The 144,179-nt window shown below is 29.0% G+C and overlaps 11 protein-coding genes and 2 pseudogenes across 23 annotated transcripts; 8 read left to right on the top strand and 5 right to left on the bottom strand.

Annotated features, from left to right (window-relative positions):
• The first annotated feature begins 825 nt into the window (after positions 1-825).
• Positions 826-3,072, top strand: LOC127247433 (uncharacterized). Of its 2 annotated transcripts, XR_007837886.1 has the most exons (6): positions 826-946; positions 1,129-1,301; positions 1,391-1,446; positions 2,486-2,552; positions 2,649-2,801; positions 2,943-3,072. XR_007837886.1 is itself a non-coding variant. In XM_051269265.1 (5 exons), exons 2-5 carry the CDS (start codon positions 1,173-1,175, stop codon positions 2,727-2,729), a joined length of 333 nt encoding a protein of 110 aa, XP_051125222.1. In that variant the 5' UTR covers positions 826-946; positions 1,129-1,172; the 3' UTR covers positions 2,730-3,072. The 2 variants fall into 2 exon arrangements, 1 of the variants encoding a protein (XP_051125222.1); XM_051269265.1 differs by having other exon boundaries at positions 2,649-3,072.
• A 7,488-nt stretch (positions 3,073-10,560) lies between these two features.
• Positions 10,561-11,968, bottom strand: LOC127249866 (syntaxin-related protein KNOLLE). The gene is made up of 2 exons (XM_051272916.1): positions 11,211-11,968; positions 10,561-11,101 (listed from the first exon to the last, which is right to left on the bottom strand). The coding sequence occupies exons 1-2, from the start codon at positions 11,820-11,822 to the stop codon at positions 10,772-10,774; spliced, it is 942 nt and encodes a 313-aa protein (XP_051128873.1). The 5' UTR covers positions 11,823-11,968; the 3' UTR covers positions 10,561-10,771.
• A 1,021-nt stretch (positions 11,969-12,989) lies between these two features.
• Positions 12,990-14,623, bottom strand: LOC127249819 (pentatricopeptide repeat-containing protein At4g21190). Its single transcript, XM_051272834.1, has 2 exons — positions 14,514-14,623; positions 12,990-13,924 (listed from the first exon to the last, which is right to left on the bottom strand). Exon 2 carries the CDS (start codon positions 13,895-13,897, stop codon positions 13,097-13,099), a length of 801 nt encoding a protein of 266 aa, XP_051128791.1. The 5' UTR covers positions 13,898-13,924; positions 14,514-14,623; the 3' UTR covers positions 12,990-13,096.
• Positions 14,624-26,367: 11,744 nt separating this feature from the next.
• On the bottom strand, positions 26,368-33,342 carry LOC127249748 (uncharacterized). Of its 8 annotated transcripts, none has more exons than XM_051272718.1 (12): positions 33,207-33,336; positions 32,958-33,042; positions 31,048-31,132; positions 30,425-30,812; positions 30,187-30,335; positions 29,371-29,568; positions 29,120-29,284; positions 28,587-28,985; positions 27,997-28,076; positions 27,530-27,896; positions 27,123-27,335; positions 26,368-26,856 (listed from the first exon to the last, which is right to left on the bottom strand). In XM_051272718.1, exons 3-12 carry the CDS (start codon positions 31,090-31,092, stop codon positions 26,521-26,523), a joined length of 2,340 nt encoding a protein of 779 aa, XP_051128675.1. In that variant the 5' UTR covers positions 31,093-31,132; positions 32,958-33,042; positions 33,207-33,336; the 3' UTR covers positions 26,368-26,520. The 8 variants fall into 8 exon arrangements, with proteins under 8 accessions (XP_051128675.1, XP_051128703.1, XP_051128686.1 ...); XM_051272746.1 differs by having other exon boundaries at positions 31,048-31,125; XM_051272729.1 differs by having other exon boundaries at positions 32,983-33,042.
• Positions 33,343-72,095: 38,753 nt separating this feature from the next.
• LOC127248603 (TNF receptor-associated factor homolog 1b-like) lies at positions 72,096-79,533 on the bottom strand. 4 transcript variants are annotated; one of them, XM_051271058.1, is made up of 14 exons: positions 79,350-79,533; positions 78,532-78,733; positions 77,922-78,033; positions 77,627-77,715; positions 77,470-77,538; positions 77,256-77,385; positions 76,915-77,073; positions 76,053-76,395; positions 75,594-75,706; positions 75,005-75,155; positions 74,177-74,829; positions 73,904-74,090; positions 72,672-73,720; positions 72,096-72,574 (listed from the first exon to the last, which is right to left on the bottom strand). In XM_051271058.1, exons 2-14 carry the CDS (start codon positions 78,704-78,706, stop codon positions 72,556-72,558), a joined length of 3,249 nt encoding a protein of 1,082 aa, XP_051127015.1. In that variant the 5' UTR covers positions 78,707-78,733; positions 79,350-79,533; the 3' UTR covers positions 72,096-72,555. The 4 variants fall into 4 exon arrangements, with proteins under 4 accessions (XP_051127015.1, XP_051127000.1, XP_051127006.1 ...); XM_051271043.1 differs by having other exon boundaries at positions 72,096-73,720; XM_051271049.1 differs by having other exon boundaries at positions 72,096-73,720; positions 75,005-75,152.
• A 1,999-nt stretch (positions 79,534-81,532) lies between these two features.
• LOC127250937 (uncharacterized) lies at positions 81,533-87,632 on the top strand. Its single transcript, XM_051274430.1, has 8 exons — positions 81,533-81,642; positions 81,784-82,099; positions 82,446-82,515; positions 84,219-84,475; positions 84,968-85,081; positions 86,052-86,103; positions 86,819-87,320; positions 87,415-87,632. The coding sequence occupies exons 2-7, from the start codon at positions 82,004-82,006 to the stop codon at positions 87,304-87,306; spliced, it is 1,077 nt and encodes a 358-aa protein (XP_051130387.1). The 5' UTR covers positions 81,533-81,642; positions 81,784-82,003; the 3' UTR covers positions 87,307-87,320; positions 87,415-87,632.
• A 5,034-nt stretch (positions 87,633-92,666) lies between these two features.
• LOC127250217 (cellulose synthase-like protein G3) lies at positions 92,667-98,721 on the top strand. The gene is made up of 8 exons (XM_051273380.1): positions 92,667-93,433; positions 94,941-95,033; positions 95,190-95,309; positions 96,445-96,657; positions 96,748-96,850; positions 96,925-97,103; positions 97,178-97,525; positions 98,162-98,721. Exons 1-8 carry the CDS (start codon positions 92,792-92,794, stop codon positions 98,624-98,626), a joined length of 2,163 nt encoding a protein of 720 aa, XP_051129337.1. The 5' UTR covers positions 92,667-92,791; the 3' UTR covers positions 98,627-98,721.
• Positions 98,722-107,241: 8,520 nt separating this feature from the next.
• LOC127250626 (cellulose synthase-like protein G2) lies at positions 107,242-111,058 on the top strand. 2 transcript variants are annotated; one of them, XM_051274005.1, is made up of 9 exons: positions 107,242-107,407; positions 107,499-108,151; positions 108,251-108,340; positions 108,854-108,967; positions 109,227-109,436; positions 109,531-109,633; positions 109,711-109,889; positions 109,984-110,331; positions 110,425-111,058. In XM_051274005.1, exons 2-9 carry the CDS (start codon positions 107,543-107,545, stop codon positions 110,965-110,967), a joined length of 2,196 nt encoding a protein of 731 aa, XP_051129962.1. In that variant the 5' UTR covers positions 107,242-107,407; positions 107,499-107,542; the 3' UTR covers positions 110,968-111,058. The 2 variants fall into 2 exon arrangements, with proteins under 2 accessions (XP_051129962.1, XP_051129971.1); XM_051274014.1 differs by having other exon boundaries at positions 107,263-107,407; positions 107,496-108,151.
• Positions 111,059-111,630: 572 nt separating this feature from the next.
• Positions 111,631-113,084, bottom strand: LOC127248132 (cellulose synthase-like protein G1; annotated as a pseudogene).
• A 3,174-nt stretch (positions 113,085-116,258) lies between these two features.
• On the top strand, positions 116,259-117,631 carry LOC127248128 (F-box/kelch-repeat protein At1g80440-like; annotated as a pseudogene).
• A 7,863-nt stretch (positions 117,632-125,494) lies between these two features.
• Positions 125,495-129,430, top strand: LOC127247528 (cellulose synthase-like protein G3). The gene is made up of 8 exons (XM_051269404.1): positions 125,495-126,128; positions 126,989-127,078; positions 127,394-127,531; positions 127,609-127,818; positions 127,889-127,991; positions 128,076-128,257; positions 128,327-128,674; positions 128,741-129,430. The coding sequence occupies exons 1-8, from the start codon at positions 125,505-125,507 to the stop codon at positions 129,287-129,289; spliced, it is 2,244 nt and encodes a 747-aa protein (XP_051125361.1). The 5' UTR covers positions 125,495-125,504; the 3' UTR covers positions 129,290-129,430.
• Positions 129,431-136,077: 6,647 nt separating this feature from the next.
• Positions 136,078-138,204, top strand: LOC127248122 (serine/threonine-protein kinase BLUS1-like). The gene is made up of 2 exons (XM_051270334.1): positions 136,078-136,893; positions 137,563-138,204. Exons 1-2 carry the CDS (start codon positions 136,078-136,080, stop codon positions 138,202-138,204), a joined length of 1,458 nt encoding a protein of 485 aa, XP_051126291.1.
• Positions 138,205-141,266: 3,062 nt separating this feature from the next.
• Positions 141,267-142,613, top strand: LOC127248121 (serine/threonine-protein kinase BLUS1-like). Its single transcript, XM_051270317.1, has one exon. The coding sequence runs from the start codon at positions 141,267-141,269 to the stop codon at positions 142,611-142,613; it is 1,347 nt and encodes a 448-aa protein (XP_051126274.1).
• The last annotated feature ends 1,566 nt before the right edge of the window (positions 142,614-144,179 follow it).

Below are 144,179 nucleotides of genomic sequence, written 5' to 3'. Positions count from 1 at the left end.
AATTATATCTTACACATATTTATTATTTTATATTACTTATACAATTTTTTATGTATTAGATAAAAACTATCCCTTCAAACATTTCATAAAACAAACTGACCCTTGGTTATTGCTTCTTTATTTTTTTTTACTTTTTTTTTTTCATAATTATGTGATTTTTTTTTAATATATCTTCTCCATCCCGAATAAAATATCCACATTAATGTATATACAAAAATTCAGGTAAAATATAATTAATAAGTAATTAAAAAGTATATTAAAAAAATAATTATAGATTAAATTAAAATTAAAAAAAATTATAAATTATGAAATTTAAAATGTAATCGAGTATATACTCGTATTTCCAAAAGAACAAATTATGTGAAATAGATCGAAATAAAAAAACAAACATTTTATGTATCGAAAGAATATTATTTTTGCTTACAAAATATTCAAGCAAAATTGCTGTTAAAAATCAAAATCAAAATCAAAATCAAACTCAATACATCGTATAGTTCAAAGTTTATTACATTCGAACTATCACAATTTAAAATAATAATAATTTTTTTAATGAACTAAAAAATAATAATATTATCTTAGTTAGTAAAAATATAAAATAACTTTAATATTTTTATCTTTAAAAATACAAAAATTAATAAATATAAAAATATTAAATATTTTGATATTTATATATAAATTATTTTACTATTTAATTTAATTGAATCTTTTCTTCTTTTTTTTTTTTTTAATCATTCTTTAGTGTATGGGCCGAATTTGAGCCCGAGCCCGAGCCCGAGCCCAAGCCCAATCCTAAACGACCCTTGCCCTATCCCTAATTTCATTTGTCTGATAGTCGTTACCCTTTCCCCTTCACGACTTCGCTCCAGCACGGCGGCGCCGCCTCTCTTCTTCTTCGTAACTTGATCAGCTGCCGTCGTCTCCAACCGCCTGCAGTCGCATTAGAATTGTAAGCTCAGTCCTTCAATTTTTTTCAATATTTAGAAAGTGGGAGAATCTTTTCAAATTTTTACTTATGTTTTTTCGATTCGATGTTGTTGGTTTATGGCTAAAAGCGAAGTAATTGTGAGAATCTCAGGAATTCGAAGCAATTTTGACGTGTTCCTCTTTTGTTTTGTTTTTTTTAATTAGATCTCGTTTTTCATCAAAACTGCTGGAATTCACGGTTAAGAGCTATGGAGGGAGGCGATGATGGAGTGGAGAGACTGGTTGACTCTAAAGACATGCAGCAGCAGAGCAAAGCTCTCGATAAACTCACCGATCGGGTTGAGGATCGGCAACTTGACTCTACTCGAGTCCAGGAGGTGACTGGCTTTCGTTTAACAACTATGTGTGAGTTTCTGCAGTCGATTCGTCCATTATAATGTGATAAATTTTCTTTTCGGACTTTCAGGCTATGGCTTCCATTGCTGCTTCAAAAGAAGCCGATCTTCAAGCTGCCAGATTGAGGTACTCTTCTCACGATGAGACATGTATTTTTTTTATTTTATTTTTTTCTTTAAAAGGGTGAGCTTTTTATGTTGTGTAGAGAGTAGAGTTTGGTGGATATTTAAGAATCAGTGGCTGTTTATGGATGATTTCAAAAAGTTACTTTCTAAAGCTTGTATTTGCAATTGAAGCTGAATCTAAAAGAGTATGGTGGTTTGTGTAGATTTGCAGTGCTTTAATGCTTCAGAAGTGGGTGTTCATTGCATTTTGGGTTGACTTTGGAGAATAATTTATATACTGGGGTTTGAGTTGTTTCGAAGTTTTGAATCAAGTCCGCAGATATTGCTGTGTAACTTAATTCATGATTAAATATTGTTTGAAATCCAGTTGGCAATGACTCATAATTTGTATCAGTTTGTTCAATTAAGTTTTTTGATCCCAAACTTGAGTAGAATTGTGCATAGAAGTTTCGAGAATGTAAATTGGAAATATGACAAGTTTTGAAGAAAGCCATGGTCGTGTGGAGCCATGGATGTTTTCTTAGCTAATGGAAGTTGTTTCCGATGGCCTTTGCAGCAATCATTGGCACTTCAGTTATTGATAATGTAGAAACATAAGAAGTTTTGAAATAAACCATGGTATTGTGGATTTTTTTTTAGCTAAGGGAAGTTGTTTCAGATGGTCTTTATGGAAAGCTTTGGCACTTGAGTTATAGAAAATTTAATATAGCAATATGGGAAGTTTTGAAGAAATGTATGCTTTCTTGAAGTGACTCGGCGATCAATGTCTATTGGTGTAGTTAGGCATTATAATTTATACCTTTGTTGGTTGTATATACCTTGTTAGATTAGGACAATTTTTAATGATACGAGATGTTAGTACAGTTTGCAAACTGAATAGATTGAAATGGCCCGAAAGCTTAATAGTTAATTCGCAGTGTTGTTATTTCAGTGATTTCTTAATAAACATATATGATTTCGCTGATTTATAAAACTAGGGCTTGTGGTTTACGGTGCTTGTTTATGCATTTGATCTTTTTCTATTTATAAAATCGTCACAGGGAGAAAGAGTTGGCTGCTGTTAAGATTAATACCGCCGATGTTGAAATCATTGCAAATGAACTGGAGGTAATATTCGTCAAAAATATTGACTTTTTGTATTAATTAAGTTAGTTTCCACGAGCTTGGATTGCTAATGAGCTTTATCGTCACTTTGGAGAGCAGTTGGACAAGAAAGTCGCCGAAAGGACATTGAGAGAGCACAAAGGCGACGCAGTTGCAGCCATTAGATCATTGCTTTACTAACAATCTCGAGCAAAACACGCACATGGAATCCATGTGGATCTGAGTTTTTGGAAATTACTTTCGGATTCTGTGGTTGGTTTGTTAGCATAAGAACATCAAACCCGAAATCTTTTTTCACTTTTTTCCATTGCAGTGATGATTGAGTAGTGTTAAGTTCCATAATCCGTATTCGCTTGATTATTGTATTGATATCGGAAGACTAATCCATTGCAGGCTGGCCTGTATCATCGACAAAGAATCTCTGTAAGATTCGATCGACTTCACAAAGGGAATAGTTTTGTCTGCTCCAGGTACATGTTATAAAACCGTAAAATTGTTTATAACTCACGTGTGATTTGGGATATTATGTGTTGTTTGGCGTATTTTTATATGATGCTGATTAGGGCTGGTCAGCTTAAACTTTTCCCATTTGTATTTTGTTGACAAATACTCCTTTCGGCCATTAAAATTAGATCACTAGGCAGGCCGAGATTAAGAAAAATAGATATTTTATTAAAAAAAGTAATAAAAGTAAAAAGTTAGTTGAAAGTATTTTTGAAAATTTAATTAGAAATTAAAGTAAATAAATTTTTTTTAATAAAGTCAGTGGTATTTTTTGTAAATTCTGAATAAAATTTAACCAATTGGCTAAAAAAGTGAATAAATCTGACGGACAAGCAAAGAATATGGTATAATAATTATACTCCCTCTATCTCATTGAAAGATTGTCATTTTTCATTTTCGTCAATCTCAAAACAAGCTTATTATTTTTTAATTTATTAATTATACTACCTATCTAATATAACAAATATCCTTTCAATTTACACTATATTACACAAATGCCGTTACTTTTATATTATACAATACTAATAGGAATATTTTTGTCGTTTTCACTACAATTCATTATAATACTAATATTAAAAAATTTATGCGCAAAACGTAAACGATAACCTTGCATCGAAACGGAGGAAGTATTAGCATGTAATTGTGGAATTTTAAACAAACCTATAGTGTTGCTGGCTTTAAAATTTAAATAATGAGCTTTATTGATGCAACATAATTTGTTTTTATTCCAACTTGTGACAATAGGGACAAGCAGTCATGATGTCAATTTATGGATCATCATTTTGATTAATATGAGTCTCTTTAAGAAAGTGGGCCCATATCAAATTGGATCACTGAAGACCATCAAATACCCAAATCATCTGCAAACAACATCGACCAAATCAAAAAATAAATATCGAAAATTGACACATAAACAACACAAATTAATCATTTTGACATTAGGACCAACTATAAGACAATATTTGTTAAGACAAGAATACATTACAAGAATATTGAGTATTAATTGAAATTAAAAATTTATTTAGATTCATCATCTAAAATTGTCATATTCGACTTATTATTTAATAAAAAAGAAAAGAAAAAAAAAAAAGAAAAGAAAAGCAAAGCTGTTAAATGTAATGAAATTACTATGCCTTGTTAATAAATACATAGAATGTGTTTCTTTTAGCCATCATATCCAAAATTTCTATTATTCTTTGGATTCTGCGTTTTTTTATTTTATTTTTTTTTACAAAATATTCATATTGTTTTAATACCAAATTTAAATCAAAATTTTTCAATCAAATCAAAAGAAAAACACCCATAATTAGTTACCTTTGCACATAGTTTTTTTTTTTTTTTTTTGGTCAAAACTCATAAAACAAAACCAATCTTTCCTGCCTCTGAAATATAGATTTTCTTATCTTTACAGGATTTATTATTATTATTATTATTATTATTTTGATCAAGTCACAAAAAAGCAAAAAAATTGATTTGAACACACATCTTTCAAACATGGCTCTCTCATTTCTTTTGACCCTTGTAATGATGAGCTACTTCACACACACACATATATATATATATATATATAATCTCCAAATATTTAGAAATTAATGGTGTGTTTCTTTAACATATGCAGTATTTTTTAAATTTTATTATTTAAATTTTGTATTTTTTCAAAATTTTATTTTTACAAAATATTTTATTAAATATTAGTATTTAAATACAAAATCTAAATTAATTTTCTTCAAACCAAATGCAAAGAAACAAACCCTAATTTTTCTAAGTCCATAATTTGAATCCAAAATCACATAATAAAGGCCAAAATCTTCAACAGAGTATTGACTAAGATTCATGCCAAAAACACACCCTTCATTTCATGTCGTAATGCGTGTATATATATATATATACACACACACATGTATGTATGAGTTCGATTATGTAACAATATAAAAAATATATGCTGAATTATGCATAGAGTATAATGAGTCATATAAAATATTAATACAATGTCGAATTCGTATAAATATGTTGAAATTAATATTACAAATATCTTAAATTTTTATTTATTTAATGAAAAAAATTCTTCTTGATAATAATGTAAAATTATGAAATACCTATAAGTTGAGCTAAAACAAATATTGAATCATATAAAAGATGTGCTAAAACACCTCTAAAATATATAATTACAGCTCAAGATCCAAATCAATATATTCTTTGGCCCTCTGAACAAGTAAAGTCTCATAGAAAGAAGATGAGACATTGCTTTGGTGTTTCTTTCCCAGGTCACATTTTCTCACCAAACCCAATCTTTAAAAAGATTATAATTTGGTGTTAAACAGTGAAAGAACATTTGGCAGATAGATATTGAGTGTTGTGACCCTACATTTTTTACTTTTTTTTATTTTTTTATTTTTTTATTTTCTTGCTATGGTGGGAAGAAGAATCAAAATATGTTTTTGATTCTTCTGTTCTAAATTTGTTGAGATCCCTAAACTTGATTAACTAACTAGCAAATATTCGATGATCACCGTATGATTTCTCAATGCTCGCAAAATAATATATATATATATATACACTACTCACGAAATGATTTCAAAGTTATGCGTCGTTTGTGAAACATTTGAGTGCGAAAAAAATGGGTGTTTCATAACACGATTGAATTGAGAAAAATATACATACCTTGATTGAATGATGGCTTCCTCGATGATCATTTGGAAGAAAACCGATGGATTGATTGATTGATCGATCGACAAAGGGTAGTCGAATAAGTCATCAAAAGTTGAGGGGAATGAAGCCTGGTCCGAGATCATTCATCTCTCAACACAACACCATAAGATCAAGAACCTCGAACCAAACTACATTCTCCACAACATTTTTACCTCTCTTTTTCTCATTTTGATGATTTTTTTTTTTTTTTTCGAGAAGACGAAGCCATGGTCATATATATAGATATAGATATAGATATAGGTATGTGTGTGTGTGTGTGTGTGATATGGAAACAAGAGGGCTTTTCTTTATTGACAACTAATTAAGTTCACTTTCCACACCTTCCCTATTTATCATTCATACTTTTCAAATATTTCACAACACTCTACATCCATTTTTTGATTGCCACATTTTTTGTGTTGTAAGTTTGGCAAGGGAATTAGTAGTAGTAGTAGTAGTAGTTAAGGTCACCTTTTAATAACATGTGTAGATCGATCGAATTATTAGGTTTTTGTGTGCGTACGGTTTTAATACCTTAAAAAGGGTTTGATTCTGTTTAGTATGCGTGGTTTGGAAGATAAGATACGTAAATAGTTCTGAGATTGCAGTATGTGCAACGAATTGAAGTAAATATGAAATTTCTTGATATAAGATTCAAATATAAGTTTACTTTACTACTTCATCGGTTTAGAATGTATATATCTATTTATTTTTTTTGTATGTATATAAAGAATTATTATTATTATTATTATTATTATTATTTTGATGTGTGATGATTACCGATGTTTAAAGAGTATTATCGAGTAAAATAGCTTTGACAATATCATTAAATAGGGAGTGGTATTGTTGTAAGTTTAATTGAAATATAAGATTGTTTTATAATGTGTGAAGATCATATTTGTTGAATTAGAAAAATGATATATTGATTATGAACAATTTAAAATGATAAAATGAATACATTGCTAGTATAAGGAAAGAGTAATATTTAAGCACAACTAGACACCATAAGCCTAAGCAAAATCATAAAACTCATACCCCCTCCGTCCCAATACAATAGTCTTGTTGATCATTTTTTTTCAATCCCAAAACAATAGTCTCATTTTTCATAAATAATCATATCACTATAAAATTACTCTTACTCTTTCATTATTATTATACAATTGACACTACCTTTTACACTAATACACTCACAAAAAAGTCTTTTACCCGTATTTTTTACCTACTATCAATATAATATCAATATTCCTTAAATCTCTTGCCAAACACAACCAAGACTATACTTCTGGGACGAAGAGAGTACTAGATTTACTTTAAATATCATATGGTCTTATTTAAGATTTACTTGGGTTAATTTACTATGTGTGAATTGTACTGTGCTTTTAAAGTTTCTTTTCAAATAAATTTTCAAGTAAAATTTACTTATAATTTCTTATTTTTATTTTTCCTTTTTCGAAATAAACAAATATATTTATAATTTTCAATTTTTTCTTTTTATAAAATTAATATATTAATATATATATATACATAAAATTATCTTTTATTTGTCTGTATCATATAATCTTTTTTTAGACGTGGAGATAGAGTATATTCTATTGATATATAATTTTAGAATATTTAAATATATATTTTAATTTTTTTAATGATATATATTATATCATAAATCAAATAGTAATAAAATAAATTGCATGTAAATCGACATTCAATTTTTATCGATATTTAACTTTGTTGCACTACAATATACCTAAATTGTACTACACCCATCCTTAATTTTTTTTCTATTTTCCATATTTAAAATATAGCAATGTTTTTTTTTTTAAAAAAAAAATGGACACAATATTATTATTTATATCCGTTTATATAGACGTTTTTACTTACTTACAATTATTTAGAGCAAAATTTATGTAGAGAATGGGTTTGTTAAAAGAATGTTCATTTAATCATTATTTTAAAAAAAATTACCTTGAAAATCCCTGTAATGTTTTCATAAAATTATATTCTTTTAGTTCAAATTGAAATTATATTTTTATTATTTTTATTTGTTCAATTAAAAAATATTTATTTTTTATTATTGTAAAAATAATCACATGTTAATAATAAAATATCCTTAACTTTTACATAAATTATAAAATATTAAAACTATTTTAAATATTTCTATCGATTAATAAAATACTAAATATTATTTTGTAATCTATTATAAAAATTCAAATGTATACTTTCGTTAGGGATGGATGAAGTATTATTTTTTTCTTATAAAATAATATATCAAAATTATTTTTCAAGGCGGCGGCTAAGACAACACACAATATAATCAGAGACAACACACAGCATGCGTTAATATAATACAAATGCAATACGTGATATATTCTCATGCATCACATACAATAATTGATTTTAGTACATAACATACTCTCATACAGCACAGACTGTAGTTATGAACAAACATCACATGTTATTATTACAAAAGAGAACGGAGAGTAATTATTTTGTTGGATCCAAAACATCTAATGCTTCAAACTCAAATTTGTGCTGTATGTAATAAAGACATGTATTGTTTCTATATTTTATGTGTGCTAATTTAGAAAGTACTCAAAGCTACTAATAATTTTGAAAACATCATCGGCCAAAACATATTCGAACCGAAATTACCTTCAAGTTGACTACTTCGAAAAAAAAATAATAATAAAAATAAAATCAGGGTTGACATATATTTTAGACAGAATTACTTACTGCAGTTTCAAATTTTCAATAATAATCATCTAAGGGTTGGTTTGTTCATATTCATATACTTCCCCGTCCCGGTGTAAGGGTATCGTTTATTTTTTGCATATAAATTTTTTAATATTAATACTATAATAGATTTGTAGTGAAAACAGACAAAAATATCTCTATTAGTATTGTGTAATATAAAAGTAATGATATTTATGTAATATAGTGTAAGTTGGAAGAGTATTTATTATGTTAAATAGGTAATACAATTACTAAATTAGGAAATAGTAACTTTGTTTTGAAACGAACGAAAATGAAAAATAACAACCTTTCAGTAAGACCGAAAAAATATATATTTTTATAAGCAGACGTATCAATAGTAATGTTTCTTTTAAAAAAATATTACATTAATTACTTATATATATAACATTATCTTAATTATCTAATTTATTTTTTTTAAAAAAAATTAAAATTTTTAAAATTTCAAAAATCTATGTAAAAATGTAACTAGCAAACCCACCCTACCCCACCACTCTCAATTAATAATTTAAATATCATAAATATATATATTTTTTTATGATACTTTAAATAATTTAAATAAATAGACTAAGTTTGCAAACTATGTCCAATAAATCAAGGTGGGATGGGGTTTGAAATATATTACTCTCTTCGTCCACAAACTAATGTATTATTTCTTTATTTGGGATGTCCAATAATTATTGTTCTATTTAATTTTTTAAACACAAATTTTATTTTTTTACTCTTCATTCATTTATTACTTTTAATCTTTATCTTATAATAAATGACAAATTTGTTAATTCATACAAAAAAAAAAAACAATTATTTAAAAAAATTGTGCAAATATATTTTAGAACAGTAAAAATGAACGAAGGGAGTATTATTTTTATTGTGTAAATAGTATTTGATGCATGCCGAGATAACACATTTTTATTATGAATCTTGCCGTGCAAAATAAATAGTATTGATTACAATTTAAAATTAAACAAAAATAAAAATCAATGAATTTTTTTATTTAAAATAAAAATTATTCTATGTGAAAATTGAATCGAAAAGGGCTCCATAGAAAACCACGTTAATGTTTGTTTGTCCTAAAAGTTGAATGTGCAACACAATTTATATATGTAAATGTGTAAATTGTTTAAAATAAAAGAGATGGAACAATTTATATATTTGTTTGTTATTTAAAAGATATATATATTTAAAATAATAAATAAATAATTGATGTCATTTCATATTTACTTATGAAAATTTACATTTAATTTTCTTATTTTACTTTTTTTTTAAAACAAAATCTAATTAAATATTTATTTTTATTTATTATATATTACACTTAAATTTAATTTTATATTTAAAATATTATATTAATATATATTTACGTCGCATCAAATAATTATTTCCATTCAAAATTTTACTATCTAAAACTAAAATTCGAAGCGTGTTTGTGGGTTGGGATTTTGGATTTATGAATAATAAAAAGTTGAATTTGAATGCAAAGTAAATTTGTAGTATAATATAAAAAAAAATTATTTGATTTGATATTTTTGGAGGTAAATAATAATCTCAATAGTAAAAAAAATTGGTGTAAAAATCTACAAAAGAACACAACCTCCAAAAGAAAATTCGAAAAATAATTGTTTGATTTGATATTTTTTAAACTAGCAGTAACCTAGTCAAATTTTGTCCTAAAAATCTTGGTGTTTAGTTGTGAGGTTTTGATTTTGATTTTGGATTTTGAATACTTCCTCTGTCCCATTGAAAGTGTTTTATTTTCCATTTTCGTTCGTCCCAAAACAAAGTTACTATTTCCTAATTTAGCAATTGTACTATCTGCCTAATATAATAAATACCTTACACAAATGTCGTTACTTTTATATTATTATACAATATTACTGGAGTATTTTCGTCTTTTTTACTAAAACTCATTATAATACTGATATTAAAAAATCTACATACAAAAAATAAATGACAACCTTGTACCGGAATAGAAAAAATAGTAAAATTTTGAATTGAAACAGTTGTTTGATATTGATTTAATGTTTTGAATGTAAAATTAAATTTAAAATAATAAAATAAATAAAAATTAGATGTTTTATTTGATATGTTTTAATTAAAAAAAATTAGAATAGTAAAATCTGCTAAAATTTTACAAGTAAAGATCACTGTTGTACTAAAAATGTCTACTGCCTTTATGTAAAATTTGCACTGTAAGTAACAATCTGATCGATGATGATCGATAAACAGTCTCAGATTCCCACAAACAAACAAACAAATCAAAGAATCAAATGAATCATCATCATCATCAATCACGATTTAGCAAAGCTTGCAACAATGGGGACGACGACGACGAGGATGATGAGCAGCAGAAGCACAATTCCGACGCAGAGGCACCGCCGGCTGCTCCTCTGATGATCCTTCGCAACCTTCAGATTCTTCGCGCCGTCGTTCACATACTGCGCCGCGCTCATCACGTGGTGCTCTATGTCGTCCATCTGCTCCCCCTGCGCCTCCACCATCACCGCCATGTCCAGAAATACCTCGTGTAGCTCCAGCAAGCTTTTCTCTATCTCCTTCGCCGCCTCGTGCCGGTCCTGAATCTCCGCCACCGTCTCCACCACTTTCCCCCGCCCGTGCTCCTGATCCAAGCAGAAAAATCAAAATCCCCAATTTCAATTGGAAAAAAATCAATTTGGGGGTTTTTCTAGGGTTTTGAATCGATTCGAATTTGAAAATTGAAACACATACCTGGATGGCTCGGGAGAGCAATTCTTCGCCGGCGTTGCCGTCGCCGGTGGAGATAATTTTATCGATGACGTCATCGCCGGGGAATTCTCCGGTGACGGTGAAGTAGCGTCTTCCGACGGTCTCTTTATACTCCGCCATCATTCTCTGCCTCAGCGCCTGGAAATCGATCATTAGTTCTTTAAGCTTTTTTCTCAGACCGTTGGTGACGGCGGACCGGGTCCGGTCGACGGGGGTGCCAGCTTTGCAGCCGGAGAGGCGGCGGTTCGCGGCGTTGGACCGGTCCATGTCTTCGAGCCGGGCTCGGATAGCCCGAGCCCGCTTTAAGACGGAAACGACGTCGTTGTTTACGCGGGCCCGGAGTGATTTGAGGGCTTCGGGCTTGTGCAGGGCCTTGCCTTCCTCGTTGGCGTCGTGCAGGCGGCTGAGGATTTGTCGGATTGAGTTCATTTCCTTCTTTACCTCCTCGGCTTCGTCGAGGAAGGCGGTGAGGTTTTGGTCGGGCTTCGAAAGGCCCATTTCGAGGTCCGGCGGGGTCCCGGACTCCAGATCCTTCATCGCCTCTCGCTTCAGGTCGACGTAGCTCGTGAAGGACTTCGTCATTAAATCGTTCATTGCGGCGGCGGACGGCGGCGGGCGGCGCCGGCGGTGGAGATATATCTCAGATGAAAGTATTTCTTTTTTAGAGAGAGGGAGTGGAAGAATGTGAGTGAGTTTTAGAGTGAGAGAGTTTTGCAGAGGTGAAGAGGAATTGGATAATGGGTGAGATTTTGTAGCGACGGAGAAGGAGATGTCTTTGGGTAGCCGTTGCAGTCCCAACGGCTAGTTTTTTTTTTAACGTTTTTGTTTTGAAGAGGCTCTGACGGGAGTAGGCTTTTTTGTATTATTATGGTTGCTTGTATCTGATAATGTAATTATTTATTTATTACGTTTTCAGATAATTTGTACTCTTTAAATTGGCTCGAGATTTTAGGTATGTATTTTTAAATTAGTAAATAATTAAAAAATATTTTAATAAAAATATTTATCAATTAAAATTATTAAATAAATAGTTAATATAAAATTTTTAAAAATTATAAATTATAAAATTTAAAATATAATTAAAATATATAATTATATTAAAAAAAATAAATTATGTGAAACAAACAAATGATAAATTATATGAAAATAGAGTCTTGTTTTTAATGAATGCAAAGATTGAAGGATTTGGTAAACTGCTTGAGATGTATTCAGAATGTAAAAAATGGGTATCAAATAATTGCTAATCCCTTCGTCCCACATAATTTATTTATTTTTTTTAAAAAAAATTAATTATACATTTTAATTATATTTTAAAATTTAAAATTTAATTTATTTTAATGTCATCTTAATCTTAATCTATAATTTTTTGTATTAAATAATAATTATTTTTACTAATATACTTCTTAATTATTTATTAATTATATTTTACTTAAATTCTCCTGTTTATAGTAACGTGCCATCAGGACAGAGGGAGTAATAATTTATGATGAATTCTGAATTACGAAATTTGAATTTCGTTTTTTCAAATGAGCTTTGTAATAATTAATTAACCGTAATAGAGATTGTTGTTTAGTTTAGTTTTGGCTGTTGATGTTGTTGTCAATTGCATTTTTGAGATATGTATATATATATTTATTGAGAAAAATAAATATATATATTTTGATGTTGTTATCAAATGCATTTTTTTTTTAATTTAAAATGTAGTATTCAATAACTATTTTCAAGTAAATAACAGCTATTCTACTTTTGCAAGAACGAAGCAACGGTAAAGAAATACTTAAAGCACAAAATCAATCAAAGTAGCATCAATTTCAATCTCAACGATAGAAATCTTACAACATACCTGAAGGACAACCATCGAACTGAACCTATCCTTCCAAAGGGCCGTCAGAGCTCGGCTGCTCGGCCTCCGTCGATCTATCGTCGTTTTTCAGCCGCCGGGCGCGACTAATTTTCTTGAATTTCCGATCAGGCGATTCGTCGAACAGAGTCTTGTACTTCTCAAGTATCCGATCCTTCTCTTCGCATAACCCGAGCTGCTCATACGCATTCGCTACTTTCTGCACGATCGATTTCCCGGGAGGTTTCCGATCGAACGATTCCAGGCCTTTGAACAGCTTCACCAGATCCTCGAGCATATCGTTTCTGTAGTAAACGGAGATCATGAGATCGCAGAGCTTCCACGGGACGGAATGGAGATCATAAGAGAGTTTCTTTTTCCAGATCTCGTGGGCTTCTTCGACTCTACGGTCGTGATCGAGGGCCCGGATCAACTGGCCGTATGTTCCCCGGGTCGTGCCCTGTCCCTTGCTTAGCATCCATTTGATAATTTGGATGACTCTGTGCCATTGCTGATCTTTCTCGAGACGGATCAAGACCTGCTTCAGTGGGCCGATCGGGAAATCTCGCTCCCACGCAACCCAAGCGTCGAGAGTTCCATACACAGCTTCTTTGCTGTTCGGAAGATCATTCAGCGTTGTTACGAGAATGCCAATCTTGTCCTTTCTAGAAACATTTTCGCCGATTAATTGGGGTCGTCGTTTTGGAACTGTTCCAATGTCGACGGACTGGAGGATTGTGCTGAAACTGGAGGACTGAGATAGAGCTTTGTGCAGATTAAGATGGTTGATTCGACTAACCAGTTTTGGTAGGGAGGCGATTCTCGACATTTCTGGAGCACTATGAACACCAGGGAACTGAAATTTTGAAAATGTAATATGCAATTTAGCAACAGGATGATTAGAGGAAATAAAGTTCCAGTAACAGAGGATGAATCATTCAAACAAAAGTTAAGTTTGCTGCTAAGCTTATGAACAGATGAATAAATGTGCTTGTTCATTCTCCAATGGCAAAATCAAAGCTGTTCGTAGACAGATTCCTAATATTTTTCTACAAGAACACAACAAATCCAGATAATTTGTATTAGTTTTAGTTGTGCTTCAAGGTATACGAAGGATCAGAGAATTACGTTCTACGAATCAAAGTTTGTTCTTCTGAGACATTTCTTCGAACACGTAACATGCGCGCAAAACGCTGTGTTGAAACAAACATGACAAAATTTACAATAGCATACACGAATGCTTGCCAGCTCCAATTCAACCAAACTAGATTCAATTCATCAATCCGGAAACATTTTTCGTTTTAATAGCGTCAGAAATCACGGAAATCGCACATTGGAAGCAGGAGCGAAGATTATGGAAAATTCTCATAGAAAAATCACAAAACTTCAAACGTTTCAAAGATGGAGACAAAATCAATTAGAGACATAGAGTATTCTTATCTCACCTCTTCCACGGCGGCCGTCCTCCTGCCGGAACTCCAAACGAAGGCGCTGCAACGATCGGCTCCGAGGTCGATTGCTATGGCAGAAAAGCATTGAGTTTTGGGCTTTGTATATTGGGCTCTACAATTTGACTTGAGGTTTAATATATTGAACCGTTTAATTGACTTATATTTTTGGGCCGTTTAATGGGCTTTTAGATATTGGGCTTTTCTTTATGTATTTAATAAATTTAAAACGAGGTCCACATAAGACTCCGTACACACTATATAAAGGGCAACGAATTAGGTAAGGGTAAATTATATAATACCTATATTTTATTTAGCACGTTAAATTCTTTTGTGTTAACGTAAAGTGTGCACCAAATATTTTCCTTATCCAAAATTAATATTTGGTTATAAAAGATTTAAATTACACAAGTTTTATATATATATAAAAAGTAAAATATTTTAAATATTATTTTTTTTTGGATAAAATAAATAAATAAATAAACATAATTTAGATACCATATCGGATGCCGAATGACCGTCTCACCTAAAAGTTCGATTAATTATATATCCGCAAACGAGAGTCGTCAGCACGCCCCATCAGGTGCAAGTGAGGTCTGCGAAACTTGCACATGCATATGCCGCAAATGGGGATGGACGGGACTCGAACTCGAGACCTTGGTTTGTTATAGATGTAAAATAATAATAATTTAATAATTTTCTCATAAATTAATTTAAACTAAATTCAATTTTAAATAATTCAACGTTCAAACCAATAAAAAAAATTATTTAATTTGAATAAAAAAATTCGATTTAATTATGTATACTGGTCAAAACAAGTCAACCGAACCCAACATGATAATAAATGAGTCAACACAAAGTCGACACGATAATAAACGGGTCGAGTTAGAGTTGAGTAATTTAACCCGTTTAAAGTATTCAACCCAACACGAACCTGACACGAATCGATCTATTGCCACCTCTAAGTACAGTACCGTGTGGGTGGATATATATATATAATAAAAAAAAAATTAAAATGTATAGATTAATTTTTTTAATAACTTATGTATTTAATTAATATTTAATTATAATGTAATATATGTAAAAAATAAATAAATAAAATGTATATTTAATTATTTTAATGACTGAATTTTTTATAAAATATACACAATATAAATATCATTTTAATAGATAGTTAGGCTTCAATTAATACATACTCGTTAATTAAAAATTAAATAAATAATACCAAATATATAATAAAACTAAAATAAAAGGACCGAAAGGCAAAATTTAAAAATGTTCATAACACATGGCATAATAAAGTATATATGTTATTAACAATTTTAGATGATAAGAAAACTAAAATTTTCAATTTTTTTTTAATCGAAAAATTAAACTTCTAAATCAACAAAAGGTAAATGAAATTGAAAATTAATACCATTAAGAACACTAAATATAAAAGTCACAATAAAAAAAATCAACAATGATATTGGGCTGATTTTGAAAAATAAATAAAATTAAACAAAACAAAAATATACCAGATATAAAAAAAAAAAAAAAAAAACAAATAAACACAAGAAGAAAGCAAATTTTAATTTAGGGCACATAGTCGTGTTGAAAATAAAAGGTAATAAGGGACTATTTTGCAAAATATTTATTTTAGATACTCCCTCCGTCCCACGTTGGATGTTTGGGTTACTATAGACACGATAATTTAGAATAAGTATAATTAATAGATAATTAAAAATCTATTAGTAAAAATAATTATATTATAATTGTTGAGCAAAAATAATAATAATAATAATAAATAATTGCAGTAAAATTCTGGATGGGTCTGGGTATAAGCCAAACGGCCCAGAAGTCGGACAAGGAAGAATGATCGACCGATACATGGTCGGACAGGACAAGGTCGGGTACGGAGATTGGACGTGATAAAGTTGGACACGGAAGTCAGACATGATAAAGGTCGGGCGAAGAAGAAGTATCGACAATCGCGGAGGTCTGTCAAGAGGAAGGTCGGGCAAAGAAGAAGATCAAATGGTACGTAGTCGGACAAGAGACCAGATGGTGGTCGGCCAAGGAATCGGATCTGTTTCGCCGTCGGTTGATCCACGTGTGGTTGGTTCTCAGTCGGCTGATCCGCGGTCGGTTGGTTCCCAGTCGGTTAAATAGGTCAGTTGGTTCTCAGTCGGTTAAATAGGTCGGATGGTCAAAAGTCGGTTGAGCAGGTCGGGCGGTCCGCAGTTGGTTAAGTCGGACGATACGGAGGTCGGCTGATATGGAGGTCGGTCGATGCGGCGTTCGGACCAAGTAAGGTCGGGTGCGATAAGGTCGGACAATGAGGTCGGACCTGGTCGGGCCAAGCTTAAAGGTCGGGCGCAAACAGGCCGAATTCGAAAGTCGGGTATGGTAAGGTCTGGTGTGTAGATGAGGCAGGATAAGGTCGGACGTAATGAGATCGGGCAGTGAAGTAGCATGTGTAGGTCGGGTGAGAGAGCAGTTTTGGGGCGGTTGGAAGAAGTTGCAACTGGCGAACGGTTTTTTAAGGTCGGACGTGGTAGGACGGTTGACACACGTGTCAATAGAAGAGAACTTTTGGGGCGGTTAACAGCGGTTATGGTAACCGACCAGATAGCGGTTCAAACAGTTTCTTCAACAGGGTTATTTAAGGATCCAGTACTGTTGGAAAAAAGACATCTTCAATCGACATCAAATTCAAGAGAATTGCTTTTGGGGATCACCACTTTATTTTCTAGTCTTTATTTTTATTTTTCCTATTTTATTTTATGTATTCTACAGTGTTTAGAGATCCCTAATCTCAGGCGCCCATCTATCAAATTCGAAAATATTTCTCTATTTTCGATTTTATTTTTTATTGTTGAAAAATTGCATCAATAATAATATAAATAATTATAAATTAAGGTTAAGATAACTAATTAGTTTAATTAAAATTAAATAAAAAATTTTAAAATGTGTTTAAAGTGTATAATCATTTTCTAATAAAAAGAGTGACATTAGATATGAGACGGACAAAAACGATAATACGGACATGGTAGATGAGACGGAAGGAGTATTAAATTTGAATAATAAATGAAAAGCTCTCTCTCTCTCTCTCTCTCTCTCTCTCTCTCTCTCTCTCTCTCTCTCCAGTATATATTTGAATTCAATAGATCTTAAATAAAATAATTATATTAATTATGATAGTTAATGAATTGTCATTAATATTACACAGTTATAATTGATATAATTAATAAAATCATAATAAATAAATATTATATTATGATTTTATTCACATATATACATACTATATTATACATATACATATATATTTATACATATAAATATTTTTATTTTTATTTTTAAAAATAAATTATTTTTGTTAAGACCATCTTCAATCGGTGATGATATTCTCCAAATTTGTAGGGTTGGTTACAAATTCTTCCTCCAACCTACCTGGTAAAAATGTCATTGTGATTTTTCTTTTTTCTATTTTTTCTAAAGAAAATTTAATTATATTTTAATTTAAATTTATTTTAAAATTTCATTTTGTCTCTTTTATTTTATTTTTTATTAGTTTTTTTTATTATTATAACATAATTTATTTATATATTATGAACTATTTATTTATTTAAAGTTTATTAAATTTTATAGTTAATTAATTATGATAAAAAAATTATAATTATTTATATTAAATTATATTATTATAATATTTAAAAATAATATTATAAATAAAAATTAACATTAATTATGGAAAATGCATAACATTAGATAAAAAATAAACCTAAGAATACAATATTCAATAATCTCGCCTAAATTATTTGGATTATCGTCCAAACTATTAAAATAACCCTAGAAATATAATATTAAGTTAAACATAAAATATATAGTAATCATCCGCAATAAAAATAATGAATATATTTTTTTATCGGTATAATATTTAAAATGTTAATAAAAATATTATATAAGTTAAATGTGTTAAAATAGTAAAGTATTGAGTGTTATTTGTTAAATTTAAAAATTATATAAAATAGAATATATATATATATATATAAATATATATATAAAGAATATTCTTCGACTTAGGGTATGGTTGAAGATGAGTTACTGTAGTAAGTGCCGCAAAAATAGAGAAATGTACCGTAGCTCCTGCAAAAATAGAAAAATGTATAATATTTAAAATTTACTGTAACTTTTGCAAAAAATAGAGTTATGAGTTGAAAATAGTCTAAGGTAATTTGACAATGTCATTACAAGTAACATAGATTAATTTTAAAAATATATAAATTTGTTTTATTTTTTATGTTTAGTTTTTATTTTGTATTTAAAACATTCCTATTTTTTAAAAGAACTACTCCACTCCATACTACAAATATTAGAAATATAAGTACATATTACAATTTTAAACTTTAAAAATGTATTAATTCAATTTATTTTTTAAATATTTCAAATTAAAATCAATACTATGTACAGTTTTCAATAATACTAAATTTCTTATAAAATATTTCCTAATAAAACCTCAAATCAACATTCCATTTCAAACTATAATAAAACAAACATTAATATTTTCCATATATAATTATTGTATTTTTTTTTATTGAAATTTTTATTTTTACAAAATTTATTTAATTCTAGATAGTAATTTGAATTTTGTATTTCAAACTATAATAAAACAAACATTAATATTTCCCATATATAATTATTGTATTTTTTTTATTGAAATTTTTATTTTTACAAAATTTATTTAATTCTAGATAGTAATTTGAATTTTGTATTTTAATTTGATGCTTCATAATAGATCTAACTAAAATAATTATAAAGTCATCCATCATCACAATTGCATTCAATGCCTATTGTTTTAAATAGGATTTTTAATAATTTTTAATTTTTAATTTAAGAACAATTATATTTTGTTTGCACCTAAATATTTGATTTTTTTTTTTAATTTACTTTAAATTATTTGAATTATATATATATATGTGTGTGTAATATTGAGAATATTCACAATAGTGATGAAAATGGGGTGAATCTTTAGCAAGTTATAAATGATACGGCAGTTAATCAGTCTCTTTTACTAGCATTTATCAATAGAATAATTCTTCGTAAATATTATTAAAAAGTACAAAGATATACACATTAATATAATATATTATTCACTCATAAAAAGTTAATCATTCAATACAAAATATTATTTTTTATATTATCAACACATTTCTATACCATAAGCAAAAAATCAATTCATTTAAAAACGCTGAGTGAACCGATTGAATAATTAATAAAAGTGAGGTACACATTTTCTAAATTAATATTTTCATTTCAAATTTATATTTCTCTATTTTTTTTTTATAAAATATTATATTAAGTTACAAAAATATTACTCCATTCGTCTCGTAGAAAGGTTACTGTTTACTTTTTGCACCAAAATTTTTTAATATTACTATTATATTGAGTTGTAATGAAAATGACAAAAATAATCCTATTAGTATTGTTTAATATAAAAGTAATGACATTTACGTAATATAGTGTAAGTTGGAAAGATATTTATTACGTTAGACGGTGAATTACTAATCAAGGGTAGAGATCAAATTTTAGTAAGGTGAATTACTAAATTCAGCATACACTCAGTGTTGATAAAATAATCTTATTATAGTAAACAATTGATTATTTTATTATCAATATCATATATGTACTTTAAAATTCATGTTACTTTTAATGTATGAAATTTAAATAAAATGTATGTTACTTTTTAATGTATGAAATTGAAAATATTTATTTAAAATATATGAATACTCAATAAATATTGATGTTAATAATAAAAATAACATTATTATGATTATATGTCCTAATTGTACTTAATAACCACAATGAACTCAATGAATTATACATGGAAAATGCCCTTTAGATAGGAAAAGTTCATGTATTTATTTTTGTTAGTTATATATATATATATATTGTTATCTATTAAATATTATTGTTTTATTATAGATTCATTTATTCCAATGTGTTTAAGTAGTGTTTATTATCAATATTATGATATTTTAATAAAAAAAATATTGTTTATAAATCAGTAAATGAATTAATTTAAGTTCTATTATAACAAATAAAATTTATAGATTTTAAATAATTTACATAAGTACCATTATAAACTGAGATTTGACTAATTTTGAAGATATAATTGTTCAAGTCATTTACTAATGGACTTAATATTGAGAATGAATGAAATATGAAGAATATAAAGAAAATAATAATCAAATAGATATGAATTTTTAAATATATAAGAAATTATATAGTGATTACATTATTATGGTATTTATTAACATTACTTCAAAGAAAAAAAACTTTAATATGCATGTTTAAGTAAATTTAAATTATGTTTATAATATTTTAAAAATATTCATATAGGTAGTCTTGTTTATATTAAAGACAACAACCAACACAATAATGATGATAGTTTTTTTTTTTTTTTTTTTTATAATATTAATAAAAAAATTTAGATATATATATGATATATATATATATTACACGAATTGAATTTATTGTTGTTCAAAATTTTTAGACTGATAAGTGTAATAATTGCAAAAGTTTTTATAAAGTTGATTTCAACAATATTATGTGCATGTATTGCAATGACAAAATCAAAACAACTTTAAAGTAATAACCATGTATATCATTATTTTATTTTTTCTTATTTTTATAAGGAAAAATAGGACCGAGAAAAAAGATATTCTTCAATGTTGGTGGAAGCATCATCCGCTTTATCCAATTATTTCTTATATGGTTCGTAATTTTCTTTGCATTCCTACATCTATTGTTGCTTTCAAATATGCATTTAGTTGTAATGGTCGTATTATTAATCACTTCCGTAGCTCAATTAAAAGTGAAAATACTGAAGCTCTGCTTTGTCTAAGAGATTGGATATCCGGGGAAAAATGTATGTTTTTAAAACTATTATATATATATATATATATATATGTAAGTTTTTCATGTTAACATTGTATTGATTTTTTTTTTTCTTTTTATTGACATTTTTTTTTTGTTCGTGGACATTGAAGAAGCTGTCAAAGAATTTCAAAGTTACACCAATGATGTTTTAAGCCATAATGCAAATGATATATCCCATGTTACTTTGCAAAGTTCAAATGATATTTCATAACGAGATATGATTGTGGATGAATTTTTGTTCTTGATAATTCGTTAAGTGTCGAATTTATTTTTATAGATTAAAAAGTTAAACTAATAGTGGAATTTTTGCATTTTTCCGGTATTTGAATTGAAATACTTAATTGGTTTTTTTTTTTTAGGTATGAGACTGACGATGGACTTTCTTTTCAACATGAGACTGCTATATGACTTTTGTGAATTGTTTGATTTTCTCGTTTTGTTTGGATAACTTTGCGCTGTTGATGCTTACCGGAATGTTTGGGGAGTTGGATTGGCCGAAGAAATTATGAATTTTAAACTCGTTGGACAAATTAAAAATATGTTTAAATAAATATAGGCCGGGCCGGCCTGAATTAAAATTGGGCCGTGCTTAGGCCCTTATATTTTAACCCGAAATAAAATTGGGCTGGCTCATGATTCGTGCCAGCTCGGCCTGGCCCAAAAAACCGAGCCGGCCCAGCTCTACTTATTAATATGTATCATCATTTCTATTCCAATAATTTAATTATTGTTGATTTTAACATTTATATTTATATTTTATTTTAATAATATGTTATAAATTAATTTTTATATTATGTAATATTGTTTTTATAACGATCCAAAATCTCCGGAACAAATTCGTACAACCCAACCCCCACCTATGAAAACAATCAAAGAAATATAAGAAATAAATTTAAAACACCAACTATAACAAAAAAATAAAACAAAAGGAGAAATTTCATGAAAGGAGAAATTTTGCATCAAATTATCTCCATTTTTAGAATCGACTAGAAATATTCTAACAATAAAATTTTGCTGGTGGTTTATAAATTTTTAATAACAATGTATTTTGAAATACTACATTGATATAAGAAAATGTCATATGGAATGAATAATACTTTAAATAAGTTGAAACTCTTTTACTAAGTTCAGTTTAATATGTTTGAGTCTACGAAGGCTGTGTTCGGTTGTAGGATTTTATCAAAATTCTACTATTCATCCAAAATTTTCCCCCAAAAAATATTAAATCAAACACCTATTTTTCATTTTTTATATTATACTAAAAATCAATTTTACATTCAAAACATCACATCAACACCTATTTATATTACATCATACAACTATTCAAATTCAAAATTTTTACTATTCAAATCCCAATCCAAAATCCAAACCCTTGAATAGTAAAAATTTTGAATTTGAATAGTTGTATGATGTAATATAAATAGGTGTTGATGTGATGTTTTGAATGTAAAATTGATTTTTAGTATAATATAAAAAATGAAAAATAGGTGTTTGATTTGATGTTTTTGGGGGAAAAAAATTGGATGAATAGTAGAATTTTGTTAGAATTCTACAAACGAACACACCCGAAGTGTATTTTAAAAATTCAAAGTATATAATAATATATATATATATTTATAATATTGTTATATCTATCTATGAGTTGTGGAAGTTTATAGGATCTAAACTATCTCTTGGCTTATCAATTGGTTATATTTTTTTTCCTAATTCAAAAATTTATATGAGTTTGAATTTGTATAAGGACTTAGATTTGTCTTATTCGATTCGAGTTCTAGTATTTGAACCAATGTTTATATATATAAAAAAAATATTAAGTATTTATTAATACATTTGTATAATTACATACTATGTATATAATATTTGTCATTATTATTTTATTGTTAATGAGATGATTTTTAATATTTAAATTGAAAGTACTTCTCAAATTTATATTATTCACGAATTCTCTTTCTCCAAAGCATCAAATCAAAGTTCAGTTTTCACTCTAAAAATATATTTCTCTTTTATATTGTTTTATATAATTTTTTCATATTTAGAAATTACACTGCAATTTTAATTTGTTTTTACATTATTACTCAAATATATATAATTTATATTTTATTTAAAAATTACATATATAAATAATAGCATTTATAATTAATAACTATTACAAATAAAATAATTTTAAATAAATAATTAAATGCTATCGAGACAAATATTATATAATAATTAAACAAAGATAACATAATAGTATTAATTCATAACGATTTATTTAAAAAACATGCATTACATTAATAGTTCAAATAAAGTACGACATATTTATTCAGCATAGTTATTATATTCCTCCTATTAAATTATTACGGAGTGCAAAATGAACATCTTTGTATCTAATTCATCTATGTCAAGTAAGAAATTGTTGAAGTTTGATGGCTTCATCGGTTACCATTTTCACTGATGGGGTAGTGCTTCTAAAACTTCTCTATAGGGGCACTGAAATTTCGTACATATTTTATTATCATATTATGCAAATAATGCAAATCATGCAGAATTTTTTTTTTTTTTTTTTTTTTTTGCCAAAATCAAACAAGTCAACAATTATATGCTAATGTAATTGTAGAACTCCGAAAGCACGCTCCACATCTTTTCTACAACACTTTAGTTTCTGCGCAAAAATTTTTTTCTTCGTACATCGTGGATCGCAAATAATTTGCACAAAAGTAGCCCACTTAAGATAAATATCATCAGTTAGATAATATGCAAGAGAGGCAATATCTAGAGTAAGATTTGAAAACAAGTGCCAGAATTCTAAAACATTAATGTCATTATTAACACCTGACATACCAAAAAATATGCATGTCCAATTTAAACATCATAATCAGTCACAACTTAAAAAATAATAGTTGGTGATCCACTACAATATGTGAAAGTCGTAGGACAATTTTTTCATTTCCAATGCATGTAATCTAAACTCTCCAACATACTTGAAAAACTACGAGATTCCAATATGAAACAATCTTGCAATATCATTAACATAAAGATGTCGAAGATATTCAGTTGAAAAAATGTAAACGACGGTATAACAAAATCTCTTAACACTTTCAATTGTGGTTGATTTACTCATTTTAATGTACTCATCAGTTGTCTATGTCGGCGTGTTTTATAAAATTAAAGTTTGAATCTGGCCTATCGACCTGTTAAAATATATATATAAGGTCTAGACCTTACCTATTTTAAAGTATAGTCTGACCTACGAGCCTATTTAAAAATCTGTATAATATTTTTTATTTTATTTTTTATTTTTCAAACTTAATATTTGTAAAAAAATAAATACAATTATTTATTATATATAATCATTCAATTAAAATAAATTAATTTTATATTTTTTTTATTGTAGCCAAATATTATTTTTTATGAATTATAAACAATTAAAAATATAATATTTGTATATATTAGATAAAAAAAAAATATACTACATAAATATATAAACAAACGGCCTGATAAGGCCAAAAAAAGTTTTTTTGTAAAGTCTAAGAATGTTCTATTTATTTAAAAAAAAAACTTAAAAATATATTTAAATTTAACATTGTTAGTAAACAGACCAGACCAAATCAAGCCTTAACAGGCCAGGTTGTAGCCCTGTCTGGTCTATCTTCATCCCTACTAACACATAAGTGAAAATCCAAAAGAATTGTTCAAATTAGCAAAGTTTGATGTCTACATTCATGAGAAGAATTGATTGATTAGATTTTTTTATAATATATATGTATATATATATATTTAAATATAATATAAATAATTGAGATTTGTCAAAAAAATTTGATAAGTAGATTTTTATAATATATAATATATAATAATTATTTGGATAATATGATATCCATCCAATGAATGAAATGAAAGATGAAATCCAAATCAACAGTTTGAATTGCTTTGATATGGATAAATACATTTTTATAATATATGTATATAGTCAAATATAATATAAATAATTGAGATTAATAAAAAAAAAAATTGATCAAATAGCTATGGTGTTATGAAATCTAAATCATCATTTGAGATTAAGTTTTTCAATTGATAAGATCTGATATCTTTCCATAATTTTTATCTATAAATATAAATTTTCATCATTTGAGTTATTGCACCACAACAACTCACTTCTTAAACTAATATAACAAAAGTATTAAAAATTTTCTCGAAATATCCATTTGAGATGGTGGTTACAATTGTGATGAATTTTATTTAGATATCTGGCAAGATCCAATTACAATAATGCAATAATTCAGGGATCAATTTGTAATTGAATCACTCATGCATATAATCAAATTAAAAATCCTGAGCGGGAAATATGTAGTGCAAGATCTTAACAAAAATAAAAATTCAAATCATGAAGAAAGTTGTTCGAAAATTACTTGTTTTTTAAAAAAATAGAAACCTTAAAACCCAGTTGAACTTCAAGATGAATATTGCAAGTCTTTTTTTAAATTTATTGTTAATATATATAATTCGAAAATTTTATTTATAACCAGCATATTGCAAATCTTTTCTTAAATTTATTGTTAATATATATAATTCAAAAGTTCTATTTGTACCTATAAAATATTAACAAATAAGATACTAATGAAAAAATATGCAAGTTTCAAAAAGATCTTAAATTTGATCATATTTGAAACTTATTAAAAGATTTTAAAAATTTTAATAATCGAAGCTAAAAATCCGTATAAAATATCTTGAAAAAAATAATTTCACTTATAAATCATCAATCATCATCTTCGGATGATACTATTTTTTGAATATCTTGAAAATTCATCGTTTCATGTCAACTCAGACCATAATCATTTTCTGTTAAGTTACACGATAACGTAAGTAATCAAATTTAAATTATAATATTTGAAGTGTCCCATAGGGGTGAAAAAAAAGCAAAGCAGAAGAAAAATAAAGAAAAAGAATAGACACGATGTACACAACATATATATATATACATCATAATCGATCTCAACACAAAATTGAATGGTAATATAATAGTAATGCTTACCGAACATGATAATAGCACAAAATAATAGCTCAAGCTCATACAGTAAACCGAAACTCGATACTAAACGGAGAAACACAGCTAATCCAGTTGCTTGGTCCAGTCGAAAGGCTCCCAGTCGCGCGCAAAACTGGAAACCGCCTGCTTTTGTATCTCTACCGACTCATATCTCCGGCTGCTGCGCCGGTTCATGTCCTCAGCCGGCAGTTGCAGCATGCCTCGGACCACATTGTGCCCAAAGCTGCTTTTGAACTGTCTTTCGTCATCTATCACATGAACGAATCCCCTCTTCAGTCCAAATTCGATGTGGAAGTAAGGGAAATTCTTCGGGATTGAACTTCTGAGACCCTTTTCGCTAGTGTCGATCAGCTTCTTCGCATTGTGCTGACTCCATTCATCTTCAGCCTCGTCGATTGCCTGCACCAAGTCATCACATGATTAGGAAAAAAGACTAATTTTTGTTTGGCAAAATTGCTTATAATTTAAAATCTGCATGAAACTTGTTCGAAATTTAGAAAATAATATGAGATTTTATAAAATGAATTAAATAAATATAGTGCAGACTTTTCAATCCACAAGTTCCACATAAATTTGTCTTTTGGTAAATTACACTTACATTCCGTGAATTATGATGGTTGCGGGCAAAAGAATGTTCTGAAATAAATTCTATTCAATGGAAATACCTTTTTGAAGTAAACGGGAGCCTGTTTTGCGACGTGTTGTGGCAATGGGATGCATTCAACCATACAGTGGCGTCTTTGTTGCGCCAGCCCCATTACCGTCTCGAGGAACACTACGTCCATTTCCTGCTTCGCAAACATCATTATCAAGCATTTCTTGAAGTTCCGAATTTCATCCCAGACATTATCATCGACAGTTCTTGTGGAAGACTCATGCTGCAAAACACACAAAGAAGACATGTAATCTTGCTGGTCCAGTAAAATAATTAATTTCGAAAGATCGACAAGATTGCAAGCAAGCAGACAAGGGACTATCAGGCTCAAAACAGGGTTCTTAAGAGGATGAGTAAGGAAAACAATTTATAAGTAGCAAATCAATACAAATGAAGAGAAAGGGTAAGTCTACACACCTGCAAGGTTAAAATGCAACAATGTCCGGGAACCACGGGCTGCTGTTGAGGCAATGACAAGTAGGTGAAGTTTGCAATGGCGACAACCAGATGCTTGGGTCTTGAAGGATTCTTGAAGCAGAATTGGCAGCGCTCCTGCTGGGTTAAGAACCGGTTTGCATGATTAACCATCTCAGACGATGACTTTTTATTTCCATCTCCCCCTTTCTTCCGATTCCTTTTCCTAGGAGCATCATCGTAATCATATTCTTCATCTGCCTGATTAGATGTGTTGTACCGATGATTATGCATGATCTTTTGGGCGAGATGCAGATCAGCATCATCCTCTTTCCTTTTTTGTTTAGCAGAGACATCGTGCATAATAAGCCTATATATACAACCACATCAGATATTATTATGAGATAGAAACATTAAAAGGATAAACAAAAAGTTAATGCATTTTTCGAAAACAGTAAAATCCAAAGAACCTGCTTCTTGTCCCATCAATTCGGGGTTTACTAAATTCATTGTCAACATTCTGCTTTTCTTTGATTTTCTCGGCTTCTTTCTGAGGGAAAAACAATAAAACAAGATCAAATTGCAGAACAAAGGGAAAAATAAACCTACAACTATAGATCTGAAGCTGACATCATATGACTAAATACATCATCAGATTGTAACTGTAAATTTCATGTTTCTTCACAAAGGAAAGATATGCACATCATAATAATCGAATGTAATTTGGCATTAGGTAATATATTAAGTCCATCCAAAGCAGGTACTCGTTAAGAATCTGAAAGAAAAAATATAAAATGTAGAAAATAAATTTCATACAAATGCAAAGGGCGGATACTGTAACATGCTTAATAAAAATCAAATTAAAAACATTTCAAATATACAATCCTCATCACGGATTTCAACATCCAGAATAAGAATTACTCAAATCCATCAAGCATGCTCATAATCTCTCAACACAGAATATCACATAACAGTATTCCCATAGGGGCTTTTGATGGAAATATTAAATAGGATATTTTCTGAAGAAAATAGGACAAATAATAACAAAATAATTCCATACCAATAATATTTCTGCTCCCTCATGATTCCCTTTCATCCGAAGTTGCAAGGCTTTGGCAGCCAGCTGGTTTGCACTCATTGCTGGTTTCACTGTTCCGGAATTCTCTCTGGTGTCTTCTAATGCAGATCCAGGGGATTCCAAGTCTGATCTTTCTTTTTGATCCGACGAAGTGCCAACATCACCAGAATTACCCTTATTTTGACCGATAAATTTGTCCATGAAGTTTCCATCATTTGAGAACTTATTTAAACTGGACAGTGCAACAGAGACTAGAGCACTATCCTCGGCTGACAGTTTTTTATTTTCCCTCTTTCCCCAAGATAGTGTATCATTGTTTTTTGGCACTCTCATTTTGTAATTCTGTCGGCGTGATTCCTCAACACTTCTCTTTTCAAAATTCTGATGTCAAATAAATACACAAGACTTCAGATGAAGTGTATCTTCTTACGTATGGCAAGAAGACAACAATGTCTATTGAGCATAAGGATATAGTAAAGTTAATTTCAACGCTTTGTAATATGGTTAATCTTTACCTTCTCGGTCTCGTCATTTTCTTCAACCACACTTTTCTGATCATCCACCGACCATCCTCTCCTCCTGCTTTTAATGGCTTGAAGATGAGCATGAGTTGGGGCAACACCACGAGATGCTACAGAAGCAGCAAAATGCCCCATCGAACCCCACCTCTCTTCAACAACCTATAAATCAAAAGCATCATCATAAGAGATGCGATATAATAGATCAAATATGAGCTGAGTCACAGAACAGAATTTACACTATATACCTCCTGAAGTTGTCTTCCCTCACGGGCTGCTTGCTCTTGGGCCCTTTTCAAAGCTTTAAGCCTCCAACTAGCACCACCATCACCAACAACAACAGTAGATAAAAGCTGTTTGTCCCGAGCTTCATCAGACTCTTCGGGATAACCACTCCCATTATCTTTCAGATATGGATTTAGTTCCCTAGGATTATCCTTCTTTAACTTGTGACAGGATCCAAAAAAATTAATCAAACCTCATGATCATAGTCAAAATCAAAGCGAACTTAATGAAATCTGCATAACTTCATGTTTGCATTCTTTTTTCTAAGCATTTATTTGATATAACTGTTATATTGCAATTACTATGATACAATTGTGATAGATATAATTCGTCATCGATATAAACCTATCCATGATTCAACTTTTTCCTTGAGTTGAAAACAGTTTCCAATGCCAATTAAAAAAAAAAAAAAATACACAATAACTCAAGATTAAAAACAAGTTAAGCTACGAACATAAAAATACACTCTAAGGTCTTAAACAAGATTAGTTGAAAAACTATAACCTTATTGCTATTTCTCCTTTAAATAAGTGAACTGCCACCATTAAATTGTTTAACACTTGAAACCTATTTTCACAATGACCTGTATCAAATATTAATGTTGCACAGAATTACCTTTTAGCAGATTTGATGGAAAACAATTGTAAATCACTTTGTAACAAGTAAAAAGGAATTCAGTTCAAGAAAAAGGTGGATGATATACATAAATCTCATCTTTGATTGATTCTTTTTTTCTATTTACGATGTATCTAATTCACACAACAGATTTTGGTGTATACCTCTTCAGCAGGAGCTTCCACTGGCTCAATGTGTGAAGACTTATCAGAAATCCTCTCTGAATTGTCTTTTGGCTGAAGCATCCAATCCAAACCCATTTCTTTCCTCAAAGTGCTATTGGAGTTCTGTGGTTCTGATCCTTTACCTTCATCTGATTTAACATGTCAAATAAGTGTCATATAAAGTAACAAAATCATAGCCAAAACATGGTAATTTGTTAGACAATGTCACAATGCATACCCCTCATCGACTTTTCACTTTCTGAAGCACTCGAAGATTCATTATCTGAGGAATACTCTTTTCTTTTAGACTTTCCCTTCTTCTTTGAGCGGCTTTTATACTCACTACCTGAGTTACCATCATGTCTTTTCTTCTCTCGTCTCCCACTCGTGTGTTTCTTCTTTCCATGTTCTGGATCACTTAGGCTGCCACTTTCTCCTGATTGTGAAGATAAATCCTCTTCCGAGTCATACCACCTCTTTTTCTTCCTAGAGTCATTTATTTTCTGAGGACCTTCATCATCAGAACTGCTATAATGTGAACGCTTAGATTTTGCCCCCCTCTTTTCTTTTCTATAAGCAGACTTACTCTTGCTTTTTCTGGAATTGTGGGCAATATCCTCCTTTTCCTTAAACAAAAAAGTAATAAAACCCGTAAGATAAATTAATTTTTAGTGGCCAATGATTGGGAATCAGAAAATGGAAATTCATGGATAACAATTCAGAGCCAACAATTAAATATTCTTACTTCCCAGAAAAAGAAACTAGATGTATGCTTTCATAAGCCCACATAAACAAAAAGGAATTGGAGGAGCATAGACATAGGAACCCTAACCATAGGAACTTTTATGAACTAAAACTTACCTCGTTGATTTGATCCCGCGGTATGAACTTAAGTCCTGAAAGCATCGCTTCTTCCCCACGTCACAATATTCAGTGATACTGCACTCTATTGAGTTTGAGTCATATTCTAATTTGAAATGAGAATTTAAAATATAAATTTAAGGGAAAAAAAGTCATAATAATCTATAATTGAATATACAGAGCAAAAAGAGGATTTGTCAAATGACAACAAGTCAAAAACAGAGACAACTTCGGAAATTTGGCTTGTTCGGTCGAATATATGTATTTTGGCCATACATCATTCAATTCTAATACGAGAACATACACAATTAAACATCCAAATTAAAAAATTAAAGCAAAATGTTGATTAACATCCACAGTGGTTTATACATAAAATGCTTGTTTATGAACAGAACCATATCCTGACCCATTCTTTCTACAAAGCATCCCTCCTTTGCTAATGCATTCCTTCATGTTCACAAGCCCACAAATATTAGTTTCTGTATATTCTGCAATATATCATATAATTCAGTTAAGAATTTTCTAATCAAAGATACAAGCTTGAACAAATCCAACTCCTCCACAGCTCTGCTTGCAACCTCAACACACAGATTTCCATCATTCTACGAAGGGAATGACACATAAAACACTCTAAAATGGTTATTTAATACAACATTTTCTACATAGTTAACCCCCCTTAAGCAGATGCAGGTAACCCCCTCCACTTCATGGCAAAAGTAAGCTCCTAGGGTTAATAAACGAAAAGTATACTTTATAGTATATTGAAAATATGAATTGCAAAGTAAGTGATATAACTAGAAGGAGCATTGACATAGATTGGATGTAGGAAATGTCAAAATTAATCTATAATAGTTTGCAGAACAACTAATCCTATACATAACAGAAGTCAAATAGATTCAAAAAACCAACATACAAATAAGTATTTTCTTACATGCAAAAGCACAGACAAGAACATTTAGAATTTTGATCAAACTAATGGACGGGGAATGGCTGGCATGATCCAAAACTTTGACACATTTCATTTTAAGAATTGATGATCCAATGAAGAGCATAAGTTACATTAACTTCACATGAAACATTGGGCTGACAAAACAGATAAGTGGAGATTCACATTGGAGGGCATGAAACTTATGCATTATTCTAGTTAATGGTAATGATATAGGCAAGTGAGATTTAGCAAACCACTTAGAATGCTTAAAATCCAATAGCAACAATATGAACTAATTAAAGCACCAAATACTATCGATAGCAGTTATTGACAAATACTAATTCAGAATAGTCAGAGCATATAACTTAAACTCATCAAAAGCCAAACATATAATAAAAATAAAGAAGTCAAAGTATGTATGGTACTGATATTAAGTACAACAGTAGGATAATTGACCAAAAAGGAAATCAATTTAAATGAAAAATATGTGAAACAGCATCAATCAAGCTACATCACATAACTAATCTCATGGCTTGCATCTTAGATTTCCAAACATATGAATAAAGGTATGAATGTGTCCTAAGCTCTACTACGTGCTAATCACAATAGCAATTTCAAATACTATATTCAAAGTAGATAGAAATATCAATGCTCGCACATCTACATAAATCCTAATCTCTTTTTTTTTTTCTTTCTGTTTTTTTTTTTTTTCAAATCAATCTGTTTTTATGTTATTAACAAGCAAAGTAGGCAGATTGTAAGTTTTCAAATAATTTACTACATCAACTATTCATAGAAAAGCAATGTTACTAATCAGATTAATTCGCTCAAAATAAGGCACCAGAAGCTGAGTCAGTCTCTATGAGAAATGCAGGGAAAACAAAGACCCACAAAAAACCGTGTCCAGAACTTCTCAATCGATCAAAGAATACTTCAGGAGGAAAATATGTATAATTAAAACCAAATGGAAGAACTAACATACAAAATCGGCCTAACCAAATCGCCACCTTTGTAAAAACCTAGATGCACCATACAGCAGCAAACCAGAAAACCTCAAAGCAATTCACCTAAAATGCAAAGACAAGAAAATCACAGCAACAATCATTCATTCAAATACCCAAAATCCAACCGAAAAAACACGCGGCAAGCAAATACATGTCTAGGGTTTGAACAATCTCGAGCAAGACACCAAAATTCTAGGGTTTGGAAGCTGGGTAAGCAAACACGATACCTCAATTGGGCAGGTCCCTCTTGCCCTTGCGACGCGACGGAAGGAGAGGCGGAGACGAAGACGCGACGACGGACGACGGGGTAATTAAGGATGGCGCTGTTCTGGGAGAGAATTTTAGGGAAATTTTTAATCTAAGTGTTCGGTAGAACTGTAGACTTGCCCGTTCGGCTTCGAACCGTCGGTTCGAACCGCCGGTTCGCCGGTTCCGGTTCAAACCGAAACGGGGAAAGGATAATAGAGGGAGGAGGAACTTGGTGGCGTGTGGCTGCGGCGGCTGTGGATGAGTACGTGTAAATGTGTTGATTAGGGATTTAGGGAAAATTGTGTGTATTAATAATAATATTATATTTATAATTAATTTTTTTATATATTATTAAATTTTTATAAAATAAAAATAATATTTATTGTAATAAATATAAATAATTATTGATAATATTGAAAAAAATAATACTATTATTTATATTTTAAATTTTGTAATTTTTTATCATATTAATATTTTTATAATTTATTTTTATTTAAAATTTAATTAATTATATACTAAATTTATTATTTTAATTATTTTTATAATGTAAAAATTTAATTAATTATTTATATATATGATTTTTACATAATAAATAAATAATAAATATATCTGAATAAAATTAATATTAAATTTAATTATTTTTAAATAAAATTCAAATTTAAAAAAATAGAAAATAAAAAAAATATTAAAAATAAATATATATAATAAATCGGCGGTTAGAACCGTAACCAGCGATTCATAAACTTTATTTTTAATATATATGAACTTCATTACATATTACCAAAAACTTTCACATTTATATTTATTTACACAAATACTCTCGTATTCCTTCCGTTTCAAAACAAAGTATCCATTTTTCTATTTTAGTCCGTCCCATAACAAAGTATCTATTTCCTTTTTTTTAGTAACCGTACTCTATACCTAACATTACAAATACTCTTACAACTTACAATATATTACACAAATGTCATTACCTTTATATCACACATATTAATAAGATTATTTTAGTCATTTCTACTTTATTCCTACTATATCCCAATATAATACTAATATTTATAAAACTACGTGCAAAAAGCAAATGGATATTTAGTTTCGGGGCGGAGGGAGTATTAATTTTACATATCATATAAATAAAATAGTCATTACATACTAAAATATCACTAATTATCATTAAAATATACTACCTCTGTCTGACTCTAAAGGTCCAATTTATTTTTTGCGTGTTGATATTTGAATATTAATTATTATGTCAAAATATAGTACAAATTAAGAAAAAATTGAAAAAATAGTGTTTTATAATACTAATAAAATAACATTTATACAAAAAAATTATACAAATATAAAAATATTTTTAATGTTAAATACAATGACGCAAAAGATAAATATAATCTTTTGAACCGGATAAAAATAGTAATATTTATTAAATTACATAAAAATAAATATATACTTATTAAACCACAGAGAAATTATTAATTTTTATATTTTTTATTGAAAGAATATACATCATATTAAAATTCAAAAAAAGTGGATGTATACTTACTATTATTATTATTTTTTATTTTTTTTATTTTTTATTTTTCTTATGCCCGATGTGGCGTATAGTAAAATCGATTATGTGTTTTAAGATTTTAAATTAGGCCGGACTCCGATGAGTTATGGGTTTGATAAAATCTATTATGAATTGGGCTTCGTTCCAAATTATCATTTGTTCGGGGATTGGATTTTAAATACACTATTTATTTCATTTTTTTTCTAAAAAATATCAAATTAAACACTTATTTTTTATTTTTTATACTCCCTCCGTCCCAGATACCATGTCCAAGTTGCCGTTTCTGTCCGTCCCACATACCATGTCATTTTTATTTTTTGAAAAATGATTACACACTTTAATTTCATTTTAAATTTTTAAATTTTATTTTTTTTAATTTTAATTAAACGAATTAGTTATCTTAATTTTAATTTATAATTATTTATATTATAGGATAATTATTTTCACTAATACATTCTTAATTATCTACTAATTACACCCCTCCTAAGATATAGTGTCTACAGTGTAGCAGACACTGTATCTGAGACGGAGGGAGTATTATACTAAAAATCAATTTTACATTCAAAATATCACATCATACAACTTTCAAATTTAAAAATTTTACTATTCAAATCTCAACTCAAAATCCAAACCCCCACACAAACACACCCCTAAAAATGAATAATTATAAAAATTATACTACTATATTATATATAATCATTTATATTATCTAAATTTATAATTTTATATTTTTGAATATTTCACAACTTTATGTTTTGCATAATTCGATTTATCATGTTTTTCAACCAATCATTATTATGTTGTTGTAATGCTACTGCAATTGAAAATATATTATTATTTTTATTTTAAAAATTTTTAAAATTAAAATACTTAATGCTACATAATATTTGATTTTTTAATTATATGTTATATAACTATGTTGGTATGTTTTAGTCGAACAACCAAGAGCCGAATCCAACCCGATTTGATTTGTGAACAGCCGATCATAAAATCTAATCTAAAATCTGATCCTCTCCCAAATTTTTTGAGCGGTTCTTTCTTCTCCCAAATCTGTTCTTCTATGATAAAATCAGGTTTTAATATTTTCTTTTATGCTCGTTTAAATCTCGCATGTTCTAATCTCATCGCTCTCTCAACGGGTTTGTTACTATCGATAAACTTTGGGGTGTTTATCTTCTTCTCACCTCATCTATATATATGGGATTTTTCTATTCATTTAACACCAAGTAAAATCGATATTCTAGGTGTTTTTTGTGGCGGGTCTGGTCGACCTTATTCTAGTCTTCTGTCAGTCCGATTTTTGTCCATCTATTCAGGTTCCTTGGTGTACCAACGATCTAACACTTAGTGGTGTCGGCAACATAGAAAGACTTGGAGTCTGGTGAAGAGAGTGAATGTGATTTGATCCGAGTGCTTCCATCAAATTTTTTGTCAATTTCTTGATTCTTTATTTAAATTCTTGACTTTCTTTAATCTTGTAATTCGCTAATAATTTCTGTCGAAAATTTTTATTTTGCAGATTTACAAATGTTCCAAATCGATTCAGAACCCAACAACTTATAAATAAGAAAAAAAATATATAAATATATTTTCTGATGGAACAGGTTCTGAAGTCTGCAAATATGCCCAAATCCGCCCCATTGTCATCCCTACCTGTATATGTTATTCTCTTTCTTCAATGAAGCCTCCATTTTGTTGCATTTGTTTGCTCTTTCTTATCATACAAATAGTTAAGTTTGTTGATGCCGATTTTCAACAATAAAAAGTAAAATCCGAAAATAAAAATTATCTTTGAATTTGATAAAATAAATGTCTGACATTAAGAATCTCTAGACACCGTACGATACATAAATAAACTAGAAAATAAACTACTACTGACTGAAAAAATAAAATGGTGATCCCCAAAAGAAATTCCAGTGAATTTGATGTCGATTGAAGATGATTTTTCAGAACAGACCCGAATTCTTAAATAACCCTTTAAAGAAACGGTTTGAACCGCCGTCTGGTCGGTTACAGCAACCGCTGTCAACCACCCACAAGGTCCTCCTCTGTCGACACGTGTGTTAACCGACTCACCAACCGCTCGCGCCAGTTATAGGACTCAACTGGCTCGGGCGACCGCCTCTGAACACCTTACTGCCTTAAATGGGCGGCTGGCCCGACCGGCTACTCAGCCGCCCAAAATAACCCCTGGCTCCTCAGACGGACCGCAGGCCAACCGACCAATCCAGATACTAACTGGTCGCTAGACCAAACGACTCATTGGTCGCCCAATCAAGCGACCACCATCTGGTCCCTTCAATCGGCTGAACAACCATTCGTCTAGACGATTCATTGGTCACCCAATTAAGACCAACTGACCGCCCTTTCAAGCAACTGAATTACTGTTTGACCAAATGACCGGCCAATCGATCAGGCAATTAACAGGTCGCTTAATTAAACGACCAACCAACAGACCCTTTATTCGCCCGATCAATTAACAGACCTTTCCTTTCGTCCGACCTCTTTTTGACCGACCTCCGCATCGGCCATCTCATCCTTCTTCGCCCGACTTTTTCTTTCGACCGACCTTCGTATCGGCCGTCTCATCCTTCTTCGCCCAACTTCCTCTTTTGACCGACCTCCGTATCAGCCGTCTCATCCTTTTTCTTTGCCCGACCTTATCATGTCTGACCTCCGTGTCTACCGATACTTTTTCTTTGCCCGACCTTATCCTGTCCGACCTCCGTGTCTGCCAATACTTCTTTCTTTGCACTTCATTTTTTGCTCGACTTTTGGGTCGTTTGGCTTATATTCAGACCCAAGAATCCTACTGCCATTATTATTATTATTATTATTATTATTATTATTATTATTATTATTATTAATATTTTTTGTACTCAACAAAGTTAATTTGAAATAAGATCTTGATTAAAGTTTTTGTTTAAATAGTATTTTAATTACGATTTTTGTGAGAAATAATATATTTTTACTGAAAATTATGCCGGCTGAATAATATTAATTTAAATTTGAAACGGTAAAAGAGAAAATCCAAAATATTTCAATTTTGTCACTTTTTTTAAAGTCTCACAAAATTGTTCACTTATTTCAACGTTATTTCTCACATATTCTGATGATATTGCATAAACATCTTCGGTGTTTGAGAATCAATTTTGCCAAAATTTTTAAATTGCATATCTAATATTGGATAAAGACTATTTATAATTCTAAAATAATAAAGAAGATTTACATATGTGACTATACATATATATATATATAGTTTTTCTAAATCTCTTAATCTACCTACACTAATTAAGAAATTGAATACTACTTGATGGTTTTAAGATTTTGGTATGTTTCTTTTGTAAGATTGATTTTTTACATATTTTTTTAGTAAAATTATATACTACATATATTCATTATTTTTATATTAATTATATAATTTTTTATATTTTACATAAATATATATATATATATCAAATTAAAATACAAAACAAACACACTAGTGTATAAGTATTAATATCGCTTATAAGACCGCGTGGGTTTGTGTAATATTATATTTTGAAAAATATAATGTAAATTTATTACTATTATTTTTGAAAATAATTGTTTTGCATAGTTTTCATAAAAAAAAAATTATATATAATATTTATGTATATATGTAAACAATTATTAGAAAATATATATTTGCATATAAAAAAGTTAAAGCTGAATATAATTATAAATATATAAAATAATATAAAAGAAGAATATATAAGAAGTATATTTTTTAGAGAAAAGTTGACTTTTATAATCGACGTAAAATTATTATACTTCCTCCGTCCCATAACAAAAGTATCGTTTGTTTTTTGCACGTAAATTTTTGAATATTAATATTAAATTTATTTATACTAAAAAAGACAAAAATGCTCCTATTAGTATGGTGTAATATAAAAGTAACGATATTTGTATAATATATTATAAATTGTAAGATTATTTATTATGTTAGATATGTAATACAATTACTAAACTAAGAAATGATATTTCTAATGGGACGGACAAAAATAGAAAATTGTATCATTCTTATGGGACGGAGGTAGTAGATCAATTTTATTTTTACGGTAATTATTGTACTCTATCCGTCCCACATAATTTGTCCACTCTTTCTATTTTGGTTTGTCCTGATATAATTTGTTATTTTTTTTTTTTTGAAAATGTAATTATACATTTTAATCACATTTTAAAAAATTCATAATTTATAACTTTTTTTATTTCAATTAAACTATTTAGTCATCTTAATTTTAATTTTAAATTATTTTTATTATATTATAATTATTTTTACTAATATATTTTTTAATTAATTACTAATTATATATTACCTAAAACTTCGTTATTTAACTAAGGTGGGCAAATTAACTGAGACGCACAAATTAGCTGAGATGAAGATAGTATTTTTAACTAATAAATTGAAAAAGACCTAAGAAATGAATGAAATTTAAATGTATATATTGATGTACACAACTTAGTTGATCATCATATTAATGTTAAAAAATTATATTGGATTGATAAACAAATTGCTAAAGTTCTTGTTATTACCTTTATTATTAAGTTTTATTTATTTATTTATTTATTTAATATATATGAAACTCAATAGCAACCAGATAAATACGCGTTCAACTTAACTCAATTTGTTGAATACTTTTAAATATTTTTGGCTAAATTACACAAAATTTATTCGTAGTTTTATGAAATTGCGTCAAATTTTCTATACTTATAAAATTGTGTCAAATTCTTTCTTGGTTTCATAAACTCTGCATCTAACCCCATCGGCGGTCCTTATTTAACGGTATTTGATCTAAATACGCTCAAATTGCAAATAAATTTTAAAATCTTAATTTCTAAACTCCTAAAATTATAAATATATTCATTTTTCTTATATTTAGTCTAAAAAAATAATAAATATACTAAAAAATGGTTATTTTTAAGTTTTAAGAGTTTATTTTTACTGTTTTTGTAGGTTAAATATAAAAATATATATATTTGTAATTTTAGAGGTTTAGAAATTAAGATTCTAAAATTTATTAACAGTTTGGGTACATTTATGTCAAATACTGTTAAATAAGAACCGCCGAGGGATTAGACGCAGAGTTTATGAAACCATAAGGGAGTTTGACGCAATTTTAAAAGTACGGGGAATTTGGCACAATTTCGTGAAACCACTGGTAAATTTTGTATAATTTAACCAATATTTTAATTTAAGTTTAAATTAAATTATTTAGAAAAACATTCTTAATTATTATTATTATTATTGTTGTTGTTGTTATTTTATTATTAATAGTTTTTCTTTAGAATATGAGAATTTTGATTTCCTTTATTTTTTTTCTCTGTTTTTACATGACACAAAATTTCAATTTTTAGTTAAAAATATTACATTAATATATAATATGATAATACATTTAAAATTAAATATAATATTATAATATATATATATATACATATTTTTTAAAAATAACACTATCAATATAAAAAGTTTGTGTCTGTTTTACTTAATTTACTTCACAAGTGACCTTTTATTGAATTGGATAATTAATTTATTTTATGATAAAATTGAATAGTGTCAATTAAAAGAAATAATGAAAATAAAAATGAAGAAATCAGAAAACATGTATAAACACAAGAAAATAATAATAACAATTAAAAAAAAAATGGTATATGTACCAATTTATCATATTGAAAGTATTAAATTTATTGAAAATTTTGTGAATTGATATTTTCCATACATTATGATTTTCATACTAAAAATCTTTATACGGTATTCGTATATCATGTTCAAATCTTTGGTATATTGTAACATATATATATATAAATTAGTGACGACAATTACAATGTTGAATTTATATTCAGCACTGTGCTGAATAGCACACCGTATACTACAAAATATAAAGTATATTTTAATATAATACAAAATATAACACATGACCTAACAATACATGAGTTAATTTCACACAACACATACAATACTTGATTTTAGCACATGACATACTTTCATGCAGTACACATAATTATGAACTAACAACGCATGTTTTTATTACAAACAACACATGTTGTATATAATAAAGACGTATGCTGTTTTTATATTTTACGTGTGCTGATATAGAGAATCAACGTGGTGTTGATTTTTCAAATTCAGCATCCTAACATTTTAGTATACCAAAAGTTTTTGTTGGTATGCCAAAAATATTTTTGTTCTATAGAAAAAAATTCGGTATGACATTTGTACGAAGTTTGGCACGTGGAAATTTACTAAAATGTTCGATATAATATTGGTATACAAAAAAGTCAAAGGTCTCTCACCATGAAGAACTAAAAGTCAAAGATTTGTAGGATCTATTGCAATAAATAATGGCATGTGCAAATAATTTTCCAACTTAAAAAAAAAAAAAAAAGGGTATATTAGTTTTTATTTATATAAATAAACAATAGAAATACACAAATAATAATTATAATAATAAAAATAAAGAAAAAATAAATAAATATACACACAAATTCTAAACAAAAGTATAACTAAAAATAATTATTAAATAATAAGAAATATATAAAAAAATAAATTTTGATTTTAATTTGAAATATTAATGTAAACAATGTTAAAATAATAGATATTTATTGCGTTATACTCCCTCCGTCCCATGTAATATAAGTGTATTACTGTAAACACGAGAATTTAGGTAAAATATAATTAGTAAGTAATTAAGAAGTATATTAGTAAAAATAATTATAGATTAAGATTAAGATAAGTAAATAGTTTAATTAAAATTAAGAAAATTATAAAATTTAAAATTTAAAATGCGATTAAAGTGCATAATTATATTTCCAAAAATAGAAAGGACAAGTTATATGGGATGAACGAAAATAGAAAATAGGGACAAATTACGTGGGACGGATGAAGTATATTACGTCTGTTTATTTATATTCAAAATAGTGCCAGCATTATGCCATATAAGAAAAGAGTATTATCAAAAAGATTTGTTCAAAGTACTATTAAATAATGTCTTCTATAATATAATATAGTATTTCCTCGATCCCATAACTGTGTATTTTTTTTTTTTTTTTATGGACTTTTAGAAATATTAGTATTATATTGGGATATAATAGAAATAAAGAAGAAATGACTAAAATAACTTTATCACTATGTGTGATATAAAGATAATGATATTTGTATAATATATTGTAAGTTCTAAGGGTGTTTGTAAGGTTAGATAGATAGTACAATTACTAAAAAAGGAAATAGATACTTTGTTATGGGAGATTAAAATGAAAAAATAAATAATTTGTTATGGGACAGAGAATATGATAATATTGATTTGACATATCTATTGTCATCTAGTGTTTGCTAAGTCAAAAAGATTTTATTGCAATAAAATTGAAAATTGGAATGCTAGATTTAGAAAAATCAACATACTAGTCAAGACTCCAAAAAAAAAAATATCAATAAAAAATTCAGATAGTATATACTTTGTAAAATAAAATTATATGCTATATTCATATTTGAATTATAATAATATAAATAATGTGCTATTTAAATTCTTGATCAATGCTTTTCTCAAATTTGATCGGTACTATTGGCGAAATAAGTACCATAACCGAACCTTGAAAATTATAACAATTGTTTATTTATAAATCTTATTTTATTATTGTATTATACATAATAAAAAAAATTATATTTAATTACACCCGTCTTAAAATACCGTGTCTACAGTATAGCAAACACGGTATTTAGGACGGAGGGAGTATTTAATAAATTTAGTTTTTTAGGATATAAGTTTAATTATTCATAAATATTTTGTATATTATATATTACATGTCTCTAAAGATCACATTTACCTTTTGCGTCATTGTATTTAATATTAAAAATATTTTTATATTTGTATAATTTTTTGTACAAATATTCTTCTGTTGTCGTTATAAGACACTAATAAAAATATTTTTACAATTTTTTCTTAATTTATACTACGTTTTGATATAATAATTAATAGGGTAAACTGTTTTTTTAGTCCCGTAACTGGACCCCTTTATCATTTTAGTCCCGTAAGTGGAACCTGTCGCAAACTAGTCCTATAAGTGAAAACTTTTCGCGGTTTTAGTCCTCCGGCGCCGGAGACGCCCGCGTGGCTCGCCGGAGGTGACGTGTTCGCCAGGTGTTTTTTTTTTTTTTTTTTTAAATTTTTTAAAAAACTTATTTTAAATTTATTTTAAATTTTATTTGCATTTTTTATTTTTTTATTTAGTCCAATTTAAAAAAAAAATTAAAAATGAAAAAATAAATAAATCCACGTGTCCGCCAGGTGTTGCTGACCTACCGGGACACCTGGCGGACACGTCACCTCCGGCGAGCCACGCGGACATCTCCGGCGCCGGAGGACTAAAACAACGAAAATTTTCCACTTATGGGACTAATTTGCGATAGGCTCCACTTATAGGACTAAAATAATAAGGAGGTCCAGTTACGGGACTAAAAAAACAGTTTACCCTAATTAATATTCAAATATCGTGCAAAAAAGTAAATGAGATTTTTACAATCGGACAGAAGTAGTATATAATATTAATACTCCATTTGTTTTTTGCAAGTAATTTTAGAAATATTAGTATTTTATTGGGATGTAGTAGGAATAAAGTAGAAATAACTAAAATAACCTTATTAGTATGTGTAATATAAAGGTAGTGATATTTGTGTAATATATTGTAAGTTGTAAGGGTATTTCTAATGTTAGGTAGATAGTACAGTTACTAAAAAAAGAAATGAATACTTTGTTATGAGACGGATTAAAATGAAAATTGAATATTTTATTATTAGATGGATGATGTATTATAAAATTGATTGTGTAAAAAGTAAAAAAATATATATATATATATATAAAAACTCGTTACAAAAAGTTGAATATTCAAAAGATAATACTCCCTACATACTATATAATTTGTGCATATTTTCTATTTTTATCCGTCCTACACAATTTGTCCTTTCTATTTTTGGAAATATAATTATGCACTTTAATCGCATTTTAAATTTTAAATTTTATAATTTTCTTAATTTTAATTAAACTATTTATTTATTTTAATATTAATTTATAATTATTTTTATTAAATAATAATTATTTTACTAATATATTTCTTAATTACTTACTAATTATACTTTATCTAAATTTCCGTGTGTACAGTAATACACCTGTATTACATGGGACGAAGAGAGTAATAAATAATACAATATATAAATATAAAAAAATAAAAAAAACTTTCAAATACTATTTTAAATCAATTTTAAAGTACAAGATAACACATGTCAAAAATTTAGCGAAACTAATTCATAGGTACTAAGCATCAGCCGGCCGAACCCTAAACTGGCTAATAATAATAATAATAATAATAAATATTTAATTAATTGATTAGGGTTACTCATTGCTATATATACCCAAAGTGCTGCATAGATTACCAACAACATCAAGAAGCTGTAGAGAAAAGAAGATAAAATAGGATGTCTGGCTGTCCTGCAGGTAATTTCTATTTTTATTTTTATTTTTATTTTTATTTTTTTTCTTTAGAATTTTTAGTTATATATTATAAATTTCAATAAAAAAAATAAATATATTCTTTTTTATTTTTGATATAAACTATTATACCTGATAAATATTTTATTTAGAAAACAATAAAAATTAAGGGTGTGTTCATTTAGATTTGAATTGAGTTTGTAAATAATAAAAAAATGAATTGAAATGTTTTATGGATATAAGTGTTTAATATGATATTTCGAATTAAAATTAACAGTTTTGATAATATATTAAATCTAAGAAAATGATAATTATTATTTATTACTCCCTCCGTCCCGCAAAAAATGGAGGGTGCGTTTGACAATTAGCGTAGTTGTTAGCTGATTAAATTAATTGTTAGCTGTTAGCTGATTGAATTAGCTGGTTTGACTAGCTGATTCAATTGACGGTTTGTATTCAAGTGTTTGGTAAAACAACCGTTCGACATTAACTGTTTATACATAAAATGACTATTAAGGATATTGATATGTTATTTTTTAAAATATTTTATTTTGTTCATTTTAGTTTGAAATTATGATAAGTTTTGTTATTAATTATTAAAAATTATAAAAATATTATAAAATATTATTAATTTTTATTTTTATTATTTAGATTTGATAAAATTATTTTTATTAAAAAATAATTTTTTATTAAAATTATATAAAATATAAAATAATAAATCTTCTGGATATATATTTTTATTATGTTAATTATTATTTTAATATATATAAATAAATTAATAAACTTTGTTGTTTCTATTTGATTTAATTTTAAAATTTTATATATTTTACAAATAAAATGATTTATATGTAATAATTAATAATAAAAATTATTTTAAATTTTAAAAAATAAAAATATAATTTAATAAATTAAATATATCAAAAATAATTAATAAATACTGCTATAAAAATATATTTATATGATAAAATAAATAATTAAATTTTAAAGGTAAATAAGGAATAACCAAAATTAAAATGAAAAAACTTTTTCAAAACGCTGGGTAGATTAGTTTTTCAGAAATTAGCTTTTTGGGTCAAAAAAGCTCTTTCAAAAAGCTAATTTACCAAACACCTAAATTAGTTTTTTGACGGGTAAAACAGCTAAAAGTTGTTCAATAAGCTAAAAGCTCTTCAAAAAGCTTTTTCAAAAAACTAATTTACCAAAAACCTAAATTAGTGTTTTAACTTGTCAAACAGCTAAAAGTTGTTCAATAAGCTAAAAGCTCTTCAAAAAACTCTTTCCCAAACACCCTCGGAGTCTTTTGTTAGGGACACAATATTTTAGATAGTGTATGTTATTAAGTTATTAATAATAAGTTAAGACAATATTTTGTTATTTTTTATATGTGTAGTGTTGTTGGTATTTTAAATATTTTTAGAATTATATCTCAATAAAATATATGCAATATGAATATCATTTTGTAGACAATAAAATGTTATATAATACAAATGAATAAAAAAATATATTTATTTTATTTATCATTACCATAAATTGATTTTATAAAAAATGAGGAGTTTTAAAGGTAAATAAAAATATTTGTTAATTGAGGAGAGAGATAGAAATAAAGGTGTTTTGAGTGGTCTAAGATGTTAGAAGTTTAATTAAATTGATTTATATTTGTTAAATATATTTAAGATTGATAAACTTACCCAAATATAAATGAGTCACCTTTTGTGGAACGTACCAAAAGGGATTGTGGGACTTACCGAAAAGAAAATGGCGGAACCGAGGAAGTACTATTATTATTAGTACTCCCTCCGTCATGCAAATGTGTGCTCATTTGACCGGTCACAGGTTTTAATAAAAATGAATAATAATGATTACTTTTTTCTTTTATAGTAAAAAAAAAACAAAAATATAATAATTTTTTATTTAAAAAAGAAACGAGAATATTTTTCAATGACTACCCAAAAAAAAAAAAAAAAGTGAGTAACATTTAAAATACAAAGAAGACAATTGTCTTTAATTTTCAACCTAATAACACCATGTATATATATATATATATATATATATATATATTTATAATATTTGTTCTAATCCAAAATTTATTTGAAGCCTATTTGATCATTTTTTTTTAATGAAATATTTTATCCGTATGCTATTTGAACTCCTTTTATAATAGAATTAAGGCAGAAAATTTACAAATTTCTCCCTATATTTCCTCAGTTATGCAATTTTAAATACAATAAAAAAAACATAAAAAGAATAGTAAATACAAAATTAAATTTATATTTTTCTCTAATTATTACTCATCCGTCCACCTTTCAGGATCACGATTATATTTTAGGTCATTATATTTAATATTAAAAATATTTTTTATATTTGTATAATTTTTGTACATATATCTTTCTATTAGCATTATAAGACACTAATGGAAGTATTTTTGCAATTTTTTCTTAATTTGGACTACATTTTGGTATAATAATTAATACTCAAATATCAACACGCAAAAAGTAAATAAAACCCTTAGAACCGGACGTTAAGTAGTATATTTTTAAGTAGGCTAGAGGCAAAGATGAATGATACATATAAGAGTGTTCTCAAATAATTATATATGTAAAATATTTTTCGTAATTTAATATGTACAATATCCATATATAAATTATTATTATTATTATTAAAACTTCATTTTAATTTAATTTAATTTTTTTTTCGAATAATATATATGTACATTAATGCATAGGTACTTCCAAGAGTTCGTGGCCGGAGCTCGTGGGGGCGCATGGGGAGGCGGCAAAAGCCATAATCGAGAGGGAAAACAACAAAGTGAATGCGGTGGTGGTTAAGGAAGGGAGTTTTACGACTCCAGATGTTCGTTGCGATAGAGTTCGTGTTTGGGTCGATCCTAACACGGAGACCGTGACTCGAGTGCCTACGATTGGATGAAGAATACGATGATCAATGTATTTCTTATAAACTTTAAAGTTTTAACTATGTGTCGAAGATTCGTGTTTTTAGTTGGTTTGTTTTGTCTTTGGCGTAATGGATGAAATTGTTGGATTCGATTTATTTTCCCGCCTTAAAATGGGTGATTAAAAATCTCCGTATAATGAAATTGTTTTGCTTATATTGTGTATTTTAATTACAGTCATATATATATAATTAATAATACCTAGTATATCGTTTTTTTAAATACTATTTTAATTAAAATAGTATTAATTTTAAATTAAAATTAATACTATACATATCTTTTAATAAAAATATATTTCTTCTGTTTCTTAACAATTTATCTATTTTTTTATTTTGGTAAGTCCCATATAACAAAGTATCAAATTTTTTTTTTTTTTAGTAATTGTACTATGTATCTAACATTACAAATACCCTTCTAATTTACAACCTTTATATAACACAATACTAATAAGGTTAATTTAGTCTTTTTACCTTTACTTCTACTATATCCCAATATAATACTAATATTTTTAAAACCCAATAAAAAAAATGAATATATAAATATGAAACAAAAAGAGTATTATTTTTTTTTCACAAAATATTATAATAAAATACTATTTGAATAAAAATTCAAATAACCCTCTATTTCAAATCAATATAATTACTAATTACAACCAAATAAATATATATTCATATTATTGTATAGGACATGTGATGAAAAATCATACAAACTAAATTTCCTTTTAAAATTCATTTGAATTTGAGTTTTTATGTTAATTTTAGTTTAAATATTATTTTAATATAATGCTTTGTAAGTTAGCGAAAATATTATATTTTTATTAGAAAATCAACGAATTGAATAGTAAAGAAATAGATTGACATTAAACAAACAAATCGTAACATTTGGGATTTGAATTTTTTATTTATATTTTTATTTAAATAGTTTGATTTGATATTTAAGAGAAAAATAAGTATAATTTTATTGAAATTGTGCAAATTAAATAGTAGAATTATTTATTTAAAACTCAGACCAAATAAATTCTAAGAAAAATTCAAATGAATACAAAAACAATTTTGATGATATTCTCATTTAGGATTCAAAAGTTAGAAAAACATTTTAAATATGGGAATTGACCAGTCTCGTTACATTAATTCGAGTTTCAACATAATGTTTTGACTGTTTGGCTTCGTTTCTGAAAAAAATGAAAAGGATTCTTGGCTTTTATTTTAAAACATAGATAGGATTTGATCATTTTGTATTTTTTAATAATATATTTTTTTATTTATAAATATTACAAAAAAGATACAATATATTCCATACGATCGTTCAAATCTATTCTCACTTTCCTTTTTTTTTTGTTGTCATCCAAGTTTATTCCCGTTTCTTTTTTTAGTAAAAAAATACCACTTTTCTTTACAAAAAAAAAAAAAAAATTTCTATTCTTATATATTTTTCTTAAAACCCGTGCCCAGTCAAATGACCACACAATTGGATGGCGGAGGGAGTATATGTTAATATAATATATGCATTTTATTCACTTACAAAAAATAAAAGATTCAATATAAACCATTACTATTTAGGTCCGTCCCACATAAAGTGGTACACGTGGTTTTTGTTGTCGAAAATAAGAGTGAAAATCGAGATGTTTAAGTCGAAATCAAATAAGACATTTGATATAACAATGAATTCGAGTTATACTTTGCATACGATCTCCTTGAAGCAAATTTGATCTGCTACCAGTTGCTTTCAGGATAAAACGAATCAACTGGGGATTAAAGATTTCACCACGAACCGAACCAAGAAAATCTATGAGAAAATAACAAAAGTATTTTTATTTTAAAGAGAATTAGTGAGGACTTTGGAGGAAATGAATTTTTACGAATTGAAAAAAAAAATGCATTTTTTTAATTTATTTGACTTTTAATTATTCAAATAAATAAACTCGAATAAAATGCAAATTATATTTAATTGGATGCCGGACAATAACAAATGTTTTTTTTTTTTAAAGAGAAATAGAGAAAATTTAGGAGGAAAAGAATTTTTTCAATTTATTTGACTTTCAATCAATCAAATAAATAAACTCTAATAAAATGCAAGATTATATTTAATTGGATTGGGCTCGGCCAGTGGTTCACGAGCCCAATCAAGCCTATTCATGACCTCAGCCCAATTCATATTATTCATTCTTTTAAGATATTTTAGATATTTATTTTTATATTTATATTTAAATCTGATCTTATATATATTACATTATTTAAATTTGAGTTTATCGAATCCGTTTTGTATTGTCTGTATATAGGTACACAGTTATTTTGATGAATAATAACACAGTTTCATTATTATCCCAACAAATTCATTTACACTAATATATCGAAGGTTGAAGAGTTTTGTATTTCCAATGTGGAACAAATGTCCCTTCGTATTCTTCTTCCTCTTTCACCTCGTTAATATTCAATAGTTTTCGACACGAGAATTTAAGTAAATAGTACTTTCTCCGTCCAAATATAATAGTCTTGTTTACCATTTTTGTCCGTCTCAAAATAATAGTCTCATTTTCATAAATAATCATATCACTATAAAATTATCCCTGTTTTTTTATTATTATTACACAATTGCCACTACTTTTTACACTAATATACTCACAATGACAAAAAAGTAATTTATCATTACTTATTACCAACTACCAATATAATATCAATATTCCTTAAATTTCGTGTCCAACATAATAAGACTGTACTTTTGGGACAGAGAATATTAAATAGGATAATTTGATAATTAAGTGATATGATAAAAAAAAAAATGTATTTATTTATTTGATGATGTGATGGGATCAAGAGTAATATATATTTATTAAATAATTAATTATTTCTTATTTGAAAAATATTGCAAAGTATATAAGGCAATCTAAAAAAAAAATATTGCATATAAGATAGAAGAAGTATTTTTTATATTAGCAAAACAATTTTTTCATATTAATATTAAAATATATCTATCCAAAATTATAAAATAAACACAACTTTATGTATATTTAAATTGGTTTACAATTGTTTGAGAATATTAAAAAATTCTTATATTTTAATATTTTAAGAAAATAATTACAAATTAAAAATAAAAATAATAATTATATATTCTTTTCAAAGTTTTTCGTAATTTTTTAAAAGTAATTTTAATTCATAGTAATTTATATATTCCTTCCGTCTCATTGAAAAGTTGTCATTTTCCATTTTCGTCTGTTCTAAAATAAGGTTACCATCTCATAATTTAGTAATTGTACTACCTACCTAACCTAATAAATAACCTTCCATCTTACACTATATTATACAAATGTCATTACTTTTATATTACACAATACTAATATGAACATTTTTGTCTTTTTTAGTATAACCCATTATAATACTAATATTAAAAAATCTCCGTGCAAAAAGTAAACGGCAATTTTGCACCGCGACGGAGGAAGTATATATATTTAGAAAATATAAATATTATTTTAAAAAATATATAATATTTAATTAGAAAGTTTATAATCATCCATAAAAATATAAATTACTCATATTAATTAAAAAAAAGAGATATATTTATAATTTAAAATATATATTAAAAACTAATAGTGTAAAATAATATCAACAATTTAAATTTTAATGAATAATTATAAATTTTTTAAAGATAATTTATATTTATAAACAATATTTTTTATTTAAATTTTGAATTAAAATTATTTTGAAAATTTTACTAAAATACTTTAAAATATATATTAATTTATTATTTATATTATTATTATTGTTATGTTGCAATTATATTTTAAAATATTAAATTTCAATGATTTTTTTTTTTATGTTTTAAAATAATTTTAAAAATAATTTTAATTGAATTATTAATATATGTATATTAAACAATTTGAACATGAACTAAAATAATCCTAAAATATAACAGTAAATTATGAACATGACATAAAACAAGACAGTAAATTATGAATATAACTGTATTGATTGTCCATAAAGTTTAGTCAAATTTTCAAGTTTTCAATACAGTTGTTTTCATTCCCTATAAACTATTACTCCCTCTGTTAAATATAATTTGTCCCTATTTTTTATTTTCGTCTGTCCCACGTAATTTATTCATTCTTTTTTTGAAAATATAATTATACACTTTAATCTCATTTTGAATTTTTTTAATCTTAATTAAACTATTTAGTTATCTTAATCTTAATCCACAATTATTTTTATTATACGGTAATTATTTTTACTAATTCACTTCTTAATTACTTACTAATCACACTTTATCTAAATTCTCGTATCTACAGTAATAGGCCCATAATACATGGGACGGAGCTAGTATAAAATTAATTTGAATGGAATCAAAATTTTTAAATAAGATCAAAATTAATCATTGTAGTTTAGAATGAGAGTTCAAATATATTTTTTCTCATAGCCAAGTAAAAAAAAAAAAAAAAAAAAAGGGTCAAAGTAAAAACTCAAACAAACAGTCCATTATGTGTAGGCAAAAAAGCAGCCTTTATTCAAACAGTTTGAATGAATTAAAGGGAAATCAAAAAATGCATGCTGCGGTCAAAACCTCTAATAAAGACCAGACTATTGACCACTCAACACCTGCTTTATATATAATTAATTAATTAATCAATATTCATAAATTCGGGTTTGTTTTTTCTTAAAAAAACTTCAGGCTTTTACTATCTGATCTATGCGTTTTTTTGAAAAAAAATACATTTTTTTTTTGTACAAAACGTCTAATTATTTATTATTTTAATATCAAACTCAAACTAAAATTTTCTCAAATCCATCAAAAGAAATTATTTTTTGTTTTTGTACTATAGTATCTCCGTTCGACTCTAAGGGTTCAATTTACTTTTTGAGTATTGATATTTGAATATTAATTATTATATCAAAATATAGTACAAATTAAGAAAAAAATTACAAAAATACTTTCATTAGTGTCTTATACTACTAATAGAAGGATATTTGTACAAAAAATTATAAAAATATAACGATATTTTTAGAGTGTGTTTGTTTGGGGGTTTGAATTTGGAGTTGAGATTTGAATAGTAAAAATTTTGAATTGTAATAATTGTATGATATGAAATAAATAGGTGTTGATGTGATATTTTAATGTAAAATTAATTTTTAGTATAATATAAAAAATAAAAAATATGTGTTTGATTTGATGTTTTTTTGGAGAAAATTTTGGATGAATAGTAGGATTTTGCCAAAATTTTTTAAATGAACACGCCCTTAAAGTTAAGTACAATGACACAAAAGGTAAATGTGACCTAGAGGAAAACAGAGAATGTATAATTTAGAAAAAAACATTTTGAATTTATTTAATTTTGATTTGAGTGTGAATTTTTTATTTTTTATTTTAATAATATTTTGATATAATATTTTATAATATTAAATAATATATTTTATTAAAACCGTGATGGCTAAGGGGCCGGAGTGGCTGCGGATCTGGCACTGATCCAATATATCAACATATTATACAAAACATATTTAATACTACCTTCGTCTCATAACAAAGTATTTATTTTTTTCATTTTAGTTTGTGCCATAAGAAAGTTATTATTTTCTTTTTTAATAACTGTACTATCTACCTAACATTACAAATACTCTTACAACTTACAATATATTACACAAATGTCATTACTTTTATATCACATATACTAATAAGGTTATTTTAGTCATTTCTAATGTATTCCTACTATATCTCAATATAATACTAATATTTCTAAAATTAGGTACAAAAAGCAAATGGATATTTACTTATGGGACGGAGGGAGTATATATTATTATAATATTTTTTTTATAAATTATGTTATAATTCAGCATATGATCTTTTATAATAAAATATATGATATTATATTTTAATGTAATATATTGATATGATATGTCGATTTGATCAAATCAACACTATACTGATTTAATTAAGTCAGTGATCCCCGCCCGACGAGAGTGTGCCTTGCCCTCAAATTGGTTTTGTTGATTATTATTTTTTTTTTTATTATTTTTTCAGATATTGTAAATCAGCCTTGTCTTGAGGGTATATTTCTTAGGGATATTTACAATGTTACTGCCTTGGTCTCAGAAGAAGAGTAATATTTATCTTTTACACATAAATTTTAAAATATTAGTATTATATTGGTTTACAATGAAAAATACAAAAATGTTTTTATTAAATTGTGTGATATAAAAATAATGACATTTGTGTAATATATTGAAAATTGTAAGGGTATTAATTATGTAGGTATGTAGTACAATTACTAAATAAAAAAAAATAGCATTCTTGTTTTGAGACGAACAAAAATGAAAAATAGTATCCTTCTTGTGAAACGGGGGAAGTATATTAAAAAAAATTATATTTGTGAGATAAAATTCTTTGGCAATATTTTCATAATATAAAAAATTGGAAATATTAATTATTAAGTATAATGTTATTTGAACAATATCTTACATTTGAATTTATGATTTTTTATTAATGATATTTCTATGCAAGAAACTTGCTCCCCTTATTTGAAATATTAAGTTTGTTAGCTAGTATTTTTAGATGGAACAATTTTTATAAATATAGTTAGAATTTATGGAAAAATTATGAAATTTTATTGTTACGAAATTAAAAGTATAAGAATATATATACTAATGGACTCGGGATTAAATTAAAATAAATAATACAAAAGTGATATCTATAGCTAACAAATATTACAAAGAAGATACAATATACGTATATATTAACACAATATATAATACTATATAAATTATATATTCACAAAAATTAACAATTTGTGTTTCTTTACACCAAGATTTTCAAGTTTATACTATTTGAACTCTATATTTTTCGAAAAAAAATATATTTTTTTCAGTCACAAAATATCCCATCATACGTTATTTTAATATCAAACTCAAACCAAAATTTTTCCAAACTTATCAAAAGAAACAAATCAAAAGTTAATATATAAATGTAGTAATATATATCATAATTGAAATTGGATTCTATCAAAAAAGTACGTAATAATTGTGATTTTCTATAAAAGTATACTATTTTATCCCGCGAAGCAAAAAAATTACTATATTATTTATTTAAAATATCATATTCAAATATTTTTATTATTAAAAAAAATTCTAATTTAAAGCGTAAACACACCCAAGTTATCATAAATCGAGATAAGTCAACAATGTAATATTCTTATGCATGCACACATATTTCTCCTCTCTCTCTCTCTCATTCTCTCTCTCTCTCTCTCTCTATATATATATATATACACAACAAGATGAAATCCATGCAATCGATTCACAACATGAATTTTTGGAGGGTTTCAATGATCTTATGTATGATAATGTTTCTATCGATTTCTTGTAATAAAGTTTGTTCGACAAAAAATTTGAAGAAAGAAGAAGCACAATTGCTCGAGTCGATGCCACGCGGGCCAATTATACCGCCGCATAGCTCTACTTGCACGTACATACCCGGCCAGGGTGGCCAACCATGCCCGCTAATTAGCGAACAACATTTTGTGGGATCCAGACATCGCAGACTTCTCAAAAGGACAACATAGATTTGTACGAGGTTGAAGAAGAGCGGCAATCTTGAATATTTGTTGATAAAAAGGTTTGGAAATTTTGCAATTCTAAGTTTATTATGTATATATATGTACGATTATTACTTTTATTTTATAATTTTTTACAATTGTATTTTGGTCATGTAAGTTACGTTGTACTGTATTTCGATTTTTTTTTTTTTCGTCTTGAATTTTGAAGAATACTTAAGTATCATTTGATTTTTCGAGGCGGAAAAGAAAATTTTAAGTATATGACCAAAATGGAATTGTATAAAATTATATTGTAAAAAATTATAGTCGAATTTATATACACTACTAGAATTGCAATTTTCCTTAGAAAGGTTAATTGGAGCCACTTTTTACTCCTTTTTAAACCATGCTTGCTCATATTTGTTCATTTTTTTTTTTAATTTTCTTTTATATTAAATGTAATGGAAAACCAAATAATTATATGAAAATACATTTTTATTTAGTTACAAGTATACATATATATATATATATATAATGTTTATATATTTATGTTTGTAGTATAGTTTATATTATATAGTGTGCTATCCTATAAAAGAAATTTTGAAGTGAAAAATTTCATACTAAATTGATGTCAAATTGTCAATTTTAGTATATTACTTTTGTTTATTTTGCACTAATTTTAATTGGTATTAAAAGTCATGTCAATACATTAAAATTGACACCAATTTGATTTATGGTGCCACTTTTTTATTATTTTTATTATTTTTTTTATAACGTGGGAATCCGCAGCTGTTATCCGACGAATTCGCTATGGGTAAATTCTTGGCCGAACCTAATACCCTGCAAACTAGGCTTGAAAAAACAAGTAACACTAGGCGAATCATGTGTGACAAGTGTACCAATTTTTTATTTATGTGTGTTGGTAATTTTACAATTCAAAATTTTCTCTTATATCTCAGCACATATAATGTCGATTTCCTAAACCATGCAAAAAAAAAATAATAATAAAATAAAAAAATATATATATTTTTTCTTTTTACTCGGCCTATAACAGGTAGGGTGTGTTCGATTGGGAGAAATCCCAAAATTTTACTATTCATTGTTCCCCCACGTCAAGTTAAATACTTATTTTTTATATTTATATCATATTATACAATTATTATAATTCAACTTTTTACTATTTAAATTTCAATTCAAAATCGAAACTCCCAAACAAACACATATAAATGACAAAAACATGATTCAATTTTAATTAGTTTGTTCACCAAGCATTTTTTAATAGAACAATTCTCCATAAATATTACTCCCTCCGTCTCTTAACAATCTATCAATTTTTTCATTTCGGTCCGTCCCATAACAAAGTATCCATTTCATTTTTTTTTTTAGTAATGGTACCATCTACCTAACATTACAAATACTCTTCCAATTTACAATATATTACACAAATGTCATTACATTTATATTATACAATATTAATAGGGTTAATTTAGTCTTTTTACCTTTATTTTTACTTTATCCCAATATAATACTAGTATTTTTAAAACTCCGTGCAAAAAATAAATAGATATATAGATATGAGACGGAGGAAGTATTAAAAAAAATACAAATATATACACACATTAATCTAATACTCCTTTCTTTCCAAAAAAGTTATCTTTGTTTTTCTATTTTCGTCTGTCCTAAAACTATTGTTCTATTTCCTTATTTAGTAACTGTGGTCACCACTTTAAAACAAAATTATTCCTACTTTTCTAAATTACCCATAATTATTACTCTAACCTACTTTTTAAAATCATTCAAATTTTAGTCTTTTACATTCTACTTTATATCCACTTTCAATTAAATATTATTATTCCTTAATTCTAGTGTCAAATGCCCAATAAGACATCTCTTCCGGAACGGAAGAAGTATATATTATCAACTCATAAAAAAATTAACAATTCAATGTAAAATATTATCTTTTTATATTACCAATACATTTTTTCATACCATAAACAGAAAATCAATTCATAAAAACTATGCCGAGTGAACAAACTGAATATAAATACACAGTTTAATATATATATATATATCTCCATTATTTTTATGAAATTCAATTTGAATTCAAAATACGACCTTCCACTATTAACAGATATTTTTTTGTCATCAAAACTAATAAAACTACAGCTTTGTTCTTTTGCGTTTTTTCCTTTTTTTTTTATATATTATTCCTCCGTTCCATATAATTTGTCCATATTTTTTATTTTCGGTCTGTTCTATATAATTTGTTCATTTTTTTTTGAAATATAATTATACACTTTAATCTCATTTTAAATTTTAAATTTTATAATTTTTTTAATCTTAATTAAACTATTTAATTATCTTAATCTTAATCCACAATTATTTTTATTATACGATAATTATTTTACTAATATACTTTTTAATTACTTACTAATCACACTTTATCTAAATTCCCGTATCTACGGTAATAGGCCCATAGTAGATGGGACGGAGGGAGTACTATTCATCAAGTCTATTTTCTAACAAAATATTAGATTAATCACCTTTAAATTAAAAATAAAATAAAGTCAAACCAAAGTATGTTGCCTTAGATAATTTGCGTATATAATTATTTGGTAAAAAGATAGAATCAATTATGTTCATATATTTGTTTTGTATTTTAAATTTATGATGTTTTTTTTTTTTTTCATATTTGAATATATGTATGCATGTATTTTTTTTTATATATATAATATAAATTTCATGTAATTTATATTTGATGATGTGATAATCCGCAATTATGTGTGGCTGACGTTACGATCACAAATTCAGGGTATATATTGTATTTTTTTTTTATAGAGTGTATATATTGTATATATATATATATATTTTTTTATAAAATATCACAGTAATGTAATATATATATATTAGATTAGAATGAATATCATAAAGTCTGGGTTGGAATCAAATTCAAACAAACCTAGGTTTGGCTTTTCTATTCCAATTATAATTGAATATTCCTTAAGTTCGGTAAAATTATGTAGATTTGATTGAGCACAAAAATTGAAAAATAATACTCCTATCGTCCCAGCTAATTTGTCTCTTTTAACTTAGACTTGGAGTTTTAAGTATTATGTAATTAATAATTAAAAAATATATAAGTGAAAATTATTATAATTTAATAAAAATAATTATAAATTAAAATTAACATTCTTAAATAGTTTAATTTAAATAAAAAAATTATATATTATGAATTTTAAAATGTGATTAAAATGTATAATTATATATATTTCAAAAAAGAAAAGATAAATTATGTAGGACGAACGAAAATAAAAAAAAATGGACAAATAAAGTGAGACGAATGAAGTAATATTTTAATATTAAAGTAAAATAGGTCAAAAGCAAAGTAGAGATACTACAGGAATTTATTAAAAAATTGATAAAAAGAAATAGTGAGACGAGTTAAAAAAATTGTGACAAATTAATTATAATTTGTTAAAGTTAATATAATAAAATTGTGAATGAATAAAATAGTTTATTATAAATAAATTATATATAAATTTAACGAACAACCAAAAAATAAATAGTAATATAATATTGATAGACCGAAAAAATATTATAATTTATAAGAAAATATAATATACTTTTATAAGGAACTTTGACAATTGTACAAAAAATAAAATAATAAAAATTTTGACTTTTTTTTTTTATCTTGTATGTCATACATGATTTGTCTAATATTTGACACACAATTTGTGTGGTATTGTTGTTGTTTTGAATTTCTTTTTTTCTTTTTATAACGTCGAAGTTTTAAACTCATGATCTCTCCACACTACCAAACCATTTTTTACAGGACGCGGTGTGACTTTCTTTATTGGTACTTTCCGCGGGTTTAACATTCTAAAAATAATAATAAGTAGTTTGTTTATTTTGAGTTTGTCTGTGCAATATGACATTTTTCAAAAATAAAAATATTTATATAAGATATTATATTTATTTAATAATTATTTCAGTTTAAAATATCAAAACTAAACCAAAAAAACTTACACAAAAATCCATATAAATTTCCTAATTTAATTTCAACTTCTTTTTATAAATTGAAATATTTTGTATGTTTTTGAAGTTTTGAGTTGGTTTGAAAATAGTAAAAAAAATAAAATATAAATAGTAGATGTTAAATATAATATAAACTCATGTGTTATTTTAAATCAAAAAGTTACTTTTGAATGTAATATTTTTCAAGATTTTTTTTTTTTTTCTTTTATGCATAATGCAAAGTAAGTTTGAAAACATAAGTAAATACTTCAATACATAAATAGATAAAATAAAATAAAATAATTCATGGGACAAATATTAAGAAGTAAAAAAAAAAAAAAGTCTAATAACGGATCAAGATTAGAGCATCCATTACAGTCACCTTCTTCATTGTATTTGTGATTGATTACTTTTCCGGTTTTTACTATAACAATATTCATTACTTTTAATAAGAAATACAGTTATTCTAAATTTATTACCTTCAACAAAAATAATAAAAATTAATTAAGTATTATCGTTTTTTTTTTTTTGAAATCTTAAAATTTCAAATTTTAAATTCAATAAAAATTATCTATAAATATATTTAAAACTCATTAACCAATTATAACGTTTTATCTATTATATTTTAATTTTTTTTTTTAAGTTTCTAGTTTTTCCTATTCAAATTTTAAAATAGTAAATTATATGCTTCAAATTATTAAAATTTACATAGATTTATTTAAAAATTAAAATATAATATTATATAAAAATATTATTAGAGAATAAAATTATAGGACTATGTATAAATAAATAAATTATTTTTATTATACTACTACATAGGAAAAAAAATATATTATTTTAGGTAGTATAAAATAGTAAAAATAATGAGTTGAAGGTAATTAATTACAACGGGTGATAAAGAAAGTAATTTAAATATTGAAATAACGTGGATGAGAGAAATAAAAAAAATAATAGCATAGAAGTGACGACTATATCGGATACTCTTAGGATATGATTTAATTTTTAGTACCCCAAACTAGACTGTTTTAATTCATTCAACCATATACAACATTTTGACCATTTCTATGGTTAGGAATTAATTAAATAAATAATCTCTGTAACAAACTTTCATTGCATTTAAATTATTTGTGTCTATGTCACGATGGCAATGATTTTTCAATGTCAATTAAATAAAGCTACATGTAGACATTAATTCTTGACTAATTAGTCAGCAATGCGAACTTGTAACGCAAGAAATTTAGGTATTTTGAGAATTGAAAGAAAATAAGTGAAATAAATATAAATAAAAAAATGGATATATATATATATAAATTATTAATAAAAATAAATAATAGTACCCTAATTGCATGGAGTAGCTAGAAAGCTAATTATAGTTAATCATAATTACAAACAACTAGCCTCAGTACTGATCCTGTGCTGATCCAGCCAAGTCAGCATTGTACTGATTTGACCAGATCAATATATATAGGGGTGTCAATTCGTATTTTTTGGACGTGTTCGTGTCGGGTTGAGCCACGAGGATAACAAAAAAACTGTCAATCCGAACCCGAAATTTGACCTGAAACCCTAAATCTGAACACGACACGAATTTTTTCAGGTCGGGTTCAGGTTGACCTGAATTAGTTTCAGGTCACCCGAAATCCGAACAAACCCGATACAAACCCGACACGAAACAGACCCGAAAATTTTTTTAAAAATTAAATTGGCCTAAAAAATATCATTTTTATTTTAATTTTTATATTATTTTATATTTAAAATAATATAAATATTATAAATTAAAATAATAATAATAAAAATTTCAGGTCAACCCGAAACACGAAACCCAAAACCTAACCTGATTTTGATATTTCAGGTTATCAGGTCAACCCGAAACACGACCCGAACACGACACAAATTTTTTTCGTTTCAGGTTCGGGTCGACCCGATTTTTTTCAAGCCTGAAATACCCAAACCCAAACCTGAAAAATTTCAGGTCGAACGGGTTCGATTTTTCGGGTCGAATTTACTTTTGACACCCCTAAATATATGTCATATAACCAACATATATTTATATATTATACAATATATGATAAATTATAATATAACATACCTGAATTATATATAACATATGATGTACTATAAATATGCTGAGATATGATGTACTATAAATATGCTGAGATATATATAAATATATATTGATTACTTGTATAGTATATGTTGATCCGGTCAAACTAGCATAATGCTGACTTTACCTGACCTGACCAACAACTAATCCATACCCGTAATATGCAGATTATTATTATGTTTTGTCCGTTTATACTGTACATTTATATTATGTTAAATATATACTTTATATTGAGATTAATCATAACATGTATTGTATGGACTTTCACGATATACTATCACTTCATACATTACATTGTATTATATTAACGTCTAACTAGAAAATATACATATTTTTATTTTGGGACGTCCAATTACAAAGTAACTGTTTCATTAAATATTATTTATTTTCCAAATACTTATTTTGCATCACATCGTTACTTTTACACTAAAAAATAAGGGCAAAAATATCATCACATTACTTTTAACTACTCACTATAATTAAAATACTATTATTTTTTAAATTCTAAGTAAAAGTAAACGTACACATCTGAACCGGATTGGGGAATATTAATAATAATATAATAATATTATTAAATGATTTTAATTATAAATTTATTATAAAAAAATAAAAAATAATTTTTATTCTAATCCAAACAAAAAATAATTGTATCTATTTTATTTTTTTATTACTATTACTAAATTTGCAGAAAACAACAACAAAAAAATTATTATATAATCTTATTGGACTTTTAAAACATATTACTCCCTCCGTTCCATATAATATGGGTGTATTACTGTAGACACGAGAATTTAAATAAAATATAATTAGTAAATAATTAAGAAGTGTATTAGTAAAAATAATTATAGATTAAGATTAAGATAAGTAAATAGTTTAATTAAAATTAAAAAAATTATAAAATTTAAAATTCGATTAAAGTGTATAATTATATTTCCAAAAATAGAAATGACAAATTACGTGAGACAGACGAAAATAAAAAATAAGAACAAATTATACGGGACGGAGAGAGTATATCTTAGAAATTAATATACATAATTATATTATTAGTAAATTAAATATTCTAATCAAATATATATATTTTTTATAAAATAGAGAAAATATAGTAAAAATATTAAATAAACACAAAGCAGTACTAAAAAACATGACCACACACAAAGGGACCCCACCCCAAATGGCCAAATCACAAAAGTTATACAATTATAAATGTTTAATGCGTATACGAGAGTTACATATAATTTTAATTTTAAATTTTTTTCTAAAGTCCATTCCACTAAAATAAATATTTTCATTTCATAATAACTCACTATCACACATTAATTAATCTATTTGTCTTTTACTACTGAACTTTTTTGCCCTTGTAAGTGTATTAGTGTAAAAAATAGTGACAATTGTATAATAAAAATGAAAGAGTAGGGATAGTTTTATGGTGATATGGTTATTTATGAAAATAAGACTATTGTTTTGAAACGGACAAAAAAGAATAAACAAGACTATTGTATTGATACAGATAGAATATTTGAAAAATAAAATAAAAATGTGGCCGGTTTCGGATGCACGTGCTCTTTAGAGTTGACTTGCAATACGAAAAATACTCTAAAAAAAATCAATAATGATAATCTTGCCACGTGTCGTAGAATGGTCAATGTGCATTAAAATTTGGATTAATTATATAGGCTAATGTTTGAGTAAACGCAACCTTAAACTCAACTATTTATAACAAGTCATTTTGGTCTCGACATAATAGTATCAAAAGAAACTTACACTAATTAAATAATACTGAGTTTTTTTTTTACTTTTTACATTTTGATATTTAAATATTAATTATTATATTAAAATACAATGCAAATTAAAAAAAAATTACAAAAATATTTTAATTAGTGTTTTATAATACTAATTGAAGAATATTTGTACAAAAAATTATACAAATATTTAATATTAAGTACAATGACGAAAAATGTAAATATGACCCTTAGATGCGGACGGAGGAAATAATATTATTATATTAGAATATATTTATAAAATACTCAGTCCGTCCAAAAACAATAAAGACGTTTGCGACGTACACAAGAATCAAAGAATAATACTATTATATTGATAATGAGTGTAAAAGTATTTTTAAAAGACCAAAATGTTAATACTTTATATAATTATTGTGAAAAAATTGAAATAATTTTGTAAAAAAGTGACCAAAAATATAAATGAGACTATTATTTTGGAACGAACGAAATTGATAAAATCAGACTATTGTTTTGGGATAAAAGGAGTAAAAAATAAGAATACTTCCTCCGTCATATTAATTATGCTACAATATCCGAACATGAAGATTAAAAAAATAATACTATTATTTTAATGAAAAAATGGTAGATAAAAAAAGTAGAACGAAGTATCATGTAAATTTTATTAAAAAAATTAATAAAAATAGTAGGATAACTAAAAAGATAGAGTGACAAATTAATCACTCCCTCCGTCCCACATAATTTGTCCCTATTTTTTATTTTCGTCCGTCCCACATAACTTGTCATTTCTATTTTTGGAAATATAATTATGCACTTTAATCGCATTTTAAATTTTATAATTTTCTTAATTTTAATTAAACTATTTATTTATCTTAATCTTAATCTATAATTATTTTTACTAATACACTTCTTAATTACTTACTAATTATACTTTACCTAAAGTCTCGTGTCTACGGTAATACACTCATATTACATGGGACGGAGGGAGTATAAATTATTAAAATAAATGTAAAAAAAAAAGTACGGATGATAATATAGCATAATTATTTCGGACGGACCGAGTAATATTTTTGGCTTTATATATAATACATGATAATATTATGATAAATAGAAGTATGAGCGAAGTAAATTTGGGTAACGGCTGCGAATTCTTACGTCATAGAAAAAAGAATATATATATATATATAATATTCAGGATCCCGTAAAAAAATAATCCGGTAGTATGGCATAAACTCTTTATATAAAATATTTTATTTATGTAATTAAATGATTGTTTTATAATAAGAAATTTTAAAATCAAATTCTAAAATAACAATTGTATTTTGGAATTCTTTTTTAATGAAATGGTGATTGTTAAGTATTGAATATCATATAATATACTATAATTAGAATAAATTTAAAGTATATATTAAAATATTTTAAATATTATAGTTTAATAAAAATATATTCTTTCATTTATAGTTGAGTATTATGTTGTAAAAAGTAAAACTTTATATATATATATATAAATATATGTGCGCTTATACTTAATATAAATTAAGTATATAAAAATAAAGAATTTTAAATATAAATAAATATAAAAATTATAAATGAATCTTATGTTAAAAAATTAAATAATAAGATAATTCTAATATCCTATATTAATTTACTTTGTATGTTAAACCGATCTTGTTATTATATATTTTAAACAAATTTCAATAAAAATGTATTGCTTTTTTTATAGAAGTATTTTGATTTGAAATTTTATTTTTGATGTGATGTATAAGATATTGTGTTGTTAATATAAATATTAATATTTTATATTAAATATTGATTTTGTGAAAAAATAAAAGTTATATATTGAACATCGGATGAAATAAAATTCAATACAAATACACAAAATACCATTCTTTATTATAGTATAACAAATTTTCATATTTTACAATAAAATAGTAAAAATTAAACAAATACACTACGGACATAGGTTCAATTTCGATTTTATCATTCCCGATACACAAATTTTTTTAATAAAAATATTTTATTTTTATATAAATATTTAAAAAATAAAATAAATATTGTTATAGCAATTTTACAATTTATAATAAGTAAAAGTAAAAATACAAAAATAAAAAGTTATATACTGAATAACACAATCATATCATATGGTTATTAATAAATAAGATTAATTTTGTGCTACAAAAGATCACACTTATAATTACAACATTGGGTGCTTTTTAATATTGTGTCCAATGCTTTCATTATTATATCAATATTTTTAACTAAATTATACTTAACTTCTTAAAATAAACAAAACAAAAAAAAAAATGTTTTTAAAATCACATTCATAAACACATAATAAAATAAATAAATAAAATTGAGCTTTTAATAAATTATAATTAATTAATCAAATTAATTCTTATAATACACAATTAATTCTAACTATAACAATATCACATACGTTAATATAAAAAGATACGAGATCAACCTATATAAACAACAATGTAGTACTTATAAATATATTCAATACTCTCATTATTTAATTATAGTATTTGTAAAGCGGTATCTTCTCTCTTTATATATATATATATATATATACTTAGGTCAAAACGAGTTGATCAGCTATGATCAAAGTTCTAGATCGGACGGACTGGGATGTATCTCAAAAAAATTGCGGATCAAGACGGGTTAGGGTTGTGGGTTCGGGTCGTATGTATAGACCGTGGGCCAAGGCATGATTCTCATGGATCACAATTTGGATATATATTTGTGGTTTGGACGGTATTTAACAAATTTCGTTTAAAATAGTTTATTGGGTTGAAAGCAAGCGTTTCAAATTAATTTTGTATTTGTTCTTAAAAATTATTTATTTATTTCACACACAATTAATATATTTTTTATTATACTATTTATTAATTATCTGAATATATTTTATTTTAATAACTCATAAATTTATAATAATTAAAATTATTTTTTTATATGTAAATTATTTTATTTGTAATTTTTTTTATTTGTTAAAATAAAGATTAAAAAATATTAATATTATTAATTTATTTATATATTTTTAATCACATAATTTTTTTTATTAAAGATAACCATATTTATTTAAGATTATAAGTTTAATTAAAAATTAATTTAATAAACACATATACAAATTATTATTATTATTATTTTACATTTATACTATTTTCAATGAAAAAAAATATTCATATTTTTCAATAAAAATATATTAATTTTTTTACAAAATATTTAAAAAATAACAAAAACAAATATTTTAATAAAATTTCCATAGCTAATAATAAAAATTCTAAAAAAATCTTATACACCAAAAGAATTCGACTAAATATTTTTAAAATAAAATATAAAATATTTTTAATTGTCATTTTTATGTGGTAGGTGACCTGAGGTGTCGGGAGTTTGAACCCATGACCTCATAGTTACAAATCCAACCCCCACACCACCAGGTCATCCCTTACGGGACAACATAATAGATTTTAATTGTGAAGAACATATACTCTATACGAAAGAGCACAAGATCAACCTATGTAAACAACAAAATGGTGTTTTCTATAATTATATTCGATACTTTCACTATTTAATCAAGTTGTACTTAGGTTTTTTATAATAAAAGAACCTAATTCATTCTAACCGTAGAGAGCAAATACTTGTAAGAAATCACGAGATCAATTTATACAAACAATAATGCGGTACTATTTATAAATATCTTCGATGCTCTCATTATTTAATGACATTGTTTTTAATTAAATTGTACATGTTTTTTTTAATAAATCAACATAATTAATTCTAATTGTAGAAAGCGCCGACGCGAATAAGAAAGAGTGCCTAAATAAACAACAATGTAGTGCTTTATGTTAATATGTTCGATGCTCACGTTATGTAATAACCATGCTTCTAACTAAAATAAAACAAAAATAGTTTTAGTTAATTTACTTTACATTTTTTCTCCCTACCTTTGACATCATCTCGTTGCATATCATCGTTAAAACAATAATTGCGTGCAGATGTTGTGCGCGTGGTTATTGCTATTAAATAAATTTGCAATTGCGAGGCCTTTGTTTTGTGATCTTCATCGTTGTTTTGGTTATAGATTTAGATCATATACTTTTAATTCTATTTTCGATTTATTTATTATCGCATCAATACACTCTTAAATTATTTTGAGTTCTTGCACTTCCGAGGATGAAAATTTAGAATCAATGTTGAGAACAACGATGCCAACAAGAGAAATTCTAATTACGATTTTACCCTCGTCCCTTATCTCCGCCATTACATTTAAAAAATATAATTAAATAGATTAGAGTTAATCAGCACGGCAACCACCGCCTTTATCGGAATTTAAAAAATTATATATAAGCAATTACTATTTATATTGAAATAAAAACGAATTGCACTAAAAACTAATGAAATTAAAAAAAAAAATCACATAATTTACTCTAAAATAAAATAAAAAGTGAATAAATAAATAAATAAATAATAATAATAATCAGTCATGTACAATACATCAGACCACTAAAAATAAATATATTAAAAAATAAAAATTAAATCGCCGCCATATAACACTTGGAATTAAGAACATCGTCAGTTCCGTCTCACTTCTGCCGCCGCCACCACTCACGGCGGCGCCGCCGCCATGGACTCGCCGTTAAAGTGCATTTCCTTCATCGGCGGACAAGGAGGGCCGCCGGTGCCGGGGATGTTGGTGCAGCCAGATGGGCCGGAAGGAGGCACAGGCCCCCTCCCAAGTGAATTGACAAGAATACCCTTCTCCTGCAAATTTGCTTCCACATGATCATGCAAGAATAGTCTCCTTCCACTTACTTCTAATGGCACAAACCCAAATAATAATAAAACTAATAATAATAAAATAAGGACAAAACTAATTTGCCTCATTGTCTGATCAAATAAATTTAAAAAATGAATTGGGATTTCTATAGTTGATTGGATATATCCCTTGTACATATATATACATACATATATATATATAGAGAGAGAGAGGGAGAGAGAGAGAGAGAGATTATAAATTAATGTGTATAGGGAATTTCTCATTAACTTCCTAATGCATATAGGTTTTGAATATTCTTATTATTCTATTTAATATTTTTTTAGAAAGAAATTAAAAATAAAAAATAAAAAATGTTATTAATAAGATGAAAAGGAGATAAGGGTTTTGAGTTGGAAGATTGAATTTGAAAATGAGTCCCATGTTTTGTGAATTTGGTATTCATGCAATAATAATAAAAGATTGCCTTTTTGGACTAGATTTTTATTTGTGGTTTAAGGTTGGAATTAGAGTTAGGTAAACTCTATTTTATTTTATTTTATTTATTTATTTATTTTGGGTTTTGTCTTTCTTTCTAGGGTTCTCTTTTAAATTCGGGTCAATTAAATAAACTATGCTTGACAGTTTGAAATTCATTCATTGCAAATTCAAATCTTGCTTTTTTGTGATACAATCAAATAACTTTTAATACTCCCTCCGTCCCTAACAAAGAATTCATTTTTCCATTTTAGTTCGTCGGATAACAAAGTATTCATTTCTTTTTTTTTTTTTTTTATAGTAATTGTACTATCTACCTAACATTACAAATACCCTTACAACTTACAATATACTCCATCCGTCCCATAACAAAGTATCCATTTTTCCATTTTAGTCCGTCCCATAACAAAATATCGATTTCCTTTTTTAGTAATTGTACTGTCTACCTAACATTATAAATACCCTTACAACTTACAATATATTACACAAATGTCATTAGCTTTATATCACACATACTAATAAAAAGGTTATTTTAGTCATTTCTACTTTATTTCTACTATATCCTAATATAATACTAATATTTCTAAAACTATGTGCAAAAAGCAAATGGATACTTAGTTTCGGGACGGAGGGAGTATTACACAAATATCATTACCTTTATATCACACATACTAATAAGATTATTTTAGTCATTTCTACTTTATTATCCTAATATAATACTAATATTTCTAAAAGTACGTGCAAAAAGTAAATGGGTATTTACTTATGGGACGGAGGGAATATATTATCTGGTTGTGTTTGTAAGAGTAATACAATATACACGTAATGTTAAATTTGGTGACAAATATTTATTAGCTAAAAAATTTTTTTAGCAAGTTTTAGATATATAGATTGTGTTTTCTTTTTTTTTTTATAATATTTTTTCAAATTTTAATGTTTGAAATATGTACTTTTCGAAAAATATATATTTTTTTATAAAATATGTCAAATATTATTTAAATACAAAATCTAAACTAAATCTTTCTAAACAAAACCAAAAGAAACAAAGATTTTGAAAATACTAAAAAATGATTAAATGATACAAAAAAATAAATAATTAATGTGATATTTTTAAATTTATATCTCAATCTAAAACGTGAAGACACTTGGCAAGTGAAAATTTGTTTTTTTTTTTTTTTTTTTTTAACTATAATTATTATTATTATTATTATTATTAATTCTAGTTTATTGTCAAGTTTCATAATATTATACTCTGACAAATTATCTATTTTTTTTATTTTGGTTCATTAATAACAAAACTTTTATTTTTTATTTTTTAATAATTGTAATATCTACTAGCATTACAAATATCCTTGCAACTTAAAATATATTACATAAATGTCATTATCTTTATATCATACAATACTAACAAAATTATTTTAGTCATTTTACCTTTATTTCTACTTACACTTTAATATAATATTAATATTTTTTAAAACTTCGTGTAAAAAACAAATTAATAAATAAATATTTGACGGAGGAAGTTGGACAAATCAAAATGAGTTAGTTCAATTATTACCAATTGCGCTCTATTTATATATTTTTAGAAGTACTAATATAATTCATAAAATATTAAATTAACTATTTAGTTTGTTTCACAAAATATCACATTAGAAAAACATTATGCATGATATTATCACAACGTGCATAATTTGAAAATAGAAAATAAACGTGATTTCACTGCAGTAATCATAAAAATTTAAGAATATCTCCATCAATTAACATGATATCTGTGTAATTATTAATATTTTTGTCTTGCTAAAATTTGATTATTTATTCAAAATTATTTTATTTATAATATTTATTAATTAATAAAAATACTAACTTTAATATATATGTAATTCTAAAATAAAATATAATTTCTATATTTTTTTGTGATAATATAAAAATAGAAAAATACAAATTGATTATAATTTATAAATATAAAAATAGAAAAATATATATATATATATAAAGTACTACTGCAATCTTGAAGTGAAGAGTTATTATCTTATTGCTATAAATATAAGTCTACATCTTTCTTTTAGGGGGTGTTCTTTTGGGATTTACCCGAATTTCTACTATTCATTAAATTTTTTTTTTTTCCAAAAACGTCAAATCAAATATTTATTTTTTATTTTTTATATTATACTAAAAAATTAATTTTACATTCAAAATATCACATCAACGTCTATTTATATCACATCATACAACTATTCTAATTCAAAAATTTTACTATTCAAATCTTAATTCAAAATCCAAACCCCCAAAACAAACACACCCTCTTCATTGTTTTTTAGACCAAATTTTACAAAATTGATGTGTCAAATTTTCCATATTTCCAAATTTCTTCAAATTTTCTCATTGTTTCATAAAATTCATTTAACAATGTTTGAATTATATATCCAAACTGCAAATAAGTTTCAGAATCTCTATTTGATTTTGTCCATAGATTAGATTATAAATTTGTTTTGTATAAGCAATACAAAACATTCACGACGAGGGGTGAATTCGTGGGCCATCTTCGCACTTTCAACGTCTATCGGTTATATTCTTCTATCATGACCGGCTAATAGCAACTTCGAAGAATCAGAAGTGAACACCATGCAATGGGAAAAAGGGTAGAGTTTACAAGAGAGCTTTTTCTTCGACTCACAGTCCACCTATCGTCCGATTTATTTCTCTTCAATTGCAATAAAATGGATTTTGTATGGTCAGAGTAACCAAAATATGCTCCAGACGAAGACTTTCCGAGAACATCTACATTTAATCCGTGCCGCTAAATCAGTGTTTGCATGCGCAACAGAGACGGGCCAGGAGATGCATCAGATACGATGGATATTTCTAAACAGTTTGTCGACTGGTGTCGAGAAAACTCGGAGAACTCTTTCACAGAATATCCATAAAGTTTAGTGTCGTCAACATGGCTTTGCCCGGCGACGTAATTTCTTTCACCTTTTCAACTGGAGTTAGATCTTCGTCGCACATAGGAACAGCTAAGGTTAATGCCCTCACATCATGTGAATGGACTCTCGCGTGCCCAACATAATAAATTCATTTCTTAATAGATACGGGAACAGGTGTAGCGTCGCTAGAGCCCCAATTGCCTCACTAGAAAACGCTAGGGGCTGCTGCTAAGGCATTTACATCTCCCTTATGATAAGAATTTGCCTTATATAACCAAATTACAAATAAGTTTCACAGTCTCTATTTTTATATTTAGCCTTGATAAACAGTAAAAAAAACTTCTTAGAACAAGAGGAAAGCAAATATTTCTAAATATATCTACTGTTCTTTGAGGCTAAATATAAAAATAACGAGTATATACGTATAATTTTAAAGGAATTTAGAAATAGAAATTTTAAAATTAGAGGTAGAGTATAATTTCAGGAAATTATATTCATTTAATTCTTTGAGAATATATTATATTCCACATTCATAATCTTTTTTTATCTACATCTATATTCTTAGAATTTTATTTTTTTTTTAACTGAATAATAACTGAGGACTCTCTGCACTTGTCTTCGAACTTTCTCCTAGGCCATAGCCAATTGTTAATGACTGTTCGGAGAGTTCAAGAATGCATCACTATTTACCTTAGACATTCTTCAACTCTTCAAATGGTCATGAACAAAAACAGCTACCCAAAAAGTTCTAAGACATAACGCGGAGAATTCCCATTAATTATTCACATTTAAAAAAAAATAATAATTAAAAAAATCAAGAATTAAGATGCAAATCAAGAATACGATTGATTGTAGATTAAAACATGTTCTCCAAGAATTGATTGAATATCAAGGGTGTATTTATTCTGTAAGATTGTTGGAAAATAATATATATATTTTTTTTTTATGTGAAATTTAAAAATTGCGTAGAGAACATAAAAATAATAAAAATGTGTAATATATTAATTTTTTAAAAAGAAAAACCCAAGAAAAAAAAAAACTGATGGAGATCTAGAACAAGAATGTAATTAAGATGTTAATTAAGATCGATAAACACGTTATATTTGATTTCAACACAATTATAATCCAACACCCGAAGTGTTCTAATTGCAGTAATGTGTTGTATATAATATTAACATGTGCTAACCAGGGTTAATCAGTGCCGCCGCGCTGATTAACTCTGATCAACACTCTAACCATTCCGCTATATATTGTACTAACTATGGTTAATCATCATCCATCATATCTATATATATATGAGCACACAAATTATGACCAGAAAATGACTAAACAAAGAAGAAAAAAAAGAAACCACTAAGCAGAATAAGTGTAATCACAACACAAGTTAGACAGTGAATGTTAAAAAAAAAAAAAAAAAAAAAGGGCCAACAAATCTCAAACTAGAAGGCCATCAGCAACACTAACAATAAGAACTCCAAACTGAAAGCAGTGATAGAAACAGAGATTCGTGCTTTACAAAACACTATTTTTCTTACCTGGGGTGGGGTGGAGGCCTGCTGGTCCTTATTGTCCTGCTGCTCCAAGCCCACGTCGTCGGCCGGGCGGGATGACGGCTGTATAACAGGTATCGACATCAAGCGTATAAGTAAAACAGACTTACTTTACTTCTAGTGTCCATTGGAGGGTCGGAATCCTGGATAGCTGTTGCCGGAGTTGATATTCGGAGTATACTCGGGAATATGGTAAGAATAGCCGTTGTTGTCAGCGTTCCGGACATTCGGAAACGTCAGATCGCCGACCGGAATCTGCCAATGGTTAGGAATCAAACTATTATCGGCCAGGGGGCCATTCACGTACGATCGGGGGCTCGCCTGGGGAATCATGTCGTAAGAGGCAGCATACCCGTGATCGAAGCTACGCGAGCTTCTCGACAGGCCCGCCGGACCATTCGAGATGCTGTGATCGCCGAGGAAGCCAAACTGCTGATTCAGGTAGCGATGCCCGCCATTCCCGAAACCGTGACGTCGTTGGCTCAGTTCGGTCGAGCTCCCGACACCCTGCTCGTCGTCGAGCAAGTCGTTTATAATGTCCAGGTGCGGAAATTCGTCGGGAACAACCTGGTTTTGACGGGTGGACGTACTCGCCGGGAATCCGAAGGGGTCCCGAGATCGGTGCACCGAACCGTATCCGTCGAAACGCTGCTGCAGATCGTTCAACCTCAAAGCCCCCGACATGTTCCTGTTACCATCTCTTTCGGGGAATTCGGTCCAAGTTCTGCTCGGGATAATATCCGGTCGATTCATCATTCCGAACGAAAAGCTCTGTCGGATTGGATTCGGGTCGACTCGATCCGGCCTGAGCGGCGCAGAAACAAATCCGGGGGCCTGGGAGTACGGCACGGACATATTTACGGTCGAGCTTACAGGGTGATCTTGAGCAGAAGGCAAGTTTCCGGCGGCAGAAGTTCCCAAAATAGCGTTTCGATACGACTGAGGAATATAAGCGGCTGATGCGGCAGAATCAGGCCCAAGCCGACCGATTGCGCTCACTGACCGCGACAGCATTGGCCCCGTCGGGACTGCTGGAACCGCGACGGAAACCGGCTGCTTAGGGCCCGGAATAAGAGGAGCGCTCAACGGCCTCGACACAACCAGCGAAGGTGGCAACGAGGGCTTATCAGTCGTGGCTGGAGGCTTCTCGTTTCCGACATGGCCAGACGGCTTTGCGGTGGGCTTTGGAGTCGCAACCTTGGGCATATCTGGTTTCATCGCAGTCGCCTTTTCGGACGTATGTGTAGACACTGATCTATCTGCTTGTTTGGGAGATGATTTCCGAATCACAGGGGGATCATTTGTAGGTTTCGGCTCTGGTTTTGCAGGTGCAACCGAGACTGGAGGCGGAGAGATAACGCGAGCAATCCTATGAGAGGAACCATTTTCTTGCACCTGTGACTGCGAAACACAAACCGGCTAATTTAGTCGAGGGATTAGGAAATTCCTGTATAATCTTGAGTATGAAAATGTCGTTACATAAGCAATGTAACAGCAAAATCCAGAAATTTGATATCGAAAGCCATGTATTGAGATAAGAATAATTATTTCAAAACGGGTTGTCGATTTTTCAACGAGAATTACCTTATCGTGCGCATTCCATTGGGCTCCATTCAGCGCCTTCTGCGGCGATGAACAATTCGCGGCTTTGGAATTTTGAGGAGCTTCAATTGAGGACCCTGAATCCGGCGCGGCTTCAGATGGACAACTCGGTTCTTCACTTGCCCAATGAGGAGAGTGAGAAGCTGCCTTGCTCTGATAATTCCGACTTCTAGAAAGTCCAAGAGATTAATTTAATTAATGGTCGCATTCATTATAAAAGTTCACTAGTATAAGAACTGCGGAAAAAAGACTTACCTCCTGGAAGATTTTTTATTTTGGGGATTCTGAGAATTTCCTTTGTGGGAAGCATTTACTGTAACAAAAGGAACCGAGTCCGAAGAACAGGTGGATGAGCTATCATCCACAGCCGAGGAACTTCTTCCATTTTGTACACTTGAAAGTCCACTAATCTCACTACTACAGGTTTCCGATTGAGGATGAACTTCTGAAGTATCGATATCCTCCATAACAGAGGAACTTCCATTTTGTACATTTGAAAGTCCACTAATTCGGCTACTACAGGCTTCCATCGAAGGATGAACTTCTGAAGTATCGGTATCATCCACAGCAGAGGAACTTCCATTTTGTACAATTGAAAGCCCACGAATCCCACTGCTACAAGCTTCCATCTGAGGATGAATCTCGTAAGTATCAGTATCCCAATTGCTAGGATTTGGATCTCTGTCATCAGAATCTGGTGGAAGAATTTCAGGAACATGATCCACAGAATCAGACACGTCTGAAACATCTACAGTATCAAATTTTTCCAGTGCTGTTCCTGAATCATTAGTTTCGGAATCTTTGCCATTAATCGCCTGATCCAGCTCATTTTGGCCTTTTACAGGACTACTAGTCTTCTCATCCTTTCCCTTGTCTTTTCCTTTGCGATTATTTCGTTTCTGCTTGGCCTAAAATATACAAAATATCAGCCTAAAGTTCATTAACCAACAATAACACTGAAATTGAAACAAAGATGTAGAAGTGAGTCAAGATGTCTAAATCATTGTGAAACTGTCTTGCCGATCATCCAGAGGAACCTCCAAAAGATTTCACTAGGACCAAACAAAATAGATTATTTCAAACCTGCTTCTTTTTAGACTTCTTTTCCTTGTCCAATGCAGCGCGTCTTGCTTTCTGCTCAATCTCAGCAAGCCAAGCTTCCTCCTCTTCGCGTATGAGCTCCTCCTGTCTCTTTAAAGCCACAGCCTCCTGGTATGCTACCTCAATCTTACTGCTGTTGAGGCAAGAAAGGAAAAGAAATAAATCTTGGGATATCAAGATTCAAGAGTATTCGAACTGATGCATAAATGTAGTAAAGACAGTCTATGTTTGGAACAGATGGGAAATGAAGTCGGAAAATATATGTCAAGCATACAACTAGTGTCATTTCTCCTATTCACTTCTTTTATTCTTCTAGAGGACAAATATAGGCGAAACCCGAATAAACCATACGGATGGTAAAAGACTAATTATTGCCAGAACAACAGTGATAAAACTATTTCTACTCTTCATTTCATATTGAACTTCTCATGTTCACGGCACAAACTATGTTTCATGGAATTTCGAGTATAGTAAAGACAGAAAAACAGGAGTGAGATGCCATATCTGAGTTCTGATGCTAACAATAGGCGACGATGGTCTTATATAAATAGGGCTTCCAGAATAATCTTACCTAAAAACATGGCTTAAGATGAATACTTCGAGAGTTCGACGGCCTAATTCAGTAAGCCGCCTCTCCTCCTGTTCAATAGGATCTTTAGTTAGCTCCTCTCCAGCCCCAGCATCCTTCAATAAAAAGGGAACAGTGGAATCAGCCAAGATGCTCGACTAGAAAATATAAAATAATAAAAAAAAAAAACTGCAAACAAATTCCGATCTCATTCTCTTCCAATATAACACATTTGAACACCCCCAATGATGGGATGAATCTCAATAACCTACCCAGAGTGGCCAGCTACAATAGGTATTGCTAGACATAATAGTCGAGTAAGAACTGATCCACCCGGTGGGTGTAAGCAAGAATGTATCAACAAATTTCAAGAATGAATAGGATCTTTAAGCAGTAGCATCAAAGATAGATAATGACTGAACTCTTTGAAAAGTAATAGTGCATTAGCATGATCCTTCTCACTTTTGTACGGTCTTGAGGACCCTTATCATCCTTTGGGGGTAAAGGTTCCATGGAAACCTTCTCAAGTAGTAGCAGCACATCATCAACCAATACAAACATATCTTTCTCAATGCGAATTATAGGAACTCCCGGTTCTTCAGTCTCCGAACCCTTGCTCTTTTTTCCCTTTTCACAACCTTCAAGAGCCCGAAGACCGCTGTACAAGGAATCCATGACAAGGGTTGATGTGACTTCTTTTTCTATGAAAAAATGTTTCACAACAATTTTCAATATTGACTCAGTTTTCTCTTGAGACATACGCCGCTTGTAGCTTTGGTCCATACCCATCCAGAATGAACAGAAGCTGAAATTTTGGTCCAAATCAGAAATATGAGATACAAGAACATTCCAAAAATTAAGAAAACCAGACAAGATGATCAGAACCTTGGATACGATGTTAGAACTACTAGTAAAGGCTAAAATTGTTTTTAACTTAACCTTCTATTTATGTTTCTATGAAATGGTGTGATCCAGATATATAGGGTCAAATCCACTGTAAATGCAGGAGATATTATAAATAATGCAGCCTAGTCCTGATCCATGGGGTCGGAAAACATAAATCTATTTACAAGTTTACATTTTATAAGATACAGTCCTTCATTCACTGGCACCAAATAATAATGTGATACAGATACTACAAGAAAAAGAAGAAGACAAGATGATCAAAACTAAATATGTGACAAAATGCTCGATAAAAGTATACGCAAGAAAAAGACAATAAATGAGTAGCCTGATGCAGAAGGAAGCTATCGTAGATCTTTGGAAGTGTTTCTCTTATTCTATATTCAGAAAAAAGAACACAGAATTCAACAAAATAACATACCTGGACCATTTATCTTTATCGTCTATCAGCTTCCCAAGTTTGACTCTTCTCTCCTCCACAAAACGGCGACAAATTTGTTCTACATTTGTCAAATAGACTCGCACAAGCTCTCTCCTATATGGGCAGTCAAGACAGCGGAATGGCCTATCCGCTCTCTCCCTGAAAATCCCATTCGATAATCAAAATTTGAAAACAGTCAATAGGAAATGTAGAAGACACCACCAAGCCCCAAAATATTGTTTCCCAGTATTCATATTTTCCTTTTCAAAACTTTCAACAAAATATTGCCATTATGCTTCGAACAAATGCATGGTGCATATTTCTCAGTCATGAACCAGTACCGTAGGACTTGCACTTGAGCCTTGATAGTCAAACTATCGGCGTCAATAAATCCATCCAATAGCTTTGACAGCTCCATAAATTTCTTCCAACCCCAATCATGCTCCTTTTTCCAGAATCGGTGTAATGTATCTATTCGTTTAAGAAAACATGTCAAGGATGTCTGCACACATCAGGGTGTAGAAAACGAAGAAATAATGATAATTTACCAATTACCAGAATACTTTGATTTTTTGGGATCTTTATTGACCACACATATAGTGAACTGAGCAAAATGACTCCAGCCTGCCCATCAGACCAAAAGGATCAAATAAATTCATGTGAATTAGAGTCTCGGAAATTTATCTACTTATTTTTTTAATTATCACCATACCTGGCAAAAGCTTCTCATGGTTGGCAACACAAAGGAACAAGGAAAGATGATTGCAGACATCACAGCCTTGTGGGTATATCAAAATGTACCTGTCAAAATTTAATTCCGTAAATGGGGACAAGTCTTGCTGTAACGTCACCATGCCAAGTAGTTGGATATCATGAAATGATTGATAATACTCAAAAGGAAAATAATGCGATCAAATAGAAGAAACATAGATTACATTTAATCTTTTGCATAAAAATAATGACCAACAAAGCATTTAAATCATTCCAATTTTGATATCAGACCATACCATTTATAGCCTCCAACATCAAATGGATCACTGCGAAGCTCTCTTTTGTTAATCTGGGAGAACTTCTCAATCTTCCATGTGTTCTTTCCGAATAACTCAGAAGGTTTTGGGCCTGCAAAAAGAGAAAAGGGGGCGAATACCGCATATTACCTATCTTGTATGCCTGAATTTTTGTAGTGTGAAATCCTTAAACTCCAAAGAAACAAAATAAAATATCACGACTGAAAATTCTACAAATTCTAGCAACTTCAGTGAAGATCCAATCCCCAATGAACTATATTGTAGTTTGCACCAATCACCAGCTTCTACCATATCGAACCTTTAATGGCTAGAAGACAAATACAACCATAACGTACACGGGGTTCACCAATTAATTGTTATACATGCGGATACATAATTACCAAATATCTCAGAATCCTCTTTCTTTATAAGCTGAAACTGATGGCAGGTAGGTAAGCAAACATGACACGCAAGCATAACAAGAATCGAGATATTCCACGACAGATACCAAACTTACTAGCAACATAGATGAAAAATCATTTATCACACTGTAACGGCCAAAGCGCACTAAAAGACAAATATTGCAATACATAAAGCACAAATGGCAAACCTCCATCATCGTCATCATCACTGTCCCAATACGGAGGTGAAGTAGATGGAGTCCCATTTTCAACCTGCTCCGATGACCTCCACTCCGCCATCGCTTCCCCGGCTTGACAGCTCGCCTGCCTGCTCACTCCTTCACACTTTCCAGCACTTGGCTCCTCAGTTGCTGCTCCCGCCATTTCCCTGTCCTTAACTCCCCCAATTCCCTGCTTCACCAAAAACCAAATCCCACTTATGTTACCAAACAAATTACAACTTCCATTACAATCTGGAACAACAAAAAAACACCCCATCCCTTTTAGAATACATAAACTAAATACAGGTAATGTAGCCTTAACAATTTCGAAAACTCAGTCACTTAAGTGACTTACTGTTTACAAATCCTATATATATCATTTTTTGGAAGTGCCTGAACATTATCCATCGCTAAAAAGCACGCAACCTCAAAAACCCGCATCAGAAATCACAATCTTCCTTTAAACCCTAATTCCTATATCCCCAGATTGAAGAAGAAAACAAGAAACACGCATATAGTAAAACTGAAACCCACTCCAGAGCAAGACAGACATCTCAGAAAACCCAAACATGTTCCAAGAAATCGACGACAATCAATCCAAACATTTTTTGCGACTTTAAAGTGCCAATACCAATCAAATACCGAAAACCGACATCAGAATCGGTTTAATCCATCCCGAAACACCCAAACCCACCCCCCCACCGCTTAATTCAGAAAACCCCAGGAACAAACAAATACAGAAATCAAAAACCAAAACTGAACCGAACCGAACATCGCAAGAAAAATCAAGAAACGAGAAAACCCACCAGTCCAATTCAGATCGAAGAACCCGAAACGAACAAGCCTAGAGATAAACCCAAGACGAAGCTGTTTCTGATAATTTCACTCAGGTGGGCGTGGGCAGAGGCAAGATTGGAGAAGAAGGCGGATGGAAAACAAAAGGGGGGAGTTTAGCAGAAGATGAGTAGAGGGCGGAGGACATAAAAATTACCTAAGTGCTATTTTGATATTTATATATAATTTCCTGTAATTAATTTATGCACACGGCGACAAGTATTTCCAAAAACGTCCTCGAACGTTTTCTTATTTACATGTCTGGTCCCTGCCATTAAATTCACACTCCACACCTTCCCACTTGCTTGATCGATTCTTCATTTTCATTCCCAATTTTGCAAATGTTTTTGCCCCAAATTTAAATATGTTTTAATATATTTTCTCAAAAATATTATACTATAATATACATTTATTATTTTTATATATTTTATATACTTTATTATATTTCATATAAAAAATAATCATTTAAATTATCTACAGCACAAACGCATTCTTAGTCATTGCAAGGTCCAAGTGGAAAATGAATCAATAAACATTCAAGAACGAGTTGATTTTCTTGCATATTTCTCGTATTTTTATATTATATATTTGTTTAAAAATATTAATATATCACGTATATTTATTATTTTTATATTTTTTTACACAATTTTTTATATTTTACATAAAAAAAAATTGTCCTTAAAATTATCCTACAAAACAAATACACTCTTAACCATTGAAGAGGTCTATGTGAGAAAAAAATCAATAGACACGTCAAACTCTTATAAATCAAGCGGTGAGACATTCATCTTGAGGGTTGGGTCTAAGTTCAATTAATAATTACTTTTATTTCTCCAAATTAAAAATATGTCGTCAGTGATTCAAATCTATGCTCACACTTTTCTTTTTGGATTGTCATCGAAAAATATTCTCATTTCCTTAAGTAAAAAATCATTCCACTTTTGTACTTTTTTTTTACTATAAAAGAAAAAATTAACAATTATTACTATTTTTATTAAAACTCGTGTCTGGTCAAATGAGCACACATTTGCATGACGAAGGGAGTAGTAATTTTTTTCAAAAGTGTCCTATTAAGTTTTTATTTTCTATTTATTATATTATATTAAAAATTAATTTTATATTCAAAATACTAAATCAAACAAATATTTCAATTTAACTTTTTATTATTCAGAATATAAATCTAAAATTATTATTATATTTTTTTAGTAAAAAATATTTATTTTTACAAAATTTTTTGTTTGGTTTATGTTTAAAATTGAAATTTTAATTTTAATTTTAATCTAAATAATATTTTAATATAATATTTTATTAGACGGAATTATATATGTTTATTATGGTCATTGTTCTTTATAAATTAATAATGATATTTGCTTTTAACTATTGCAATAACTTACCGTATTTAGATTGGCCAATTTAAACATATGTTTGTAACAACAATTAAGATAATTTTGAGATCCTTTCAATTGAAATTTTATCCCAACTAATATTCAAGATATAAAAGATAATTGTAATATTATAAGATATATTCCCTACTTTTGTGTCAAAATTTATTTATATTTTTTTATAAGAGCTTTTATATTGGTTGATAATTAATTTTATATTATTTATATAATTCTCAAAACTTCGTATAATATATATATTACATTATGTTACAAAACAAACACACAAAAATATTTTCTATATTAAAAAAAAAACACACACACACACATTTGAATAATTGATGTAGTAATATTTAATGTCAATAATATATTTGTAAGTAATAATCATTGTATTTTAATAATAATTGGTGATAATTTTGATATGTAGAATTTTTTTTTTTAAACGTAAAGATTAGCAGCGGCTATTCGAAGAGTGTGCTTTGGATAAACTCCCGATCGAACCTAAAAAAAGTTTAAAACCATTGTAAAGGCTATTTTATTTTTATAATGAATAATATTAATGTGGAAATATTGGTGTAAAGTCCGTCTCTCGTTGATTTTCAAAAAAAAATAAAAATTAATCACAGTTGTATTATATATATATTTATATTACTTTAAATAATTATTTTTATTTAAAATTTTATTTTTCAAAATCTCAAATCCACAACAAAACATCTGCAAACAAACATTACATAAGAATTTTAAATTTAAATATAACTAATAATAATAATAATAATAATTCCATGAGTTTCTTCCCCCTCTACTTCTTCCCCTTCCTTTTACGTTGTGCCGCCTTTCTCCCGGAGACAAATTCGGCCGCCGCCGCCGCCGCCTGCTGAAACATCCAGTGAGTTTGTTTTCTTTTCTTCTTTCTCTTTCTTCTCTTTCTGATTATTTCTCTACTTGGTTCTTCCACTATATATATCAAGGAAATCAAGTTTATTTTAACATTTTTGTTATCTCTTTCCGCATTTTTTTTATTCCACAGTTTCTTCCGCCGGTGGTTGCAGCCGCCGACGATTCGTAGTTCTTTGGCCGAGCGGAGTAAAGGTGTTTTTTCGGTTTTTACTGTGACGAAAAAAAAAAAAAAAAACTGAAATGATTTGTGCCAGTGTAAGCACGACCTAGTGGAAGGGTAGTGTAGGGTAGGATTTGTAGGTTGTGTTATCGCTAAGTAAACACAGCCTATAATTTTGGTGTAATTTGCCATGGAAAACGCACCTAATCTGCCTTTCAAAGTTGGAGGACTGGCCGAAGCAAAATCGTTCCAGCAAGGTTTTCGTGGTGCGTGGTTTCGATGCAAGGTAAATAAGGGGTGTGTTTAGGGCGTGATTATTTGTTTTTTTTGGGTGTATTTGGATTTTTTGGAAGTGGAAAACAATGGTTGGATGCCATAATTTGAACAGACTTTTAGATATTAATGCTTGAAGAACATTTGGCGTTTGCTGATTGTGTTATGTTTGGTTTCACCTTGGAAAGGGAAACTGTGTTTGCGGCATATGTTCACATGTGTTATTTAGGCCTTTCTGGTTGATTAGCTCTTTGTTTTTGATATCTTAATTATGGAAATGCTAATCCTGTTTACATCGTTTGTCTTTTTAAGAATTTATGTTTCTGTTGCCTAAGTGGTTCTCTGTTTTCTTCTCGCAGATCAAAGCCATCGGGGAGAAGAAAGGATCTGCGTCGTGTCTTTTAGAATACTATGATTTTCCCGATGAAAGTAAGAGCCTGCAGTTTAGTTTAGTGAATACTTTTCTCTTTGGTTCTTGAAGGGGTTTATAGTTTTTTCAACTTTATTGGTTATAATTGTTTTTAGATCAATCATCTTTCTATCATTGTTTTAGATCAACTTTATGGTTTTTCCCACCATACTTATCATTTTTGTGGTAGAAATTGTTGTGTTGGTTGGGGGTTTGAATTTTCGGTTTGAGTTTTGAATTATAAAAAAAATTGAATTTGAATAGTTGTTTAATGTGATATAAATAGGTATGGACGAGATGTATTGAATGTATAATTAATTTTTGATATGATATAAAAATAAACAATTGAGGTTTGATTTGATGTTTAGGCAAAAAAATTGATGAATATTAAAAATTTATAGAATCCTCCAACCAAACACATGAGATTCGTTTTTCTTTGTTTGTTTGTTTCTTCTTTTTTTGTTAAACTGCTCTAAGTTCATTTGTACAATAAATTATAGTCTTTGTTTGTTCCTAGTACTTTTAATCAGGTAATGAACACTAGGCTAGAAAAGCATACTTTTCTGAAGATGGTTGGTGTTTTACTGTTCTCAAGGCATGATTTTCTTTTCTCGTTAGAATTTTAAACAAATCTATTTTATGTTTGAAATAAATTTCAAATTAAAGGCTTGTTAGCTGCATCTGAATTCTGAAGCTATTTTGATTCTTCTTCTTCTTCTCCTTCTTCTTAGTTCATTTATTTATTTTGAGGAGAATGAATATTACATAATGCTCATGAGACACCTTTACTAAGTACAGTAATATAGATGAATTTCTGGGTTGACTTTGTTAATTAGTAAGACTAGATGTGACGAAGTTGAAATATGGCAGGCAAGCAAGTTTATATCAAATTTGATTACATATTAATCTTCTTAAAATTCACTAAGATCCAAGCCTGGATTTCAGAACAGTAAAATGCAGTGGAAATTTTGTGCTTGATACATTATTAAGGTTATTTTATTTTATTTTATTTGTTTATTTTTAATGGATGAAGTTTTGGCTCCAGTATTTTATTCATGAAAGAACAACTTGTGAAATTGTCTGAGAAGTGTAGTGAGTGGAACTAACCCTGTAACTAAATTTACATTACCGAAGAACATGGGTGTCGTGCAATAAAGAAATAAAATGTTTTGCCTTACACCGACGCTAATGGAATTTGTGTTCTTGTTTCTAATCATCTTGACATTTTAAATTTTATTCCATACTGATTACACACCGAAAAAAGGGGCAGTGAATTGGTTGTTATTTGTGGAAACAAAGGTCTTTCGGTCGTTATTGGAGGGAGCAAGCAAGTTTGCCACATCTGTGGAACAATTTTGTGCAAGTGAACACGGGAAAATGTTGTAAACTATCTATTGTTTAGTATTCTAGAAGTATTTGATGACAGATGGATGTGACTACTACTAGGCATGTTTGCTTATTATAGTACCTGAGTTCATGTCTTCGTTCCTCTCAAATCATTTTAATATTAACCTAATATTTCTCACTTTGTTTTCTTATCTTTCTGTATTCTTCATTGGCCTTAGTGAGAAGTTCAAAATTGGTGAAAAAAGAAATTATTAACCTTTAGGAGTATGGATGTAGAAGATGAATATGTTCATATATTCCTGCACTTAGAATTTTATGTTTATTAATTTTTCTGAAAGCCTATATATATTTCAATTTTTGTTGGTTCTTTCTCTAGAACAAAAATGGACAAAGCTATATCAAATGCCCCCTCACACTTCGCGAAAGGCAAGAGAGAAATCTAGAGAATTGATTCTAAGGCCACACTATCCAGCTATCTATAGTGAAAAGCAAATCCCTGATGTTAATATGAATTCAGAAGTGGCGGTAATCGTTGATAATTCCTGGAAGGTGGGGGATTTGGTTGACTGGTTTACTACTGGTTGTTATTGGTCTGGAACAATCACAAAATTATTGGATGATGACAAAGCTGTGGTAATGATTTCTTATATTATGTTTACTTGGTGTCTGTACATCTAGCTTTATTTGCTTTTGGCAAAAATGTTTCTGTGAAATTTCAGTACTTAATTTTCATACTTAAGATTACCTCAAAAAAGAAGAGTTAAGTAAGCTGGAACTTAGAGGCAAAGAGGAGAAACTCTAAAGATGTATTTACTTTTAATAACTCGCTGATTGGCACTTTATACAGATTATTTCATTTCCTTCACAATTTACTCAAGTATGCTGTTTTCATTAGTATTTTGGTCAAGGATGTTGGGGGGTGTTATTTTCTCGGGATGTCACCATAATTATATGTATTCTTAAGGCGGGATAACCTGAAATATACCATATTAGAAGTATCCATTTCATGATAAAAATTCAATAAAAAACTTTTAACTCCGTTGGTGCTTTTAATAGTAATTATCATGTGGAAAATAGCAATTAACATGGTGACTAATACAGTTATTTGGTGAGTGTTCTTTTCAGTTGATGCTGCACCCACCTCCCTTTGGCGAAGGTTTAGTTTATGATATTCCTCTTAAGGATGTGCGCCCTTCATTAGAATGGTCTCCAAAGTCCGGTTGGACACTGCCCACCCAGGTCTGTAATTTGTTTTTTAAACATTTTGTAATTGTATTATGGTATTTTTTTGAGGCAAGTATCTTTCAAATTTGTTGTTACCTGATTCATTTCTAACTAGTGCTCAAGGCCCATCAACATTCTTCACATGACGTACTTGTATTCATTATGCTTTGATATTTTTGAATACTTTGTGAACTTCTTACTGTCAATTTTTTTCCATTGAAATGAATATATATCCACTCTTTCATGAAATTCTTATATTTTGTTTGAGTGTACAAATGAGTGCAAAATCTTGTAAAATTCTAGGTTGATAATATGATAGCAAATCTCTTTGATCCAACATGACCAGGGAAGAGTAGTAGAAATTCTTTAGTATAATACTTTGTTTTGAAGTTCTTTGTATGGAGTGAAGGTGACCGACAAATGGGGAAGAGGTGATAATCTACTCGGGTGCTATATTTCTTGCCTTCTTGATTCCTACTAAATAGTACAATTTGTTGTGTTGAGATAATTTGGGCCTCGGCCATTATTAGTCATACTTGTCAGTGTTAGGTGATTTTATTTATATAAGATTCTACTTTATTGTATTAGGGTTGAGATAGATTTATCCAATTTATTTGACCGAACTAAAAATTAATTTCATTTCATCAATGTTATTATTCAATTGAATGGGTTTGGAACATGTGTTTCCAACACTTGTTGATAACTCACTAGTCCTAGATGCTTATATAGCCAGTCGAATGCTAAGACAAAAAATTATTAAATAACCAAGACCTAATTAACGTAACCAGCATCCAAATGGGCTTTTAATACTATCCTCCCTAACATATGATGCTATGCTTTCTTCATTCTCATTAAATACCCCGATTACAGTTGTTTGCATTTGATGATTATAAAGAAAAATGATTTTTCAATTTAATCTTATTTAACTTGGTGAACTTTCTCTTTTATGTATGGGAAATTACATCTATCTTGTTATGGATTGCAGGATACTGACCCAGGCCGCTTCTGTGCTCGGCTTATTAAATTTAGAAATCATGGTATAATCACTGCCTTTGACACTTCAACTTATTAAATATCATTTGTCAAAATTGTTTGGAATTCTCATGAATGTGTGTAAGATAAGTTACACGGCTGTTTGATATATACTTTCCCCTGTAAGCTGATTTCATAGTGTGCTAATTTCGAATCCTTGACTTGCTGTTACATCTTTCATAATTCGACATTCTTCTTTTAGGGCATTATAAAATTTTCCCTTCAGTATTACTTGAAATGTTTTTCCCCTGCTCTATTATGTTGTTCAACTTAGCCAATTTAGTAGTTCTTAAATTCGGTCTAGTATGAATTTTTTGTTTAAGCGAGGATGGTCATATTTGTATTCAATTTTGGTTCCTCTACGATTTTGTGTAACTTAATATGAACATTAACCAGCTTTAGGAACTGTTCTATTTTTCTCTGGCGCCGATATCATTGTTGCCATTTAATCTTTCTGTTTCATTTTACCAAATATGCTAAAGCTAATACACTTAAAAGCCGTTGTTCCGTGTAACGAAATGATGGGATCATATTTAATACCCAATGCATAAAAAGAAATAGCATTCAAAGTTGAATAAAGAGTTTTTTTGTTCTACAGTACATACAGACTGATTTGATTGTTTGATTTCTTAGTAGAACTTTGGTTTTTTTTATATTTATTTTAATTTATCTCTTTTTGGTAGCTCGTCAATAAATTAAACAGTGCCGACAACTCAACAGGTACTGCTGAACTTCAAACCATGGATGCCGAAACTCAGGCTGGAACATCCGTGGGTCCGTCTCTCTCTTCTAGGGCATCCTCGAATTCATTAGCTGTTTCAGATGACCTGAAGAGTATTGGAACAGCAGATATACAGACACAATCAGCAGGACCATCGGTTTCTAAGGACACGGAAGATATAGAGGGAAATACCAAAAGCCCGAGAGGTAGGGAAAGCACCGGAATTGCAGATGTTAATTCTCGACACGCTCCAGCCGAAGTTTCCGAGAAGAACATCCAGTCGAGTAATCCTGGAGCCACGAAAGAGGCTACTCGACATCTCATTCATTCCGATCCATTCGAAGCATCAATCTTGGATTTGCAGGAATGTCTGAATAAAATCAAAAAGCTTAAAAAGGACTTAAATGGACTTTCTTCGTCCGATACTCCCTCGCTGCAATGGAAGTTCGTGGAACCGAGCAGCGTCTCCTCAAAAATGTCGAAATGACTGCTGATAAACCGGTAAACATTTTCTACCCCGGCTCTTTAAAATTAGCAATTATACGCAAGTTTATTACATTAGTTAAATGTTTGTGATGCACATTCGATTTTGCAGATCATCGATGCTTCTCGTAGTTACGGTGAGATTTTTGATGGGCTTATGTCAAACTAAACTTTGTCACATAAACACATTTACATCAGTAGTAGTAAATCTTGATTACATTGGAAGTTTTATCTTCTCCTTTGTCATTTGGATATGCATAATTTTGGATTCTGCAATATATATTATGTGGCGATAGAACTCGAATCTTTCGTACGACTATATTAAATGATCATCTCATCTGATCTTACTCCGATGTTTCGACAATGCAAATAACTGCTTAGGCCATCTCCAACGGGACTGCAATTTTGACGGTGCAGCCCCATAGATGCAGTTTTCAGTCTCTAATCCTGTGCTATTTTTGACATAAAAAAATTGGTGTTTGCTAACATTGTAGCAACGGCATTTTTATGGAGTTGTGTTTTTTTTTTTTTTTGTATATTAATTAATTTATTTATTTATATATATATTTTTTTAAAAAATATTAATTCTAGATATAAAAAGTGATTTAAAATAATATATACGATAAAATATTTGAAGAATATTAGTTTTGGAGTAAAAAATGGAGCTGTGAATTGTAGTGAAATTACTGTAGCAACTGCATTTTTAGAGTTATAATAACATAAATGGAGTTGTTCGGTTGGTGATGGCCTTAACGTAAAAATTTGTGGGGATTTCTTGTTAGGTGTTTGTTTGGTTCGGGATTGAAATTGAGTGTTATTTAATTTTGTCTAAATAGTATTTTTATTGAAAATGGTGAAGGAGGAATAATATTTATTTAATTTAAAATGGTAAAAAAACAATGTCTGAGGTAATTTTTTTTTTTTTTTTTTTTTTAAATAAAAATTGGTAGCTTACAATCATATTCAGATATTTTTTTCATTATCAATTTGCATATTCAGGTGTCTAATTTTTTTAAAATATCCCTTTCTGTATTTTTGGTCGGATCAGATGTTTTAGAACAAAATCATTTTAAATAATGTTAAAAAAAATTCATATACGTTCATGATAAATAATTTATGTTCAATAATACTCCCTTCATCTTTGGTAAAATTTAATAAACTAAAATATATTTAATAAATATAAATCATGTAACATTTATGCAATTTTTTATTTTTATTTTATTTCTCTCTAATAATTTTTTTTTTATCTATATTTAATTTTTTTTATAAAATTATTATATTTTAATTATAAATAAATAAATATATTTTTATTTATTTGTATTATTTTAAATTTTATTATCTATAAATAATATTTTATAGTGTATATATTTTATTAAGATATTATATTTAAAATATTTTTAAATATATATTTTAAATTTATTTTAATTATATATAGTAATTCTAATTTTAAAACTACAAAGAGTACTAATGATATAAAATATAATAAAATAATACTCAAAATCGACAAATCAATATTTATTTATTACTTTTTATTCAACATTTATTTATTACCCTTTATTAAACACTTATTTATAACAAATACCACAATTTTTATTACAATTTTTTCTTTTCATTTACTTTCATTTCTAACCAAATTTCCAAAAATACCCTCAACTACCTCTCACTTTTTCAATAAAATATTTTTTTTTTAAACTCTTTGTCGAATCCAAATTAACTATTTTTAGTAGACGAATGGAGCTAGTCACCCAGCAAAAAACAAATATTATTAATTAATTAAATTTTATTATTATAAATATTGTGTTCTAAATTAAATGAACGAATAAAATATTTCTTTGAATTGTGTAAACCTTTCAACCTAAATAGTTTTAGGGTTTGTACAAGATAGAAAAAGTTAATAATATTCTTAAGTTTAGGATTTGTATAAGATGGAAAAATTAATAATGTTCTTTTCGTTTAATTTAAAAGTATATATTTATTTTTTTGGATGGAATTTAAAAAATAATAATATTTTAAATATAATGAATAAATAAAAGTGACATAAACAAAAAAAATTATTCTTTTTTTATGGTGTAAAAATAATAATGTGATGATAAAATAAATATATTTATAAAAAATAAGATATATTAAAAATGATTATTTTATAATTGAATAACTTAAAATATTAAATATTTTGTAAGTGGACAAGACACAAATGTAGTATCTATAAATACGATTATGTTAAAATGATTTATAAATAGGTATTTTAATATATTTTTAATAACAATAATAATAATAATAAAACGGAAATTTGGTTGGAATTTTCTGAATTTTTTTACTTTTTTAGTATTTTTTTCTGTTAAAAAAAGTGAATTAAATATTTATTTATATTATATTAATAACTAATAAAATTTTAAAAATTATTATACAGAATTCAAATTAAAAACCCAAATTATCAAACAAACACACTATAGGTACTCGTGTAAACTACTGCCCATTGGGCTTGTTTGTGTAATTGAGTAATTGATTATTTAGTACTCATTTCTCCCCGACAGACGTGACAATTTATAATAAGTATAATTAATAGAGAACTAAGAATGTATTAATAAAAATAATTATTTTATAATATAAATAATTATAAATTAAGGTTAAGATAATTAATTAGTTTAATTAAAACTAAAAAAAATAAATTAGAAAATTTAAAATGAGATTAAAGTGTTGTTGATGCAATTTTTCAACAATAAAAAGTAAAATCCGAAAATAATTTCGAACTTAGAATAAAAATCTATTCGTAGCATAAAAAAGTATAATATATGAAAAATTAAAAGTTGACCTCCAAAAGAAATCTGCAAACAAGTAGATTTTTTCTGAGATTTGAAGATTCTTTCTACAATAAATCCAAATCCTTAAATGTTCCTTCAATAAAATGTTTGGAATCGTGTCTGAACAGTTACCCAGAACTCAACTGGCCCAATCGACTGCCTCTGGGCACCTTACTTCTTTAAATGGACGGCCAGTCCCGAACGAATGCTCCAAACGCCCAGCATGCTTCAGACAGACTGCAGGCCGACCGACTGAACCTACCGAATAACTCAACAAATTACCAACCGACTGGTCGCTAGACCAAATGACTACTTAGTCGCCCACTCGGGCGACCACCAATTAGTCCCCTCAAATAACTGAACAAACATCTGTCCAAACGATTCATTAAGCGCCCGATCTTCTCTTATCCGACCTCCATATCAGCCGACCAGCTCAACCAACCGTCTGACCTCACTTGGTCCGACCACGGGCCAACCGACCTCGGAACAACCGACTGCGTACCAACCGAACGCGGACCAACCGATTGCGTACCAACCGAACGCGGACCAACCGATTGCGTACCAACCGAACGCGGACCAACCGATGGCGGACCAACCGACGGTGAACCAACCGAACGCGGACCAACCGACAGTGAACCAACCGAACGCGGACCAACCGACCGGCTCTGTTTGCCTTATCTCCTTAGATGGACAACTGTTCAACAGACTATCCTGAAAAAAACCTCTTAATCAATCTGGCGGGCCCAACAACGGGCCTACATCTCCTTTTATCTTGGACTTTTTATCCTAATTTTAAAATTCATACGTAACAAATGTATAATTATTTTCAAAAAAAGAAAATAACATTGGATGTGAAACGGACAAAAACGACGATGTGGACATAATAGGTGAGACGGAGCAATTAGTATCTAATTAATTAATTAATTATACAAGAGTTTATCAACAAAATTATTTTAAAATTTATTGCTGTCATTCTCCCAACGGCTATTTGTTTTGTGTAACCTGCAAAAATAGACTTGGAAAAAGATTATAATCATAAATTACTAAGCAATTTTATTGTCTGGACATGCAGCAATGTGTTTTTGTCTTATCATCATTTACTTTTATATACTATATTATCATAAAAATATATATATATATATATATATTATATTATCATATAAAATATTATTATTAAAGTTACTAATGAACACAAATATTATTATTCAATTTTGTTCTTATTTTCTTTATAAATTTAAAAAAAAGGAGAATTACAAAAGAAATGAGAATATAACCCAAACTTCTAATTACTTATGCTTCAACTATTTTTTTTGGTATTACTATCAAACCTTTTCTTTTAAGAAAATAAAATACATTTTTATATAAATTATTATATATTTAAATATCATATTAAATATTTATTTATATCACATCAAATATATATTTTATATATTTTTTTTATAAATTTTAAATAACTACAAATTCCAAAATTTTCATATACTCTTTTCGTTCCAAATGTATTTCATCTTACTTATCTGATGAAAAATTTTAAAAATACTGACATTTTAACGACAATAGATGTAACATTCCAAAATGTTAAGTATTTGATGATACAATTGATTTGAGATGAACCAAAAACATAAAATCTGACAATAAATATGAAACATAGTAAGTATCTTTTTTTTTGTATATTTTGTGGGATTTTGTTCTCGATTTTATTTCGTATAAAATTATACTGTTCTAGTCCACTTAACGGTGTGTTTGTTTGGGGATTAGATTTTAAATTCACTATTCATCTAATTTTTTTTCTCAAAAACATCAAATCAAACACCTATTTTTCATTTTTTATATTATACTAAAAATCAATTTTACATTCAAAATATTACGTCAACACCTATTTATATCACATCATACAACTATTCAAATTTAAATTCTTTACTATTTAAATCTCAATTCAAAATCTAAACCCCAAACAAACAAAGTACTCGTTTGTTATTTCAACTCTCCAAAGACAAGCTAACAATTTTATAACGAATCATACTACACATTATAAATATTTTCAAAATTATATTAATACTATTACATTAAATTATACTTAAGTATGAATACATAGCAATACATGCTCTTATTTTATCGTGTATGTACTATTTGCATTAAAAGTGACAAATTTTTTTGGCCTAATTTTTTTTTGCTTTGGATTGTCTGATTTTTATTTTTTTTTATTTTTATATAAGTACACACTGGATAAATTTTCGACATAATCTAATACTAAACAAATTAGGCCCGACAGGCAAATCACACTAAGCGAATTATTTATGACAAATGACCACATCGGGATTTGATCCATAACCTCGTGATCACAAGTCCAATTCCCACACCACCACCGTATTTTTTTTTATAAAATATTATATTGGATTCACAACTTAAATAAAAAAAAAAAATAATAATAAATTCAATATTTAAACATAAAACTAAAGAAAGGCAAGGTATCTCATCAAATTTCATCCAATCCACTAGATCCTACATTTTGTCGCTTTTACAATTCCACATTTTATAATTTATAAATCTCTAATTAAAAAATAAAAAATAAATGCAAAACAATGTTCCATTTTTTGTTGTATATCTTTCACACTGCTCTCTTTAAATACACTGCTACAAATTTCTCACCGGAGCCATCCAAGTTACCACTAATTACACTTGAGCCCCCCAAAAATGGCCGCCGTTTCTCTCCACTCCATCCTCAGCCGGCACACGGCGGAGCCGCCGCCGCAGCCTCTCAACACATGCACCGTCCAGCAGCCACGCGCCTCCCTCAGCCGCCTCCACATGCTTCTCCACTCCGCCGCCGTCTCCGCCGTCCTTTATTACCGGCTTTCCAGCCTCGCCGCCGGCGGAGTTCCGGCGATCTCCTGGAGCCTCATAACTCTCGCCGAGGCCGTCCTCGCCTTCGTATGGATTCTGGCGCAGGCTTTCCGGTGGCGTCCGGTGGTCCGCGCGGCGGCGCTGGAGAATCTTCCGGCGGACGACGAGCTACCGGCGGTGGACGTGTTCATATGCACGGCGGACCCGAAGAAGGAGCCGGTGGTGGAAGTGATGAACACGGTGGTGTCGGCCATGGCGCTCGACTACCCGCCGGAGAAGCTGGCGGTGTACCTCTCGGACGAAGGCGGCGCCGCCGTGACCCTGGATGCGATGAAGGAGGCGTGCGGATTTGCGAGAGATTGGATTCCGTTCTGCCGGAAATTTGGAGTGAAGACTCGTTGCCCTGAGGCGTTCTTCTCTGCTTTCACTGAATCTGAGAGGGAAGTTCTTCAAAACCATAGTCAATTTGAGGTTGAAGAAGAACTCATTCAGGTAATAATTTTCAGTTTCTATATATATATACATATATATATTTATTATTTGGAGTTTCTTCACACAATTTTTTTTTTAATATATACTCAGTCATTCCCACGTAACATGGGTGTATTACTGTAAACACGAGAATTTAGGTAAAGTATAATTAGTAAGTAATTAAGAAATATATTAGTAAAAATAATTATTATTTAGTAAAAATAATTATAGATTAAGATAAATAAATAGTTTAATTAAAATTAAGAAAATTATAAAATTTAAAATGCGATTAAAGTGCATAATTATATTTTTAAAAATAGAAAGAACAAGTTACGGACGAAAATAGAAAATAGGAACAAATTATATGGGACAGAGGGAGTACATTTTATCCTCTAACAAAAGTAAATATTTAATATAAAATATTATTTTTTTATATTAAATTGTTTTATATTTCATATTAAAATAAAAATTTTAAATCAAAACACAAAACAATCAGTAACTGAGTCTTTATATACTTTTTTTTAAAAAAATAAAAATAAAAATAATACACTCTGTGTGTCCACAAAAATATACTCTTCCTCTACTGTCATATTTTCCATTTTTGACATATTATGTAATTTTTTATTTTGAAAAAGTATTTTACATTTTAGTCGTATTTTAAATTTTATAATATATGAATTTTATAATTTTTATTAAATTAATTATTTAGATTAATTTTAATTTATAATTATTTATATTATATTGTAATTAATTTTATTAATATATATTTAATTATTTATTAATTATACCCCTCAAATTCTCGTCTGTACAGTAAACATTACACTATAATTAGGTGGGAGGAAGTACAAATTTTTTTATCACTATAATTTTTTTATTTATAGTAAAACATTTATATATAAATATATATTTAAGTTATAGATTTGCCGATTACTTATTCTAGAAACGTGTCTAAATTATTTATTCTTTTAACTTATTTAAATTATTTTCAAATATCTCATTTTTTATCCCATACGTGACCTGGTGGTTTGGGATATTACTTTTTATCAGTAATTATAATAATTTTTTATGTCAATTAAATTTATATAATTATTTATAAAGAAAAAAATATATATTTCTTTGTAATTTTATTATTTTTTAATAAATAACAGTCAATTTGTTACTATTTTTCTATTTTTATAATTTTTTTAAGAAAGATTTATAAACAAATTTCAAATACAATCAAATGCAAACCTTTTGAAATCTATTTATTCTTATAAAATATTAAATTAATATGTAATTTTATTATTGTTATTATAATTTTTAATTCTAAAAAAATAAACTTACACTAAAAAAAAATAGTATATTTGTAACGGAATTCCGTTTCTAAAGTTTCACGTAACTAACGTAATTTCATCTCTAATTCCGTCTCTAATATCTTTAGTAACGGAAAAAGTGAATTTATTAACGAAAAAATCTCGTTATAAAATTGATAATTTCTTGTAGTGCTATATCTAATCGAAGGGTTATATATATATATATATATATGCAGTCAAAATATGAAACTTTCAAGAGAAATGTGGAAAAGGCTGCTGAGATTGAGATTGAAGATTCAGTGAACCACGATCGCCCTCCTTGCGTCGAGGTACTTTTAATAAATTATTATTATTATTATTATTATTATTATTATTATTATTATTATATATAAATATTTTATTTTATTTTATTTTATTTTATTGATGTATGTATATTATATATATATATATTATATAATATTTAATTTGGAATGAATTGAATACAGGTGATACACGACAGCAAGACGGATGATGGAGGATCAAAGCTGCCGTTGGTTGTGTACGTATCACGTGAGGAAAGACCATCCTACCCTCATCGTTTCAAGGCTGGAGCCCTCAATGCTCTCGTACGTTTAATTTTATTTATTTATTTTTTGCATATGCGCACGCAATTTCATGGCTACTTCAATTTATTATTATTATTATTATAAAGGAAATAAAAGAAAAATGTAGATCGAATCTTACAAACTAAAAATGAAAACATATAATAGGCTCGAAGTTTTTAAAATTTTGATATATTTTAATAATAGTAAAAACTTTAATATTTAATAGTATGATATTTTGATAGAAAATAGATATTAAAATTTGATACTTTTTGTTAATAAAATTATTAATAATAAAAATTTAAAAATATATGTAAATAAAATCGACGAGTCATTTCTTCGAACAAAAGAAGATTACTTTAACTCTTACTCGAAATCTCAATTATCAGATTTTATTGTGAAACACACTTTTTTTTTTTTTTTTTCCTGAAGAATTTGCTATGATATACCCGATCCATGCATGCATAATATCATGACAAATAGGTACAAATTATATATATATATATATATTTGTTAACTCATGGATGATTCTTATTGTAATTTGTTTTGATGTTATGATAATAATCACTTTAAATACCTAATTTCATTATTTAACATAAGGGGTATTGAATAATTGCATCACATGAAGTTAAGTAAACATTATTTTAGACTACATAATAAAATAATTTTCATATAAAGAATTAAAGTTACAGCTTAATTAGTCTATTTATATTTTTTTAAATAAATAAAAAATAAAATGCAACTTACATACATTCTATTCATATAATTGTGAAATAAGTTTGTTACGAGAAATAAAGCATAGGAATAGAAATAAAATTATTTTTTATCATATTCTTTAGATTTAATAAATAAAAATTGAGTAATAATTTATTATTCTCAATTTTCAATTCTCTCATATTTCTATTACCATCATCACATATCGTCTTGGTCAGAGGGTTTGGTAAATCAATAGTAGAATTTTATAATAAACATATTAATTAATGTATTTTTTAGATGATTTAATTTTTGCAATCTTTATATACATTGAATAAATGAAAATGATTTTTTGTTATATATATCAAATAGAAAAATTAATTCTTCAACAATTTTATTCGCTGCTATTATAATTTCCAACTATATTCACCACCGCATATATGAATCACATTTCCTCGCATTGTAGCTAAGAGTGTCCGGGATAATGAGCAACGCGCCGTATGCACTAATCCTAGATTGCGACATGTATTGCAATGACCCGACCTCGGCCAAGCAAGCCATGTGCTTCCATCTAGATCCCGAATTATCGAGCACACTTTCGTATGCACAATTCCCTCAAATATTTTACAACATAAGCCGAAACGACATATATGATGGCCAAGCAAGATCGGCTTACAAAGTATGTAACTTGTAACATTGTTGCATATTCTTACAATTCAATTCATTAAAATCGAGACATTATACTTAGTACAATTTTTTTTGAACATAGACCAAGTATCAAGGCATGGATGGGCTAAAAGGCACCGTTTGCGCCGGCACCGGCTATTTCTTGAAGAAGAAGGCCTTGTATTGTAGTCCTCATGAAAACGAAGGTATCACCTTACAATTTTACGATACTTTGACTGAACTTGTCGCACTTAAGATTTTTTTTTCTTGTGTTGAACAGATGAAGTTCTTCGAGATGTTGAGAAGAAGTTTGGATCCTCAAAACAATTGATTGACTCCGTGAAACACCTTAATGAGACGAGCACGAAGAAAAGAGAATTTACATCTCTAGCAACAATAGATGAAGCCAAGAAACTTGCATCTTGCACGTACGAACAAAACACAAGATGGGGGAAAGAAGTAAGTTTGCAAATCTTGTTTGCGAGAAAACTAAAAATATCGAAGCTTTTGATACTTAATTGTTGTAATGACAGATTGGTTATTCTTACGATTGTTTGCTCGAGAGCACATTCACCGGCTATCTCATGCATTGCAAAGGATGGAACTCGGTTTATCTATATCCCGAAACCCCGTGCTTCCTCGGATGTACTACCATAGACATGAAGGATGCCTTGGTGCAACTCATGAAATGGGCTTCGGGCTTGGTCCAAGTCGGGCTTTCTCGATTCAGCCCGCTCACTTACGGGATGTCGAGGATGTCCTCCCTTCAAAGCATGTGCTATGGCTACTTTGCCTTCTCCCATTTGGTCTCCATTGCTTGCTTGTTGTACGGCATTGTCCCTCAACTCTGCTTTTTCTACGGAATCCCTTTATATCCTAAGGTAAAAACTCTCGTTACATACACAATTTTGAAAATTTTAGCATTATTCATCAATCGTAATTATATATCTTTTCTTACAAAACATCACATCTAATACTAAATTTTTTATTATTGATAAGATTTTCCAAAATGTAGAACTTCAAAAATCTCTGTCTAAATAGAGTAATATCTTAATGGGTGTGTTTGTTTGTGAGTTTGGGATTTTGGGTTTGGATTTTTTAATAGAAAAAATTGAATTTGAATAGTTGTTTGATGTGATATAAATATATATTGATGTGATTTTGAATGTAAAATAAATTTATAATATAATAAAAAAAAATAATTGTTTGATAAGATATTTTTGGAGGGAAAGAAGAATCTTAATAGTAAAAATATGTTCTAAAACCCACAAAAGAACATAATTTATGTATTGTAACGGCGAACATATGTCTTGATTATTCATGTTTTCATACAAGTGATATTTCTTGGTTAGAAGCATTTATTTTAAGTTTTTAACACTATTTACCTGCCGAGGCGTTGTAACTCAACTCTTTACTATTTTTAAAATCTATAAAAATTAATTTTTTTTGTCTAAATAGAGTAATATCGCGACCTATAGTAACAAGCATATGTCTTTAATACTAATGTTGTCATATAGGTGACAAATCCTTGGTTCGGAGCATTCGCCGCTGTCTTCCTATCCTCACTCGGCCAACATTTATACGAGGTTATGTCGAGCGGGGGTTCAATTAGGACAATGTGGAATGAGCAACGGATATGGATGATAAAATCCGTAACGGCATGCCTATTCGGGTGCTTAGATGTCCTAATGAAGTATGCCGGTATGGCCAAGGCCAACTTCCGGTTGACAAACAAGGCTGTGGATCGGGAGAATTTGGAGAAGTACGAAAAGGGAAAGTTCGACTTTCAGGGCGCAAAAATGTTCATGGTGCCGCTAACGTTGTTGGTGCTACTCAACCTTGGATGCTTAGCCGGTGGCGCCAAAGGCTTTCTTGTCGATGGCACCCGGGCAGAGATGGTTGGACAGGGGTTATTGTTGACATACCTTGGCGTCCTCAGCATCCCGATTTTGGAAGGACTTGTGCCTAAAATCGGCAAATGAGGCTGTCGATTGCCCGTTTTGTTTCTTAATTTATGTAAAATTAGGTTTTTACTAAAAGCGCGTTTACTATGAAGAATACAATAAAGTTATTTAGTCATCGCATATTATTTAATATATATAAATTAAATAACTTTTAGTTATTACTTTATGTAAAGAGAGTTTAGTAGTAAAGTGAACTATTGATGTCATATCAATAAATTTTTACTATGATTGTAATTTTTACTTTATACTCTTTCATTTGTAATTTAATTTGTTTTTTATTTCAATTCAACTATAAAAAATAATTGAATTATGACAGCTTCATTGTGAAAAGGCATGATGGAATATTGGCACTAGAACGTCATTATAATATATTTTAAGACAAAGAAAAAGAAATTTAGATGGTCATTAATTAAAAACTGAAGAAAATTAAGATATAAACATTAATTAAAAACTGAAGAAAATTAAGATATAAAATAAGTAGCGCACTCGTATTTGCGGATAAATAATTAATGATTGTGTATTCCTAACAGTTCGAACTTTTGATTATATAAATATATATATATTTGATATGACGAATAATTCTAAAAGTCTAAAACATATGTATTTAATAAAATTGTTGATTAATCGACTGAATTTAATATTGATTAATCAATTAGTAGAAATGGATTAAGCTAAAAATTGCGATAAATAAATAGAGCTGGCCACGGGCATGGCTGCCTGAGCCCACGCTCAATGTCCAAAATTTTGGGCTCTTTCAACTTCTTTACATAAAAAACAATAAATATTATAAATATATGTATAATATTAAAATATTTATATTAAAAATTTTTTGATTATTTTTAAATTTAATTTTTTATTTTAATTTTAATTTGAATATATTTTGATATAATATCTTATTAAAAAATAATATAAATTTTTATTTGTAATAGAAAATGTAATTAAGTAAGAATTTTATTTTCTATTTTTGTCCGGAGTTCATCAAAATTCAAAAATCACCCGAATAAACATATGATACGGTTATCATTATTGGAATGATTAATGTTGGATTCGGCCTAAGAGGTGTTTTAGTGATTAATAAGATTAAGCTAAATGAGAAATTTAGTTAAGATGCTAATGATTCCACGTTGGCTATGACATCAAAATTTGATGTGTTTATCCATGATGATTTATAGAAGAAATCAAAAAGTGTGATTAGCTTGAAATGCATGTATATGATAATTCCAAATTTGAACATATATATTTTTTTTCTTGCAAAATATGTTTATTATTTGTATTTTTGTGTAAAAACTATCACAAATTCTGACTAAAATGTTAGCTCTTCTGCCAACTAGTCTGTTTTCTTCTAAGTCCCAAAAGCCGCGAACTTCTTCCAGCGACGTGAACCCGAGCTATAGAACCTAAAATGCGGCCAGAGACGGAACTACACAGGGGATAGGGCAGCTGACCTCAACTCCTGAAATATAATTTTTTTTTTAGTGTAAAAAATAATAAAATAATATATATTTTTTATTATTATTTTGGCCTCCCTCCTATTTTTCAAATTTTTATTTTATAGTGTAAAAGATAATAAAATTTTTGTAGTTTTATTGATTTATATTTTTAGATTTTAATTTTTTTAGTATAAATTATTGAATTTTATTAAATTTTCTTAAATATTTTTTAAAAATTTAATTTTTTAGCTATTTTTTCCTTTCTTCTTGTTTATCCGGTTGCATGGGGAGAAATCGGAAAAAAAAATATTAAATATAAAAAAAAGTGAATTGATATTTTATCCCCTTCCCCCCCTAAATTTTTAGGGGTAGTTCCGCCACTGAATGTCTTCTCATCCAAACTTCAAGTCCTGCTAATATCAATAACTAAATTAGGGTTTGGGTATGATCCTGAATAAATCGTAACTACTAGTTGTTAGTCAAAATCAACGAGTGAAAATTTTTATGCAAGTAAAATAAAATCATATAAAAGATGAATTGAACTATATATAAGAAATTTGTTGAACCACCTATGGAATATACTAAATCATATATTATATTAATCTATCACTCACAAAATATACATATTTTTATTTTGGATTGCAATTTTATTTTTTAATAAAGGTGACTTTAATCTCAGCCCTTAATTTTAATTTTAAAATTTAATTTAAAGATCATCAACTTAAAACTAAAGGTTGTGATATGATCCAAGACCTTATTAAAATACAATATATTTTAAATTACATGTCAAAGTAAATATTTACTTCTAAAATGAATGGAAGAAGTATAACATAACAATTGAAAATAAATAGGTTTCACTTATCTTGTTTTGATTGAAAACAAAATAATTAAACTGAAATGAAAGGAAAAAAAAGTGATATTTTGGATCGAAATCTCATAAGCAAAAATGTATTATAGCAGTTCCGTAAGGGATTGTCCTATAATGTGGAGAGAGAATTTATGACTGTGAGGTTGTCGGACGTAGTTTACAGGGTACTAGATTTGGTCGATGATTTACCGATTTGTACTTTCGGATAGTGACTGCGTGTTCCTAGGTTATTAAAATATATATATATGTATTATAGCAAAAATTGTATTACTAGAAAAAATATACATATAAATAACAAAGCTATGAAACAATTATATGTAGGAGTAAGAACAATGATTTTAACACAAAAAGCCTCTTAAAATTAATTTTTAGTATAATATAAAAAATAAAAATATATGTTTGATATGATATTTTTAGGGAGAAGAAATAGGATAAATAGTGTATTTGGGGGAAAATCCTCCAAACAAATACATCCTAAATATATTACACATCCGTCTGAACTATTTATGCCAAATGAAAATCAAGAAATAATTGCACTGTAAGACAAGGTATGTAAAATTATCTCGATTACAATTCGATCTTAGACGGTATTCGGATATATCGGATTAAATATTTTCAAAATAATTTAAATTTGATTTTACAATTTTTGAATTAGAATTTAACGATTTCGAATTCATATAATTATTTTATTTGATATTAATTTTATTTTATAAAAAAATAACTTTATATAACACCAATTCACCAAACCTAAAAATTTTATAATTTTATATTATTATATTATATTATATTATATTATATTATTTATATTTAATTATATTAGTATAATATTTTAAATAAATTAATAAATTTATACCATCATAATTCAATTTTAATTGAAATTAGAAAATATTTGAAATTGAATTTGGTCATAATTTTTAATTTTTTTTTTTCAAAAAACCCGAATTCAAATATCCGAATTATCAGTTTTTTTTTTTATGCACATCCCTAGTATAATGTCAAAATATAGTATGCAAAAAATAAAGTGGAAATATTATAAGAAATTTATTAAAAAATTAATAATAAAATAGTGAAAAATTAGTTATTATTTGTTAAAATATAAATATTGAAGTTAAATGTTTATAAAATTATTTATTATAAATATATTATGTATAAATTAACTGAACAATTAAAAAAAAAATTACGAGGGTGTTTGAGAAAGACTTTTTGAAGAGCTTTTAGCTTATTGAACACCTCTTAGCTGTTTGACCAGTCAAAAAATTAATTTAGGTGTTTAGTAAATTAGCTTTTTGAATGAGCTTCTTGGTCCAAAAAACTAATTTTTAAAAAGCTTATCTAGAGTTTTTTTATTTTAATTTTGGTTATTTCTTATTTACCCTTAAAACTTAATTATTTATTTTATACATATAAATATATTTTTATAGCAGTATTTATTAATTATTTTTAATTTATTAAATTATATTTTTATTTTCGTAGATTTAAAATAATTACCATTATTAATTATTACATCTAAATTATTTTATTTGTAAAATAAATAAATTTTTAAAACTAAATCAAATAGAAAAAACAAAAAATATTGATTTATTTATATATATTAAAATAATAATTAACATAATAAAAATATATATACGAAAGATTTATTATTTTATATTTTACATAATTTTAATAAAAAATTATTATTTTTTATTAAAAATAATTTTTTCAAATCTAAATAATAAAAATAAAAATAAATATTTTATAATATTTTTATAATTTTTAATAATTAATAACAAAAATTCTCAAAATTTTCAAACCAAAATGAACAAAATTAAATATTTTAAAAAATAACATATCAATGTTCTTAATAGTCACTTCATGTATAAACAGCTAATGTCAAACAATTATTTTACCAAACATTTTAATAAAAACCACTAATTGAATCAGTTAGTCAAACCAACTAATTGAATAAGCTAAAGCTAACTCACCCTAAGCTAATTGAATTTGTTCGGGGGATTGGATTTCCAATCCACTATTCATCCCATTTTTCTTTAAAAAAAAAATATCAAATCAAGCACCTATTTTTTATTTTTTATATTATACTAAAAATCAATTTTACATTCAAAACATTACATCTAACACCTATTTACATCACATCATACAACTATTCAAATTCAAATTTTTTACTATTCAAATCCCAACTCCAAATCCAAACCTCCAAACAAACACACCCTTAGTTAATGAGAGGCTTGGGAGGAACCTTTACTTGCACTAGATTTTTCCACCGAGCATTGAGTTTTTTAGCCTTAAAAAAATAGATTGTTACGAACTAGTCTATTTGTCCTACATAATTTGTCTTTATTTTTTATTTTCTTCTGTTTTATATAATTTATTTTTTATTTTTCTAGAAATATAATTATACATTTTAATCACATTTTTAATTTTAGAAAATTTTAATTTAATTTAATTATTTAATTATTTTAATTTTAATTTATAATTATTTTTACTAATATATTTCTTAATTACTTAGTAATTATACTTTATCTAAATTTTGTATCTATAGTAATACATCCATATTATATGAAACGGAGGGAGTAATATTTTAGAATTTTGATAAAAAGCCTCCGAACTTGTAAAGAAGCCATCTAAAATTACCCCACTGTCTGCTTTAAGAATAATGTAAATCATTCTAAAATGGTTAATAAACTCAATTAAGTAAAAAATAAATGAAAAAGAAATAAATTTATTGTCCCATAAGTAAGGAATAAAGTTTAATATTTTTCTTTTTATTTTAAAAAGGAATAAAGTACGAGAAAAAGTGTCCCATATGAAAAATTGTTTATTAAATTGATAGTTCTATTAATTAAACTAGGGTAGATAATTTTATTTTAATAAATCTAATCACATGTTTATTATAAAAATTAAAATTCGGTATTGATTAAAATTCGCTACAATAATATCTTAATTAGAGATAATTAATCTTACCTGATAGAATCAATTTATTATTATAATAATACTTCCTTCGTCTAATAAGATCATCTCCAACCCATTGCATTGTACACAAAAAAAATAGCGGGGAGGGGCTCCAACCCACCCCTAAATCCCCCTCCATTTTTGCAGATATCTATAGTGTTACTCCTAGTGTTACTCCATTTACTCCAAAATGGAGTAACACTGTTACTTCACTCCATTTTTGGAGTGGAGTTTCTGTGGTATTTTTTATATTTTTGGTATTTTTTATATTTTTGGTATATTGTGTAATTTTAATTTTTTAGTAGATGATATATAATTTTATATTTTAAAAAGTTGTATGTAATTTTATTTTTTTTTTGAAAAATAATGTATAATTTTATTTTTTAAAAGTGATATAAATTTAGTTTTTGGAAAGTAATATATAATTTTATTTTTTAAATTGATATATAATTTTACTGTTTGAAAAGTGATATAATTTTTATTTTTTTAAAAGTGGTACGTAATTTTATTTGAACTATTTTGTAATGTATGTTTTTGTAATAAATTGTTATGAAATAATAATATTACGTTATCTTTGTTTAATTATTATATCATTCTCTTGATAGCATTTAATTATTTATTTAAAATTATTTTATTTGTAATAGTTATTAATTATAAATGTTAATTTTTATATATGTAATTTTTTAAAAAAAATATAAATTATATGTATATGGATCTAATGTAAAAATAAATTAAAGTTGGGGTGTAATTTATAAATATGAAAAGTTATATAAAATAATATAAAAAAAGAATATATAGGGAATATAGTAAAAATTGGAGTTTATGGTTGGAGTAAAATTACCGTAGATCAACTGCATTTTTATTGTAGCAACTGCAAAAATAGAGTGGAGGGTTGGAGATGGCTAACAAAGTATCCATTTTTTTCATTTTAGTCGTCCCATAACAAAGTATCAATTTCCTCTTTTAGTAATCGTATTATCTACCTAACATTACAAATACCCTCACAACTTACAATATATTACACAAATGTCATTACTTTTATATCACACATACTAACAATGTTATTTTAGTCATTTCTACTTTATTTCTACTATATCCCAATATAATACTAATATACCTAAAACGCGTAAAAAATAATTGGATACTTATTAATGGAACCGGGGAGTATTTATATTAACATTTATATTATTTTATATTTAATCAAACAAAATAAATATCATATTAATTAATCACATAATAATATAATCTATTGAAATAATCCTACAAAATATAGTATAATCTTATAAAGTAAACATTTATATTAACAATAGATGCATTCTACCATTTAAAGTATTTACAAACAAAATATAGTAATTTATTAATAATAAGTCATAATATTATTTTATTATTTTTATATAAATAATGTTAGTTGATATTTTAAATATTTATATCATTTTATCTCAATAAAATATATAAAATATGAATTTTATTTTGTAAATAATAAAATTTTATAAAATACAAATAAATATGGATAAAATTTTTTATATATTGAGGGGATATATAAATAAAGAGGTAATGAAGGATGATACTTGTAAAGAAATTAAAATTTTAATTAAATTAATTTATATTTGTTAAGTAGGTTTAAGATGAATAAATCTATTAAAAATAGTAATGATTATCTTTTATGCGACAAAAAAAAAAAAAGAGGTCATATGTGGCGGGACGAAGAGAATATTTGATTAGTTAGTGAAAATTTGTAAGAGATTTTAATATTTTTGTCCTTTGACTTTACATATAAAGTAATTGTATGTAATAATATATTTATAATTTAAGTTAAAGTTAATGATATTTTAACACTATTGTATAATTACTTTTACTAAAACAGTAAACAGATTTTTTGAGTAAGATGAACGAAAATGATGAAAATAGTAATATTTTGGAGTGAGACAGAAAAAATATATACTCTTCTGTTCCAAGATAATTGTTCCAATTCATTAATGATACAATATTTAAAGAAATAATATTTAATTAGTTAATAATAATGAGTTATAGTATTATTTTATTATTTTTTATGTAATTACTAATATAGATAATTTTAAAGAAAATTTAATATATATAATTAAAAAAATAGAATATGTATTTAAATATTTTAAAAATTACAGCGCAATAAAAAATATATTACTGCATATATTTTTTATTTGTAGAGAATCAAATTTTTTATAATACAAGTAAGTAAAATAAATTTCGATTTATTTATAATTAACATCAATTAATTTTATAAAAAAATGGAGTTTTGAATGTAGATAAAAATATTTTTTATTTTTTGGAGAAATAGAAATAAAAGAGTTTTGATTGAGTCTTATATGAAAATATATATTATACTACATCTGTCCACCGCAATCTATTCATTTGTATTTGACGTAATTGTTTTTAACATTAAAAATATTCTTATATTTGTATAATTTTTTTGTACAAATATCATTATATGAATATTATAAAAAACTAATAGAAGTATTTTTATCGTTTTTTTATTTGTATTATATTTTGATATAATAATTAATATTCAAAAATTAATATTTGAAAAATAAATAGATAAATTGACGGTGTACGGATGTATTATCTTTTATTAATATTGATTGAAAATTATATCAAAACAAAATGATACGAGAAAAATATTAGATATTGGAGTATGAGAAGTATATTTTATCAATTATTAATTTTTAATAAAAAAAATCATTACACCAAAAATATCGGAGTTTGAGGCAAAAATTGAAATCATGACGTCATCACTGAGGTCATATCTGTGAACAGTAACGACTATTGTTCAGACACGTCTTTAGCTTGTCAGTATTATTTAACTTTATTATATAAAGGTTTCTTCTTTTTTTTTTTTTTTTTTTTTATTAATAAATAGATGCCATCCACTATTTTTTAAATCGTAAGAGTAATTTTCAATCTTCACGTTAAAATAATATTTTCTCTGTCCCATATTTATATATATCTATTTACTTTTTATATAAAATTTTTGAAATATTAATGTTATATTGAAATAAAATAAATATAAAGGTAAAAAAACTAAATTAACTCTATTAGTATTGTATTATATAAAAATAATGATATATTTTAAAAAAGAAAATAAATACTTTCTTATACGAAAGATTAAAATAAAAAAAATAGATAAATTATTAGGAAGAGAGCAAGTAATTATTATAATTTTTTTATTTATAATTTTAAAAAATTAAGGAAAAAAAAAAACACAGCTTTTTCAGACCGGTCCCCCAAACCCAAATAGCCCATTGGGCAAATTCACTGTACAAAAATATACATATGTTTAAATTAAAAAATAAAATAAATAAGTATATTTAAATTACAAAATAAAATAAAATTTATTCCTGATAGACCGCATAGAAATGAGCCTCTTTATTATAAAATTGAACTGGCCCGCCAAGTTCCGCATACATACATGTGTATGCATGTTTAATTCGCTGCTCCCGAAGCATCTAAAATCGTATCCTTGAAGGTAATTTGCAGCGGATTGTGGTTGGTTGGATTCAGTATCGGGCAGCACCGTGGCTGGTAATCTTATTGCTTACTGTGTTGTGTTCAATTTTTGTGAATTAATCGGGCATTTGGGTGAGTGTGTCAGTCTGTATGGTGTTTGAAGCAGGTGCAAAATTGGGGAAAGTTTTGGAGTTTGATTAATTAAGAGGAATGGATGAGGCTTCACTTCCGTTGAATGAGCGTGTTGTGATGCTCAAAGATTTAGTAATCAACAGGCTTCATATGCTCCTGAATGGAATTGCTATCTTATCGGTGTTTTACTACCGAGCTACGACTCTGTGGCGGATTATCCAGACCGGAGAGACTCCGGTGGTGGCTTATCTGGTGGTAATCGTAGCAGAAATTGTGTTGACTTTTATGTGGATACTGCACCAAGCATATCGGTGGATACCTGTTAGGCGAATCGTGTATCCGGAGAGATTGCCGGAGGATGAGAAGCTTCCGCGGGTGGATGTGTTCGTCTGCACCGCAGATCCAAGTAAAGAGCCATCGCTAGGGGTGATGAATACTGTCATATCTGCTATGTCGCTCGATTACCCTCCAGATAAGCTTGCTGTTTACCTTCAGGATGATGGAGGGTCTTACGTCACTCTCAGTGCTGTTCGTGAGTCCTGGAAATTCTCGAGGGTTTGGATTCCGTTCTGCCGGAGGTATAAATTGAAAATTAGGTGTCCAGAAGCTTATTTTTCGGCTAAGGAAAGTGCCGATGAGAAGTTCATCGGAAGCAGCGAGTTCGAGGCTGAGAAGAAGCTCATAGCGGTTTGTGGCGTAGCTTTTACCTTTAGAGGAGACGGTTACTGCTAATGGTATCAATGATTTGAGTACTTGACTTTCTTCTCTTTTGATTTTTGTGTGCAGGAAAAATTCAGAGAATTCCAGAAAGTTTTGGAAAAGAACTCAGTAAATGCAAGCAGCTCTGTTAGCAGAAACCATCCACCTACTATTGAGGTAGAAGCCTCTTTGTTGGCCTTAATTTATTTGTTCTTTTTCTAATGGTCTTAGGTGATTTGTGGAGACGTGTGAATGGATTGATTTTTTTGTCACTTGTTCTTATCATATTAGAATTGGTTTTCACTGCCTTTTGTCAGTTGATTTCCATTTGAATACGTTGTATTAAAACTAGGTCTTAATTTGCAAATGAACAGCTCAATGCCTATGTTAAACTTGATGGGGAAACTTGAGATCATTGGACTCCATGAAATAACAGTTTTGGTTGTAATTGCAAGTGTTTTTGTTGTCTGGAATTAATGTTTAACTCAAGCATTTGAAAATGGTGATTAAGAATACAGAAAATGTTTGCAGGGGAGTTGTCAAGAACATGTGTTTTTACTGTTTTTGTTGTCTGGAATTAATGTTTAACTCAAGCATTCAAGAATGGTGACTAAGAATACAGAAAATGTTTGCAGGGGAGTTGTCAAGAACATGTGTTTTTACTTCTGAATCAATTGACTTTCATTACAGGTTATGACAGATGAAGATCCTGACCTAAAGGAGATGCCTCTTCTTGTATATGTCTCTCGGGAGAAAAGGCCTGGTCATCCACACCATTTCAAAGGAGGAGCACTCAATACTCTTGTAAACTTCCGTTGCACTTTAATGGCTTTTTTTGAGGTTTCTTTTGTCAATTTTCTAGGTGGAAAGAAATGAATGAATACCTTTCTCTTTTGAATAACTTGAATAGAACCTAATCACTAATTTCACAGTTTCATACATGCTCAAGTTTAAATACTGTTTTAGTAGGAACTCCATTATTGCTTGAATGTCTTTTTATGTTGTTTCTTTCTATTCTCTCCCTCATAAATCTGAATTATAATCGAAAGAAAATGTTCTGCAGCTCCGAGTATCTGCTTTACTAAGCAATGCTCCATACTTTTTGGTGCTCGACTGTGACATGTACTGCTACGATCCATCATCAGCTCGGCAAGCTATGTGCTATTTGATCGACCCAAAAACATCACCACAACTAGGTTGGGTTCAATTCCCACAGAAATTTCGTAATACCAGCGAACATGATATCTACGATGGACAGCTGAATCAAATTTGGGTATGATCAATGATCTTCTACATTTTCCACTCTTAATAAACATCAAATTTCAATTCCTTGTATCAATCTAACTTATTGTCTGAAAATATTCCAGAGAGAAGGAAAAGGCTACGATGGGAGCCGAGGACCTAACATATATGGCTGCAATGCTTACATAAAGAGGGAAGCCATATATCGAAGTGACAAACTGAAAAAGGGTAGAATTCTTTACTAATCAAGGATCTTTAGTAATTGTTTTTATCTACAATCCAAGTACTTTGTTTTTTCTGTCTAGATGTTGATGTCAGCGAGCTGAAAAAGTCCTTTGGTGCAAGCAATGAGTTCATAAAATCGCTACTTCCAAATTTCACACCATTGTTGGCAGAAGACAGAAAGCCCTCTCCTACATTAGAGAAAGAGCTCCAACTCGTGGCCTCGTGTACTTACGATTCTGATTCGGAATGGGGAGATGAGGCAAGTGTTAACTGTTAGACTTGGATGTTTAAATACCAATCAATCCAGTTTTTTTCGAAGAGCGTCTTAAATATTAGGTTTGTTGAATTTGCAGATTGGATATAAGTATTTTACCGTTGTGGAGGATGCAATCACGAGCTTGATTTTACACTGTAAAGGGTGGTTTTCGGTGTATCTTGATCCTGAGATACCGTGTTTTTTGGGGTCATGTACTACATGCCTTACAGATATGTTAGCTCAGCAGACGCGATGGGCATTTGGTCTAATGCAAATGACCCTTTCGAAGTATAATCCACTTACGTATGGGCCATTGAGAATGTCGATTTTTCAGAGCATGTGTTATGGTGCAGTTGTATTCGACGCCTTCTTCAGTATTCCCTTTTATGGCTTAGCCATCATACCTCCAATCTGTCTGGTTTACGGCATTCCCCTGTATCCGAAGGTGAGTATGCTAAAGAAGCTTAAAGACATTTATATTTAAAGTTCATGTCGCCTATTTTGGATTTGATTTCATGCTTTTTACGTTGTTTTGTAGGTCTCGGATCCCTTTTTTATTGCATTTGTTTACATCTTTCTGTCAACACACCTCAAGCACGTGCAAGAGGTATTGTCCTACGCAAACGCATCCGTGATGAATGCTGTGTATGAAACGAGGGCGTGGATGATGAAGTCGGGAGTTGCTTTCATGTATGGACTATCGAATGCCATCTTGGAGAAATTCGGTTTGCATGAAGGAGGGTTCTCTCTTACAAACAAGGCGGACGATGACGAGCAGGAGAGGCGTTACAGGGAGGGGATATACGACTTCCAAGTCTCGCCTATGCTAATCATCCCGTTGTGTACTCTATACAATCTTAACTTAGCTTGCTTGGCTATTGGATTGATACGGCTTCTTCAGAGATACGACGAGTTCTTCCTTCAAGCCTGTCTCTCGTTCTACGGCGTCGCCCTCAATATCCATTTCTTTCAAGGTATGTTCCTTCGAACCGACACTGGCCGTGTCTCTCCTTATGTCACTCTGCTCTCTATCGCCGTAGCGGCTATCATATTCTGCATTGTGTCTCTTCTTCTTGTTTAGTTATCGGGAACGATAAGATTGCATAGTAGATGTTCGAATTTAAAAGAACTTTCTTATTCTTGATGTTACAATATGAAACTGAAATTCTCTATTTTATTTACAAATAGCAATCTTACAAATATCTTAAATTAGGCAATTTGAGTTTGTCAACAAAGATTGAAAATAATGTAGCCGTGATTTTCAATGTCGTTACAGTTGAAAATTAAGCAGGACTCTCATTGTCGTTAGAATCGAATATAGAGACCTCAATGCCATTAGAGTCAGAAATATGACCCTCGATATTGACAGAGTCGGAAATAGAACTTTCTCATCAAAGTGACCTAACAACACGGTGAAGATATATGCATTAAGAATTATATCAACAAATACGGTAAATAAGTTGAGATATGAACATAAAATTCTCTACTTCAATAATAAAAACTCGCAGTCATGTATTATTTATATAAAAATATGTCTTACAAATATCTTAAATAAGGTAAATACTATAAATGTAATACTACCTTCGTCCTGGTCCAGCTCTAAGGCTATCATTTATTTTATTATGAGTTGATATTTGAATATTAATTATTATTATATAAAAACATAGTGCAGATTAAGGGAAAAGAGCAAAAATACTTCTATTAATATTTTATAATATTATTATAATAACATTTATATAAAATATTATACAAGTACGAGCTCATTGCATTTGACAAACATGAATAGTGATCCCAGAAACAGAATACTAGCGGAGATTACAACGGACAACATAGTAACAGCAGGTGAAATCCTCCCCCTGTCTTTCCTCATTACCATTCCATCAAGCAAATGGTAATTCAGACACACAAACCATGGAATGGCAGCCTGTGCAAACATCTCCCTGCCCCACTCTTCTTAAAAAATTCTTACAGAGGCAACCAGAAAAGCCACCGGATTGACAATGTATAGGCTACACAATGGTGCCAGCAGCTGAGACGATGTCCGGAAGTCGTATACGCCTTCCTGGTAGCATTTCGCTTCCTCTTCATCGATCACTTTGCTTGTTATCGAAAAATTTGCTTCTTGCAGGCCGAGCCGGTCTAGGACAGCGTTGAGAGTGGCATATAAGTAGCACGCCCCGCACTTCATCATCCAGACGCGCAGATCATACAGCGCCGTCATGAATGGGCTGCCGTAGGAGACAAAGATGAATGCGAAGACGAAGAAGAATGGATCTCCCACCTGCAAGAAATATGTCGTCGTGAGTAAGGTCTAAGCTCGAAATATGGAATGGCGACTGTAAATTTACCTGGGGATACAAAGAAACGCCGTGGAGAAGACATAGTTGGGGGACGATTGCTAAGACATAAAATGAAATGGCGTAAAGAGGGTCGAGCGTAAGCCCCGCGTAGCTCATGCTTTGAAAGATCGGCATTCTACTTGTCGAGTTTATCACCGGAGAATCTCTCGACACTCCCAACAGCAGTAGTCCTAAGTTCAGATTCATCGTGCATGTCCCCAAGAAGCATGGCCTTTTCGGATCGAACCAAACCGAAATCCATCCCTTTCTGTGCAGTTTAAGGCTGTTCAACGAGTCTTCGACGACGCTGTTGTATCCCGATCCCACCTGCGCCGGAAAAACTGATAGTTAGGACAGTAAAAACCGACAAATCTTGTCCAAGTTTCTCGGAGCTTGCCTCATTGCCCCCCTCAGTGCCATCGTCCTAAGTACAAGATGCGACGAGTTGTATCTCCTTCTGTAGCGCATCGGAGACCTTCCCTTCATCTCTCGATATGCTCGGTTTGTAGCTTCCATACGTCGATTTGATTAGCTCATGGCTCGAACCGAAGTACTTCCTCAGCAGGCTCAGATCAGCATCTGGACATAGTAGCGAAAGTTAAGATTGTCTCGACGAACTTGTGAATTGTGAGCTAAATTTAAGTTCAACGGCCAAGCAAGTACCCTTTGGAACTTTGTCGATTCCATATATCGCTTCCCGTCTCATGAAAAAGTTGCAGCCCGTTATCGTCGGACCTCGAATTCCATCCAAGCCTTCCCATTCCCTCTGAGACAAGACAACATAGCTCGAACATTCGATAGCAACAAAAGTTTCACTAGATGGATACGAAACGTACCCAATAGTAGAATAGGTTCCCATCGTAGATATTGTGCGGACTTATGTTATGAAAATGCTGCGGGTATTGAACCCAAGCGAGCTTCGGGATATATCCGGGTCGAAAAAGAAGCACATTGCTTGGCGGGCTGCGCTCGCGTCGTTGCAGTAGTGGTCGCAGTCGTTGCTGATCACTGCAGAAACTCTAAGCTGCAACCATTTGGAAAGGTTCAAGAAAAATGCAGCTCGACATTGATGCGATTCAATCAGAGCTCGATTTATTTACAAGAACATTGATGGCTCTGGCTTTGAAGTGATGAGGATGCGACGGCCTTTACATTGTCATTGTCAGTCGCGTCGCTTATAATCTGTTTTACAATTGCAAGAACCTCGATCAGTCAGGCATCGATGTATATTGTCGGGGTGTGTGATACTTAGTTTAGTATCGCATTTTCAACCTTAATGATCGGCGGATGATCTCTGCTGACAGAAGTGCCGAGAGTTTCCTTATTGGCGTCGTCGTCGAGCCTTTCTTTGAATTCACCGTACTTCGCCTGCTAGGATCGATGCTGATCATCGCGATCGAATGCTAAATTGTGTTAAAACAAAAGACGAAGATATACTTCTCGTCTTTATTATTTTGAGCGTTTTAACTTAATAGCACGTGAAGAGTTCCCAATGTATGCATAATCTTAACATAGAGACGAAGGACAAAAAAACACATGTTTTTATTTAAACCTAAGTATGTACTATATGAATATATTCTTTGACATATAATCATGTACTATCAGTATTGTGCTGAATTTTATGATTCAATATAATAATAGTGGGCAAAGACGAAACATGGTGATTTACTCCTGATGCCTCTAGGTCATTTGTCATACATAGTTCGTGTACGCCAATCGGGGCACCTGTTTATCACCTGGTGCTTCTTACAAAACAGAATTTAGGTGGCGGCGGCGAATCTCCAGGCTTCCTTCATAGCAGCAAGAGTGAGCGGCGCGCCACGACATAGGCACTTGGAAGGGCGGTGGAGGAGCCATAGAAAGGAAAGGACAACCTCGGAGAGGAAGACAATGAGGTAAGTGTTGGGGACTCCCGCTTGCGGTTAATAATTAATAACCGCATTTCCCTAATAATTCGAACTTTTAGGTAAGATAATCATTATGTATTCCAAATAGTACGAGAGCCTCGAGTTCGACTTCCACCGCGTGGATAACCAATATATAGCAACATTCTTATGTATAAATTTTTGAAGGATACTAATGTAGCTCATTAGCAACATATTTATTCAGACTTCATGAAGCCTTCTAGAAATTGAACATATTTAGCTTTCTCTGTATTACCATGTTCGTTCTCTCCATTTTATACCATTTTAATTAACTTCTTCAATATTAAAAAGAAACATAAATTAATTATTTAACAAACTAAAGAAAATATGGGATTCATCCATCATTCATCTTCCTCATTGTTTGTTCTTGAGAAAATTGTGTGTTGTGTATGTTTGGTGTAAATTCTTAATTCCAAAAGAAATCTAAAGGAAACAAACATTATTTTGTTCATGTTTGATTGATTTTTGTTCTTTGGAATCGAATCCAATAGGCTCGAAATATTTGAGTGGAATCCAACGAGGGGAAAAAAAATTTTAAAAAATTGTAAAACATATAAACTTTAGAAGACATAACATTATTATTTTTTTGTCAGAAATTTTAAGAAAGTTTTTAGAACATATAAATAGTAGAAAACATAATATTATTTTATTTTAAAGAATTTTAAGAAAGTTGTAAAACATATACATTGTAGAACAAATAACATTATTTTTATATTTTTTCAGAGATTTAGAAAAGCCCTAGAACATATAAATTGCAAAAAAATATAATTTTATTTTATTTTTTTTTCAGAGATTTAAATAAATTGTAGAACATATAAATTGTAGAAAATATAACATTATTATTATTTTTTAGAGATTTAAAAAAATTGTAGAATATGAACATTATTTTTTCTTAAATTTTTATAAAATTTATAGAACACATGCATTAGAAATGTTATCCACTACTTAACCACTTGTACACAGTAAAGAAAATACTATCCTTCGTTCCTTATTTAATTCATGCATTTGGTTTGTGGCACCATATTTAAGATACTAGAGTTTAGTCAATTATTAATTAAATTGATTTATATTTTTTTTAAAATATATTTAATATTGATAAATTTACTAAAAAATAAAATAAATATAAAATTAATTTGTTTTACAATTAAGTTTTTTAAACTTGAATGTGTATGAATAATAGTCAATACAATGATATATATTACTCCATAAGTCTATTATTATTATTATTATCTCTATTTAATAGCTTTACTGTAACACCACAAATCATAAAAATATATGTATATATATTCTAGACACTCTAATCAATACTTTACCCAAAACTTGCTACAAACACACTTCATGCTGATCCTTTTAACTCACTAATGTGTTTAGCAAATACTAAACTAATATCAATAGTATCAACCAAGTATTTAAACACACACTTTAAAACATTCCAAATAGTTTTAACTCACTAATGTGTTTACCAAATACTAAACCAACATCAATAGTATCAATCAAGTATTTAAACATACACTTTAAAGCATTCCAATGTTCCACATCCGGATTAGCCATGTATCTATTCAAATAACTAAAAGAATACGCTAAATCAGACATAGTGCACACCATCAAGTACATAATAGAACCTACAACACTAATATAAGGAACATTCAACATGTATTTCACATCATTTTTAGATTTTGGGCATTGATTTTTAGATAAAATGAAATTAGAAGCGAGGAGACAACAGAGAGTTTAGCATCAGTCATGCAGAATCTATTCAAAATTTTCTTAATGTATGAAAACTGATTTAAAAACAACATGTTACCTTGTCTATTCCTAAGTATATTCATACCGAGAATTACTTCTGCATCTCCTAGGTATTTCATATTAAATTTCTTGCTTAAACAATCATTCACATGATTAATGGTTTCCAAACTAGGACTCATAATCAACATATCATCGACATATAATAGCAAGAATATGGGATGCTCACATGCTATTTTAAAATACAAACAATAATCAAAATTGCTTCTATTAAATTCCAAAGATTTCATGCATTCATCAAATTTTATATTCCATTGCCTAGGGGACTGTTTTAGTCCAAAAATGAATTTCTTTAAAAGGCACACATGATAAGGATTAATTTTATCAAAAAGGTTTTCCGGCTGTTTCATGTAAATTCTTTCATACAAATTACCATGTAAAATTGCAGTTTTTACATCTAATTGTTTTAATTCCCAACTGAAATAGACAACTAAAGCAAGCATGAGCCTTATAGTAGAATATTTAACAATAGGAGCAAAAATTTCATTGTAATATATTCCCTCAATTTGTGTAAACTCTTTAACAACTAATCTTACTTTAAATCTAACTCCATTTTTATCTTGTTTTACTTTGTAAAGCCATTTACAATCAACAACAAAACTGTTAGCTAACTTTGGCATCAAAATCCAGATTTTACTCTCCTAATAATATACCAAAATGCCTCGTACGAGTTCCACGCCGGAGTTTCCCCGCCGTTGCTGCCGTCTGCCGGAGTTGGAACCGCCAGATTCGGCTTCCTGAGTTCTGGACCCGCCGGAGACTGTCCGGGTCGACCCGGGGAGTGGTCGTTCTGTTGCAGGCTGTTGTTGATCCGACCCGGGATGTTGGCTCCGAGAAAAGTGCGGCGCCGGTTTACAGGCTGACCGTTTTTGAACCGGGTACGGATTATTGGGCGCGGCTGCCGGCGGCGCCAGGGTGCGTCGATGGGCTGCCGATGTTCTGCAGGATCGCCGGCGTGGGGCATGGTGGTCATCGGCGGGTGGAATCCGGCGACCGGCGAGGTGTCGAGCGGCGTGCTTGTGTACGACTTCGTCGGCGCGCCGCCATGCCGGGGTGTCGGCGATCGTTCTTTGCCTGCGCGGGGTCCGATTTGGATGATCGGACGGTGTACGTTGCGGGAGGGCACGACGGCGACAAGCAGGCGTTGAAGTCCACGCTGGCGTATGACGTGGCGGGCGACAATTGGTCCGTCCTGCCGGACATGTCGGCCGAGCGCGACGAGGTGGAGGGGGTGTTCCACTGCGGCAAGTTCCACGTCATCGGGGGTTACGCCACGTCCGCGCAAGGCCGGTTCACGACGAGCGCCTAGTCATTCGATCCGTCCATGTGTCAGTGGGACCCGGTGCAGGATGACTTTTTAGATTCTGCCACGTGTCTGAAGAATGTATCGGGCGATGGAAGTGGGAGCCTCTTTTGGTGCCGTGGTGCTGACGTGGTTAGCCGAGTGGGAGTGACATGGCGGAGCGTGGGTGAGGTGCCAGGTGAGGTGCGTAAAACAGTGTCGTTTGTGACAGCGTAGCAGGGAAATGTGTTAGCGATAGGGTCAGATAGGTTTGGTGGGGCCCACAAGAGTTATGTGTTGAATTTGAAGAGTTCAAAATGGGAAATGATAAGGTCAAATGAGGAATTCTCAGGTCATGTTCAATTAGGATGCAGTTTGGATCTGTTCAAAAAATAAAATAAAATAAAATAAAATTGACAGAATTACTCAACACATATTTATTATTTATAATATCTCAATATACTAAAATTGTCACACTTAGCTACCACAAAACTGAAATCTCACAAAAACAGGCAACAAGGTTAGGAATGTTACCCACTGCTCCGCAACTATTCTTTGACTTTTAACCTGTAAAATCGTTTCAACTGCACACTTAATACACAGATTAGTAAAGTTTGGATGAATCAACAAGGAACTACACAAATCAACCAAATAAGGATGATTTCAAGTCATAATCTCCTATAGGGTCTATCTTAGTCCTAATCAAGGAGATCTAAACTTTACGGAAGTGAAAAACACCTTTAAAAATCAGTTTTCACTTTGACAGAAAAGTAAACAACCAAGATTTCGATAAAACTTGAGATTATTTACACAAAACCTTCGGATTTTACAGAGAGAACTAGGTGTTCACTCCAGGAACTCGAAAAACACAATTCCAGTAAACTAACAAGCCCTAATAGCTCTTATACCACTTGTAATCGAAAATAGGACCTAGCGCTTGCAGTTTAACAACAATCAAACACATATGAACCAAAGAACATCAAATCTTTTATATATTCAAAATCGACGGAGTTCGGACTCAATTTACCCAAAGTTCCAACCGAATAGCCACGTATACACACAACCTCAACCCAAACACTACCGACATCCACAGAAACGCACAATCAGCGAGATCAACAACCTAATCGAAAGAAATCTCAAGATTCTAAGCCTAAATCATTGCGGAAAATCAATTCACACCACGAAAAGTACATAAAGGCATAATCGAGAAATCAAACCGAAGAACAGCTTTAGGACAAGCTGTAATACAACCACGATAGATGAACTTCAAGTTCCGATGGCTAAACTCGCCGGAATGCCAAGAACAGGTCGATCGCGTTCGTCGGGGAAGTTAGGGCTCCATAGAGTGAAATCGCGATATGAAGGAGTGATGAATCAATTTGTTTAGCGAACCTGGGAAACCAATATATATTAAAACCCCTTGGACCGGTTTGAGGGCGGTCCAGGGCGGTTCAGGCCAAACGAACCCATCATCCAATTCATCACTCAATCGGATCGAACCGCGGGCACAGGATCCGGGTTTCAATAGGCTGGGTCAGGTCGAAGTGTAATATGCACAAAACATCACAATTATCAAATGGTCAATCAACGGAGCAACGGCTCGTCTGAAGAACACTCTAGTATGATTTGCTCGTCGGGCCTAATTTGCAAAATATTAGGTTCGATTAGGGGTTTATCTAAGTGTACACTTTCTAATAGCGATTGCGAATTTCCATGTTATATATAAAAAAAAGTATGTTCTAGTAAAGGTAGTCGCAATTATCAAAATCTTAAATCTTGCTCTTATAAGCGTCCTCCCCAAGAGTGTACTCAAAATTTATATCCCAATATTTAAAAATTAAAATCTTAGAACCAAACAAACTACGGAGTGTTTTGAAATTATCAAAATATTATGAAAATATATATGGAGCAATTCTATATGATATATGATAACAATAAATTATTTACAACTCACTCCGTTCCAAAAGTATAATCTCGTTGTGTTGGACACGAAATTTAAGAAATATTATATTAATAGTTGATAAAAAGTAAGAATTAATGACTTTTTTGCCCCTGTGGTATATTAGTGTAAAAAATAGTGACAATTGTGTAATAATAATAAAAAAAAATAGAGATAGTTTTATGGTGATATGATTATTTATGAAAATGAGACTGAGACAGACAAAAATGATAAACAAGACTATTGTATTGAGACGAAGTATATAAATTATCTTTCACTTTTTCTTTTGGTTGTTTATTTTTTTTTAATGTGGATCCCACAATTTAAAATAATATAATAATAAAAAAAAGGACGGGGTGTTGGAGTGTAGAAAATAATAATAATAATATAATTTATTTAATTATTTTAATAATAAATTTTTTTAATGTAACCACAATTTAAATGTATAAAAATGTGATATTTTTGTGTTATTTTTTTTAGATATATGTATATTAGAAAGTAAATATATTGAGACGGTAATAAATTAAATTAATTGATATAAATATATATTATTCAATATAGGATAAACTAGTAGATTATATATTGTTTTTTTTTTATTTCCTTGGTCTTGATTTTTATGTTATATTGTCTGGACATGAAAGACTAAGAAATAACGATAATAAAATTATGGTGGATAATTTTTTTATTATAAATATATTATGCATAAGTTAATCGATAAAAAAATATGCCATAATTATTCCGAATAGAAAAATTATTTTATAATTTAATTATAATAAAATAACAGTGACAAGTTAATGAAATTTAACTTTAAAAATTGCTTATAAAAATATGAATAGACACCGCTAATCATATCATATGTCATATATTTATCATATCATCTTATATTCATATATATATATATTTGTCAGAGAACTATCATAATTTTAGAATTTTTTTTTTATTTTTTAAATAATAACTTTGAATAATTAGTTAAAATTTGTTAGGATAACAATTAATCTAACAAAATTTAGATTTATCGAGATAATAAATAACAAAAATATAGATAAAATTAGATTTCGTATATCTATATATACATTTGAGAGATCAAGCCAAAATTGCCACACAAAAAAAATTATTATGAAAATTTTGTCCATTTTTCATAATTCATTGCATTTTCAATCATACGGTGAGATTTTTTTATTAGATATCTATAGTTCAATCCAAAATTTACAGAACAATTTTCTACTTTGGGAAGGACAACGTGTGATTTTTTTTTATCTTGATTTTCCACGTGAAAAATTATATTTTTTTTTATATTTTATTTATGCATATAATTTGTTATTGTTTAAAAAAAGTAAAAAAATTTTCACATGAAAAAATATCATTATCTCTTTTATATATTATTTATGGATTAATTTCTTATCTTTTCTTATATAGTGAAATTATTATAGTAATTTTTTTGTTTAACTTATAAATTTTAAATTTGATTATACAAATATGTTTACTAATAATATTTTTATTATTATTATTTTTTAGAGAAGCAGAAAATAGAAGAAGAAAAAAAAAAGAACGATCGAGTATAGTATTTTATTTGTTTGTTTGTTTGTTATATTTTATTTTATTATGTATAATAATATTAAATTAATTTTAATGTTGTATTAATCGATTCCTTTTAATTCTTATTATATATGTATTTTACTAATTTATTTACTTCGGAGTATAATATTCTAATATTTTATTGTTATTGTATATGTATTTTTTAAAATTATCTATTGTGTTATTTTTAATTTATACTAATATAAAATATTTTTTATTCTTATTGTGTATGTATTTACTATTTTATTTAGTTTCTAAGTATAATGTTCTAATACTCTATTATTATTGTATATGTAGTTTTTAAAATTATCTATTGTGTTATTCTTATTTTCTACTAATAAAATATTTTTCATTCTTATTAATTATTTATTTTTTCTAATTGATTTGATTTCAATTATTATATTATAGTATATTTTTTAATATTTTAGATTATGTTTAAATTGTAATTTTTTGATTTGAGAAAATATTTATAGAAACCATAAAGAAAATTATTGTAAATTTTAATATATATATATATATGTATATATAAATATTTTTAGTTATTACTTTTATTCTTATTGTCTATGTATTGTTTAATTATACATTGTGTTATTTTTATTTGTTACTAATCAAATTTTTATTCATTATTATTTGATTGATTTGGTTTTGAATATTATTTTAAAATATTTTTTTCCCTAATTTTGAAGATTATATTTAAATTTCGAGAATATTAGAGAAATTCATACAAAAAAATTAAGATAAATTTTAGTAATTTATAAAAATTACTATATTTTAATTTTAGTACTTTTATTTTTATTTTATATGCATTCTTTTATTTGTTTTTTCGTTATTTTATTTTTTAATAATCAATTCTTATTTATTCATATTCTATATGTATTTTTTTTAATTAATTTGGTTTAGAATATTACTATTTTAATACATTTTTTTTTGGTTGAAAATTGAAATTATATTCAAACTTCGAGTCTTTTATTTTTATCTAATACAATTTGTTAATAAATATTTTTAATCCAACTTATATTTGCCTTCACTTTTAAGTATGAATTTTGTAATTTATAATTTTTATTACTTAATACTCTGCAATATTTATTTTTACTTTTGTTAGTGTATTAATTTTTGTTTTTGTTTTTGTTTTTTTAATATCGATAGATATGAATTTATTTCAAAACTTATTGTAATGTTTTATTTACTAAAATTGTAAATAAATATTTTAAATCTAACTTAAGTTTGAATTTAAAATTATATATATTTTATTTGATTTATGATTTACTTAATATTATTTGTTTGCTTTTCTTTACTATATATATTATTTAGTATGTTGTTTGAAACATATTTTTAACTAAAGGCTAACAACCATATATAAATAACAAATGACGACAAACTTTTTTCAAATTTATTTTAATTTTTAATTTAAAAGTGATTATGAATAATTATTTTTTATCTCTATTATATTTGAGTTTAAATTGGAATATATATTTATGAAATTTTGATTAGCTTACTTAATATTCTTTATAGTTTTTTTTTATAAATTAATTTTTGTTATTTTCATACAAAATTTTATTATCAAAATTAAATTTATTATTTATATTATAATATTAAACACAATTTTTATAATTAGCCGTGCTATGCACGGGTAATAGGCTAGTAAATAGATATTGCATATTACTTATATTTACCTATTTGCTTATAAATATATAAACATTTATATGAATTACATATATTATTATTTTTTTATCTATGTATTTGTCCACATTCACATACTTATATATTATTACTACAGGAGCCCTGCTATGCAGGAAATAGTTATATATTTTATTAAATTATAAAATTTCATTGTTATTATTAAATATATAATATTTTAATATAAAAATTATTTGAATAAATTAAAATATTTTACACACTTCAATTTTTAATAATTTAAATATTGAAAATTGATAGATTTTATCGGTTAAATATAAATATTGCAAATTTTGTTTATTCATATTTTAATAAGTAATTTTTAAAGCCAAATTTTATTAATTTGTCACTGTTATTTTACTATAATTAAATTATAAAATAATTTTTTAATTCAGAATAATTATAACATATTTTTTATCCGTTAAATTATGCATGATATATTTATAATAAAAAAAAAATTACCTACAATTTTATTATCTTTATTTATTAATCTTCATGTTAAGACAATATAATATAAAAAGCCCCGACCAAAGAAATAAAAAACAATATATAATCTACTTGCTTATCCTATATTAATTAATATATATTTATATCAGCTAATTAAATATTCAATTTGTACACAAACTAATGTCCTACTATTATCCTATTTTCGTTTTTAAACACAATTTTTACATTTTTACCTTTAATTTATTTATTATTTTAAATCTCTACCATACAATTAAAGACAAATTTGTCTATTCATAACAAAAAGACAATCACTTAAAAAAACCGTACAAATATACTTTAGGACAATAAAATTGGACGGAGGTAGTATTATTATTGAAAATTTGATTTATTATCTTCTCAATATATTTATTTTTTTAATATTACATAAATCTAAAAAATAAAAAAAATAACACATAAAAAAACATCACATTTTTATACATTTATAATTGTGATTAAATTAAATTTTTTTATTATTAAAATAATTAAACAAATTATATTATATTATTATTTTCTACACTTCAAATATCCAATACACCTGTCCCTTTTTTTATTTTATTTTATTTATTATTATATTATTATATAATTATATAACATTATAACTCCATGGTTAATATTGCGCCATGCGTACATACACCCAACCATATATTACATCAATTATTATTTAAATAATCCTCGTGCTCCATGCTGTCTTCTTTTTTTTTTTTTTTTTTGTATTTATTTATTTACCGTATATTTTTCAATATATATTTAAAATTATAGTATGAAATTTATTTTATAAAATATCCTTTCAAATAGTTCCTCCGACTATGAAAGATATATTCGTTTGAGTTAAACATGAGTCTTAATAAATATATTATTATATTTAAAGTTGGTAAAAATACGATTCAAAAATCTGATCCTAACTCGGCACGAAAAAAATTATGCTTGAATCTAAAAATATAAACTTAAAAATTTTCATGCCTGATCCAACACACAAATAACTGGGCTGTACTTGAGCCCAGTGAAGTCGACAGGTCTGACTAGCCCCCATTTAATAAATTATTTATAATTTTAAAAATAATTTATATAATAGAAAAATAATTATATAATCAAGATAACTACATAACACATATAACATACTTAATAAATATAACATATTTAACAAATGTAAATCAACTTAAGTAATTACATAACATATAACATAATTTAATAATTTTATCTACATTTAAACCTCTACTTCTTTTATAAAATTAATTTATGTTAATTATAAATAATTAAATATAATTCTTTTTATTTACATTATAGAAAATTTTATTATCTACAAAAAATTATATTCATATTGCATATATTTTTTATTATGGTATAATTTTTAAAATATTTAAATACATATTTTAATTTTTTTTAATCATATATATTAAATTTATTTTAAACCACCAATGTTATTATATATAAAAGATAATAAAATAATATAATAATTTACTATTATTAACTAATTAAACATCCTAATTTAAAATTGTCTATAATAAAAAGTATCAACTATATTGGAAAGAAAGGAATATTATTAATAAAAGAATATACTCCCTCCATCTCATAAATAAGTATCCGAATATTTTATATACGAAATTTTATAAATATTAGTATTAGGCGGCACTGTGCTAAACAACACACATAGTTAGCAAATAGCAAACGGTAATGTTAGTAACAACACATCATTTATATTACTATAATACAAACACAACACATAAAGTAACAATACACAAATAGCTAGCAAACAACATGTCTGTGACAACACATCATTTATATTGCTATAATACAAATACAACACATCAATTAATAGCACATGGTATAATTATAAACAAACAACACATGTCATTATTACAAACATCACATGTTGTATAACCTTTCCCTTAGTATTATATTGTTATATAGTAAAAATAAAATTAAAAATACAGAAATAACTTTATAAGTGTTGTATCATATAAATATAATAATATTGTATAATATATAGTAAATTGTAAGAGTATTTTTAATGGTATATAGATAGTATTTCTATAAAAAAAATAAAAAATGAATAAGACAGATAAAAAAAGTAAAAATAAAAAAGAAAAATAAATAGTTTATTATCTAGAGAAAGTATATATGTATATATATATATATTATGTATAAAAAGATACACCATTCGTCATTCAAATTTAAGCTCACTTTTTTTTGGTTGTCATAGAAAACTATTCTCATTTTTTTTTAAATTAAAAAATTATTATATTTTTATATATTTTTTTAAAATAAAAAAATAACAATTATTATTCACTTTTATTAATTTTCGTGGTCGATTAAATGAGCACAAATTTGCGTGACTGTGAGATTAATATATAGATTTGATAGAAAAGGGAGTACGAAACTTTTTATTATTGTAAAAATTTTCCAAAATTTCAAATTTCTTACTAATCGGAACCAAAATACATCTACACCAAATTAAAGAACAACCCTTAAATTCTCCTTAAAAAAGCAACTAACGTAAAGTAAAAATGGATGCAAGAACAAATCCAAAACCTTGCTATAAATAAGTCCCACCCACACAACTCATAGCTAAACCACCCAAAATCAGGCCAAAAAATAATGGTGGAAATCCACCCCCTACCCCACCCCCACCCCCTGCATCTCTGTATTCCCAAAAAAACAGAAATTTCAATTAACAGAATCCACACTATCCTCCATGGAATTGCCTTGCTCGCACTGTTCTATTACAGGATCACCACTCTTTCCCAATTAATCATTTCTCCAACTCCCCACCTTCTCCCTTACCTTATCATCTTCGTCTCCGAGGTTGTCCTCTCCTTTCTATGGCTCGTCCACCGCCCCTCCAAGTGGCGCCCCCTCACACGCGCCACCTACCCCGACAACTTGCCGAAAGACGACGCGGAACTCCCCCCTGTCGACATCTTCGTCTGCACCGTCGATCCCAGCAAGGAGCCCTCTTTAGATGTCATGAACACTGTTATATCAGCCATGGCCCTCGATTATCCTCCCGACAAGATTGCTGTCTATCTTTCCGACGATGGTGGCGCGCCGCTCACTCTTGCAGCTATGAAGGAAGCCTGGAGATTCTCCGTTGTCTGGATTCCGTTTTGTAAGAAATACCGGGTGATAAATAGGTGCCCCGATGCTTATTTCTCTGGCGCGGATAAAAGTTCCGGGGAGGTGGCGAGTGACGAGTTTTTAGCTGATAGGAAGGTGATTGAGGTACGACGTTTTTTTCTTTACACAAAAATGTAGTTTTGATCGAGTAAATGACCATATTTCCATCTTTAGCGACTTTTACTGTGTTAAAATTCAACATAGTATTGACAACATACAATATAGTAACAAATAATAAATAATATAATGACAACAATAGGGATGGTTAGGGTAAAAATCAGCACAATGCTGATTTTTTAACTCTGCACACGTTATATATACAAACACCACACAATATTATTATTATGTACAACATATGTTGTGTATAATAAATGTATATACTGTTCTTTTATAATAACAAGTGTGCAGTATGTTATGTGCTAATATCAACGGTTATGTATTGTATGAGACTAACATGCGTTGACAGTTCATTTGCTGTATTTGTATTATATTAATATATATAATATATTGTCTGTAATAATACTGTGTACTATCAAATAGCACATAATGTGCGGTTGAGACTATAACATGTGTTTTTTGTTCATGTAATATATTTGTCTTATAGTATCATATACAATGTGTTGTATATAGTAATATCATGTGTTGTATATAGTAATAGCACACGGTGTGCTGTTCAGCACAGTACTGCATTTAATTCAACACTGTAGCCGCCGCCGACAACAATACATAATTTAACATAATATAAATACATAATATGAACTAACTTTGAGTGTGTAATCATCCCCTTTATCTTTATCTCATTGTTTCGTAGTCCAATTTTGTTAAGATTCTTATGCATACATTGTGAACTCTTCATATGTAATTTAGTTAAACGATCAAAACGATAGACTCGAATTACATCGTTGTGTTTCCTTTGAACACAAATTAATGTTCGGACCGGCGGTGATCAGCATTGATTCTTGCAGGACAAGTACGGCGAATTCAAAGAAAGGCTTGACGCAAATAAGGAAACTCTCGGCACTTCTGTTAGCGGAGATCATCCGCCGATCGTTAAGGTTGAAGTTTGCTATACTAAATACCAGACACCCTAACAATATACGTTTGGAAGACTATATAATATATAATTAATAATACAAACTTAGAGCGGGAGATTGAGATGGTACGTTGAGACACTGTATAATACTTTATCCGTCTCCTAAAATTATGCTCATTTTTTTTTTCTTTCTAAAATTATTTCCCGCACATCGTGACAAAAAATTTTGAGCACAAAATTAAGAAATGATGCATTTCTTTATTAACTTTTAAGTGAGATGACTATTTAACAATATCATTTTTTTAACTGATCGACATTTTTGCAACTGTAACAATAGATTATAAACGATGCGACTGACAACAACAGCAGAAGCCCGGATTCGAACCAAAAGGGAATGCCTCTTCTCGTTTATGTGGCCAGGGAGAAACGACCGTCGCATCCTCATCACTTCAAAGCCGGAGCCATCAATGTTCTTGTAAGTTAATCGAGCTCTGATTGAATCGCATCAATGTCGAGCTGCAATTTTTCTCGAACCTTTCCAAATGCTTGCAGCTAAGAGTGTCTGGAGTGATCAGCAATGCGCCGTACTTCGTGGTGCTCGACTGCGACCACTACTGCAACGACACGAGCGCAGCCCGCCAAGCAATGTGCTTCTTTTTCGACCCGGAGATATCCCCGAAGCTCGCTTGGGTTCAGTACCCGCAACATTTTCATAACATAAGTCCGCACGATATCTACGACGGGAACCTATTCTACTATTGGGTACGTTTCGTATCCGTCTGTAGTGAAACTTTTGTTGCTATGTTTTTCGAGCTCTGTTGTCTTGTCTCAGAGAGAATGGGAAGGCTTGGATGGAATTCGAGGTCCAACGATAACAGGCTGCAACTTTTTCATGAGACGGGAAGCGATATATGGAATCGACGAAGTTCCAAAGGGTACTTGCTTGGCCGTTGAACTTAAATTTAGCTCACAATTCACAAGTTCGTCGAGACAATCTTAACTTTCGCTACTATGTCCAGATGCTGATCTGAGCCTGCTGAGGAAGTACTTCGGTTCGAGCCACGAGCTAATCAAATCGACGTATAGAAGCTACAAACCGAGCATATCGAGAGATGAAGGGAAGGTCTCCGATGAGCTACAGAAGGAGATACAACTCGTCGCATCTTGTACTTACGACGATGGCACTGAGTGGGGCAACGAGGCAAGCTCCGAGAAACTTGGATAAGATTTGTCGATTTTTACTGTCCTAACGATCGGGTTTTGGGTGCAGGTGGGATCGGGATACAACAGCGTCGTCGAAGATGCGTTGAACAGCCTTAAACTGCACAGAAAGGGATGGATTTCGGTTTGGTACGATCCGAAAAGGCCGTGCTTCTTGGGGACATGCACCACGAATCTGAACGACATGTTGGTGCAGCAGACGCGATGGGCGTTAGGACTGCTTCTGTTGGGCGTGTCGAGAAATTCTCCAGCGATAAACTTGTCAAGTAAAATGCCGATCTTTCAAAGCATGAGCTACGCGGGCCTTACACTCGATCCTCTTTACGTCATTCCATTTTATGGCTTAGCAATCGTCCCCCAACTATGTCTTCTCCACGGTGTTTCTTTGTATCCCAAGGTAAAATTACAGTCATCATTCCATACGTTAAGCTTAGACCTTACTCACGCGACATATTTCTTACAGGTGGGAGATCCATTCTTCTTCGTCTTCGCATTCATCTTCATCTCCTCGCAACTCAAGCACGTGCAAGAGGTCGTCTCCTACGGCAGCCCATTCATAACAGCGCTGTACGATCTGCGCGTCTGGATGATGAAGTGCGGGGCGTGCTACTTATATGCGACTCTCAACGCTGTCCTAGATCGGCTAGGCCTGCAAGAAGCAAATTTTTCGATAACAAGCAAAGTGATTGATGAAGAGGAAACGAAACGCTATCAGGATGGCGTATACGATTTCCGGACATCCCCTCAGCTGTTGGCCCCAATGTGTAGCCTATACATTGTCAATCTGGTGGCTTTTCTGGTTGCCTCTGTAAGAATTTTCGAAGGAGAGTGGGGCAGGGAGATGTTTGCACAGGCTGCCATTCCATGGTTTGGTGTGACTGTGAATTACCATTTGCTCGATGGAATGCTAATGAGGAAAGACAAGGGGAGGATTTCGCCTGCTGTTACTATGTTGTCCGTTGTAATTTGCGCAAGCATTCTGTTTCTGGGATCGCTATTCATGTTTGTCTAATTCCATGAGCTTGTCCTATAAATGAAAAATTCTTTCAGGAAGAAAATCAAGTGTTACAATATATTTAAAGAATATATATCATATTTATAGTATTTTCTTTATTTAAAATATGTTTAAGACGAGAGTACGAGATTTTATTATTGAAATAGAGAATTTTATGTTCGTATTTGAACTTATTTACTATATTTGTTGATATAATTCTTAATGTATATGTCTTTACCATGCCGTTTGCGTCACTTCGATGACAGTTCTATTTCGGACTCTGTCGATATTGAGTCATATTTCCGACTCTAACGGCACTGGAAGCCTTGCGTCAAACTCTAATGGCATTGAAAGTACTGCTTTTGACTCTAACGGTATTGAAAGCCTAAGAATTTTTCTAACTCTAACGACGTTGAGACCTCTAGCTACATTACTTTCAGCCTTTGTTGACAAACTTAAAGTGCCTTATTTAACATATTTGTAAATAAAATAAAAAATTTCAATTTTATATTCTTACATAAAAAAAAAAAAAAAGAAAGGTCTTTTAAATTTGAACATTTACTATGCAATCTTATCAGAAGAATCTGCAGAAGACGGAATGGATTTTAGGGAGTGTTGGTCATCCGCCATTGCAGTTGTCTGGAGGTGGAAGATGAGTCGTTGGTTAGGGTTTTCAAGTAAACTGGGGATGACGAAGGGGAGTGGAAACTATACTCAAAACTCTTAATTTCAACCGATTCTGGTCTATTTTATTTACTAATACGTTAATTTTAGTCCTTTTATTTTTAAAATAATAATTTGTTCTGCATTCGTTAAATTAAATCAATTAGTACTTAATGTTATAATGTAAAACTAGTAACAGGTAATTAGTAGAAATTGTAACATTTAATTTAATTCAATATTTTAAATAATAAATTTTATTTTAACAATAAAACATTTTACAAAGATAGCCTAAATTAATTTATATAAAAATAAATTACAAATAAAAAATACTTTTTTATGGAGATAACCTAAATTAATTTATATAAAAAATACTCCCTCCGTCCACTCATAAAGTATATAATTACTTTTGACGCGGTGTTTAAGAAATAATAATATTTTAATTATAGTGGGTAGTTAAAAGTAGTGTAATGACATTTTTGCCCTTGCTTTTTGGTGTAAAAGCAATGATGTGATGTAAAGTAAGGGTATTTGTGGAAAAAAGTAAGGTATTTAATGAAATATTTACTTTGTAATTGGACATCCCAAAATAGAAATATGTATACTTTCTAGCTGGACAGAAGGAGTAAATTATAAATAAAAAATACAATAACTAAACTAAATGAAGAATATTAAGTAATTGAATCAAAGTTTCATAAATATATATTCTATTTAAAACTCAAATATAATAGAGATAAAAAATAATTATTTATAATTCCTTTAAATTAAAAATTAAAATAAATTTAAAAGAAATTTGTACCTATCAATGAGAAATAAGAGTAATTATAGTCTTACGTTGGACATGAGATTTAAGGAATATGAATATTATATTGGTAGTCGATAAAGATAAATGATTTTTTTGCCCTTGTGAGTATATTAGTGTAAAAAGTAATGGCAATTGTGTAAATAATAATGAAAAAGTAGGGATAGTTTTATGGTGATATAATTATTTATGAAAATGAGACTATTGTTTTGGGACGAACAAAAATGATAAAAAAACTATTGTATTGGGACGAATGGAGTATTAAATAAGTGAATTATAAATTAAATAAAACTTATACTCCATCCGTTCCAAAACTATAGTTTGGGTTGTGTTTGACACGAGATTTAAGAAATATTGATATTATATTGGTAGTGGATAAAAAGTACGGATAAAAGACTTTTTTGCCTTTGTGAGTATATTAGTGTAAAAAGTAGTGGCAATTGTGTAATAATAATGAAAGAGTAAGGATAGTTTTATAGTGACATGATTATTTATGGAAATAAAATTATTATTTTGGGACGGACAAAAATGATAAATAAGACTATTGTATTGGGACGGAAGGAATATACCATTTTAAATTCAAACCTAAGTTAGATTTATAATATTTATATACAATCTTATTAAATGAAATATTACAATAAATTTTGAAATAAATTCATATCAATCGATAAAAAAAAATCTCGATCTTTTTAGCTCATTTTCTTTTTTATCGTTAGTTTGAAAAAAAAATTTAAACAATATACAAAATATATATATACTAACAAAAGTAAAAACAAATATTGCATAATATTAAGTAATAAAATAAAAAATATTTATTAATAATTCATATTAAACTAAAAATAAATGACTCAAAATTTGAATATAGTTTCAATTTTTGAAAAAAAAAACAAAACTTATTAGAATAGTAATATTTGAAACTAAATTAATTAGAAAAAATACATATAGAATAAGAATTAAATAGTAAAAAATAAAAAAAACAAATAAAAATGCATACTAAATAAGAATGAAAGTACAAAAATAAAAATAGAATTTTAAAAATAACTAAAATTTACCTTAATTTTATGTATCGATTTCTTTAATATTCTTTTCAATAGAAATACTTAAAATTTAAATATAATCTAAAAAATTAAGGGATAAATATTTTAATATAATATTCCAAAACAAAGCAATTAAAATTAAGGGATAAATATAATATAATAAAAATACTTGAAATTTAAATATAATCTAAAAAATTAAGGGATAAATATTTTAATATAATATTCCAAAACAAAGCAATTAAAAAATACATATTAAATAAGAATGAATTTAAAATTGATTAGTAAAAAATAAAAATAACACAATATAATTAAAAAATACATATAGAATGAAAGTAATAAAATAAAAATAAACTATATATAATATATAATATAATAATCAAAATCAAATCAATTAGAAAAAACAAATACTCAATAAGAGCATCCGTTACCATTACCTTATTAATTATCTTTTTCATTGCTTTCTTAGTTTTAAATATAATAAGATGTGTTATCTCTGTTAGGAAATACAGTTAATACCAATTTATTACCTTTATAAAGAATTCGTTACCTCTATAAAAATAATAAAAAGATAATTGTTTAATTAATTATAACTTAAAATTTAAATTTTGAAATTTGAAATTTTAAGATTTATCTGTACCAATACAAATTCAAATTTCTTTCAATAAAATTTTTTATATATCCAATTTTAACATTTAAAATAATTTTAAAATTTTTTATATTCAATCTTTCTTCAATTAATTCTTTAACAAAACTATGGGAAATGAAAATTTATTCAGGCAATATATTAATCCGAGTTTATTTCAATCATTTAGATTTTTAAATGCCATTAATTTTACAAATTTGAATAATTTGAATATTTCATAATATAAAAATTTATATAATATTATTATAGTTTGTATAAATTAATATTTTAAAAATAAAATATAATATTACATAATAAATAGTACTCCCTTCATCCCATAACAAAGTATCCATTTTTCCATTTTAGTCCGTCCCATAACAAAGTATCCATTTCATTTTTTTTTAGTAATTGTACTATCTACCTAACATTATAAATACCCTTACAACTTACAATATATTACACAAATGTCATTACCTTTATATCACATATATTAACAAGGTTATTTTAGTCATTTCTACTTTATTCCTACTATATCCCAATATAATATTAATATTTCTAAAACTACGTGCAAAAAACAAATTGATACTTCTTTTTGGGACGGAGGGAGTACTATTATTTATATATTATTTCCTCAGTCATTCAAATCTATTCTCATTTTCTTTTTTTTTTTGGTTGTCATCCAAATTTATTTCCGTTTTTTTTTTCGTAAAAAAATACCACTTTTATTTACCAAAAAAGTAAAAATTTTGATTATTACATATTTTTCTTAAAATCCGTGCCCGGTCAAATGAGCACATTGAATGACGGAGGGAGTATTAGATACTAAAAAATATATAAAAATAAATAATTATGATGAATTTTATAAAATACTAAAGGTAATAGATAGAAGTAATGATACTAGGTGTTCAATGATACTTGGTGTTCAAATAAATAATCTGAATAATGATGTGGAGAAGAGATATAAAAAAGTAATGCAGTAGAGACACTCACTAACTGTAACGAATGCTCTAGAATTAAAATATTTTATTAGTAAAAAATAAAAATAACACAATAGATAATTTTAAAAAAGACATATACAATAACAATGAAAAGTATTAGAATATTATATTCAGAAGTAAATAAATTAGTAAAATAAATACATAATAAGAATGAAAATGAATCAATTAGTAGAACATTAAAATTAACTTAATATTATTATTATATATAATAAAATAAAATATAAAAAACAAACAAATAAATAAAATACTATACTTGATCATTTTTTTTCTTCTTTCTACTTCTGTAAAAGTAAATTATTAGTAAAAATATTCATATAATCAAACTTAAAATTTATAATTCAAACAAAAAATATTACTATAAGAATTTCATTGTGTAAATAAAAATAAAAATTATATGCATAAATAATATATAAATAAGATAATGATATTTTTTTCATGTAAAAAATCTTTTACTTCTTTTTGAACAATATGCATAAATAAAATACGAAGTAAGAAATAAGAAGCTCAATTTTCTAGGACACTTTTTTCAATTGAGCTTCTTTTGGGTTTTAGGGTTTCGGAATTTATAAATATTTCGTGGATTCTTTTAAATTTTTGTTTTCATTTTTATTATTAAATTTATATTGACAAATTCTCTTTTGTTCGTCTATCTCAATTCGTGCAATCAGTGTCACAAGGGAAGATCATTTGAGAAGAAGAAGAAGAAGTGTCCTGATGATCTGAAGGACCTGCTCGAGGCTTGCCTCTGCCGAGTTGAGGAACGAAGGCCGGATTCGACGACACTGTTGTCGCATCCATTGTTCGAGAAGAGAGCGCGAGAGCTTAGCTACGTAGCCAAGAATCTGATGAAGAATATACCCGATGTTATCGAAAGGTTTAAGCTAATGACATTACCGGAGAATTTAACTGTTGACGTGTGGATTCCTTCAAGAGGTAATGAAAGTTCGCTTCGGCGTCCGATTCTTGGATGGAAATAGAGCTCGAAAATGCTGGAAATGGAGGCTTTATTGTCTGTGGGGAGTCTGATAATGGAGGAAAGGGAGATGATGAAAAGTCTGATCAGTAATAATGGTAAGGTTGATGTCGAAAGGGAGATTAAGAACATAAAGTCTTGGGTTCGGAAGGAGGAAGAAGAATTTGCGCGTCGGAAGGAGACATTCGAGAGATACAAAATTTTGGTTATGAAACATGGTCGGATGGCCAGAGAAGTGGGGTTGGCAGCGGCGCCGGTGGATGAGCAGACGGTGGTTGAATAGCTGCAACATCGTCTTGGAGTGGAAGAAGCTTAGCGTAGTGGAGAGTAATGTATTGTACATTTTAAGTGCCGTAACCGTCGCAGATGATGCATTGTTGAACCAGACGTGCGGTGACAGATTAGGGTTAATAGTTGAATAACAAACAAAAAAAAACATAAAGAAAATACTGATTTTGCGTGGTTCACCAACAATGTGTTGGTTATATCAATGGACAGAAACGAAGAACAGATTTATTCACTATGACAATATTACAAATTACAGATCTTGTATCCCTAAGTCAATTTAAATAAACCAAGAGAATACAAGATTTCATATCCCAAGCAAATGGAACTTTTGCTTGCTTGACCCCGACTCGCTGACCAAATAACAAATCTCCGTAAAAGCTTAGAGAATTGACAAACTAGATTCAATATATCTTGAATATTGTCCAAGAAGTGATAATACAAGTGTGAATTCATTCACACCCACCATATTTTAATATCCCACGTACAAAGTCTTAGAAGATAAATCGTTGGGAGTGAGTATTCAATTCGGATATATGGTTCTGATTTTGCCAAATTTGAACCGATTCAAACATTCGAAATTTTGTAAAATATTGATTCTAGCCACGCGGAATTGTATGAAATTTAACAATTCAAACAAAACCGAGAATTTAAAAAATATAAAATCTGATTTTAAAAAATAGGATATATTCTTTAATAAATAAATAATCTTAGAGGGAAGAAATCGTAGGGATGAGTATTATGATGTATTTGAAATTTTGTAAATACTTGATTTGAACTAAATCGAATTGTCTAAAATTTAGATCAAAAAATTCAAAATTAAATGAAATTAATATATTTTAAAATAAATATTGATATTTAGGATATATGAATAAAAAAAAGGGATACATTTGTAGTGAAAGACCAAATAAAACAAAACAAAACAGACAAATAGTAAAGTTTTAGAAACTTTTAATAAAGAAACATATTTTTTTTACATTTCAAATTGCATTTTTGTAACGACTCATCTGCATTAATATAATTCAAATACAATATATAATTAATTTAATTGTATACATGACAATATTTCATGCAAATTATATATACTTGAATTGATTTCAACGTTGTGTCTTGCAATCCCAATCCATATTCTTGCCTACTTCTGAAAACCAATTTGCAGCTCTCATGGAGAATAATTAGTTAGTTAGATTGTAATTACTTTTATTAATATGTTTTTAATTATTTAATAATTATTTAATTTGCAGCTTTATGCTAATGAACCTAACCATTACCCTATCCCATCTAATCTAAAAGATAGTTATATTTTCAATCATAAACAAGAATCGGCTGAAACTAGGGTTTTAAGTAGAGTTCCCACTCCCTCTTCATCATCCCCAGTTTTCTTGAAAACCCTAACCATCCACTCATCTTCCACCTCCAGACACCTGCAATGGCCGATAACCAACACTCCCTGAAACCCGAATCCGAATCCAAATCCGAATCCAAATCAGAAGAATCTGCAGGAGAAGCCATCCCTAACCCCTACCCTACCACCCAGGATGCCTATAATCTTCTCGAGCAACTCTCCGATGGAACCGTAAACTTAGTCTGCAGAGCCTTCTGCATCCCCAAGAACGAGCACGTCGTCATCAAGATCATCATCGGCAGCTTCATCAACATCAAACTCGAACCCAACCGTCTCTTAACCAGAAACTTCCTCCTCCCCAACCATCCCAACATCCTCAAAGCTCACACATACTTCCTCGTCGGCGACAATCTTTGGGTGGTCATGCCCTACATTGCCGGCGGATCTTTAACGTCGATCATTACATCCAAATTCCATTCCGGCTTCAGGCCTGAAATCATCGCCACGATTCTCCTCGGAGTTCTCACGGGATTGGAGGCTATGCATTCGAAAGGTTTAGTGCACAAGGGCGTCAAGCCTGGGAATATTCTTCTAGACGGTGAAGGGAATGTTTGCCTCTCCGATTTCGAAGTTTCGTCGTGGAATTACGACGCAGAAGTTGTTATAGGTTTGTCTGTTGATTCTCCGGACACTTGTTCGAAACTTTTCCAGCCGTATTGGGCGGTGCCTGAGGCTGTCGGTACGATATCCGGATATGGCGCAAAGGGCGACGTATATTGTCTCGGAATAGTTGCCCTGGAATTACTCTTAGGATGCCCTCCGATCTCGACGTTCCCTGAATCGGAATTCTTGCTTTGGCAGATTGTGCACAGGTTTCATCTCTCCTTACATTACAAGAAGGTGATGCAATTTGCCTTTTTTTTTTTCCGTACTTTTGTGCAGTTCTTTAGAGTTGAGCGAAATTTTTGGCCATTAAAGATCGTTTAGAACTTAAAATGTTGGTTTTTCTACTTTTTGGGACACTTTCTTTTGTTGGAAAATATATTTGTGGCAAAATCTGAGATACGGCTAAATCCAAAAATACAAAATCAAATAGATGCGAAATTAAATTCGACTATCGCGTAGCACACAATTTCTTTGAAGCCAATTCGGCTTTCCACATATCGTCCTCCAAGGATAGAACAAATTGTGAACGGAATTATTCCGCAAACCGAATTAGAATGAAAGAAAAATTTTGAAAATAAATTTTTAGAATTGATATTTGGTTTTCCATTGAAAAGAAGGTGAGGTTATATTTTCCAATTTATTTTATATTTAATCACTAAAAACTGACAGGTACTATTTATTTTTTTATTTTTTAAATAAAATAAATTAATCAAATAATATGTGGGAATATAATTTATTCCCCTTTCACCTATTTAATTAAATACCCAACATTTTTTTCAATATATATAAATTTTCTTATTTCGAGCTTCTTTTGGGTTTTAGGGTTTCTTACTTATCATTTTTACTGTTAAATTTATATTGATAAATTCTCTCTTGTTCATCTATCTCAATTCGTGCAATCAGCGTCGTAAGGGAAGAACAGTTGAGAAGAAGAAGAAGAAGTGTCCTGATGAGCTGAAGGACGTGCTCGACGCGTGCCTTTGCCGGGATGAGGTACGAAGGCCAGATTCGAAGACATTGTTGGCACATCCATTGTTCGAGAAGAGATCGCAAGAGCTTAACTACTTGGCCGAGAATCTGATGAATTATATACCCGATGTTGTCGGAAGGTTTAAGCGAATAACATTACAGGCGAATGTAGCTGTTGACAGGTGGATTCAATCACAAGCTAATGAAAGTTCGCTTGAGAGTCCGATTCTGGGGTGGAAATACAGTTCGAGAAAGATGGAAATGGAGCCTGTTTCGTGTGAGGGGAGTCTGACAATGGAGGAGAGGGAGATGATGAGCTGTCTGATCAGTGATGGTAATGTCGATGCCGAAACGGAGATTCAGAACATAAAGTCTTTGGCTCGGGAGGAGCAAGAAAGAACCGCGCGTCTGAAGGAGACATTGAAGGTATATAAGATTTTTATTTGGAGACATGGTCGGATGGTCAGAGAAGTTCCGGCGGTGGCGGCGGCGGCGCCGGTGGATGAGCAGATGGTGGTTGAAGAGCTGAAACGTCGTCTTGGTGTAGAAGAAGCTCAACTAAGAAGCTCAACTTAGTGGAGAGAGACTTATTTCATATTTTAACTGCCGTAACCGTTGCATATGACCCAATATTGTCTCAAGAAGTTATAATGCAAGTATGAATTCATTCAAACTCACTTTTTTTTTTTTTTCCACGTACAAAATCTTAGAAGAGAAATCGTTGGGTGAGTATTCGGATACATGGTTGTGATTTTGGCAAAATTGAATCGATTCAAAAATTCAAAATTCGAATTGTTTTGAAATTTGACGATTTGAACAAAACCGAAAATTCTGGGAACATCGAGATCGCTACCCAATATGGCTGGAAAATCTCCGGAGAAGTGGCCGGAGAATAGAGATGTACCTATAGCCACTTCTTTGTTGGGGTGCAAACTCAAGTCTCAAATTTGGAAGATATGAAGAAAATTTTACACCTTATAAGTTTCAAATAAACTGCACTAGAACGAGACTTTTTGGAAAAAAAACAAATCCGTATAACACCAGCTCAAATCAGATAATATCATAATACTAGTGTTGAGCCACAACATTCCTTCTCATAATTCCATGACAAAACTTGGAAATTGGAGAGACAAACATTCCCTTCTCCATCTAGAAGAATATTCCTAGGCTTGACGCCCTTGTGCACTAAACCTTTCGAATGCATAGCCTCCAATGCCGTGAGAATTCTAAGGAGAATCGTGGCGATGATTTTGGGGCTAAAGCCGGAATAGAATTTGGATGTAATGATCGACATTAAAGATCTGCCGGCCATGTACAGTATGACTACTGGGGTGCAAACTTAAGTCTCACATTGGAAGATGTGAAAAAAAATTCATACCTTATAAGTCTCACATAGACTCCACTAGTATGAGGCTTTTTGGAGAAAGTCAAAAAACAAATCCGTGCAGGCTTAGCTCAACGCGGACAATATTATACTAGTGTCGAGTTAGTCCAGTCCCAACAATAACCACCCAAAGATGGTTGTCACCGATAGGGAAGTATGTGTGAGCTGACGAAGCCTTTATCTTCTTAATCTCTCTTTCGGCATCAGCCTTACCCTTGCTCATTCTTTTAAACATCTCCCTCTCCTCCGTTGTCAGACTCTCCTTGGAGAAAAAAGGCTCCATTTCCAGCATATTCGAGCTGTATTTCCACTCAGAATAGGACTCGGAATCCAACTTTCATTACCGCCAAGGGATCCACCTTACAATACTTACATTCCACGGTAATGTTATTGCCTTAAACCTCTCAACAACATTGGGCTTATTCTTCATCAGATTCTCGGCCACGAAATTGAGCTCTCGCGCTCTCTTCTTGAAGAATGGATGTGCTAACAGGGTCATGGAATCTGGCCTTTGTTTTCCGAGTTTCAGAGTAATGGCCATTGCAACCTCCTATTTGTTGGGAAAGTGTGCCATTGCCGAGTTGATCGATGATTCGATAATCGTGGGGCGTTAGTTAGTAGGACACGATTCCTGCTTATGATTTCTTATTTGCAGCCATGGGAGAAGATGAGTTGGATTCTTCTCTTGGAAAGAAAGCGTAGCGAGCGACTGATTCGATTTCAAGAAAGTGAGATTTAATGTGGGAATGGAAAGGGAGGCGCTGTATATAAATAGTACCCTTCCGTCTATTTACAATGTTTACATTTACTTTTGGTGCGGTGTTTAAGAAATAATAGTATTTTAATTATACTGAGTAGTTAAAAGTAGTGTAATGACATTTTTGCCCTTATTTTTTGTGTAAAAGTAATGATGTGATGTAAAGTAAAGATATTTTTGAAAAAAGTAAGGTATTTAACGAAGTATTAACTTTTACAGTTATTTTAACCGGAAGACAATTGTTTATTAGTTTTTTTTTGGATAAACTAATGTATTTATATAAATTTAAAACTTCATTGTTTTAGAAAATGAATTTATGCTTTAAATATATATTTTTTACTTTTTATATAAAATTTTATTTCCAGCTAAATAATACTACATTTAGTCCAATTTATTTGGTAAGTGTTGACATTTGAATATTAATTATTATATTAAAACGTAGTATAAATTTTAAAAAAATTACAAAAATATTTTCATCAGTGTCTTATTATACTAATACAAACACATTTGTATAAAAAAATTATATAAATATAACGATATTTTTAATGTAAAGTACAATAACGTAAATGTAAATATAACCCTTAGAGACTGAAGATTGAAGTATATTCTTTTCGTTTCATATACAATGTTACATAAGTTTTTTCAGGCCTTAGAAACTACCAATTCATAAGAATATTTACAACTTATTTAAAAAGCCACGCCCAACAATACATGGGTGTTTACTCAAATATATTGTAATTTTATAAAATGTGTTTATCTAGATAATATAAAAATAATAAATATATGTAGTAAATTAATTTTATTGGGAAAATGTGTTAGCTTGATTAAAGTTTCTAATTTTTTTTCCCCTTTTTCTTATATATATATATATATTAATTTATTTAATTTTTATTTTGCATTTGAAATTTAATTATATCTATCTCGAATTACTAGATTTTGGATTTTACTCCACAAAAATATATAGGGGCTCAATTTATTATCCTATTTTTGCAAATCTATATAATGTGAATTTTCTAATAAATTGGTCTACTTCAGATGTGTTTGGCTGTTAATTGAAAGTCGAATCGGATGTGATTTGTTTAGTTGATATTTAATTTATAATATAATTTACTATAATTAAACTAAATTTAGAATGAATATCTAAGCATTTTAAAGACTATTTAAATCTCAATAAATATATACCATACGACAAGTTATTTGAAAGAGAATAATTTAATACAATGAAAATAACTAAATTATATATATTTATACATAAGTAGCATAAATTAATTTCTTGAAAAATTTATTTTAAAAATATATATATATATATACTTAAAAGTTTCGAATTATTCATAAAATGGCAATCCAAGAACTGCCTCGCAGCTAAAATTAACTGTAAAAGTAGTTAATTCAAATTCTTCCATTAAATTCGTCTCCATCTTCCAACTCCCACACTTAAACCCTCATTTTCTTGAAACCCTAATCACTACACCTTCTCAACAACCAACAATTTCTCCCATGGAAGAATCCGCAGAATCAGACTACGAAAGTACAGCATACAGCTGGATCTTTACCGGCAGGAGTCCTTACCCTACCAACGCCGGCGGTTATAAAATCCTCGATCAACTCAGCAATGGCACCACCGCCGTCGTCTACAGAGCTGATTGCCTTCGCACAAAAACGATTGTGGCAATCAAGATCATCGATCTTAACATCACAGAGAAGAAGTTCAACATCAACGATGTTCTAGCAGCGCATAGAATGCTTCCTACACATCCCTCCATCCTCAAACCCCACTGCCACTTCATCGACGATAATAACAAGCTTTGGGTTGTTATGCCCTACATCTCCGGCGGATCGTTAATGTCGATAATTACGTCGACGTCCACCGGAAGCCTGAGTCCGGCTATCGTCGCGACGATAATTCCCAGAGTTCTTGATGCACTCGATATTATGCATACCTTCAGAATACCACATATGGGCGTCAAGCCTGGGAACATTCTTGTAGAAAAAAATGGGAAGGTTTTGCTCTCCGATTACGCAGTTTCGACATGGAATTACGAAAAGGAATTGCTGTGTGATGTTTCCAGTACTTTGTCTTCTTCTTCTCCGGTGATAGCTCTGCCGTATTGGATGCCGCCGGAGGCTGTCGATGCCTCATTTTGGGTTGGAATAAAAGCTGATATCTTTTCTTTAGGTATAGTTGCCCTGGAATTACTTGCCGGCCGGCCTCCGATCTCCGTCTTCCCGGAATCTAAATACATGCTTCAAAAGATTAAAAAGAGGTTCGATTTCTCCGATAAATGGGAGAAGGAAAGAGAGGCGAGGAAGAAGAAGAAGAGGTGCCCTAGTAAACTGAAGGAAGTGATCAATTTGTGCCTCCGACGGGATCCAGCCAAGAGGCTGAGTTTCATAAAACTGTTAAGCGAACCATGTTTTTTCATCAACACCATGAATTTGGAGGAGAATTTAATGGCGGGTTTGCAGGATGTTAGGGAAAGGTTTAAGCCAGCGGCGGCGATGGAGATCCCGGAGGCTGAAAATGTATCTTCTGCAAGTTCGATTCAGAGACCGATTGTGGGGTGGAAATACAACAAGGAGAGGATGGAATTCGACCCTATTTTTTTTGCAGAGAATGCGGTAATGGCGGACAGCAAGTTTTCGAGAAATGTGAGTTTGGGAGACGTGATGACTTGCCATGATATTGAAAAGAAGTTGCAGACTATGAGTGTTGTCAAGAAGTTGCTGGAAAAACAGATTGCAAAATTGACTAGCACAATGGACAACATTCGAATTAGGCGTGAGAACGAAGAGACTGCCGCCGCTGAACTTCCGCCGGCGCCGGCGCCGGAAAAAGGTGAATGAGCAGAATACGGTAGAAGAAAGTGAACTTCGATAGATACACGATTGTCATGTCACACTCATTACATTTTTTTTTTTTGGTTATATACTTCTTTTGGATTTTTCTTTTATTTTTTAGTATTCAGTCTAAAGACTCTAAACATTATTTTATAAAAATATACTTTATACAACATAATATTGGACTATTATTTCTAAAACTCATATTAAAAAAAAAAAAAATCTAGAATTCTTACAGTATTTAATAATGCACTCTCATAGACACTTTTCCATTTTTTGGAATATCTTATTCATCATACACCTACACCTTGAGAAAAATAAATAAATAAATATCATGCAATTTTGGAAAGTTGAATTTCTCTACTTTATTAAAAAAGAATCATACATAATTTATAGCAAAATATGAATCTCATAATTTTACAAATATCTAATATTGTCGTGGGTATGGTGCTAAACCTAATTTCAGTACCATGCATAATTAATAATGACCATTAGATTAGATTTCAAGTAGATTAATAGTTTAGTTTAATTTAAGGGGTAAGATTATCAAATTATCAAAAATATTAAATATGACATTGAATCACACGTTATAATTAGGGAAAACAATATAATTATATCATTTCAAATGCAAGGGAGGTCAGGTCATCTAAAAAAAATTAATTCTTCTAACACCATTTCACATGAAAAAAAAATAATAACAAAAATCAACATTTCTTATATCATCAAAATAAAAATAGATATAAAATTTTTTGAACGCTGTGGATGGAACTGAAGAAGTAAACGGCGTAGTTCAAAGAGTTGGGAAAGGGAATAACACCTACCGAAATTTGAATCCCGACAAATTTTCATATCGAAATAAAAAACCACTACAAAAAAATAATATATTTGTAACGGAATTCCGTCCCTAAAGTTCACATAGCTAACGTAATTCCATTCCTAATTCCGTCTCTAATGTGATTAGTAACGGAAAAAATAGATTCAGAGACAAAAAAATTTTGTTACAAAAATGATTTTTTCTTGTAGTGAACCTTCAGATACTTTTTAAATTTTTTGTCATATATTCATTTTAAAAATCTTATGTTGGAAAACATGAGACAACCTTTCTGTAGTAGATGTCCATCGTATTGTGTTTTCTATTGCATAATATTGCGGGAGTGAAGTATATTGATCGAAAGATTTGTCCACGGGATTCCGAGTGTGAATTTGTTGTGGAAATACAACTCGGAAATGTTGGAAATAGACTTTTTTTTTTTTCTCTGTGCAAAGCCTCGGAATGGAGGAGAGGAAAATGACGGAAAGTGTGAGAAAGAAGGGTAAGGTTGATGCTTAAATGGAGGTTAATAAGATAAAGGCTTCGGGTCAGAAGGCGCAAGAAAAATTCGCGAGTATAAAGAAGACATTCGATAAATATAAGACTTTGATTAAAGACATGTTTAAGAATTTAAGAGAAAATTATAAAATTTATTATTGACAAAAAAAAAAAAAAAGTTTACAAAACTATATATAGTAGTGACTCGGGCCTAAAGTTAGTATTCGGAGTAGAAGAAACTCGGCTCCGTACTAGAGAGAGAT

Source organism: Andrographis paniculata, unplaced genomic scaffold (assembly GCF_009805555.1).
Source record: "Andrographis paniculata isolate CXL003 unplaced genomic scaffold, ASM980555v1 Contig11END, whole genome shotgun sequence".
Classification (NCBI taxonomy): domain Eukaryota; kingdom Viridiplantae; phylum Streptophyta; class Magnoliopsida; order Lamiales; family Acanthaceae; genus Andrographis; species Andrographis paniculata.
This window is presented reverse-complemented; position numbering and strand designations above follow the sequence as displayed.

Excerpts from the sequence above, each read along its gene's own strand:
- LOC127248122 (XM_051270334.1), top strand. The coding sequence starts at position 136,078 with ATGGCCGATAACCAACACTCCCTGAAACCCGAATCCGAATCCAAATCC. Across the intron at positions 136,894-137,562 it reads TCTCCTTACATTACAAGAAG|CGTCGTAAGGGAAGAACAGT; the intron begins GTGATGCAATTT and ends TCGTGCAATCAG.
- LOC127249819 (XM_051272834.1), bottom strand. The coding sequence starts at position 13,897 with ATGTCGAGAATCGCCTCCCTACCAAAACTGGTTAGTCGAATCAACCAT.
- LOC127247528 (XM_051269404.1), top strand. The coding sequence starts at position 125,505 with ATGGTGGAAATCCACCCCCTACCCCACCCCCACCCCCTGCATCTCTGT. Across the intron at positions 127,532-127,608 it reads CCGGAGCCATCAATGTTCTT|CTAAGAGTGTCTGGAGTGAT; the intron begins GTAAGTTAATCG and ends AAATGCTTGCAG. Across the intron at positions 128,675-128,740 it reads GTGTTTCTTTGTATCCCAAG|GTGGGAGATCCATTCTTCTT; the intron begins GTAAAATTACAG and ends TATTTCTTACAG.
- LOC127247433 (XM_051269265.1), top strand. The coding sequence starts at position 1,173 with ATGGAGGGAGGCGATGATGGAGTGGAGAGACTGGTTGACTCTAAAGAC. Across the intron at positions 1,302-1,390 it reads ACTCTACTCGAGTCCAGGAG|GCTATGGCTTCCATTGCTGC; the intron begins GTGACTGGCTTT and ends TCGGACTTTCAG. Across the intron at positions 1,447-2,485 it reads CTTCAAGCTGCCAGATTGAG|GGAGAAAGAGTTGGCTGCTG; the intron begins GTACTCTTCTCA and ends AAATCGTCACAG.
- LOC127248121 (XM_051270317.1), top strand. The coding sequence starts at position 141,267 with ATGGAAGAATCCGCAGAATCAGACTACGAAAGTACAGCATACAGCTGG.
- LOC127249866 (XM_051272916.1), bottom strand. The coding sequence starts at position 11,822 with ATGAACGATTTAATGACGAAGTCCTTCACGAGCTACGTCGACCTGAAG. Across the intron at positions 11,102-11,210 it reads TGCTCTCCCGAGCCATCCAG|GAGCACGGGCGGGGGAAAGT; the intron begins GTATGTGTTTCA and ends TGCTTGGATCAG.
- LOC127249748 (XM_051272706.1), bottom strand. The coding sequence starts at position 31,092 with ATGCTTTCAGGACTTAAGTTCATACCGCGGGATCAAATCAACGAG. Across the intron at positions 30,336-30,424 it reads AAGTGAAAAGTCGATGAGGG|ATGAAGGTAAAGGATCAGAA; the intron begins GTATGCATTGTG and ends ATGTTAAATCAG. Across the intron at positions 28,986-29,119 it reads AAAATGACGAGACCGAGAAG|AATTTTGAAAAGAGAAGTGT; the intron begins GTAAAGATTAAC and ends ATTTGACATCAG.
- LOC127250626 (XM_051274005.1), top strand. The coding sequence starts at position 107,543 with ATGGATGAGGCTTCACTTCCGTTGAATGAGCGTGTTGTGATGCTCAAA. Across the intron at positions 108,152-108,250 it reads CTGAGAAGAAGCTCATAGCG|GAAAAATTCAGAGAATTCCA; the intron begins GTTTGTGGCGTA and ends TTTTGTGTGCAG. Across the intron at positions 110,332-110,424 it reads GCATTCCCCTGTATCCGAAG|GTCTCGGATCCCTTTTTTAT; the intron begins GTGAGTATGCTA and ends GTTGTTTTGTAG.
- LOC127248603 (XM_051271043.1), bottom strand. The coding sequence starts at position 78,706 with ATGGCGGGAGCAGCAACTGAGGAGCCAAGTGCTGGAAAGTGTGAAGGA. Across the intron at positions 78,034-78,531 it reads TGATGATGACGATGATGGAG|GCCCAAAACCTTCTGAGTTA; the intron begins GTTTGCCATTTG and ends CTCTTTTTGCAG. Across the intron at positions 76,396-76,914 it reads GATAAAGATAAATGGTCCAG|CTTCTGTTCATTCTGGATGG; the intron begins GTATGTTATTTT and ends CCAAAATTTCAG.
- LOC127250217 (XM_051273380.1), top strand. The coding sequence starts at position 92,792 with ATGGCCGCCGTTTCTCTCCACTCCATCCTCAGCCGGCACACGGCGGAG. Across the intron at positions 95,034-95,189 it reads ATCGCCCTCCTTGCGTCGAG|GTGATACACGACAGCAAGAC; the intron begins GTACTTTTAATA and ends AATTGAATACAG. Across the intron at positions 96,851-96,924 it reads TAGTCCTCATGAAAACGAAG|ATGAAGTTCTTCGAGATGTT; the intron begins GTATCACCTTAC and ends TGTGTTGAACAG.
- LOC127250937 (XM_051274430.1), top strand. The coding sequence starts at position 82,004 with ATGGAAAACGCACCTAATCTGCCTTTCAAAGTTGGAGGACTGGCCGAA. Across the intron at positions 82,516-84,218 it reads CTATGATTTTCCCGATGAAA|AACAAAAATGGACAAAGCTA; the intron begins GTAAGAGCCTGC and ends TTCTTTCTCTAG. Across the intron at positions 85,082-86,051 it reads GTTGGACACTGCCCACCCAG|GATACTGACCCAGGCCGCTT; the intron begins GTCTGTAATTTG and ends TATGGATTGCAG.